The 139,323-nt window shown below is 43.8% G+C and overlaps 2 protein-coding genes across 2 annotated transcripts; one reads left to right on the plus strand and one right to left on the minus strand.

Moving 5' to 3' along the window:
- Positions 1 to 27,877: 27,877 nt before the first annotated feature.
- On the minus strand, positions 27,878 to 99,662 carry ASRGL1 (asparaginase and isoaspartyl peptidase 1). Its single transcript, XM_082249067.1, has 6 exons — positions 99,389 to 99,662; positions 94,256 to 94,398; positions 77,232 to 77,374; positions 73,517 to 73,635; positions 47,310 to 47,420; positions 27,878 to 28,189 (listed from the first exon to the last, which is right to left on the minus strand). The coding sequence occupies exons 1-6, from the start codon at positions 99,573 to 99,575 to the stop codon at positions 27,975 to 27,977; spliced, it is 918 nt and encodes a 305-aa protein (XP_082105193.1). The 5' UTR covers positions 99,576 to 99,662; the 3' UTR covers positions 27,878 to 27,974.
- Positions 99,663 to 118,299: 18,637 nt separating this feature from the next.
- On the plus strand, positions 118,300 to 120,074 carry LOC309550527 (E3 ubiquitin/ISG15 ligase TRIM25-like; the record flags this gene model as incomplete). The annotated part of the gene is made up of 1 exon (XM_082250886.1): positions 118,300 to 120,074. Exon 1 carries the CDS (start codon positions 118,383 to 118,385, stop codon positions 120,072 to 120,074), a length of 1,692 nt encoding a protein of 563 aa, XP_082107012.1. The 5' UTR covers positions 118,300 to 118,382.
- Positions 120,075 to 139,323: the final 19,249 nt, after the last annotated feature.

Consider the following 139,323-nt stretch of genomic DNA (forward strand, 5'->3'; position numbering starts at 1 on the left):
TGTTTTAAAGTCAATGCTTTTACAATAAAAATAACTGTGGTCCCCCACTGGGGCTTTCCGCTTCTACTCTTCTCCGTCTGCCCCCATGGCAAATCTTTTGCTGTGAACCACTTTCACATAAGGCCTTCCAGAGTCTTGAGGTGAACTAAACCCCTCACTCAGAAATAATTCTGTCAGGGACACCACACCATATAGCCAAAAAATATCTATATAGGCAGTCTCATAAGCTAAGGGAGTCCCTTTCAAGGGCACAAAATGTGCCATCCTAGACAAGTGGTCTATAACAGGAAAAAATAATAGTAAATCCTTCTGAAAGGGGTAACTCAACAATAAATGCAAATCATGTTCCAAATGTTTTCAAGGCACCAGGGGTGATTTCAACAGACTACAATTTCTGGCTTTATTTGGTTTATTTTTCTAAGCACAATAGGCTTGATTTACTAAAGGCAAAACTACTGTATACTTTGCAAGTGCAGTTGGTCAAGAGTTTAGTAAATGAGGTAAAGTTTCACTTTACAATGAATACTCAATCACATGAAAGGGAAAAAAAAAAAGAAAATTTTGCTTGCACATGATTGGATGATGGAAGTCAGCAGAATCCCCCCCTTATTTACTAAGCTCTAGAGCAAGTTCACTTGCAGGATGCAAGTGCATTTTTAAAAGTGCACAGTTTATAGTAGTTGTCTTTTAGTAAATCAACCCCAATGTACAATATTTAACATTACAGCATGCATTAAGTCTGGCTAACAAAAAGAACGGATCACCTAATCTGCTGTTCTTCGAATCCCAAAGTGGCTCCCCAAGGGATGATCATGATACATCTTAAAGTAGACCTATAGGCATTTTTTTTTTCATTTTGGATCGAGTAAGGGGAGCTTATAACACCTGTTTGATTTTTTTTTTTTTTTGCAGTCTGTGTCACATTGGGGAGATTTGCCTTTACTTTCTGTCCCATAGCTAAAACAGGAAGTTAGAGGAAATCCCTGCAAAGGGAATACCTTGGGAACCCCAATGTCTCCAGAACTAGTGTCCCCATTGGAAGAATTCCCCTCTATTACTTTTCTGGAGGCAACCTAAAATTTGGGATTTACTTTTTTATTTTCACTTTCAATGATTAAGGTAAACAGGACAAATAGAGATGGAGAATCTCCCTAATGGAGACACAGACAGCAACAAAAACCGCAAAATGTTCTAATCCCTCTCTACTCTGTCCAAAACTGAAAAAAAAAGTGTTACCTTTAGTTATGCTTTAAGGGCAATATGTTAAAAGAAATCCGAATCGGCAAAAGAATAGTGCCCATCTTGCCTCATGAGGCCTCAGAGGCTCTTTTTACCATTATGATAAATCATTTCTGAGCTGCTGGACCCTAATAAGAGTGACCCAATATATCCATTGTGTTAAATATCACGGAGGAATATTGATGGATTACCTTTCCAGCTTGATCAGCTGAAAGAGAATATACCTTTGTGACCCCCTACAACCAAGGGGTCCGATAGTTCCGGTAAGCAGCTAATCTTGCACTCACTGGGTGAAGGAGTGAAGGTGAAATTAATTTCTTCTATCAAGCCTCAGGATATTACCAGCTGTTTTTGAGATTGAGATATCTCTTGCTGATTTTTTTGCACCAGAGACTTTTATTAAGCCATATTTATGCACCTTTTGCACGTTTTCATCACCTTTTTTGGTTTTATATTGAACATTATTCAAGTTTATATTGGTTTGGTGTCAATCATATATTTAATTAGTGCACCTTTTTATTCATGTATGTGGTTTAGTTGAGCGCCATACCCCCCTCATAAAGGCAAAAGAATAGTGCCCATCTTGCCTCAGGAGCAACACAAAGTGGGCCCTCCATAAACCTCTGCTCTCTTGTTTTAGGGCTCTGCCTTGTATGGGGCCCGTGTGGATATCCGTGAGGAAACCTTTAGGAAAATCGGGTTGGGAAAGACCACCCTAGAGGGAGAAAAGAGAAGAAAGTAAAGGAAAGGAAACACAGCGAAAAGAAAAGAGCAGCAAAGATGGGGAATAGCAGAGAGAAGGAGAGTACTTCAGGGCTGTGAGAAACGGCACTTGGTGCCAACTATTCAGCAAGTCTCATACAACCTATACAGGATTATCTATACCATCTACAACTGTCCAGCCCAGGGGTCTCCCTCCAAATACAGAAGCCACTGGCTCTAGACCTTTTCAAAGAGTTGCACCTTATCATTGAGTATGGCTGAGAGGCGCTCATTGATCATTATCCAAGACAATTTTGCCTTTAGCAATTCGAAGGGTATAGCGGCAGACTTTCACAACCTTGCAATCACTATCCTGACCGCCATAAATATGAATCTAATCAGTAATTTGGCACCCTTCGGCGCGCACTCCACCACATCCCCCAACAACGCATATCTCGAGGACTTCTGTAAATTCAGGTTTTGCAGTTTTTAAGTTAAAATTTTTTGTGTTGGTAAAAATGAGGCCCCTTCCTATAGATAGCACCATTCTTTGAAAGCAGACATAAAGTGTTACTAAACCCTCATTTTTTTTTACATTAAAATAATAAATATGTTATACTTACCTACATACATATACCTATACATACTCTACCTCCAGGACATAGGACATAGGGTAAAGCTGGCTCAGAATGCTTTAGTATATGAACAGTTGTAAATAAAGCTTTAAGCTATTCAAAAGCAGATTGAGCCTCTTGGGTCCATACAAAAGTAATATGTGGTTTAGTTTGCTGGGTGATAGGTGAAATGATACCAGCAAAGTTTATATTTTACATCCTATAGAAGTTAGCAAACCTCACAAAATGCCGCACTGCCTTTCCTATCCACTGAGGCAGACCATTCCAATACTGTAGAAACTTTCTGGGGATCCACGGCAACTCCATTGGCTGAAATCAAAAGCAACAAAAACTGAATAATGTGACTTTCAAATTCACACTTTTCTGGTTTAACGTAAAGTTAATGCTTATAATTCCTATCCAACACTTTCTTTAACTGGACCCTACAATGCTCCAATAAAGTAAAGAAAATGAATGTCATCTAGGTAAATGTTGATGAAAAAAATCAAGCTAGTCTTGGAATATAGTGTATAATTCACAAAATGATGGAATGTGGCTGGGGCATTACAGAGGCAGAAAGGCATGACCAGATATACATAGTGTTCAAAGCGTGTCTGAAAAGCCACCTTCCATTTGTCATCTTCTCTAATTCTAACTAAATTGTATGCACTCCTAAAGTCAAGCTTGGAGAAGGGTTGTGCTTTTCATAATCTCTGGATGAGTTCAGGAATCAGGGGCAGAGAAAATCAATTTTTTATGATCATTTTATTAAAGTTTTGATACTCCACACAAGACTGTATGATCCTTTTTTTTCCAACAAAAAAAGATGCCAGCCCCCAACAGATTGAAAAGAGGTTTACTCAACCCTCAGTCTATGTTCTAATGAATATTTTTTTGTAAGGATTCCAGTTGTGGCTTAGGGGGGAGGATATATTCAGCCAAAAGGAATCTCCGTTCCCAGCAGCAGTTCTATCAGTCGATCATAAGTTTGATGAGGCGGAAGGGGGTCTGCATTTTTCTTGGTAAAAAGTCCAGGTAGTCCTGATAAACAACAGGAACCAGATTAGTTACTTCTGAATTTGAAAGAATACTAAGGAGAGGGATGGTCAAGATGGATGTAAATAGAAAAAAGTGTGTCTGGCAGTAGCTGGATGTGAAGGGGACTACCCCGTAGGACCAATCAATGCAACTATGATTGCAGGATCAGGTACAGTCTTTTTGGGTAACTGTAGGGAAAGTTGGAAGATGATATGAGCTTGGTTTGTCCCGGTGAGGTCCACCATATGAAACCAGTTAAGAAAAAAGTGTATATGGTTTTACTGGAGAAGGTTGTACGTTACAGTGCAATCGCCAGAGATGTTTTGTTGTGGATAGAGGTGTCCACCATAAAATGCCATGTAAATTTTTAGTGTAGCCACTTATAGCTGGTAAAGTACCAGATATAGTAGCAACAGGTGACGAGACTGGAATATCTAGTCTTGGCTGCATATGATGGTGGTGATTGGTTTTGTCTCTCTCCCATAACCCTTGATAAATTTGGCAAGCTAGATCAATCAAGTCTTCCAGTAAAGCAGACACACCCACTCTGGCTAGTTCATCCTTCAAGGGATTGGACAAGTCAAGGTAAAATTGATGGCGGAGCGCTGAGTTGTTCCACTTGGTATCAGCACTCCACAAATGAAAAATACATAGTCCTCTTCAGGTCTCTTGCTTTGCCACAATTTACTGAGCATTGCCTTGGCAATCACATGACATAGGGGGTCAACATATAACTGTGCCATTGCTGACAGAAAAGAGTCTGAGGTGACCGAGGTGGGATGACTTTGCTCAAGTTGATGATGGGCACCAGCCTTAGGTTCACCCTGAAGTAATGAAATGATGAACCCAACTCTTGTAGCTTCCAATAACAATGCTCAGAGTTGAAGCATAAAGTAAAGTTCTCAAGAGTTCTTAAATGCCTGGTATTTCCTGTGTTCTTGGGAGGCATCCATACTGTGGGTTGCAATGGAGAGATGGCTGTGGAGCGGCAGGTATCACTTCAATTGAGCTGGGGGATACAGCAGAAAAAGATGCCAGATCGGAAGAAAATTATATCCTTAGGTGCTGCAGTCATCTCTCAGTCTGACAAAAATCTTGAAGTCTTTCAACTGCTTAAAACAAAGTAGATATTGACTGGCAGAAGGTTTCCAGTCGAGAAGCCTTCCTTTCAGACTCTGTAATTTACTGATTGGTATGTCATGACTCCAGATAGTAAAAAAGGTGCAAAGGGACAAGAGGAACATGAGTGGCAGTAGATTTCGATCACAGAAACCCGTACTGGAGATATCAATCAAGACATTCTGGAAAAAGGCGAGGAGTCATCAGGAGAACCAGCAGAGGTTAAAGAGGATCCCTGATTCATCAGAGGGTTCGGGATTGCAAAATTTGCCAAACACACTACCAGATAGGTAGCAGGTCTTTAAAGTCCTTAAGGGGCCTTAAGGGGTTAACCTGTTAGGACCCCTTAACGGTATAATCTAGTTTTTTCAATGCTATTATTAGCATTTAGGCTTAAAATTGCAGTGCTCAGCAGACCTAAAAAACGACTTTTCATAAGATCAGTTTTTCCATAAACACTAATGAGTTTATCCACCCAAAAAGAGCATTTACTCGAAAAATACACATAACTGTGCCAGATATTAGAATGATGCTTCCAGGTCCAGGAAATGTGCATGCATAATGCGAACAATCATCTGGTTATTGTACAATGGAAACATAGGTAAACTGTAATTAATCTGATGGAAAATAAAACTTTTAAAGCTCTAAAAGAACATTTATTAGCTTCATTTACCAAAGAACTTTTTTTTATAAATTATTTCACAATTTTGCTACACAAACCAATGCTCAGCTTTAAATTGCTTGTTTTTTTAGAGCCTCTCTAATGCTAAGGAGTAGCCATCAGGTAACATCAATAGGTCTTGAAAAATGGATCCTGCGAGGTACTGAAGAAGTCGATTGTGGTAAATGTATGATGTAACGCGTATAGGAGGCGGAGATCTCCAGTCTAATGGGACTCGGCGGCCAGCTTCATTAATTAATAGATACATGATGAAAGCCCACACAGCTTCATGTCCCTTTTTTGTGAGTGGAAAATTGTTATTTCATTACAAACAAATAGATTTTATGCAGAGAGCACTAGATTTCTCCTTTTTCAAGTACTTATGAGCTTGGTGATAGTCATATGCGTGGAGACTAGCCCTGTATTGAAAGTGATTCAGGAGGAAATATTCTAGATATACGGTGGTGTGGCTCATTGTATCCCCTCAGGGGAACAGCTGATGAGACCTTGTGGTGAAACACGAGTCTAACCCTGAGATGAGAGGCTATCCATTTGTGGTGAAGGAAGCACAAGACCTTATATTTAATCAATCAAAAAAACTCCCTTTGGATGACTACGTTCTCAATGGTATAGTGGTAAGATGCCCTTTGTCAATCCTTATATGTAATGATTGTTTTGTATTAATTTACAGTTATGGCGATTTATATAAACAAAATAAATATGTAGGTGTGATAACAAATATCCCCTAAGGGCCCTTTCACACAGGCGATCCGATCAGATCCGCCTGTCAGTTTTTTAGGCGGATGTGATCGGATCCTCCATGCAGCTCTATGGGGCAGCGGGTGCCGCTGACACCCGCTGCCATCCGTATCCGATCCTGTCCGTGAAATCTGGACGGATGGAAACCCTATTTTTCCATCCGTTCAATGATCGCATCGGATCGGATGAGAGCGGACAGGCGGTCCGCTCTCATCCGATCCCCCATAGAGGGCAGCGGGGGCTGAGACACCTCCCTCTCCGCTCTGCAAGCGGAGACAGAGCTGTCATCCACCGGCTCAGGGGGGATCGCGGATCGATCCCCGCTGAGCAACACGGATCCGCCTACGGAGGCGGACCGTGTGAAAGAGGCCTAAGGAAGCCAAATTCTTTGGCGAAACATGTACTGATTATCACCCCATAAAACTGCTAACTACTGATCATGTTTGTCAGTATCCAAAATGAAAATGATTTGATCCAGTAATTTCAAATGTTTTTGTTTATATGTTTTCCCATTTTTTTGTGACGTATATATTTTTAATCAAATGGAATAAAATCTATGAATTTTAACAATTGTCTGTGAAACTTGGGTTAATAGCATCTTTAAAATCCCAGCTCCAAGTGTGAGCTTTTCTTCCTGTGTCCTGCCTTGATTTAGTTTCACATGAACTGTAAGTTACATTCAGATCTGTCCATTTTGGTGTGTTAACTTGCACTTTTTTGTGCAATAACATGTGGTGTGGTAAGGCAGCCCATTCAAATAAATGGTCTTCCAACACACCACAATGGACCAAAAATTGATCATGCGCTATTTTTTCTGACACGGTCCACCACAATGCATTACTTAGCATTGTGGTGCACTGCATTGCATGCATGTGTATAGAAGTGGGCTGCTATTTAAAATGAGTGGCACATGTAAAGTGCATTGGCTTAACATCCTAAACAGGGACTACCACTTTAATTTAGTTTAGCTGGGTGGTAGAAGCTGAATTTGTAGATTATTTCTTCACTTGGTCTTCCCCTAAGGTCAGTGGAGTTGTTGTTTCTCTCTGCTGCCAGCAGGTGTCACTGGTACCTTTAGCAATAGTATGAGATTCCACTGTAAGATTAAGGTATAAATATTTATGCTTCCTCCAGCCAACCAGCAAGAGGGTCCTTAACCACTGGTGCATGCTAGGGGAGGAATTTACATTTTTGAAACAGGCTTTGTGACTTCTCTCTTACTCCTGGCTGCTGCCTGAGGAGGAGCTGCTGGACTAATCTACCCAGTTATGCCCATAACTGGACATTAGGGGCCTAATGTTTTCTGGATCTTGAAGTAGTCCTGAAGGTGGTCTTGCCTGTTGATGGGGTGAGCTGTGCCAAGATTGAGACCCAGGAGGAGGACCTCCCTGAAGGAAGCCAGGATGAAGGCTAATTTTGTCGCAGGGGCCTAGTGACTCTCTTGGACAGATTATATGGAAGCCTAGGAAATTGTGCTGAGGGCACTGGAACGAGAACAGAGAGGGAAGTCGGTTGACCATCTTTGAAAGGTTGTAAACCTCAGAAAAAAAAATAAAAACCTGAAAGGCAAAGACATGAGCTAGTATCACATACTAGCTCATTATGAAATACTTACTTTAGAACGAAGCCCCCGCAGCGCCGCCCGCTCACCAGTGACACGGCCGACATGTTCAGCCGTCTTACTTACGGATTTCTCCTCTGGCCATCTGATTGGCCCGGAGCCGCGATGACGTCACTCCCACGCATGCTACACACTCGTTACTGCAGCATAAACAATGTGTTTCAGCTCCAAAAGTGTACTAAAGGCAAAGCTTTTTATTAGTTTTGCATAGAGAATCTAGATTTAAGCTGCAAAGGCAGCAGACAGGGGTGTTTACGTGCTAAGGACATGATGCTTTGCTTCGTGCCCACATAAAAAAATATCAATCCTGATGCATTTGGTGTGCAGTAGGCCTGCTGCACACAACCCATTCAAGTGAATATGGAAGTGCTGCAACCATATAGATACATACATAGTATCCTTACTCATTGACCAAAAAAAATCGTTAATGAACTAACATACACAGTTGCTCAGTTGCTAACAAGTCCTTTAATAAAAACAATGCCCAGAGATGTGCATACATGGTCAATCATGTTGTCCAGCGACGCAGATCCATGTCAGTCACCGCTGTTGACAGAAAAGAAAACCTGCTGACACACATCTGTTTCATTTGCTTCTCTCAATTATCCACTTCCTGTCCAGCCATAATACATAAACGGACAGACAGGAGCAGCGCCAATGTGGGTGGATGTACCCGTACAACCCCTCTGTATTTGCTGCATGTGGGAGTGCAGTGGGGCAATCTGGTCATTGTACAAAGCCACTGTGAGCTGCCCTGGTACCATGTTATCACTGTACCCAAGCAGCAATCACATGTAAAGTAGTAAACAATATATAATTTCCTGGCATCATTGTTTACTACTGTGTAATATCTGTAATTAGTCACAGGGCAAGTACCATGTGATAGCTGTGGCCATTCACAGCTATCACAGTATTTCTAAATGACTGTTGGAATGCAGCTGGAGAGAGTGAGAAATTATTGTTTTCACTGCCATCATGACTGTAAAAGCAATTCATTTAAAAAAAATGATCATCTGTCTCACCCCCCAGAGCAGTCCCCAGCAGTCCTACTGTGACTGCTAGAGACACAGTATGAAAAAAAATATGATGTGTTAGAAATATCTTATTGACAACAAAAAAAAAACACATTTTTATTTTTTTCCCCTGCATTTTCTAAAAACGTGTGGCAAAAAAATGACATTTTCAAAAGACTTACTATGCCTTTCAGAAAATACCATGGAGTGTTTGCTTTCCAAAATGGTGTTATTTTATGGGCATTTCCACTGTCCAGATGGCCCAGGGTCTCCACAAATATGATAGGTATTCAGGAAATTAGATGTGTAATTTATGTCCCTAGAACACCCAAAGGTGCTCCTTGGATTTTGGGCTGCTCTTTGCATTAAGGGTATGAAAAAGTCTTACACAGTCCTGGCATTTTAGGGCCTCAAGAAAAAAAATAGGCAGTCAATACTTTAGGACTGATCAATTTTCAAATACAGCTACCATACGTTCTATACTCTATAACTTTCAAACAGGTTAAATAATATACACTCATTTGGGTTTTTTTAACCAGAGAAATATGGCAGAATATATTTTGGCCTACATTTATGTAGAAAGAGTATTTATTTGTAAAATAACAGAAGCTAAGAAAAACATCTTTTTTGTTTTTTAAATGTTTGGTCTCATATGTTTGTTTATTTAGCAAAATAATACAAGGTTAAAAATGTAATTTGAGTACAGTGTTGCATAGCTTGTCATTCAAAGTATGACAGTGTTGGAAGTTGAAAAATGGCCCAGACCGGAAGGGGGTGAAAGGTGGTTAAGCAGTCTATTGTATTGTAAGCTATTGTAGTGTGCACTGAACCTGTTCTATTTTTGCAAAGCGCAGCATGTACGAATGCACTGTAATGCAATGCAATGTGTCGCACTGCAATGCACATTAGAAAATTACACAGAAGTAAAAACTAAAAGAAAAAACAGCAAGCGCTGTAAAAACATCACATTACAGGACCAATTCCCACTATACATGGGTTATGCACACACTGCATGCTATGTGGTGGGGACGATCCCTAGCCAGGAAAGGGCTACCTTTTTGCTAGTTTCAAACAGATTAGAGTGGCTCCTTTATTTGCATTTTTGTATTTGGTACAGACACACACAATAGAAGACTCAGCTGTCTTGTAAAGGTTATGTCTGGGCTTCTGGCGTGTTGCAGTACCTTTAGGTACATTTACACCAGATGCGGTGGGACTGACTTGGGCAGCTATTTCAGCAGTCCTACCACATGACAAGGCAAAATGCCTTGTCTAATGGTTCATACCACTGTGTTGTGGTGGTGTAAAAAAGTACTGCATACAGTATTTTTTTTCAGTGCAGTGCAAGGCATACCACTGCCTCGCATTGTGCAGCAGCCAACTAAAGGTTATGTATTGTCTCTGTGACATTTCTATAAAGTTTGTTTAAAAAAAAAGTGAACAGTATTATAAGTTAAGATTGGCGCCATCAGCAGTTGTAACAGAGCGGCTGGTGTGAACATAACCTCCAGAAGAAAAGGACTACCTCCAGCTTAGCCTGCTCCGTTTGTGCACTGCTATATTTGGCTCATAGCTGGGAACTCAGAAAATAAAGAGTTTGGGACAAATATATCACAGATGTCCTGACGTAACTTTTACATGTATGAGCAAATGTATGCAACAAAAACATTTGTATCTAAGGCTTGCCATATATTATACAGTTTTCTTTTAGATTTACCTAACCATATAATATGAGGTCAAACTTAAACACTTTCAATTTGTATGCAATCAGGCAGCCCCTTGCACTACATAGTTGAAGGTAAAGGCCCGTACACACGTACCGATTGTCGGCCGTAAATATTCAGCCAACGTCCGATCGGCCGATTGTCGGCTTGTTAGTATGAGGCTTCCGACAAACGACTGCGACTTTTCGGCCGAACAAAATCTGGTGTGCAGGCTATAAAATTTTTGTAGGCCAACAAAGAACGGCCGATTGTTCGTCAGTCAGTACAGATTTCGGCCGACAAAAAGCAGATGAGCAAGACTGGGCATGCTCAGAGAAGAAAAAACACACGGAAAGTTAACCATCACATGACATCACTTCTGCAGTCGGTTGTTGTTGGCCGACAAAATTTGTGTGCAGTCTTTAGCACTTTTCAACCTACACGACAGCACCGGACAAAAAATGGCCGATCGGTGCGTGTGTACGGGGCTTAAATCTAATGAAAATTGGATAAAAAAAAATTGTATAAATGTATGGCCAACCTTAGTCAGAGTAGTTGCACCAGTTTAGTGAGGGTTTTATTTCTGGCTAGTTTAAAGTATGCCTGGTTTCTTCTGTATTATTATTCATGGCCTGCCAAGCCCACTGCAATGGATCAAAAAACAAACATGACCTTCTACCAGAGGTGTGAAACTCAATTTAATCGCAGGCTGCTTCAGCAATATGATTGCCTTCAAAAAGAGCCAGTTTTATCTCTAAGACTAGATGTGCAGAGCATCCCCTACCCTTATACAAGATGTCAAGAGCCTCCTCACCATCAGAAGTTGAGTCCCCCACCCTCTCTTACATCACAGTGCACCACCCTTACCTTCTGCTGCTGCTGGGAAGAAGCTGGAGGCATTGCTGGAAAGCAGAAATGACAGGGTCTGGAGGAGGACTGGAACTCTCCTGCAGCTGCAGGAGAGGTGCGAGGGCCACATAAAAAGGCCTGGAGGGCCGGATTCGGCCCACATGCCTTGTGTTTGACACATGTGCTCTAAAGAAATGCAAGGCACCACAATGCACTTTATGTGCACTTTGCTACAATGCACAAGTGAGAATGGACCCAAAAAGTTTAGAGACTTCTATCTAAACAGAAAAGCACCAAAAAAAAAACATATGTGAATTAACCGTAAAAGTTTCAAAAATGTATATTTAAACAGAAAAGATCTAAACTATAAGAATACATCTTTTACAGATTCCTATAAATGTGATTACTATATGAAGAAAGGAAAACCATTAACATGAATTATTTCTATAATCTTTGTATATATCAGTATGGCTTCAGTTATTAGTGCTCAACACATGGTGCACAGAACTACTTTGTTCTCTGATCTTTGTATGTAATCAGTGTTTGTTCCTCTTTTTCAGTGCTGACTGGCTGACTGCATTATTCAGTGCACTGGTTTCATAAGTTGGAGCCAACAACTCCTTCAGTTAATACTTAATTAAATCAAAACACAAGATTAGCCAGCCATGACTGCTGTGCTTGGAGATTTGTGATTAACTGAATGAACTTTCAAAGGTCAACTCAATGTCAACACTGTGCTTTATTATAAAGTTACTCCATGACATTACCCAGTGGACTTGAAAAAATACAACTATTAATTAGGATGCACTAAAAATAAAACAAAATGGTCCCGTGCATTGTCATTTTTTAAGCACACATTGCACTTCTCTTTGTTAGAATATTTAGAACCATATGTATAATCAACTTGTCTTCATTTCACTGGTCTCATCTGAATAAACATTCAATGTTGAAGATTAACTAGGAAATAGTTTCCATTGGAGTGCATAGAATTACTAAGCAAAGTTATTACTTTAACAAGGTTTAATCATTAGAACACCATTTTATAGTGTTTAGTTCTTCACTTTTAAAAGATTTCTGTCAAGGATCCCCTCAATTCCTAAATAATCCTTACATAAATGAATAAATCCCTAAATAGCCCTTAAATTACAAACAATAATATATACACAGTTTTAAATGACTGCATTTGTTCCATTTAGTATAAATATCAGCAGGTCTAATATGCTGATTATCAACACAAATTAGTTAAGTATGAACAACTGTAGGAAGGTACGCAATGTCGCTCTACCAACCTACAGCCGTGGCCAAAAGCTTTGAGAATGACACAAATATTAATTTTCACAAAGTCTGCTGCTTTAGTGTTTTTAGATCTATTTGTCAGATGTTACTATGGTATACTGAAGTACAATTACAAGCATTCCATAAGTGTCAAAGGCTTTCATTGATAATTACATTAAGTTTATGCAATATTTGCAGTGTTGACACTTTTTCAATACCTCTGCAATTGGCTCTGGCATGCTGTCAATCAACTTCTGAGCCACATCCTGACTGATGGCAACCCATTCTTGCATAATCAAGGCTTGGAGTTTGTCAGAATTTGTGGGTTTTTTTGTTCACCCGCCTCCTGAGGATTGATCACAGGCTCTCAATGGGATTAAGGTCTGAAGAGATTCCTGGCCATGGACCCAAAATTTTGATGTTTTGTTCCCCAAGCCACTTAGTTATCACGTTTGCCTTATGGCTAGGTGCTCCATCATGCTGGAAAGCCATTGTTCCTCACCAAACTGTTCTTGGATGGTTTGGAGAAGTTGCTCTCGGAGGATGTGTTTGTACCATTATTTATTCATGGCTGTGTTCTAAGGCAATATTCTGAGTGAGCCAACTCCCTTGGCTGAGAAGCAACTCCACACAGGATGCTTTAGGCTCCATTCACACCTGGGCATTTTTGAATGTTTTTCAGCTCCAAAAACGCTCCAAAAAAAACGTTCCAAAACGCCCAACAAGTTAATCCCCATTCATTTAAATGGCCCCTGTTCACATCTGAGCGTTTTGCAAAATGCCTGTAGCTGAAAAAAGTACATGAGCTTCTTTTTGGGCTGATTACCAGCGTTTTTGATAGATGTCAATGCCTGCCTCCAAAAACACCTGAAAATCGCGGTAAAACCGCGGTAAAAAAACGCTGTAAAACGATACGCTCAAGTGTGAATGCAGCCTTACTGTTGGCATGACACAGAACTGATGGTAGTGCTCACCTTTTCTTCTCCGGACAAGGTTGTTCCTGATGCCCCAAACAATCAGAAAGGGGATTCATCAGAGAAAATGACTTTACCCCAGTCCTCAACAGTCCAATGCCTCTACCTTTTGCAGAATATCAGTCTGTCCCTGATGTTTTTCCTGAAGAGAAGTGGCTTCTTTGCTGCCCTTATTGACAGCAGGCCATCCTCCCAAAAGTCTTCTCCTCCCTGTCTGTGCAGATGCCCTCACAGCAAGCTCTGCACTGGTGGTGCCCCGATCCCGCAGCTGAATCAACTGTAGGAGACGGTTCTGGAGCTTGCTGGACTTTCTTGGGTACCCTAAGGCTCCATTCACACCTGGGCGTTTTTGAGTGTTTTTCAGCTCCAAAAACGCTAAAAAAAACGTTCCAAAACGCCCAACAAGTAAAACCCCATTCATTTAAATGGCCCCTGTTCACATCTGAGCGTTTTAATGCCTGAAGCAAAACGCTTGTAGCTGAAAAAAGTACATGAGCTTCTTTTTGGGCTGATTACCAGCGTTTTTGATAGATGTCAATGCCTGCCTCCAAAAACGCCTGAAAATCGCTGTAAAATTGCGGTAAAAAACTGCTGAAAAAAACGTGCGAAAACGCTACGCTCAAGTGTGAATGCAGCCTAAAGCCTTCTTCACGAATGCAGTGGAAATGTTTTTTATGGGGTTGTTAATCTTTATGGCAAGAGGAACTTTATATTTAATTGCAATCCATCTGATCACTTTTCATAATATTCTGGAGTATATGCAAATTGCATATATACATTAAAAATTAGGCAGCAGACTTCGTGAAAATTAATATTTGTGTCATTCTCAAAACTTTTGGCCACAGCTGTATTTTTGTTAATATAGTAAGTTTTTACAGACTGAATCATAGCCTAAAAGCTTAATCACAGCCTTAAAGCCTAATTGTAGCTTTCTTTTTTTAATTACTGTATTAAGTTAGGCTGTATAAAACGTAAATTATTTGTAGAGGGGGTGATCAGAACCGCTGCTATATCCATCAGTTCCACATGTTCACACTCAATTGGAGAACAGCAGTTGACTGTTCATGGGACCACTGGAGGAAAAACTGCCGCCCTTGCTCAGAAAGGTTAGGAAACTGCTAGAATACTAAAAGAAAAAAAACAAAGAAGTTAAAATACTTTACAATTTATGCAGCCTGACTTTATAAAACAATTACAAAAACAACTGCCGTAGGGCTTAGAAGAGAAGTACAGCCAAAGCTCGTTGGGCTGTATATCTACTCTGGCTCACAGGAGTGCAGTTGGTTTTGCCCCGTTTTCAACACACAGCGGGCTGAAGTGCACTGTCTGCTGACATCAGAGTCGGCTCAGGCTCCGGCAAGATGGCAACCATGGAGTCAGGATCTGCCCACATGCTTTGACCGGCACCCTGCTCAGCCTTTCAGCGAGCCGCTGGGAGCCTGAAGGGAGCTGTGAGAACCCAGCAATCTGTGGTGTTCGATCGCTCGGTTCTCAGTGTTCGAGCCGGCAGGGAACAGCATTGGTCTGACGCTGCGTCCACCTACTGTAAGTATGAATCTAAAAAGAAAATGTAAGTCCATAGTTCTCTTTTAAAGAGATTGCAAACGATTACCTTGTAAAATAGTTTATTCAGTTTAAAATAGAAATTAACATTTTTGTATAGATATTAAAAAAAACCCCCATTACAAATGCCTTTTTTGTCCTTTTAATAAGTGATCACATATCCTCTGTTCTCAGCTGCATAAGAGCTGGGGGGGGGCTTTGGCGGGGGGGAACAGCAATTTTTTTTAATAGGTTAAAAAGGTGACTAGCAGGTACACCAGGCGTTTTACATAAAAGAAGCAATATAAAGAGGATACTTTCTCATACGCAATATAAAGAGGATACTTTCTCATACAAGTACATGGTACAGCAGGCACATATCAGGAATATTAAATGTTGGGGTAACAAACGCTTTAAATTTACTAATGTATGCTTTATTTTCTTCATCTGCACACCCTTTCTATTTTCAGTCTGTAAAAACTTACCATAAAAACAAAAATAAGTCTATCTGATGCCAACACAATGCATTCAGGCAACAATCTGGTACGATCAGTTTTAAGGGAAATCCTGGTCTTCAAACCTAGCCATAAAACCTATTAGGGAGTGGAAAATAACTTGTCCTCATCATATAAGCTGTGCTTGGCATGAATATTATTCAGTTTGGGAAAAGCAGCCCATAGATTATACATTTTTTTTTTTTAAACTGACCCAATTCCCCCATCCACACATTCGAGCTGGATGGGGGAATCCTCACTGAGCCATTGTATTCTGACAACAGAGAGACCTGGCATCAGAATAAATTGATCAGCGCCGCAGCCTATATTCTGCAGCCCTGATCAAACAGGGAAAATCCAACAGGGTGGTTGTACAGAAGTCGATCAGTAGATTGTGCAATCTTCCTGCTCATACATTTGGCTGGTCCCTGCTGAATTGGGCGAATTTCGATACATGTATGGCCAGCTTAACATTTTAGCAGTATTTGCTCCATCTAATGGAAAACTGATTGCCAAGATTATCCTGCATGGTAGAAAATTTGTGCAAAAGGTGAAAAGAGCTGCGTTTCCCGACATCTTTATAGATGAAATCTGCACCACAGATGGTTAGTCTATGGAAAGGTTATAGATTATGTAAACATTTGACAGCAGTTTCATTACATGCAATCGACTGAAAGGCCTACATACACAAAGGTCATAAGAAAGTGACTGGCAAATGTTCCTAAAAAAGGATATTTTAAAAGTTAGCATGTTTAAACACTATACCGATCTGTTAACTTTTACTTTATCCTGTCAAAAGCTTTTTCTTATGAATTTCTGTTTTTTTTCTTCTGTCAGTTGTGCTACGTTATGTGTATAAAACCAACTATGTTTTTTCCGTGGTTTCTATAAAACTGAAAAAAATGGTAAGAAAAGGAGCTGGAAACGAGTACCAGGGCTTAGGCCCAGGCATTGACCGTGTAATTCCATGTGGTGTCCACGGCAATGACAACTTATAAATACAACCCTAAGTATTGTGCTTTGTAAAGGAGATGCAATGGTATGTTACATCATTTTGAACAATGTACTTTGCCTCTGGGCTCATATAAAATGCACTTGGGATTTGCTGGTCTTTTAATACTCCCTTTCAGACCATGCTGTCCTGCCTCTGTTCTTTAATGGAGAATGTTCAAAAGTATTACAAATTATACCATAAATAATAAACAGTAGCATATTTTCAAATACATCTACAAAACAATATAAAAAAAGACATAGTTGTATTAAACCAATCAAGAACAATATTTATCTTAAACATAGGAAAGCACAGATTAAGCAACAGATCATTTTTATTTTATTTAAGTGTTACTAAACCCACAATAGTATAATCAGTCTGTATATGCAGTAAAGCATGCTGGTTATACTCATTGTGGAACCCAAGGGGTTTAATCCTCTACATTGTGTATAAAGTCGGTTTGAAACGGTCTCTCTGATCATCCTCCTCTTTAATTGACTCCAATCCATCTTGTGATAGAACAGAGCATTAGGAGTCAGGCTGCACATGCACAGTTTGGTGTGTATTGCTTGAGAGTTTTTCGTTTTTCTTGGGAAAGTGCATGTGATCAGCACTGTCCAGACAGAGGATCAGGGGAGAGTGAAAACTCCTCTTACAAGCCTTACTAGGAACTGATACAAGTCACAAGGCTGCTATATACTGCTGATGAGAAAAGGTATTTCTCAGTTTATACTTGCTAAAATAATTGCATTTCCACTTTCTGTGGGAGACCAGCTATGAATGCAGGGTCCTGGGTTTAGTAACACTTTAACCACTTGCTGACTGCCCACCGTACATATACTGCGGCAGGGCAGGAGCTGATCGGCAGGTATGGCGGACTCCATGTCTGCTGGCATCCGCCTATACTTCGATACACAGGCAGTATGGCAGTCTGCCTATGTAAACAAGGCAGATTGCCATTCTGTCAGTACAGAAGGCATGGATCCTGTGTTCCTTTAAAGCAGGAACACCGATCCAAAATTAAATAAAAAAATAAATATATCCCATAGTTTGTAGATGCTATAACTTTTCCACAAACCAATCAATATACGCTTATTGGGACTTAATGCGGGATTTGTACAAAAATATGTAGCAGAATACATATTAGATTTTTTTTTACATTTTTTATTGGAAGCGATTGGATAGCAGAAAGTAAACAAATATTGTTTTGTTTTTGGTTTTGTTTTTTTTGAATTGTCGGTCTTTTTTTGTTTTTAACGCAAAAAATAAAAAAAAAAAAACTGCAAAAGGTGATCAAATACCACCAATAGAAAGCTCTATTTGTGGGGGGGGAAAATAGAATTTTTGTAAGAACTTACCATAAAATTATTTTCTCTGAGTCCTCTGACAGACGCAGCCACTTCATAGTTTCCTCACAAATGGGTAATGCGCCACCTACAGGAGTAGACTAGTCAGTGAAACTATTTAGAAAAACGTTTCACTAGACACACCCTTAGGGGCTGCCCCCTTAGACATTACCCCCAGATACATCCAGCTTACTAATCAGTTTCGTAGCAAGCAGTGAAGGAAAAAAAGACAACCAAACCCCATAGAGGGGCGGGGGCTGCGTCACAGGGACTCAGAGAAAATAATTGTATGGTAAGTTCTTACAAAAATTCTATTTTCTCTTACGTCCTCTGACAGATGCAGCCACTTCATAGTTTCCTCACAAATGGGATGTCCGAAAGCAGTGTAGGCATGAGGGGTGGGAAGAAACGCAACCACTAAACGGTAACGATCCAACGTTCCAACGAAAGGCCAGAAAAAAAAAGTAGCTAAAAGGGCAACAGAAGCTCAACCAACAGGAGCTAACCCCAAAATGAAAATTACTCCAGGAAGAGAAAAAAAACAGGTCTCTTCAGCAAACCGCAGCCTGCAAAACCTTGCGGCCAAAGGAAGCATCTGAGGATGCCAATAAATCAATCTTGTAGAATTTTGTAAAAGTATGTATCGACAACCAGGTTGCCGCCTTACACACCTGAGCCACAGAAGCCTGATGGCGAAAAGCCCAAGAGGCACTCATGGCTCTAGTAGAATGTGCCCTCACAGGGAGGAGGAACCTAACCCTTTTGTGAATAGGTCTGAACAATAGTCTGTCTGATCTACTTGGAAATGGTTGCAGCAGATGCAACCGAACCCCTACAAGTTATAGCAAAGAGATCCCCTAGGGGTGGGACTTTAAATGGCAAAGACCAGAGCTTGAGTAGATTTCTTCAAATTTTTATTCGTACAATGGATAATATGAATTACATTGTGAGAATGAAAGACAAGTGAAAATAACTGTATACATAGGTTACAAACAGCATAGGTTACGAGCCCCTACAAGGTCCCTCAGGAAGGACAAACAGGGAATCAAGCTCCTTAAAAGATTCCGTGGCCGACAGGTAAACCCTGACCGCCCGTCCAGAGTATGCAGAGGAAATTCCTTGGGATGCTTGGGCTTCGCACAAAGCGAAGACAACACAACATCTTCATTGAGGTAGAAAGCAGACACCACCTTAGGTGGAAAAGATTGATTGGGTCGCAGAACAACCTTATCCCTATGAACGACCAGATAAGGCAAATGGCAAGACAGCGCAGCCAACTCAGACATCCTGCGAGCAGAGGTGATAGCCACCAGAAAGGCAACCTTCTGGGACAACACAGGCAGAGAGACTTCTCTGATATTCTCAAAGGGAGGTCATTGCAAAGCAGCCAAAACCAAATTCAGATCCCACGGAGGCAAGGGGGATCTCCTTGGAGGAGCCAGATGATGCACCCCTTGAACAAAGGTGTGAATCAAGGAATTAGTCCTCAAGGGATGCTGGAAGTAAATGGCAAAGGCCGACACCTGACCCTTAAGCATGCCCAAAGCCAAACATTGTTCCACGCCTTTCTGCATGAAAGCTAAGACCCCCGGTGAAAAGGAACGAGGATGCAACCCTTGCGACTCACACCAGGCAACATACGCCTTCCAGGTACGATGATAAATCTTCCTGGAGGTAGCCTTTTGAGCCCTCAACAAGGTAGGAATCACGGCATCAGAGAGACCTCTATCTGCCAACACCTGGCTTTCAACAGCCATGCCGTTAAAGCCAGAGAATGTAAAGCAGGATGGAAGATCAGCCCTTGAGAAAGTAGATCTTCCCGCAGAGGCAGCCGCCAGGGAGGCTCGACGATCATCCTTACGAGGTCCGCGTACCAAGACCGGCGAGGCCAGTCTGGAGCCACCAGACTCACCTGCATCTGTTCCAATGCCAATCTGCGGAGGAACTTGGACAACAGTTGAATCGGAAGGAAGGCTTAAATCAGCCGATACTGGAGCCAAGGCACCACCAACGCGTCCCTGACGTCCGCCAGAGGATCTCTGGCCACGAACCTGTCCACATTTCTGTTGAGACGAAACGCAAACAGATCCAGGTCCAGTTCCTCCCACCGGGCACACAGGAGACGAAACACCTCCCGATGCAGGGACCATTCCCCCTGATCCAAGGACTGACGACTCTGATAGTCCACCTGCCAGTTCTCCACTTCAGGAATGTGAACAGCGGAGAGAGCTGGAACATGCGCCTCGGCCCAAGTCAGAATCTCGGCCACTTCCCTGGCTGCCCGGGCACTCCTGGTGCCCCCTTGGTGATTGATGTAAGCCACAGCCGTGGTATTGTCAGTTTAACCCAAACCGGGTGACCGTGCAACCGAGACGCCCAATGTAGCAGGCAGAGTTTAAATGTCCTGGAGCTCCAGGACATTTATCGGCAAGTAAGATTCCTCCCTTGACCACACACCTTGGGCACAAAGAGTGCAAAGAACTCCACCCCAGCCCATCAGGCTGGCATCCGTGATGATCACCGTCCACAACAGTGGCAGAAAGAATTTGCCCTGGCTCAGAGCGGGCGACAGCAGCCACCACGAAAGCTCCGAGCTCATGAGACAGTTCAAAACGAACCATGCTGTCCAAGGACTGAGGGTCCTTGTTCCATTTTGCAAAAATTTCCGCTTGCAGAGTCCTTGTGTGAAACTGGGCAAACGGCATTGCCTCGAAGGCTGACACCAACAACCCCAGGGACCGCATGCTGGTCCGCAGGGAGGAGAGATCACTGTCCCTGAGGACTCTGATCTCACCCTGCAAGTTCTGAAGTTTCTCCTCCGGGAGTCCAAGACCATGCCCAGATAATTCAGATGCACTGACGGGGTCAGTTCACGACTGCTGGACGTTGATGGTCCACCCGGGGTCCTGAAGCCTCTGAACCAGGATTGTCAGATCACCCGACAGAGTGGCACACGAGCTTGCCAGCAGCAGGAGATCGTCCAGATAACCAAGGATCGCAATCTCCTTCTGACAAAGCAGAGCCAGCACAGGGGCCAAAACTTTGGTGAAGACCCTGGGAGCCGAAGCTAGACCAAAGGGTAATTCCACAAATTGAAAATGTTCCTCTGCTACTGATAGGTAGATAGGGATGTGCAGGTACACATCCTTTAAATCGATGGAGGCATCGCCTTGATTTAAAGATGCCACCACCGACCTGACAGATTCCATCTGGAACTTCTGCACCCGTACAAAGTGGTTCAGATATTTGAGGTCCAGGATAGGATGCACTGTGCCCTCCTTCCTGGGTACCGTGAACAGGTTCGAGTAGAAGCCTCAAAACTGTCCCGCTGAGGAACCAGGACAATGACGCACTGTGCGAGAAGATCTTGCACAGCCCCCTTGAGATCCCTTAAACGATCCGGGGACAGACGGAGATTTGATGGAAAGAACCTGTCTGCTGGACGAGATCGAATCTCAATCTTGTACCCTGTACGAATCAGTTAGTGAACCCATTTGCCAATCAGAGACGTCCAGGGTTCCTGAAAGTAACGCAGATGTCCCCCCACCCCTGAACTGGGTGAGGGCATCCCTTAATGTGGAGGAAGACTTGGTCGCAGCACCGGACTGACCGGCCAAGGGCTTACCTGACCAAGCCTTCTCGTTTCCGCCGGAGGTCTTAAATAGTTGTCCTTTTTCCTGCGCATATAAAAGCCCCCAGTGAGCCTTAAAGGAGGGACCTTGCTTACCGCGGGCGCCTTGCCCTCTGCGGACTGGGGTAGAAGAGTACTCTTACCCCCTGTGAGACCCTTGATCATCTCATCCAAGGAGTCACCAAAAAGGCATTCCCCCAAAAAGGGGAGATCAAACACGGTCTTCTTAGAGGCTTGGTCCGCCGACCAGCTCTTCAGCCAGATCATGCGGCGAAAAGCAATCCCCATCGCTGACAATCCCGCGACCAGGGGAGCCTCATCCAGGGCCGCGTCACACAGATAAACCATGGCCTGCGCCATTTGGTCTGTGAGCTTGATGAGAGTCGGGGGAACCGACTCCACCAGCAGGTGGCTCTTAAGCACCTTAATCCATTCCGTGACCGTCTGAGAGACCAGCAAAGGAAGCGAACACAGGCTTGAGGAGCGAGCCCGCCACCAGGTGCTGGTGGCAGGAAAGAGATTCCAGGCGCCTGTCCACCGGGTCCTTAAACACCGGGGAGTCCTCCACGGGAACCACCGTGGATTTATTTAACCGGGACACAGTGTGGTCCACTTTAGGGGACACTATCCAACGAGTGGAAACGGCGTGTGCAAAAGGACAGCGACGCTGAAAACGCTTAGGCACTTGTGAAACTCCTCAGGGGAAGGGAAAACCTGACCCGACTTCAGGGCCTTGCGGGAGCCGAAGACAACCAACTTCCCTGATTGTGTGGGCTCATCATCCAAATGTAATGTTTCCCTCACTGAACAAATCAGTGTTTCCACAAGCGCGTGTTCTCGCACTGCAGCTGAGGAGGGCTCATCCTCGAGATCCCTCCAGGAGGGCGTTATCCGTGGCAACCAAATCAGATCCTGAATCAGAGGACTGAGAGGGCATCGGCCTGTTACTAGCAGTGACTTGGTTCATCACAAGATCCACCTCGGACGCTAAAGTTTTTAAGGGTCCAGATACATAATGTGAAAAAAATGAGTATATTGGCCCTTTAAATTGCGATCGCGGTCCACACTGCATTGCCGTGCTACAGCCGGAGTCTCCCTTTAATGCTACCAAGTATCCTGACAGGAGCAAGGTATGTCTGAGGAATGCCCCAAGGATTAAAAACCCCTTATTGTGCCAGCAAACCTAAGAAGCAGCCACTCTGCCTGCAGTTTTCAGCGTGAGTGAGGAGAGGAAGTGACGAAACAGTACTAGAGGCCGATGGCTACAACAAAATGGCACCCATTAGAAAGCATAGGAAACACTGGAAAAATGGCCACCGCCCATACACTGTGGTTGCCCACACTAAAAATGGTGCCCAAAACCAGCGCCAAGCCTCAGGAAAATGGCTGCTGCCCTCACAGCAAGTCAGCCTGATGCCCACAGCCAAAATGGCGGCCGAAAATGGCGCCAATCATACAGGGAACCCAGGAATGAGGCCCCTGCAGGGATCCACCTAAGGGGACCCCCCTCTGGACCCCCCCAGGCATCAGACGCAGCTAGAGGGCCCCCAGCGGGAGCGGGGAGGGCAAGACCGTCCGGATAGACCTGGGGGATCTTTGCAGAGACACACAGCCTGCTATCCCCAGGAGTGGGCTCCATCTTCCCCTCAGATGACTGTCACAGGGACACAGGGGACGCAGCATCATTCACCATCCCATGGACCGGGGGGGCTCCGCTCCGAAGCAGCTCGCCTCCCACCCTAAGTAGGGGTGTTGTCAGCCAAGACGGTACGCTGCACTCAGGGCATTCCAGGTTGATGCTTCCCAGCAATGCATCCGTTCGTAGGCTCATCCCCATCCGTCAGGGCACCATCGTGGCGAGGCCTGGGCGGACCACAACCTGTGCATGCTCGTAGGCCAGGCAGGGAGACCATATGGATCTATATTATCCAGTGCGAAACCTCAGCCCGGCTGTCGCTTGTAGTTTACCAGGAGGATCCCTCTGACAATAGCTAGTGATAGTGAGTAAGGAAAAACAGAAACATTTCTCAAAGAAAATGAAAAACTGAGACCGGAGTCCCAGCAGGGAAACCTAGGTCCACTCCTAACACTAGGCAGCAAGAAACTGATTAGAAAGCTGGATGTGTCTGCGGGTAATATCTAAGGGGACAGCCCCTAAGGGTGTGTCTAGTGAAAAGTTTTTCTAAATAGTTTCACTGCCTAGTCTACTGCTGTAGGTGGCGCATTACCCATTTGTGAGGAAACTATGAAGTGGCTGCGTCTGTCAGAGGACGTAAGAGTAAAAGGACACATTTTATTGGAATACAGTGTCGCATGACCACGCAATTGTCAGTTAAAGTAACGCAGTGCCCTATCACAAAAAATGGCCTGGTCATGAAGGGTGTTAAATCTTCCGGAGGTCAAGTGATTAATAAAATAATTATTAAATATATATTTGAAAAGTACATAAACATATTCACTTCCATAGTTTGAAATATTTTCCCAGTCACTTAATTTGTTATCGTATTAGTAAAAGCAAAACCTGGGGCCAATGTTTTAGTAACGGGGGGGGGGGGGGGGGTACAATGAGCTGAGTTTCTTATTTGTTTTAAATTATCAAAAAGCAAGATCCCCCTGAAATAACTCCTTTTTTTCTTTGTCCACTTGCAAATCTTTGTTTCTTCCTTCTTTTGCTTGTTTCAGCACCTCCTTGAATATTCTCCTTGATGGGAAATACAGTCCCCAAGAGATATAAACCATTATCTAGCGGCTTACCTATCCAAAAACTGGAACCAATTCTGGCTGGACTGACAGTTTAATAAACAATCACTTTAAAAAAAAAATATATGCTACATTTAAAATTGTACAAAGGATAAAGCAAACGTATATTTAAATTAGCATTTTTCTGCTGTATGTGCATTTCACTGCATGACCCTTTAAAGTTAACCCTGTACTTTCCCTATGCAGTGCAAATAAATAGACTAATTAAACTGTAGCCCTCCTCTGCTGCACATACTCCTCTTCCCTTGACTCCTCTGCCATTCCATTAGGTTACCACGTAGCAAAGAGGAACATCATGCATATGCATATAACTCGTTCTCATCTCTTCTGACTAAAACCTGTTTAGCTGTGGTCAGCATCAGGCCAGCACTTCAAAGTAAAAGTTTGAAGAAGGCATAATCCTTAAAGAGGTTGTAAAACAAAAAAAAATAAAACCTCTGTAGGACAAAGGCATAATGAGCTAGTATGCATCGCATACTAGCTCATTATGAAATACTTACCTTCAAACGAAGCCCCCGAAGTGCCACCCGCTCAGTAGAGACATGGCCAACATGTTCGGCTGTCCTGCTTCCTGGTTCGCTTTCTCCGGCCATCTGATTGGCATGCGCGCGGGAGCCGCCGTTCACGGCACAGGGCTCTGAAGGAATGGCACGGGTGGCCGTTACTTCTGAGCGCATTCGCCGATGACGTCATCATTGGCTGCATTAAAAGTAAATATCTCCCAAACGGTGCAAGTTTAGGAGATATTTACATTACCTATAGGTAAGCCTTATTATAGGCTTACCTATAGGTACAAGTTATAAGAGAGGGTTTACAACATCTTTAAGGCCGGGTTCGTGCCTGGGGTGCGGTGCTTATCTGCACACCGTTTCAGGTGCCAATCAGGTCCAAATTTTTGCCTGTATTCGCTCCTGAACCTGAGCTAAAGAAGCACAGGACCATTTTCCAGTGTGCTCCATGGCCGCCCCGGACCTGTGTAAACTGGCTTCATTGAGAGCCGGTTGCCTTCTCCTGTCATGCGAATTGGATGCGGGGAAATCCGCATCCAATTCGCATCAGTGTGAACCCAACCTCAAACAGGGATTATCACTATGAGAAGAGTTTATTAAAATATTGTCACAGTGCAAAGAAAAGGCAGTACACAGATCTTTAAACATTTTAATTTGTGATCATTCAAGTGCAGAGAGGTAGTATATTTGGTAACGTAACAGATTACATTTATTGCCACTTCATTATCTAGTGCAGTTTATGCTGGCTCTTTCTGTACACTTATAAACTCACACAGGAGAAAGAACTGGCTTCTAAATGCTGGACGGAAAGTAATGTGGAAGCACATAAACTAACGTGTAAATTTCTTACCTGTCCTAAGAAAATAGCAGCTGAAATCTGATCAGTGTGTGAATAAAAATTTGTTGACTCAATATTTGCAGAACATTGAAATCTGAGCATATTTATAAAAATAGGCATTTTCTCTAGATCTGTTTTCACATTTATCAAATCATATACAAGCCCAATTCCAATAAACTTGGGACGATGTGTAAAATCTACATGAAAACAGAATGCAATGATTTGCAAATCTCAAACCCGTATTTTATTCACAATAGAAGAAAAAAAAAAAAATAAAACATCAAATGCTTAAACTGAGGTAATGTACCATTTTAGGAAAAAAAGAAGGTACTTTTGAAATGGACACTGACAGGTCCCAGAAGACTGCATCCACCATTCACGATGGGTAACGCAGCTTGCACATCCTCAGTGGGCACCCGGCTGTGAAGCCGCAAGCTGTCACAGCTGGGTGCCCATAGTGAAGATGGCGGCGCCACCGAGGGAGGACAGGGGATGAAGATGGCTGGGGTGTGTGCACCACTGGACCGTGAGACAGATAAGTGGCTGTTTTTAAAAGTCAGCAGCTACACTTTTGAGGTGGCTGGAACTCGGCTTTAACCTATAAAATTTGCCCTTCATTTTTTTGGCTCAAAAAATTCACAACCGATTACTGATTTGAGCCATTAACTGGCCGAAAAATTAAAAAAAACTGTCCAAATGACTGAATTTTGGATGATTTCTTTTTATAGCGTATGGCCAGCATAACTCTGCCAGCCTTTTATTGCCCCAACTTTTTTTGAGACTTGTTGCTGACTTCAATTTCAAAATTACCATTACTATTTTTTCTTAAAATTGTACATTTTCTCAGTTTGAACATTTGATATGTTTTCTATTTTCTATTGTGAATAAAATACAGGTTTGTGAGATTTTCAAATCATTGCATTCTGTTTTCATGTAGAATTTACACAGCGTCCTGATGTTTTTGAATTAGGCTGTATGTCAAATAAATATACAGTATCTTACAAGAGTGAGTACACCCCTCACATTTTTGTAAATATTTTATTATATCTTTTCATGTGACAACACTGAAGAAATGACACTTTGCTACAATGTAAATTAGGGAGTGTACAGCTTGTACAACAGTGTAAATTTGCTGTCCCCTTAAAATAGCTCAACACACAGCCATTAATGTTTAAACTGCTGGCAACAAAAGTGAGTACACCCCTAAGTCAAAATGTCCAAATTGGGCCCAAAGTGTCAATATTTTGTGTGGCCACCCTTATTTTCCACACTGCCTTAACCCTCTTGGGCATGGAGTTCACCAGAGCTTTACAGGTTGCCACCGGAGTCCTCTTCCACTCCTCCATGACGACATCATGGAGCTGGTTGATGTTAGAGACCTTGCCTTCCTCCAACTTCCATTTGAGGATGCCCCACAGACCACAGGATATGGTTCCAGTAATCTATGTCCTTAGTCTGCTTGTCTTCAGCAAACTGTTTGACAGCCATGCAGACCAATTGATGCAGTGTGAGATGTATGGTCTTAGCACTGACAGACTGACCCCCCCAGCCCTTCAACCTCTGCAGCAATGCTTGCAGCACTCATACGTCTATTTTCCAAAGACAACCTCTGGATGATGCTGAGCACGTGCACTCAACTTCTTTGGTCGACCATGGCGAGGCCTGTTCCGAGTGGAACCTGTCCTGTTAAACCGCTGTATGGTCTTGGCCACCGTGCTGCAGCTCAGTTTTAGGGTCTTGGCAATCTTCTTAAAGCCTATGCCATCTTTATGTAGAGCAACTATTCTTTTTTTTTAAAATCCTCAGAGAGTTCTTTGCCATGAGGTGCCATGCTGAACTTCCAGTGACCATATGAGAGAGTGAGAGTGATAACACCAAATTTAACATACGTGCTCCCCATTCATACCTGAGACCTTGTAACACTAACATGTCACATGAGACCGGGGAGCAAAAATGGCTAATTGGGCCCAATTGGACATTATCAATTAGGGGTGTACTCAATTTTGTTGCCAGCGGTTTTAAAAATTAATGGCTGTGTGTGAGTTATTTTGAGGAGACAGCAAATTTACACTGTTATACAAGCTGTACACTCACTACTTTGTAGCAAAGTGTCATTTCTTCAGTGTTGTCACATGAAAAGATATAATAAAATATTTACAAAAATGTGAGGGGTGTACTCACTTTTGTGAGATACTGTATGTTTGCTATTGCAATGCCTCATACATACATACATACATTCATATATTATCTGTCACATTTTGAAATTACATTGGAATAATTTGCAATAAATGCATTTTTAAAGAGTTTCAGAAACAGGGATACTATTGATTTCTCCAGGATAAATACCACATTGTAGATTATCATCTATAACAGCAGCCCATGACATTTGGTTAGTAGAGAATTTTGCTGTCCATTCACCAGCACTGTTCACAACTATAACTCCACCAGTGCCATCTACTCGAGTTTTCATGTAATTCAGACCTGCATCTGAAGCCTCCTCCAAAGACATACCTGTAAAAAAAAAAAGATAAATTACAACCATTTTAATTGTTACCTTATATAGATATTTTTCATAATTTAAGTGTACATGGTACCATTGTTAATTTTATAGTCAACAAAATGTTTTTCTGTGTGTGTATGTGGCTGCTCTTTGTTCATTTACCAGGACTTGATCTGATAGTAAGGTTTTATGGCACGCTTCCTCCTAAAGTCATGTGGGCTCCATGCATGCACCCTGGCAGCCCCTTAAAGCGGTAGTATACCGCTTTTTTCCACTTTTAACTACAGGTAAGCCTATAATAACCGTGCCGGTTTAGGAGATATTTGCACTGCATGCAGCCGCTCACGCGAACGGCGCATGCGCTCTGAAGGTCCGGCGGACCTTCAGCTTTCCTTGCCGGGAGCTTGCCGGAAAATTACTCCCGTGCGCATGCGCGGGAGTGACGTCATCGCGGCTCAAGCCAATCACAGCGCCAGAGCCGCCAAACCCGGAAGAGACGCCAAGGGATCATGTCAGCTTCCACAGCGGTGTCCGGGGGTCCGTGTCGGGGCTTCATTCTAAGGTAAGTAATTCATAATGAATATAGTGAAAAAACTATCAGCGCAAGACTAAGTGAAATTCAAATGTGTATAAATGTGCTAGAATAAATCAATATATAAATCCGGCTGCATACACAAATTGTGTCCACACCTCACAACAAAAACATAAAAATCAAAAAACGTGCTGCGCCAGAAGTGCACAAAAATAATAAGTGATTAATGAATCAACAAGTGTTATCAACAAAATATAGTGTCCATCATATGTGCTCTGATGAAACATAAATGTTCATATAAAGTGCTCCAAAGTAATGATTAGTATATCCAGGTGATGACAGGACAGCCTCAATCCCTTTTGAATCAAGCAGGAACCACCAGTGTGTGAACTCCCTCCACCAGTAAGATTGGCCTCTCACCTTGATACCAGACCCAAACGGGCCAGCATGAGCATATCAGGGGATAAACAGACTATCACAGGTAACCTCTCCAGCCTTCACCTCCGGGGGTCGCCAGGACATAAAATAAAGATAAAGCAAAGATCTAGTGCTCTCTGAATGTAAATAATGAGCTTTTATTGAGCATAAAGGGGTGACTCACATTTGTTGGGCACTCAGCCGTGCCTGCTGTTATGGCATTCAGTGTTAGAGAGTGGCACCCGAGCGATCGGCGTCAGGCACGCAGGCTCCGCCTCCCTAGAGGGAGGGAGGCGGAGCCTGCGTGCCTGACGCCGATCGCTCGGGTGCCACTCTCTAACACTGAATGCCATAACAGCAGGCACGGCTGAGTGCCCAACAAATGTGAGTCACCCCTTTATGCTCAATAAAAGCTCATTATTTACATTCAGAGAGCACTAGATCTTTGCTTTATCTTTATTTTATGTCCTGGCGACCCCCGGAGGTGAAGGCTGGAGAGGTTACCTGTGATAGTCTGTTTATCCCCTGATATGCTCATGCTGGCCCGTTTGGGTCTGGTATCAAGGTGAGAGGCCAATCTTACTGGTGGAGGGAGTTCACACACTGGTGGTTCCTGCTTGATTCAAAAGGGATTGAGGCTGTCCTGTCATCACCTGGATATACTAATCATTACTTTGGAGCACTTTATATGAACATTTATGTTTCATCAGAGCACATATGATGGACACTATATTTTGTTGATAACACTTGTTGATTCATTAATCACTTATTATTTTTGTGCACTTCTGGCGCAGCACGTTTTTTGATTTTTAAGTAATTCATAATGAGCTAGTATGCGACGCATACTAGCTCATTATGCCTTTGTCTTGCAGGGTTTTTTTTTTTTTAGGTTTACAACCGCTTTAAAGTGCACCTGTGCCTTGCCCATGCAGGACAAAGTAATATGTACTGGTGACAGCTTCAGCTATTGGCCGCATTAACCCCAATTTTTTGCTGTCCCATTAGGTAGATTCACCACACACCATTTGTACTGATGACCAGTGTCGTGACAATAATGATATATATTAATAAACTGAAATCAATTCTGTATGGACTGGACACTTTAATAAACATTTACTTTGAAACAAATACAGTATACATTGCATATAAATATAATATACTGTATTTAGATGTATATATTTGACAACAAATCAACTGTTCGGAGCTGGGGTGATTATGTATCAATATGGATTGACAATCTATACTAAGTATTTATGATAATGTATCTTAACAAATGTGTATCCTATATACAGTATGAATAAAATTATATTTTTATATTCTCTTCTGTGTACACTTTATATGTAAAAAAGGTTGAACGTAAGCTGTCATGCTTTGTGCTAGTTACATAATTTACCTGCATACTTTAACTAGTTCAGTACGCATACCTGTATACCCCCTAATGGACCAATTTTGCACAATTTTTTAATATAAAAATGAAACATTTAAAAAGTAATAGTGAAAAAATTTAAATAGAGAAAAATAATAGTCAAGTTGCACATGGAGCCGGAAGATGGAAGCACACTGAACACGCTCTGTGCTGCCAGTTAGCTTGTCATCCGTTAAAACCACCCATCGCCTCATTTGCATCTTGCTGTACCTGGAGGCACTTGGATGCTTACAAGGATACTTGCTGCCTTCCTGTACAGTTCCAGAGTATAGTTCCACCAGTAAGAAAACATAACATGCACCAAACCAAATGCATTAAGGTTAAAAAAAAAAGCTTAGGCTTTAGCACCACTTTAACTTTTCAAGGCAATGACTTGCTGACTTGGCACCCTCTACTATTCAAAATCAGTGCTCTCAAATCCTACATTACTATCCTCAAGGATCACCAGGTCTGATACCAATGGGGATTCCCTTTCAACCTGCTCCTTACACTTAAAAAGGGACACTGCACTCTCTTTCTGATCGAGAGGAAGCAAAGAATCTATTTGTGTCCCTGGGCCTCATGAAAGCTGAGCAGAGCCAGGCTTCTTAAGGTAGTCGTGGCTCTCCCAGAGGATCTATAGTGGGCAACAGAACATCCACTAAGAGAACACTGGCTGGTCACATCAGCCTCAGCCAAAATCTCCATTACCCAATGATCAGGCCTATAGCCTGACCTAAGAATGCCGACACAGCAAACTTTTTTTATTTACTTTCAATCTCCTTGCAGGTTGTCTTAAATTCTTGAGCTGCGACCAACTCCCTCCATTGGATTACATGGTTTGGGGCCCATATTGACCATGTTCATTAAATTGCAATGGACTTTAAGATCAGCAAGGCTTTGGTAGGATTAGGTTTTCACTTTTGTATTGTGGGTATCTGTGGCTAATATTTAGCTGCCACTACCTGATTTGGGAATGTTCAGCACCATGATCCTGCCACCCCTCACTATACAGCTTAATTTCTATGATCTCACTCTGTTCTTTGAACTTTTCCTGCCCTGGTTAAAGTAGAAGTTCACTCAAAACCTAACTAGCTCTAAATCTACTAGCAGCCACATAATAAAAGGCATCTATCTAACCCTGTAAGAAATCGCTGTACATACCTTTTCTGAAGGCGATCCGGTCCGGTCTCCAGCGGTGGATGTTCTGTGCAGGAGAGAACCGACAATGGCTTCCATTGTCGGCTGCCTCTCCTGCACACGCCTACACACAGAAGCTGCCTCTGACAGCTCAGCGTGGGACTGGACCAGAGCGATCACTTCTTTACAGGGCTAGATAGATTTGTTTTAGAATGTGGCTGCAAGTACTGTAGGTTTAAAGTTAATTAGGTTTTGGATGCATTTCTACTTTAATGAATAGTATTATGAGTGAAGAAGTTACAACATTTCTGCTTCCAGAGTTGGTTGCCTTTTCGAACAAACCAATGTATTGTCCACCACTGTTTAGCCTTATTTTACTGTTAGCCTCTTGGATTAACACTATACATTGTCTGTAATTCTGGGATAAAAATTCACAGCATAGGTATTACAATTGCTCCCATTATTGTGGCCTATGATCAGGGCAATATTTTCTCTTTCAGGTTTCTATTCACACTGTAAAAATGTTTTCACTATGGTTTATTGTTTTAAGTTTTATAGCCTTGTGCACCCTCAGTGTGTATGACAATTTCCTGATATTTCAGGGTGATCTTGGGCTTGTTTGATTGCCAGTGGACATGCTCCCCATTGTACAATGACTTAGACACCGGTGCTGTGTATAGGAATGAATACAGTAAAGGCCCAATGGTGGTGGAGCTTTATCGTGGCTAAACGCCTGGGTGTTAGGCTCACTTTGGTGAAATGTCTGAGCTTTTACCATGTTCAAGTCTACACCACGTAACACATTGGTTGATATGATTGGTTGAATGCACAACGACTGGAGGTCCTAGATTGTCTCCTGGTAAATTACCTCTAGCTACTTTTATGGCTTATGGGGTTTACATCAATGCACCTCATGGCATGGTCCCCATCATAGTTTTATACTCTCTCCTAACAACGCTGGGACAAGAAAGTACTATTTCCCTTTACTACTGGAGGGTGAGTGTGGCTTGAGCCTGGCCCAACATTCAGAAACCTTAATTTGCCCTTGAATGAATCTTCTATAACCCACTTTTTTTTAGCAATTCCTTGACCCCCTCCACCTATCGATCCCTCAGTAGAGCACAGATAGGGCAGACAGTCTCAAATAACACAAGGGAAGGCTCCTTTATGATCACTCAGAATTTTCGGCTGGCAAATAGACTCCCTTTTTAGTGGCTGTACCTCACCCCCACTTTGTTTATTCACCTGGAGGTGTAAGGGAGCTTGGGTCTGTCCTGTGTCTTCATTTTCATACTTACCATTGCCTTGACTGAAACACATTAATTTTGATTCTTTTTAGCTATTCTCTATTACACTTTGTCTGGTTTTATTCTTGTACAGCAGATACTGTTGCTTACTGCTATGGTGACCACGTCTGGCCTTTTAGCATTTAGTACTCCAGTCCACCTTCATAGCCCCATCAGGTTATAATATCAAACTCTAAATTTGTTTTTCTCCTATCCCCTTTTATCTTTCACACTGCCCCCCCCCCCCCAAAAAAAGCTAAGGGTAGATGGGGAAGGAGGAGTTCTTTAGGACTGATTCAAGTTAACTAAGGGTAAATAAGTGGTTATTTAAGAAAGCTTTTTTTTAATGGTAGAGTTGCTAAAACTGATGTTATATGCAGATCAACGCTCACACATATAAGTGGCAGATCACTGTTCTTACATTTTTTTTTATGAATTACGTTTTTGAACCTGTTCAGAATTTCTGTTTTTGACAGCAACTACTATGTTACAGAGCAAGTCCTGTCTGGAATTTGCCAGCAAAAGCATACACATTGTGCACTTCCTTGACAGGGCATGCATCATATGATGTTAAAAATGTGTTTTATGAATAATCCTGGCTGAAGGTGGAAACAGACAGAATAAAAGAAGAGCACATGGTAATGCCCTTCAAGTAAAGATTAGGTGCACAAGGTGGACACAGAAGAATTAAATGGTAAGGAAGGAGTGTATTGTAATGTATCACTTTTAGTGTGGGGGTGGACATTTTTTTTTAGGCCATAGAAATAATAAACACAAAAAGTTATTAAAACATTTCTGCTTTATTTTACAGATCTATCAAACTCTGTTATAAACATAGGACATTTACCAGACAGAAGTGCAGATTCAAGATGCTTTTTTCAGGATAAAATGATTGCTTTGTCATCTAAGGATGTGACTAGATTTGCAGATACCCGATATTTTTAGATAAAAACATCAAGGTATCCATACACATGGGGTACATAGCATCTAGGCATGTACCAGTCAAATGTCAATGGTCATGCACTATGCAGTACATGCATAGCAGATGCCTTATCTCGGAAAAACAGCAAATAGTCATGAAATTCAAATTAGGTGATTAGCTTTTGATCAGTGTGATATGGAATGTCAGCAAAAGCCTTGGACACACTAGTAGTTTTGTTTTTGTTCAACCCAGTGGGCTGAACGAAAAAAATGCTCGGGAGGAGCTGCGGTACTAACTATCTGACGTTAGTACAGCAATCTCCTCTGCTGTTATGCTGTGTTCGGACTGGGGGATAGCCCCCTGCCAGAACTTTCCAGCCAGGGCTGAGAGCGCTGATCAGAAGACCTTTTTCGGTCATGCCCCTTTGACAAACATTCCAGTACACTTGGGCTGAATGTTGCCGGTTTCTACTGAACCGGCTGATGCCGCCCGACATTCGGCCAATGTGTACTAGGCTTAAAGCTGCAGAACACCCATCGATAATTGTGCTCAATCGTTCTATAACCAGGTAACATTATCTCATGTCTGTAGGTAGATGTATATAGGTAAAAAAAAAAAAAAAAATACCACGCTAGTGTAATTTATAATAAAATAAAATTTTAGGCAGCAACTATTTAGTTAGATATACAAAATACAAAAACTAGAAAAGATAAGCTGTGCTAAAATTGATAAGTGTCCATATAAATCAAATGCTCCATAAGTGAACATAGAAGCTATCCCCCATGTGATAAAGACCACTCTCCGTCACCGTAGAAAGACAAGATTATCACCACCACCACCAAAAGCTGAAATGGTATCTTACCAGCTCACATGACCCCACTGATGGAGGTAATACCCAGCCAGGGCCTTTAAAAAGGTCAGGGATCCTCTTATAATTCCACATGCGGATACATCGATAGCCCAGCAGTACCATTACAGTACAACCAAAAATATAAAAAAGGCTCCACATAGTGTGAAACGTTCAAACAATTTATCAAAAAGTAAAAAATGAGGTACGGATTAAAATCAAGCCGGCCAGCAATACAAACACCCGTCCTTTCGGGATTACACACGCAGTGACGTCAGCACATTGTTTACCCTATGCGTTTCGTCTTCCGGGGTATGAACGGCGTAGTGAGTCACCGGGATATATACCATTGAAACAAAACCAGGCTTTGATCTGAGTCTCGGCAGGCTAATAAAATTAAAAATTATATAATTCATCATTTCCAAATTTTTTTTTATAAAAATATTAAAAAATATGAAAAATTCTATCTTTTACAAGGATTCATAACATATCATCCCTCCCCCAAAGGCAGAACGAGACTCAAATCAGGGCTCACAGTAAACGAGTGTACATATCTCACAAGGCCAAGTACAAATGTCAACAAAAACTTATGAATTGTTCATAAACGCATTTACATCCATCCACGTCTACATTTAAACCATATGGAACATACGATTTGATCCTATATATCCAGGCCATTTCTAAATTAGAGATTTTCAAGAGCTACCCCTCCAGTGTGACCAGTATTTATCTTGCCCAAGAACAAAATATGCGTAAGATCCTTATTAGGCACAGCTGCGTAATGTTTTGATACCGAATGGTTATTAAAGCCTTTTCTAATATTGCTAATATGTTTATTTAACCTCACTTGTAAGGCTTTTCCCCAAAAGAGAGAAGCTTACGAGACGTGGGATTGACAAAATGATGTAACTGAAAAAAGTGGCTTGAGCCCAGGGAGCCATGCATCCATAGAAAATACTATCTGGGATAAGAGGACATTAGATGGGGGGGGGGGGGCATGGTGAAGATAGAGAGTAGTTCTTGTAAGTGGTTCACCAAACCTGCATAATAAACAACATAGGAACCAAACAAAAGTGTTTCAGAACCAGATCAGTATGAAGCGGTGGAGACCATACCAGGTAACAAGGGTGTACAGGATAAAGGGAACCATCTATTGGGCGCGTATTGGCTTGTCCTCGTTTTGGTGCAGCCACCGAACTCCCCACCGCCGAGCCCGGATGTGACGTCAGCTGCGGGGCGGGCGGTGAGTCTGTACAGGCCGGGGCTGCGGCGCGCTGTGATAGGTACAGTCTCCCCGGCCTGGATGTGACGTCAGCTGCCGAGAGAGGAAGCGGGCGGTGCGCCTGTACAGACGCACCGCCCGCATCCTCTCCCGGCAGCTGACGTCACATCCAGGCCGGGGAGACTGTACCTATCACAGCGCGCCGCAGCCCCGGCCTGTACAGACGCACCGCCCGCCCCGCAGCTGACGTCACATCCGGGCGCGGCGGTGGGGAGTTCGGCTGCAAGGGAGAAAAAAGTATTGTACCAAAAAACTCGAGTTTACAAAAAAAAAAAACGTTTCTAACTAAAAAATCGATAAATCGATTAAATCGATTTATCGCCCAGCCCTAGTTGAACTGAATATTTTGTAATAAATGGAAGAAAGGAAATATCCATGTTATCCATAATTTCTTTAGGTCTATCCTTTAATAATTCATTTCTATCAAGAGCTAACACCTAGTATTCTGAAGAGGTCCTAGGCCATATCCCTTGTCTTTAAATCTATTTGTCAAAACAACAGCCTGTTTGTTAAATTCCTCTACCTCTGTACAATTACATGCCAGACGCATGTATTGGCTTTTAGGAATCGATTTTAGCCAAGATTTGTGATGGCAACTTCCCCAAGGGATTTATGAATTTCAATCACAAGATTTAAAGAAAGTTGAAGTAACAAATTTATTATCTTTGACTGAAATCTTAAGATCCAAAAAAGCTAAATTCTTCTAAGCTAGCCTCATAATTAAATTGTATCCCCCTATTATTACTGTTCAAAAATTCCATAAAGATATGCAAATCTATACCGCTGCCACCCCATAGAAGGAGGACATTGTCAATAAACCTAGCCCATAAAACCACCTGCGGTCTTCTCTTGGCATAGATGACATCCTCCTGGCCATGAACAGATTCGCCAAACTAGGAGCATATTTAGCCCACATGGCTACTCCTCTATCCTGGTGGTAAAATTGATCCTTAAACCAAAAGTAATTATGTGTTGCAGCAAACTCCAATAAATCTATAGAAAAATCCAACTGTTTTCTAGGTAAACCTGAATCCCTCTCTAGATAGAGTTTTCCTGGTGCCAGGCTAGGATGATGTGAAATGATTGTGTACAATGAAGTAACATCAGCCATAATTAACCATAGGCCTTCTTTCGGTTTCGGACTAGAGAATAGGTTGATGACATGCCTAGTATCTTACGAAGGCATTCTCTGCACTAAGGGTTGAGGGTATTTGTCTATATATATGCCCACACAAGATGTAACAGAATCTATACCGCTGACTATGGGACGGCCAGGGGGGAATGTCTGGTTTTTATGAACTTTAGGCAGGTAATATATTATTGGGGTCCGAGGTGCACTGGGCAATGAAGTTTCTCTGTTTTGTTCAAGATGCCTTCTTTGAAGCCCTTGTTAACAATAGCTTCCAGTTCCCTTTTAGAATTCCTAATAGGATCTTCAGTCAAAAGGGTATATGTTTCACAATCTCCCCGGATCCGATGCATCTCTAATAAGTAGTCACTTCTATCAAGGACTACAGTCCCCCCTCTTATAAGCCGGACGAGTGACCATTTCCCTATTATTACAAAGGGAGTCCAGACCTATTTCAAGTTTTTTCTGCATTTTAACTTTCTTAACCCCGATATGGTAAAATCTCTTAAGACCACATCCCGAAATACTTTTAAAGACGTGGCTAATGTTTCTGGAGGATTAAACAAGGTAGCGTTCGAAAGAATAGAATATTGAAATTCGGAAGTAGCAACTCTATTTTCCTTGATGGGTTTAGAGATCAAATATCGTTTTATGTTACATTTGCACACATACTTATGTACATCCATATAAGTCTGAAATTTGCTCAGCCTCCTAGGAGGAGCAAACTTCAGACCTTTACCCAGAATGTTCTTTTCAGCATTGGTCAAAATGTTATTACTAAGATTATATATCCCTGCTCCACTTAAACTCTCTTTCTTTTTTGAATGGATCCTCCTACCCCCTAACCCTCCCCCCCCCCCTCTAGTCCCTGTCTTTGTTCTACAGGTCTCTTGATGCCCTGACTGGGTTTGGGAAAACCCTATATCTGATGTCTTTGATTGGGTCCATTTTACTGACCATCATCATTTCTATATTGAGTGTTAATACGCTCACTATTATATTGACAAATCTCTCCATAGCCATTTAATGTCCTACCATCCTGCCAATTTCCATTAGGTCTGTAATGACTAAATGAAACCTCCCTAAAACCATTATAGGTATTAAATTGACATCTCCCTCCATGGCAGTTTTGTGTCCCACCATCTTGCCAATTTTAAATTAGGCATATAGTAACTAGATGGAGCTTCCCTATCTTGCAACAGTAAAAATGTATTATGTGTACTTATATTATATTGATAGTTAGATCCATAATTAGTTCTACCCAGGCCCGCTGATAGGGGGGGACCACCAGTCCTCCTGTAGGGGGCCCGGGCACACAGGGGAGCCCCAACAGCACAGGGAATCGGTGTGGTCAGGCGGAGGGGCAATTAAGGAAGGAAGCCCTGTGTGGCTGTTGGCAGCAGCTGAAAGCCAGTTTCTCCCTCTCCTGCCAGCTTTCAGCTGCTGCGGGAAGAGACATAGACACAGGTCAACGTTCCTGTATTTGCTTCTCCAACACCAATCCCCCTCCCTGTTCTGCCTGCTTCTGATCCCCCCTTCCCTATGTGTCCCTCTGTCACTGTGCCACCAGCCCCCCCCCCCCCCCGCAGCGCTGCGGGCTTCGATTTAAAATGAGATAATTGTAAACATTTTTAAAAAAGATATATCATTTTATTTTTTTAAACATGTAAAAAACAATTAAAGGGGGCTAATTCACACAGGATCTCTGTTATGTTTGTGTCCACTAATTATGATTTTAGTGTATTTTTGGTGAAAATATTGTCTTGACATATTCAGGCCCCTGCTAGGTAGGCTGGCCTCAGGATTTCTAACAGCAGCCCTGGTTCTACCTTCATAATAGGATGTAGAGGGACGCCCTTGATCCACTCCATAAGACAAAAAATCATTTCCCTAGTTATCTCGATAAGGCCCATTATAAGAGAGTTACTCCATTGATTCTTATAAGGGGATTTAAAAGAGAATGAGGTCTACCTTTCCTCTGTGGTTTAGGCAAATTCCGTGGGTTTGGTGGGCTCCTCCCTGGAAACCGATATGAAACCCTCCTAATAAGGTGGGAACTGTCACCCTGGTTCGCATGACTTCTCAAAGACTCATTAAGCCCCTCCCTCTTGGGAGCCTGGCCCTGGGTGGCCGTATCCATCTCTAAACCTACATTATTTTGCTGTTCTAAAACCCAATTTCTTCTGCCACTCAAAAACTGTAGCTGTTTGAATATCTCCCATATCCCCATTATATTTTTTCTTTTTCTTGATTTTTTGTTCATTTTCTTTTTTCTCTAAAAACTTCTGTTAATGTTTGGATTTCTCTTTGTATTCCTCAGATTCTTTCAAAGGAATCAATTTCACTTTTATAGATCAAATTTCCTCATCAAGGCGAAAGAGTTTACCATTCTTCCTTTGAACCAAAAATTTTAAAAAGCTTACCCCCACTTCATTAAAGTATTTAAACCACTCTGCTAACTCAGATTCCCCCTTCTGAGGGCTAACTTCCCATCAAAGACTACGTGGAACCATTACATTTTTTATGTATGTCTCTAAGAAGGCAATATCCCATTGGGTAAACCTCTGCTACAGTGAGATTTTTAAGCCTTATAAATAAACCCCCCAAATCCCCTTCAAATGTTATTAGAAGTTTCAAATGCACCATCTGTATTCACCACTCTCGTGGCTCTATAATGAAAATACACATACTGAAAAACCACACTCAAAAGGAGAAATACAAGCAGCAGTAAATGTTATATCGGTGAAAAAACAAAAATGAAAAAGGAAAAAATACTGCGCTAGTGTAATTTATAATAAAGCAATTTAATAATCAGCAACTATTCAGTGAGATATACACAGTACAAAAACTAGAAAAGATATGTTGCGCTAAAATTGATAAGTGTCCATATAAATCAAATACTCGATAAGTGAAGATAGAAGCTGTCCCCCATGTGATAAAGACCACTCTCCGTCACTGTAGAAAGACAACATTATCACCACCACCACCAAAAGCTGAAATTGTCTACCAGCTCACATGACCCAACTGACAGAAGTCGGTAACACCTGTGGCTTAAAGGGTAACTTCCATTTTCATGGGGAAAAAAACTAGCAAATAAAGAAAAAAAAAATATAGCGTATACAATTGCGACACAAGTCATATTGTAATTAAATGTTATTAAAAATGACCTTTCCTTTTCAATCTGCAGCTGTTGTAATGTTCTGAAAATGCAATGCAATTTGGCTACCTGGAGCTGTTCTGTACACAGAATGTGTACTGACCCCACCCCAGAAACATAATTTCCTGCTTGTGTGATCGGCTCACCAATTTTCCCAGAACTCTGCCTAAGATGCAAGTCAGATTTCTGGCATCCCCTGCAACAAAAAAACGGAATTTTTGTAAAATCTTACCTGTAAAATTCCTTTCTCTGAGTCCTCCGACAGTCGCCGCCTCTTCATATTCGTCACATATGGGGTATTAGACTTTGCTCCGAAGGAGTAGCTAGGCAACAGAATATGTTAACATTAAAGCTTTTAACATATCCCACCCTCAAGGGGTGGTCCCCTCAGTCAATACCCTCCTACTTCCTGCAACCATATCTCAGTTTCAGTGGAATAGCAGTAGAGTATACAACCAAACCCCAAAAGAGGGGCGGGGGCGGCGACTGTCGGAGGACTCAGAGAAAGGAATTTTACAGGTAAGATTTTACAAAAATTCCGTTTTCTCTTACGTCCTCCGACAGTCGCCGCCTCTTCATATTCGTCACATATGGGGACGTCCCAAAGCAGTGCAAACATGAGGGGTGGGAAACGCATCCGCGCCGAAAGGCAACGCAGTCTCCGCATCAAAGAAAGGAACCTTACCAAAGGAAGGAAACCAGCTGGGCTACAGGAAAAACAAGTGCTCAACAGGAGCAACAACCCAGGAAAAGACAAATAACCAGGGGATAAAAAACTTATCCCAACAGCCAGAGGTCCCCAACAAGGGACCCTAGGGAATTGCCGCACTAAGAACCTTGCGGCCAAAGGAAGCATCCGCCGATGCCTGAACATCTACTTTGTAGAATTTTGTGAAAGTATGCACGGTCGACCAGGTCGCCGCCTTACACACCTGGGCTACAGAAGCCCCATGACGACAGGCCCAAGACGTACTCAAAGATCTAGTAGAGTGCGCCTTCACAGGCACAGGGGGAACCTTCCCCTGCAAAGCATAGGCCTGTTCAATGGTCTGCCTGATCCATTTGGCGATGGTAGAGGCCGACGCCGCCATGCCCTTCCGAGGACCCTCTGGAAGAACAAACAAGGAGTCCGTCTTTCGAAAAGACTCAGTCGATTTAAGGTAAACCCTTATCGCCCGAACAACATCCAAAGAATGCAATCTCACCTCCTTTGGATGTTTAGGCTTCGCGCACAGCGAAGGCAAGACAATATCCTCATTAAGATGGAATTCCGAAACTCGCTTCGGAAGAAAAGAAGGATTAGGTCGCAAGACCACCTTATCCAAATGAACAACCAGATACGGAGACTTGCAGGACAAAGCCGCCAGCTCCGACACTCTGCGAGCCGAAGTGATCGCAACCAAAAAGGCGACCTTTTTGGACAACATAGACAACGAGATCTCCCTGATCTGTTCAAAAGGAGCACGTTGTAACACAGATAGAACGAGATTCAAGTCCCAAGGGGGCAGAGGATCCCTCCTAGGAGGTACCAGATGCCGCACTCCCTGAACAAAAGTGCCAACCAAGGAGTTGGAAGCCACGGGACGTTGAAACAGAACGGCCAGCGCAGACACCTGACCCTTTATCGTAGCCAGCGCCAAACGCTGATCGACACCCGTTTGAAGGAAGGACAGCACTCGGGAAACCGAGTACGTGCGGGGTGAAAACCCCCTGGACTCACACCAGGCAAAATAGGCCTTCCAAGTACGGTAATAAACCTTCCCCAAGGAAGACTTCCTCGCGTTGATCAAGGTATGAACGACCTCTGGGGAGAGACCCTTCTCCTTCAGGACCTCGGTCTCAACAGCCAGGCCGTCAAAGCCAGCGACTGTAAAGCAGGATGGTATATCGGTCCTTGAGACAGGAGATCGTCTCGAAGAGGTAGACGCCACGGGGCGTCGATCGCCAGATTCACGAGGTCTGCGTACCAGGACCGGCGAGGCCAGTCCGGTGCCACAAGAATCACCGTGCTGCGTTCCGAGTGTAACCTGCGAAGGAACCTGGACAGCAACTGAATCGGTGGAAACGCGTACATCAGCCTGTACTGATGCCACGGGGCCACTAACGCGTCCGACGCGTCTGCCCGAGGGTCGCGCGTCCTTGCCACGAACCTTCTCACCTTGTTGTTGAGACGAGACACGAACAGGTCCACATCTGGAAGACCCCACTTCGCGCACAACATCTGGAAGACAGCCGGGTGGAGAGACCATTCCCCCTGATCCAGGGTCTGGCGACTCAGATAGTCCGCCTGCCAGTTCTCCACCCCCGGAATGTGAACCGCCGTTATCGCCGGGACATGAGTCTCGGCCCAAGACAGAATGTCGGCCACTTCTCGAGCCGCTCGGGCACTCCTGGTGCCCCCTTGGTGGTTGATGTAGGCCACCGCCGTGGCATTGTCCGTCTGCACCCGAACCGGGCAGCCCTGCAGCCGGTCCGTCCAGCGATGAAGACAGAGATTTATCGCACGCAATTCCAGAATGTTGATCGGAAGGGAGGACTCCCCCTCCGACCAAGTCCCCTGGGTGGACAGAACGCCCAGAACACCACCCCAGCCCGACAGGCTGGCATCCGTGGTGATTACCGTCCACGAGATAGGACGAAACGACTTGCCCCCGGACACCATCGGGGACTGGAGCCACCACAGAAGGTCTCTTCTGGTGCGATGACTCAACGAGATTTGAAGATCCAGAGATTGAGGTCGCCCGTCCCACATGGACAGGATCTCCGCTTGGAGACCCCGCGTGTGAAACTGGATGAAGGGAATCGCCTCGAAGGCCGAGACCATCAATCCCAGACATCTCATGCACGTCCGCAGAGACGAGTGCGGAACGTCCCTGAGGGACCTGACTTCCTCCTGAAGAGTTCTGAGTTTGTCTTCCGGCAGGAAGACCTTCGCCTGCACCGAGTCCAGAATCATTCCCAGGTAGGGAAGACGAACCGACGGACTCAGTGTCGACTTTGGAAAATTTATCGTCCAACCAAACTCCTGCAGAGTTTGCATCGTGACAGACAGGTCCTTCTCCAGACCCTGGCTGGTCGCAGACCGAACCAGAATGTCGTCCAGATACCCCAGGACAGAAATGCCCTGGGCCCTCAATAATGGCAGAACCGGTGCAAGCACCTTGGTGAAGACCCGCGGAGCCGAGGCGAGACCAAAAGGCAACGCCACGAACTGGTAGTGATCCTCCGCAATGGCAAATCGAAGGTACCTCCGGTGACCCTCGAAAATGGGGATGTGAAGATACGCATCCTTCAAATCGATGGAGGCCATGAATTCCCCCGGAACCAGGGCAGCCACCACCGACCGCAGGGATTCCATGCGGAACTTGGGAACCCGCACAGAGCGGTTCAGAGCCTTCAAGTCCAGAATTGGACGAACCTTGCCCTCCTTTCTGGGCACGGTGAACAGATTGGAATAAAACCCCCGAAATCTGTCCCGATGAGGCACCGGAACTACCACTCCCTGAGCCCTCAGGTCCCGCACCGCCAGGTGCAGGTCCCGTAAACGCTCTGGAGCCAGTTGAAGATTTGAGGGAAAAAATCTGCTCTCCGGCCGAGAGAGAAACTCGATCTTGTAACCAGATCGAACGATCTCCTGAACCCATCTGTCCCGCACGCGGGCCAACCAGGGCTGAAGAAAACTGAGCAAGCGTCCCCCCACCCCAAAACTGGGTGAGGGCGCCCCTTCAGGCCGCACTGTTATGGGCTGCGGATCCGGATTGACCGGACTTCTGTTTTCCAGAGCAGGGCTTCTTCTGAGAGCCTTGACCTTTGAACGGTTTGCCCTTGTAGTGCGACCGAAAGGCACGAAAGGACCCCTGAGGGGGCCGAAAATTAGCATGCTTCTTCCCAGAAGCCCCCTTAGCCACTGTCTAGATTCAGATGGAAGATCCCAACTGCAGAACAGAGTAATCACAGAGATGATTGTCACTGATAACCAGCCATTTAGAATGGTGTCTAACTCAGGATTTAAGCGGTTGATGTCCATGCTTGAGCCAAGCTACATACTGAAGAGTGAGATGTATTATCGAACCAAAAGGCTGGCAAAGTTACACCAAAAGGCAGTTGACAAGTAAAGGCTATGCTGCAACCAGAGAATGCTGGCAACTGACTCTCATTCACAACGGACTGCTGGTCACAAACAGAGTCTGAGTCACTACTCATTCTTACATGCCACTTCATTGACAGCGGATGGACAAAAAGGCAATTGGTGTTAAATACAAAAGTGATGCAAGGATCCCACACAGCTGAGTACAGTAGAGAAATGTTTCTAGGCATGCTTGAAGAATGGGGAATCAACAAAGACCGAGTGACGCTTGCGCAACTTAGAGACAGTGGAGCAAACATGCCTAAAGGAGTGAGGCCTGCTGATACGTCAGACCTCTGTGTCATCATTGCACACAACACCCTCCAACTTTCAAATGATGGTCTGTCAAGCCAAAGAGCTTTGATTTATATATGTTTTGAGAAGCATGAAGAGGTTTAAACATGTTGTGCTTGCAAGTCTTTTGAATCCTCGATGCAAGAACCATGCTTTCTCTTCTGATGATATATTGGCTAAGGCGAAACAATGGCTGACAGAAGATATGGGGGTGCAGGAGGTTCCTGCCGAAAAGAAAAGTCCAGAACACTACTTTTATGAAAAGCAGCATGCTGAAAAACAGACAAATGTCCAAAAATACGTCAACGAACAGAAGAGAATCTGCTTCATCTTCGTCAAATTGTTTGATCAGGACATTTTCTGTGTTTTATTGGGGCCTCATGCGGAGGATTCAATTTCTTCTGAATGTGCAACGATGAGCCGTGATGATGAACATCATCTCTATTTGAAAAAAGCCGTAATTGACAGAAGAAGTCATCCTCTTCAGTGGTGGAGAGAAAATGAGGCATGCTACAAAAGACACCTCTCTCTCTCTCTCCTCCTCTGTCCTCCACTCCTGAGCATGTTTACGAAGTTGCAGCATTGTTTGAACAAAACAGAAGACCTTTAACAGGTGACCATGGACATGCTGAAATGTTCTGCTTTCTGCATTATAATATCGTTCTACTTAACTGGGAGTATTGAAAAAAAGAGTAGTGTCCACCCCACTCCAATCCACTGTCTAGCTGTTGCCTACCTTTTTTTCTAGCAGTTTTGCACTGACTGCTGTAGTTGCAGTGAGTGCCCTACTGCAGAGGTAGTCCACTGACTCCAATCCAATCCACTGTCTAGCTGTTGCCTAGCTTTTTTTCTAGAAGTTTTGCACTGACTGCTGTAGTTGCAGTGAGTGCCCTACTGCAAAGCTAGTCCACTGACTCCAATCCAATCCACTGTCTAGCTGTTGCCTAGCTTTTTTTTTAGCAATTTTACACTGACTGCACTGCATTAGTTGCAGTCAGTGCCTTACTGCAGAGGGTAGTCCTCCACTGACTCCAGTCCACTCCACTGTGACATGTGTAGCTGTTGCCTAGCTTTTTTTTTAGCAGTTTTGCACTGACTGCACTGCATTAGTTGCAGTCAGTGCCTTACTGCAGAGGTAGTCCTCTTCCACGGACTTCAGTCCATCCAATCCACTGTTTATGTGTATTTTGTGTAGCTGTTGTTGTTGTTGCCTAGCTTTTTTCTAGCTGTTTTGCACTGACTGCACTGCAGTAACATATTGCAGTGTGTGAGTCTACTACTGCGGCACTTTTATCATAAAAGTGCTGCAGTAGTGGACTCACACACTGCAATATGTTACTGCAGTGCAGTCAGTTTTATGCATTAATGCACAATCAGGATGTGAACTGCAAAGCAAATGTCCCTGGAATTGAAGATTTCCTCTCAGTTTTTATGCAGTTAAGGTGTAAAGAACGAGCACTTAATGTTAAAAATGTTAATAAATAAAGATTAACATGTTTATTAAGAGATTTCTGTGTTTTTTTGGGTAACTTTCACATGTGTGAAAATATCGGCCAATATCAGCAGATACCGATATGCGAACGGCAAAATATCGCTATCGGCAACGAAAAAACTATATCGGTCGATCACTACTAAGTACCTGGTACAACCATAGATTATTGCAGTTTAGAGACTTGCTTCTAACTGTCAACCTACAACCATCTCACATACAGATAAATGTGTCATATAGTTATCTGTGAACTCTCATAAGTTAGCAATTTACATGTGGCATTGACTTTTATAGTTTGTCGAGAAAAGAGCAACCCAGGCAGAGGTAGACTGGGCAGCTGAGGATAGAGCCAAGATTACAACTATACAATTCAACTAATTTCATTTACCAACATATAGGTTATAATGTAACGTTCTACACTGTTAAATAACAAGAATATATTTGTTTATATAAAGTTTGTGAATAACTTTGTAATGCTTTGTATCAAAATCATAATTTTGATGTCATTTTAAATCTACAGTACCACTATTTATTTTTAAACTAAAAGTAGTCAAAAAAGAAAGAAAAAAGGTATGAATTTTTTTTTGTTTTCTACGTTTAATTGTCTAAGTATTGCAGGGAAAAATACATTTTTGCAAGACCATATCATCAAACGAAAGCCATGTTTGTTTAAAAAAAAAAAAACAATAATATACAGTAGGTATTACATTGTTACCTTAAGTAATGACAAATTATTTCTGAAAAAAACAGGTCCATAGTAGAACTGTAATTGCTTTGGTCCATAGGAGGAGATCAGATGTGGGAGGGGAAGTGGTTAAACACACAGCAGTATCTATTTTACTTTTATGAATCATTTTTTTCAAAAAGAGCAGAGTTTGATGAAGCGTAAACACTTTATGTTCCATTGTTCTGAGCTACTGTACACCACTTTTATTTGTACGTTTCTTCAACAGTTAAAAGTGTCTAACCTTGAGTAACCATGAATAGCAGCATAGTATATCCAAGCACTAGAATGGATGATATATTACTCTAAGAATGTAATTATAACAACTTCCCTTTTTCAAGAACACTATGGTTACAAACAAAAGTTTTACAAATGATTTACCTTGCTCCATATAATGCAGGATAAGTCTGGCTAGTGTTACTTTCATAATGCTTTCTCCATCTCCTGTAGTAGAGACTGCACCCACATTGTTATCTGCATAGCCCCCACTGCCTGAAAGAAACATACAGGACATCAAATATCAAATTGGGTATACAAATAAAATGAAATTATAAGAACATACGTATGTTTTAAGGATAATGAGGTTCTACCTCCAGTCCAAGCAAATCTCCCAATCACCCCCACAATCTTTGGTATTCTGATGTACCGAAATATGTTAACTACTTCTCGACCGTAGGATGTCTATGAACGTCCTTAGGTTGAAGTGGTTATACCGGGAGGATGCCTGCAGCTACATTCATCATCCCAGTATCTTTTTTCTCAGCCAATTTTTCCTCTTTTTTTTTTTTAAAGCCATCCTAGCGGCTGATTACCTGCTTGATTGCTTTTACAGGCAGGAGGAAGGGACATTCCCCTCTCCTGCCCTCTTTATGTGATTGGGGAGCTCAGCATACGATCCACCGGATTACCATAGAGCCGGCCGTGGACCAGATGGTCTCCAGCCAACTCTATGCTCCTGGGAGGCCGGAAGCTTATGTTATGACGTCACTTACGGTTTTGGCAGATGTAAACACTGACATTTTTTCTGGAAAGCAGAGATCAATGTTTTTTTTTTTTTTTTTTTAATCTCATGCTTTACAAGGTAGAGGAGAGATTTGGGGTCTTATAGACCCAAAATGTCTCCATAAAGAGGCCCTGTCATGCCTTTTTTCTATCACAAAGAATGTTTAAATTTCTTGTGATAGGAATAAAAATAAATATATTAAATAAAATAAATGAAATAAATTAAAAAAAAAAAGGGATTTTTGACTTACCGTAAAATCCATTTCTCTGATGTTCATTGATGGACACAGCTTCAGATCTTCATAACCATTGGGTTATACTGCCCCCTACAGTAATAAGACACTAGGCAGAAGAAACGTCTGGCTACGCCCATGGGAAGCCCCAGAAGGTATATTCCGTCTCTCTGCTATAGGCACTCAGTTTAGTTACAAGTAGTGTCAGAAGAATTACAACTCCACAGAGGGGTGGGTGCCATTCTCTTGTTCGTTCATTGACAGACACAGCTTAAGATCTTCATAACCGTTGGGACGTCCCAAGGCTAAACAGTAGCCAACCACGCAACAGGAGCTCCACGAAAACAACTGGAGCCCACCTGAAAAAACAATACACCCTCAAAGAGGATCAGGTCCTCTCAACAGCAGCCTGCAAAACAGCGGCCAAAAGAAGCATCCTCAGATGCCAACACATTCACTTTATAAAATTTTGTGAATGTGTGCACCGATGACAAAGTGGTCGCCTTGCAAACCTGTGTCACTGACACTTGATGACGGAAAGCCCAGGAGGCACTAAGAGCCTAAGTATAGTGCGCCTTAACAGGGAAAGGAGGAATCTGACTCTTGACGGAATAGGCCTGAATCCTTGTATGTCTGGTCCATCAGAAAATGATCGTAGAGGAAGCTAACACTTCACCAGGCCCATCCGTGAGCACAAAGGGAGAGTCTGACTTCCTGAAAGACCCCGTAGCTGCCAGGTACACCCTAATTGCCCAGACCACATCCAAGGCATGCAAGGCAATTTCCTTCGGATGTTTAGGCCTGGGACACAGGGAAGGCAACACAATGTCTTCATTCCAATGAAAATCAGAGACAACCTAACGGACAGGGGTGAAGAACCAACTTATCTCTGTGAATGCAAAGGTATGGCGAACGACAGGATAAAGCCACCAGTTCGGAAACCCTCTAGCAGAGGTAATAGCCACCATAAAAGCCACCTTCTGGGACAGCGTAAGCAGGGGAATCTCCCGAAGATTCTCAAAGGGAGGCTTCTGGAGGACCAAAAGCACCAAATTGAGGTCCCAAGGCAGCAACGGAGCCCGCACTGGAGGAACCAAGCGTCGGACACCCTGAAGAAAGGTATGCACCAGGGAATGTGTGGTCAACGGTCATTGGAAGAAGACGGCAAAAGCCGACACCTGGCCCTTAATGGCACTCAAGGCCAATTTCTGCTCAGCCCCCCGTTGAAGGAAGGTCAAGATCCGAGCGAGGATGAACCCCAAGAGACTCACACCACACTATGTATGTCTTTCATGTACGATGGTAGATCCTCCTAGAAGTAGATTTCCTAGTTTTTAACAGTGTAGGAATCACAGACTCAGATAATCCTCTATCCTTCAGCACCTGGCGTTCAACAGCCAAGCCATCAAAGCCAGCGACTGTAAAGCAACTTGGAAGATCGGTCTTTGGGACAGCAGCCCCTCCCTGAGAGGAAGCTTCCAAAGAAAGCTGGCGACCAGCCACACCAGATCGGCATACCAAGCCCGGTGAGGCCAGTCTGGAGCCACTAAGATGACCAGAATCTTTTCTGCCTCAATCCTGCGTAGAAGTCTTGGCACAAGCTTGGGAGGAGGGAAGGCATAAAAATCAAGACGATACTGACCCCACAGGACCACCACCGCGTCTGTGGCATCCGCCAGAGGATCCCTTGACCGAGCCACAAACCTTTGAACCTTTTTCTTGAGCAGAGATGGCAACAGATCCACCTCGGGCTGCCCCACTGGAGACATAACTGATGAAACCCCTTTGGATGAAGGGACCACTCCCCTTGGTTCAACTGGACACCCCTGAAGATGATCTGTCCAATGGTCCAGAAACAGTCTGATCGCTCTGGGTTCCAAGACATGGATCAGTAGTCTGGACTCCTCCAGCTTCCAGATCCACTGACCAGAATGCTTGATGAGGATGAATCCCAAGCCGGACAGGCTGGCATTCGTGGTGACCACTGTCCAATACATAGGGAGAGAGGATATGCCCAGCCGAAGCACCGGAGAACGAAGCCACCATATCAGGGACTCCTTCGTTTCCAGACTCAGCCGGATCGGATTGTCCGGAGACTGTGGAGTCCTGTCCCGTTTGGTCAGAATCTCCCTTTTTAGGGACCTCGTATGGAACTGTGCAAACAGAACCGCCTCGAAGGTAGACACCATCAGGTCCAGCACCCGCATGCAAGTCCGGAGGGATGACCATCTGTTGGACAGCAGGAGACAAATGGCAGCCTGCAATTTCTGGAGTTTTTCCAGAGGAAGGAGCACTCTGGGTATGGTCCGGCTCAGATAGTCCAGCTATGCGGATGGAACCAGGGCAGACTTCTGAAAATTCTGAATCCAGCGAACTCCTGCAGAGTTCGTATTGTGATCTCAAGGTTTTCTACCAGAGCAGAAAGAGATTCTGCTCGCAGGAGGAGATCGTCCAAATAGCTCAGTACCACGATTCCCCGTTGGCGTAACAAAGCTAGCACCGGGGCTAACACTTTTGTGAAGACCCGAGGACCAGAGGCGAGACCAAAGAGTAACCCCACAGACTGATAATGTTCCTCTCCCAAGGCAAAGCAGAGGAAGCATTGGTGACTGGCACATATTGGAATGTGAAGGTAAGCATCCTTGATGTCGATAGAGGCAAGGAAATCCCCCTGACGCAGGGAATCCACCACCATGCGAATGGACTCCATTCTGAACTTCTGCACCCATACATAGCAGTTCAACGCCTTGAGGTCCAAGATTGGACGCAGTTTGCCTTCCTTCCTGGGAACTGTAAACAGGTTTGAGTAAAAACCCTGAAAACGTTCCGAAGTCGGAATCGGGACAATCTCCCCTTTATGTAACAGGTCTTGTACAGCCCCAAACAGACCTTGTAAGCGATCCGGGGACAGGCGCAAGTTGGAAGGAAAGAACATTGCTGGGGGACAAGAGCGAAACTCCATTTTGTAGCCGAACCGAATGACTTTGTGGACCCACTTGTCCTGCAACAGGGAAGTCCATGGGTCCGGAAACCAGTGAAGACATTCCCCCACCCCCACTGCGGGTGAGGGCGCACCTTCATGCTGAAGGAGCCTTGGCCACGGGTCGGGAAAAGCCCCTGCTCTCAGCTTGCAAGACCAGGTTAGTTTGGATCCTCCACAGGAGGCCCTGAAAGGCTTAGAGCCCTTGTCAGTCGACCCTGAGAGACAAAAAAACTTATGTGCCAAAAAGGAAGGTCTACATCTACGACGAGGTTCCTTGCCCTTAGTAGCCTGTGGAAGAAAGGTACTCTTCCCCTTCTGTGAGACCTTTTATGATGTCATCCAGGGTAGCTCCAAACAGGCGATATCCTTGAAAGAGAAGATCAGTCAAGGCCTTTTTAGAAGTCCGGTCCGCAGACCAGCATTTGAGCCAAAAGACACGCCGAAGGACCACTGCCAAAACAAAAAGCCGAGCCACTAGGGGAGCCATATACAAAGAGGTATCACAGATAAACTGCAGCCCCTGGACAGGCCTGCCAGCTCAGCAAAGGAAGAGGGGAGCTGTTCTCCCTCCAGGTCACGGCATAAAAGCTTAGCCCATTATGTCTGAGTTTGCGACACCAGGGTCATGGTGAATACTGTATTTATATAGTGAATATAGTGAAGCGCTGCCTCTCAAAGGTGTGTGTGTATATTGACACAAAAAGGGAATTTATAGAAGTGACTGTATACTGTATATTAAAAACAAATACAGTATATAAAAATAAATTACCACATATAATAAAATAAGTGAAACAACAAACAAATTCAGTATGTGGAATGGGGAATCCGCATATCACAGTGCTTAAACCAGTCATAATGTGACCAACATATCAAAAAATGTGAATATCCAACAAAATAAAAGTGAAGAGCCCAAATTCAGCAGTGCAAAAAACAGTGTATGAAATAATGTGTATAATGTCCAATAAAAGTGTAGACACTCATACAAGCAGAACGCTCAAGATATTGCGGCTCATACAGAGCATTTATGTAAGTGTTTTTATGCCTTCTTAAATAAATTTTACCTACCCTACCCGCCAAGGATAAGCGGTCAAGCGATAGCGGCCACCTTTTTTTATTTTGTGATAGCGCGAGAGGTAACCTTTTTCCATGGTGAATACTGGCCTCAGTGCCGAACCAGCCAGAGTGTACATATTGCGGACCACAGCCTCAGTCTTCCTGTCAGCCGGTTCCTTAAAGGCCGGGACCATAATCATAGTTGCCTTGCTCAATCTGTAAACCGGAACAGTCCACTTCTTAAGAGACTCCTCAGGGAGTAACGCCTAGTAAAGCGCTTAGGGACCCCACAGGGACACTTTGGCCGTCCCCACTCTTAAGCGACAATTCTGACAAAATAGGTGGGGAAAGGAAACCCCTTTGCCGCTGTGAATGGCTTGTGTGTGCCAAAAGGGAACCTGTGCCTCCATTGCAGCTGCATCCTCCATCTTCAAAGTCTCACGCACAGATACAATCAGTGCTTCCACCAGCGCCTTTTCGTGCGCGGTTGCAGACTTGGACGAATCATCCTCACTATCAGAGGATTCTAGGCGCAAGGTTGCAGACCCAGTAGGGTGACCCACATCCCACAGACCGGTGAGGCAGGGCAAGGTGGGGGGGGGGGGTGCTTTTTGCTAGCCCGTCATCCGAAGACCACCTCCACCTGGCACACAAAGGACTCCAGGACTGCGGTCAGTGCATCAATAGATGGTTGGGACCCGGAGGGCCCCACAGCCTCAGAGAGGCGATCAGGTAGGGAGATGTGCTCCAAAGACTCCATGAGTCACCAGGGGGACACACCCCACAAAAAGTGTAACACACTGCAAGTGACAACCCCCACCCTGCTGGCAGCACCACCCGGTCGCCAGGCACAAGCACCAAGCGATCCTCAGCAGAGAGGGAGAGAACCTCATCAAAATCACCACCCAGCAGAACCAGGCACCTGCACTCCACGTGTGGCGATCAGGAAGTGAAGGAATACAGGAGTCAGCACCAGGGGATGAGGAGGGGCTCCCACCACCAAAGTCGCTGCCCACAGGGCTCCACTGTCATGGCCGCAGCCTTTTTCAAAGACAAACCACCGCAAAATTGCCACCGGACTACACAAACATGGCTGCCGTGTATAGATATACACAGGCCACAACAAAATGGCGGCACCACGAGGCTTACAGAGACCCTGGAGGGAACCCAGGTCTCAAGGACATACCAGACAGGACGGGCTCTGGCAGGAGCCCTCACCAGGTACAACCTCCCCTGCACATTCGATCGTCTGGTCGCCAGCGGGGCACCACCCCAGCCTCCATCACCAGCATAGCCCCCTGCCCCCACCCCAGGACGTGGACCAGACCCCTCAAACAGCCCCAACATATATGGAGGGGGAGGGGGGTAGGATGGAGGACAGATGACAAGGGGGGGTTGCCTGATGGGAAGGAAGGGAACCCGGGGGTCCGACCGTCCCAAGGAGAGGCCCACGACCACCCCAAAACCCTCCAAGGGAGAGGGGGGACAGATACTCACCATACCAGGAACCAGGTGGGCACCTCTCCAGACAGAACCCCTCTCCATCAAAATGGGGGGGGGGCTGTCGGCCAGGAGGAACACTGTAACTTGGGCCAAGACAGACCCAGTCGTATGCAACCTCAAGAGGCATTTAACTCGCAGGCCAGCCCCTGTCCAGTGGGGATATGTTGGCCGACCTAGCTCGGAGCTGAGGTCTGCGTGCAATCGCTGGCCAGATTTGGGTGACCACATGATCTAGATTATCCAGCACGTCGCCCAGTCCGGCAGTTGATTGTAGATCTCAAAAGCAAAAATTGCCAGGACCAAAGATCCCAGCGAGGAACTAGGTCCTTACTCCTGACTTGGGAGAAAAAAAAAAACTGAGTGCCTATAGCAGAGAGAGGTAGTATACCCCTGGGACTGCCCATGGGCATAGCCAGACTTTTTTTCTGCCTATTGTCCTAATCCTGTAGGGGGCAGTATAACCCAATGGTTATGAAGATTTAAAGCTGTGTCCGTCAATGTATGAAGATTTTTTTTTAAGTACTGTAGTTTGGTGCCTTTCCACGAGAGTGCGCAATTGTAAAGCATGACATGTTAGGTATCTATTTACTCAGCATAACATTGACTTTTTTGTGTTTTCCAAAAATTGGGTTATATATTGCATTTTATTGCATTAAAATTCATTAGAGTCTTTTTTTCCCCAAAAAATTGCATTTGAAAAATCACTGTGCAAATACTGTGAATAAGGTCCAAGCATATAGGGAATCTCTGAGTACGGTGTTTCATTATCCACAGAAAATTCTCAGAAGTGTTTGGCATTTTGTGAGAGTTAGTTCAGCAAATCCTAGGTTACAGGGACAATAATACATACTGTACATTCATAATAAATTCAATATGAAATATTCCTTAGAACTGTTCAATTCCTGTTTCACTTTCTCGCTACAGGTACTTGAGAGATCTTCTCATAGTTAGGCAGTGTATTTAGTGACATCTAGTGATCACTTTTGAAAATAAACCTCTACAGTCCAAGTGAAAGATGCTTTTTTTTTTAAAAAGTTTAGTTTTGTTTTAAGTAGAACTCTAGATAGAGCTTTTTATTATTAATAGGGTGGGGTAGAGGTAAATCCTCTCCAAATGGACACATTTATAAAGCTGTGAATTTGATATCCAACAAACGCTCACTGCAGATGAAACAATAATGTCATTTGAAATACATGCAACATGAAGATTCACCTGCAGTGATTTTTTTTGTCGAGTGTCATATTGACTGCTTTATAATTATACGTTACCTCCTCTATGGGGGAATCAGATGAGAACAAACCGCCTGTCCATTCTCATCTGATCTGAAAATAGGGTTTCCATCCTTCCGGATGGCACGGACAGGATCGGAATCGGATAGCAGCGGGTGTCAGCAGACATGTCTCCACTGACATCCGCTGCCCCATAGGGATACATGGAGGATCCGATCAGGTCCGCCTAAAAAAACTGACAGGCGGATCTGATCGGATCGCTCATGTGAAAGGACCCTTAAGGTAAAAACCTTCTGTGCTGCAGAATAATTCACTTCCCCCCCACTCCTTCCCCAGCCCCCCTCACGGGGCAGAATGATAACAGCAGGAGCCAATGGCTCCTGCTATTGTCAAACAAATTGATGGAGTGAGGGGCAAGGCCAAGCTGCACGAGTGCCCCCATAGCAAGCACTTTTCTATGGGGGCACCTGCTAAAGAGGAGTAGGCTGAAGCGCTTGCAGAGGATCCCAGAAAAAGAGGATCGGTGCTACTCTATGCAATACCATTGCACAGAACAGGTAAGTATAACATGTTTGTAAAGGTTCAGGAATTTTTTTAACAAACATGTCATACTTACCTGCTCTGTGCAATGGTTTTGAGGACAGCAGCCCCAATCCTCCTCTTCTCAGGTTCCCAGTCAGAGCTTCTGAACCTTCCTCCCTGGTAAATGCCCCCATAGCAAGCTGCTTGCTCTGGGAGCACTTGAGCATGTTTATTCTCATGCCGCCTGTGTGTGTCTATGAGAAAAACCACTTTAAGTGAATTATAAGATGTAATTTATAATTTTAAACTACTGAATTCTATGTGCATTATTATGCATGCATTTACATGCATCATGTGCCAACATGCTTAGATGAACTAATTTGGTCTTTAACCACTTCTGGACCAGAAGATTTTCCCCCTTAATGACCAGGCCATATTTTGCAATTCGGCACTGCGTTACTTTAACAGACAATTGCGCGGTCATGCGATGATGTACCCAAAAAAAATTGATGTCCTTTTTTTCACACAAATAAAGCTTTATTTTGGTGGTATTTGATTACCTGTGTGATTCTTATTTTTTGTGCTATAAACAAAAAAACAGACAATATTGAAAAAAATATATATTTTTCACTTTCTGCTATACAACATTCTCAAAAAAAAAAAAAAATGTAAAAATCAAAATTTTTTAACATTTTAGGCCAATTTGTTTTCTGCTACATATTTACAACAGCTGACCGTTCTTCTCTATCAGCAGGGAGCGATCACAGGTGTCAGATGGCAATCGGAGCCGCCTGCCCCATGCATCGGCTTCCCCACTGTCGAGTGGGAGCGTGCCCCCGGCGGCGCGTGCCCCCTAGCTGCAGGCACGCAATCGACGTAGGTCTATGTCGTTTTGCGCAGGGGGGCCACACTGCCGCAGTAAAAAGGCGGTGGGCAGTCAGGAAGGGGTTAAGGTAGGTTAAAGATGTTCTGAATCCTCCCCCAATCGATGGTATATACTTTAGAAGTGCATTACCTAAAGCATTTCTATGGTCTTAATGTAAAATCATATATTCATTTCCACATTGTATTTAAATAATTTATAGCCTTCTCCTATTAATCTGAACCAAGTTTTAAAACCAAACTTTGTGAAGATCCCCACACATTTACCTCCTTGAATTCTGTGACATGTAATCACTATGCCCTGTGATGTGAGTAGGCACACATTTCACAGATTCTGCCTTATAAACTACAGGGGTGCTAAGAGGAGTTTAACCACTTGCCTACAGTGCACTTTCCCCCCCTTCCTGCCAAGACCAATTTTCAGCTTTCAGCGCTCTCACATTTTGAATGACAATTTCTCAGTCATGCAACACTGTACCCATAAAAAATTTGTGTCCTTTTTTTCACACAAATAGAGCTTTCTTTTGATGATATTTAATCACTACTGGATTTTTTATTTTTTTGTGTTATAAATAAAAAAAAGACTGAAAATATTGTGAAAAAACACATTTTTCTCTGTTTCGGTCATACAATTTTGCAAATTAATAATTTTTCTTCACAAATTTTGGCCAAAATTTATACTGCTACTTATCTTTGGCAAAAATAACCCAAATAAGTGTATATTATTTGGTCTTTGTGAAAGTTATAGAGTCCACGAGTTATGGCGCTAATCATTGAAAATTGATCACACTTGATGTATTGAAGGCCTATCTCATTTCTTGAGACACTAAAAAGTCAGGAAAGTACAAATACCCCCCAAATGACCCCTTTTTGGAAAGTAGACATTCCAGGGTATTTAATAAGGGGCATGGTGAGTTTTTTGAAGTTGTAATTTTTTCCCACAATTCTTTGCAAAATGAAGATTTTTTTTTTTTTTCTTACAAATTGACGTATTAACAGGTTATTTCTCTCACACAGCATATGTATACTTGCAACTACACCCCAAAACACATTCTACTACTCCTCCTGAGTATGGCAATATCACATGTGTGAGACTTTTTTCACAGCCTGACCACATACAGAAGCCCAACATCCAAGTAGCACCGTCCGACATTCTAGGAGCATAAGTTACACATATAATTTCCTGACAACCTATCGCACTTTTGAAGGCCCTGGAGCACCAGGGCAATGGAGACCCCCATAAAATGACCCCATTTTGGAAAGCAAACACCCCAACGTATAATTTTTAAGGCATAATGAGTCTTTTGAATGTGTCATTTTTTTCCACAAGTTTTTGGAAACTGTGGAAAGAAAATGAAAATGCATTTTTTTTTTTATTTACACAAAGTTGTTCATTTATGAAATATTTCCAACATATAGCATGTACAGAGCAAAAATTGCACCCCAAAATACATTCTGCTACTCCTCCTGATTATGTCAATACCACATGTGTGAGACTTTTTCACAGCCTGGCCACATACAGAGGCCTAACATCCAAGTAGCACCGTCCGGCATTCTAGGAGCATAAATTACACATATTTCCTGACAACCTATCGCACTTTTGAAGGCCCTGGAGCACCAGGACAATGGAAACCCCCATAAAATGACCCAATTTTGGAAAGCAAACAGCCCAACGTATAATTTTTGAGGCATAATGAGTCTTTTGAATATGTGATTTTTTTTCCACAAGTTTTTGAAAAATGTGGAAAGAAAATGAAAACACATTTTTTTTTACACAAAGCTGTCCATTTATGCAATATTTCTGACACATAGCAAAAATTGCACCCCAAACTACATTCTGCTATTGCTCCTAAGTATGGCGATACCACATGTGTAACACTTTTACACAGCCTAGCCACATACAGAGGCCCAACATCCAAGTAGCACTTTACACAAAGTTGTCCATTTATCCACTTTAAGACTGGGCCTATTTTTGACACTTGGTGTTTACAAGCTAAAATCATTTTTTTTGCTAGAAAACTACTTAGAACCCCCAAACATTATATATATATATATATATATATATATATTTTTTTTTTTTTAGCAGAGACCCTAGAGAATAAAATGGAGATCGTTGCAAAATTTTTTATCACACCATATTTGCGCAGCAGTCTTCCAAATGCAATTTTTTTGAAAAAAATTCATTTTGTTTAATTAAAAAATAAGAAAACAGTTAATTTAGCCCAATTTTCCATAATGTAAAAGATAATGTTACGCTGAGTAATTAGATACCAACATGCCATGCTTCAAAATTGCGCACACTCACAGAATGGTGCCAAACGTTGGTACTTAAAAATCCCCATAGGCAACAATTTAAAAATTTCTACAGGTTACCAGCTTAGAGTTACAGAGGAGGTCTAGGGCTCAAATTATTGCACTCACTCTAGCGATCGCATCGATACCTCACATGTGTGGTTTGAACACCGTTTACATATGTGGGCGGGACTTGCGTATGCGTTCGCTTCAGCGCGCGAGCTAACGGGGACAGGGCGCTTTAATTTTTTATTTTTTTCCTATTTATTTTATTTATTAATTTTTTATTTTTACACAGTTTAAAAAAAAAATGTTTTGGATTATTTTTATTCCTATTACAAGGAATGTAAACATCCCTTGTAATAGAAATAGGCATGACAGGTCCTCTTTATTGTGAGATCTGGGGTCAAAAAGACCTCACAACTACACTAAAAAAAAAAACAAAAAAAAAAAAACGGCCCTTTAAACCGGTTGCTAGGCAACGACTTTCGACGTAGCTCCGGTGCCCTCACTCGACTTCCTGTCTCTGAGGATCCGGGACCGGATAGTTTTCCCCGCTGGCGGCGGGTCCGGTAAGCTGGGAAAACGTCTGGGACGTGGCGGGAGGGGGGGCACCTCTTCCCCTGCACCGTAAGGGTAATTCCGCAGCGAATCCGCCACTGGGACCACCCTTATCTGAAAGCCGACCGCCCGCCGTTTAAAAAAAGTACCGGGGTTATGGCAGCTATCTGCTGCCATAACCCCAGTATTTAGCTTTAAATGGCCGACATATATAGTCGTTAGGCGGTTGGTAAGTGGTTGCATGTACAGTGCCTTGCGAAGGTATTCGGCCCCCTTGAACTTTTCAAACTTTTGCCACATTTCAGGCTTCAAAGACAGATATAAAACTGTAATTTTTTGTGAAGAATCAACAAGTGGGACACAATCATGAAGTGGAAAGAAATTTATTGGATATTTCAAACTTTTTTAACAAATAAAAAACTGAAAAATTGGGCGTGCAAAATTATTCAGCCCCTTTACTTTCAGTGCAGCAAACTCTCTCCAGAAGTTCAGTGAGGATCTCTGAATGATCCAATGTTGACCTAAATGACTAATGATGATAAATAGAATCCACCTGTGTGTAATCAAGTCTCCGTATAAATGCACCTGCACTGTGCATAGTCTCAGAGGTCCGTTTAAAGCGCAGAGAGCATCATAAAGATCAAGGAACACACCAGGCAGGTCCGAGATACTGTTGTGGAGAAGTTTAAAGCCAGATTTGGATACAAAAAGATTTCCCAAGCTTTAAACAACCCAAGGAGCACTGTGCAAGCGATAATATTGAAATGGAAGGAGTATCAGACCACTGCAAATCTACGAAGACCTGGCCGTCCCTCTAAACTTTCAGCTCATACAAGGAGAAAACTGATCAGAGATGCAGCCAAGAGGCCCATGATCACTCTGGATGAACTGCAGAGATCTACAGCTGAGGTGGGAGACTCTGTCCATAGGACAACAATCAGTCGTATACTGCACAAATCTGGCCTTTATGGAAGAGTGGCAAGAAGAAAGCCATTTCTTAAAGATATCCATAAAAAGTGTTGTTTAAAGTTTGCCACAAGCCACCTGGGAGACACACCAAACATGTGGAAGAAGGTGCTCTGGTCAAATGAAACCAAAATCTAACTTTTTGGCAACAATGCAAAACGTTATGTTTGGCGTAAAAGCAACACAGCTCATCACCCTGAACACACCATCCCCACTGTCAAACATGGTGGTGGCAGCATCATGGTGTGGGCCTGCTTTTCTTCAGCAGGGACAGGGAAAATGGTTAAAATTGATGGAAAGATGGATGGAGCCAAATACAGGACCATTCTGGAAGAAAACCTGATGGAGTCTGCAAAAGACCTGAGACTGGGACGGTTATTTGTCTTCCAACAAGACAATGATCCAAAACATAAAGCAAAATCTACAATGGAAGGGTTCACAAATAAACATATCCAGGTGTTAGAATGGCCAAGTCAAAGTCCAGACCTGAATCCAATCGAGAATCTATGGAAAGAACTGAAAACTGCTGTTCACAAATGCAATCCATTCAACCTCACTTAGCTCGAGCTGTTTTGCAAGGAGGAATGGGCAAAAATTTCAGTCTCTCGATGTGCAAAACTGATAGAGACATACCACAAGCGACTTACAGCTATAATCGCAGCAAAAGGTGGCGCTACAAAGTATTAACTTAAGGGGGCTGAATAATTTTGCATGCCCAATTTTCAGTTTTTTATTTGTTAAAAAAGTTTGAAATATCCAATAAATTTTGTTCCACTTTATGATTGTGTGCCACTTGTTGTTGATTCTTCACAAAAAATTACAGTTTTATATCTTTATGTTTGAAGCCTGAAATGTGGCAAAAGGTCGAAAAGTTCAAGGGGGCCGAATACTTTCGCAAGGCACTGTATATAGCAAAAATTGCACCCCAAAATACATTCTATAAAAGAAAGTGTACAGGAATAGTCCGAGTCCATCTCTGATCCGCTAATATTAGCGATTTCAATATCCTGAATCGGATTCGAAATTGGATTCGGATACTGATGAGAGCTCCCCGGTGCTCTCAACAGTAATGGAGAGGACCTGAAGGGCCTCCTCGCTGCTGTACATCCTTTTTGACATGCTGGCTGTGATGGGCTGTGCGACGGGTGACGGTTGACTGCGGATGATCACTGATGGGTGGCAGGTGACTGATAGGTGGCAGGTGACGGTCACTGATGGGGTGACAGGTGACGATCACTGATGGGTTGACAGGTGACGATGATTGATGGGGTGACAGAGGATGATCACTGATGGGGACATAAGTGACGATGATTGATGGGGTGACAGATGACGATCACTGATCGGGTGACAAGTGACAATGATTTATGGGGTGACAAGTGACCATCACTGATGGGGTGACAAGTGACGATAATTGATGGGGTGACAGGTGACGGGCAATGGTCACCGATGGGTGACAGGTGACGGGCAATGGTGCACGGCAGTACTGATAGCAGTCTCTGGTGACCGGTGCACTTTAGGCTACGTTCACATGTGAGCTTAGCGATCGCGGGCAGAATCCCCCCGATTTTGCCCGCGATCCGGAAATCATTGCAAATCGCGGGATGCCTGTGCGTTGCTATTGCAAATCACGGGCAACGCACAGGCGTCCCGCGATTTGCAATGATTTACGGATCGCGTACAGAATCGCGGTGATTATGCCCGCGATCGCTATGCTCACATGTGAACGTAGCCTTATGGGTGGCAATTTCTGGGCACTGATGAGGGCAATTGGGGGGGGGTGAGGACTGTGTGGGGCCAGGTTCTTGTGCTTTTACATTGACAGGTATACAGAGCAGTAACTCACTGTTTCTGGCTCTGCTCTCCTCACACTGGAAACAGTGTGTGAGGGGAGAAGAGCTAGTAACAGTGAGTTACTGCTCTGTATTTACATTTTGTAAACGGCTGTGAATGGATTCACAGCCGATCACATAGTAAACAGTGACTGCCAGTGACTAGCTGTGTACCGACATGACCTCGAAGCGCGCTCCTGATCGCGCATGCACAGTCTTCTAATGGGCTTTACTATTGTGATCGGCTGAGTGATTAGATCACAGCCGATTACGTGGGAAACAGCCATGCCCATTGGCTGTTTCCCCCCTGCCGGTGACGCGCTGTGTCTCGGGGACACGCCGCCACCAAAAGTGCAGGGCGGCGCACCTGCCCTGCCTGAATGGGCCGACATCATATGACGTCGGCCCAGAGCAATGGCCGCACCGCTCCGCCGTCATTTGACGGTGGGCGGGCGGCAAGTGGTTAAGGAGGCGGAATCAGTACAGGAATCACTGCTGACAAACAGCAAGTTATCATGGGATACACAGTTCTTAGAAATGGAAAGTAAACAGCAGAAGAAAAGCTGGAAAGAATGCAGGAAATTCAGGAAGTTGTGGAACGAGATGGTCAGCAGACAGGGAGAACTCACAATATAAAAGGAGATTTTTCAAGAAAGATTATATTGGATTGTCAAATATACCAATACATATTACTGATGTTATAAAATGCAAGTGTATGCTGTGATCATAGATTTCCTTTAATGCTATACTGAACTAAGTCCTTATTTGTTTGAACATGTGAAGTTAAAAAAAAAAAAATGTAATAAACGTACCAGTTCTAAAAAAAAAAAAAAAAAAAACGAAACTATTCTAAATTCACCTGCAGTACATTAAGAAAAGTCAGTTCCAGTATGAACAAGTTTGTTCCTGTGCACTGCATGTTAATGTGTATGGAGCTCAATTGGTGTAAATGGGAGCCACGTGTATGAAATCACTGATGGATGTTCAACTTGGTTTCTTCAATGCTGAACAGCAGATAAAAAGAGCTTATGTACATGAACCCCTTTAAATCTGTGCTTCAGATTTGCCTAGATTTACTGCCAGAAATGCATGGAAGGTTCACATAATATATTTTATAAGAATGATGGTTGCAAAACTGTTAACTACATACAGTCAGGTCCACATATATTTGGACACAGGCACAATTTTCATACTTTTGGCTCTGTATGCCACCGGAATAAAAAGAATAATGAAACAATCCAAATTAATTTGAAGTGTAAATTTTTAGCTTTATTTCAAGGGGTTGAACATAAATATCAAGTACAAATTTTAGGCACTGCAACCATTTTTATACACATTCCCCCCCATTTTCAGGGGCTCGAATGTAATTGGACAAATGAATATAATCAAAAATAAAAATTGGATTTTTGTAAGAACTTACCGTAAAAACCCTTTTCTCTGAAATTCGACAGACACAGCTCTGCTTAATCATAGACTAAAGGGTTAGGCTTCCCCCACTAGGGATAGGCACTAGGTGGAAAAAGGCTTGTCCACGCTATAGGGGCTGTCCCAGCTGGCATAACTCCTCAGGCTCTGCTATACTCAAACAGTTGTGTTGCAAACTCAAAAGTAGAGGGGTGGGTGCTGCATTTGTCGAACTTCAAAGAAAAGGATTTTACAGCAGGTTCTTACAAAAATCCAGTTTTCTCTATTGTTCATCACCAGACGCAGCTCTGCTTAATCACTATAGGGATGTCCCAAAGCAGGAAGCACGAAAAACGTAATTTTTGTAAAATCTTACCTGTAAAATTCCTTTCTCTGAGTCCTCCGACAGTCGCCGCCTTGTTGGGTAATGACTTCCGCTCCGCAGGAGTAGCTAGGCATAAAGACTTAGTCAAAAGAACAAAGGCATTTGCATATACACACCCTTGGGGGCTGTCCCATCTGGTCAATACCCCCCTGCAGTGACCACTCCCAACTCAGTTTGGTAGCATAGCAGTAGGTAATAAGAACCCCAAAAGAGGGGCGGGGGCGGCGACTGTCGGAGGACTCAGAGAAAGGAATTTTACAGGTAAGATTTTACAAAAATTCAGGTTTTCTCTTACGTCCTCCGACAGTCGCTGCCTCCTCTAAGTCATCACTGTTGGGATGTCCCAAAGCAGTATAGACATGAGCGGTGGGAGACGCAACCGTAGAAAAGGAAATGCAGTACCCACATCAGAGAAAGGAACCTTACATGCACAGTAAGAGAACCTCTGGGCAACAGAAAAACAATGCTCAACAGGAGCAACAGCCCAGGAAAGCAAATACCAACAGCCAGGGACCCAGAAAACAAGGGTCCTTCATGGCACTGCCGCACTAAGAACCTTGCGGCCAAAGGAGGCATCAGCTGATGCCAGAACATCTACCTTGTATAATTTGGAAAAAGTGTGCACCGACGACCAAGTCGCAGCCTTGCACACCTGGGCCACCGAGGCCCGATGCCAATAGGCCCAGGACGCACTCACCGATCTGGTAGAGTGTGCCTTAACAGGGAAGGGTGGAACCCGTTCCTTCAAAGCATAAGCCTGTTCAATGGTCTGTCTGATCCATTTGGCAATAGTAGCTGCGGATGCAGCCATGCCCTTCCGAGGTCCCTCGGGAAGGACAAAGAGGGAATCAGTCTTCCGAAAAGATTCCGTAGACGACCGGTAAATCCTGATCGCCCTGACAACATCCAAGGAATGCAGAGCAACCTCCTTAGGATGCTTAGGCTTCGTACAAAGCGAAGGTAGGACAATGTCCTCATTAATGTGGAACTCAGAGACCACCTTAGGAAGAAAGGAGGGATGCGGACGCAAAACCACCTTATCCCGGTGAATCACCAAGTACGGAGAACGGCAAGATAACACTGCCAGTTCTGACACCCTGCGAGCCGAAGTGATCGCCACCAAAAGGCAACCTTCTTAGACAGCAGAGGCAACGATATTTCCCGAATGTTTTCAAAGGGAGCACGCTGTAACACGGACAGAACCAAGTTCAAGTCCCATGGAGGTAAAAGGCTCCTTCCTGGGAGGAGCCAAATGTCGCACACCTTGAATGAAGGTGCGAACCAGGGAATGAGACGCCACAGGGCGTTGGAAAAGAATAGCCAGTGCGGACACCTGGCCCTTGATCGTGGCCAGCGCCAGGCGCTGGTCCACACCAGACTGGAGGAAGGCCAACACTCTCGACACCGAGTACGAGCGAGGGGAGAACCCCCTGGACTCACACCAGGCGAAATAGGCCTTCCAGGTACGGTAATAGATTTTTCCAGAGGAGGTTTTTCTAGCCCTGACAAGGGTAGGAATGACCTCAGAGGAGAGACCCCTGTCCTTCAGGATCTGGGTCTCAACAGCCAGGCCGTTAAAGCCAGCGACTGTAAAGCAGGATGGAAGATCGGTCCCTGAGACAGGAGATCTTCCCGCAGAGGCAGACGCCACGGAGGCGCCACTGCCACGTGAACAACGTCGGCGTACCAGTCCGGAGCCACCAGAATCACCAGGTGCGGTTCCGAGACTAACATGCGGAGGAACCTGGATAGCAACTGAATCGGGGGAAAGGCATACATCAGAGGATACTGATGTCAAGGGGCTACCAACACATCCGAGGCGTCCGCCAGCGGATCGCGCGTTCTTGCTATGAACCTTTCCACCTTTCGATTTAGCCGGGATGCGAACAGATCCACGTCCGGGGATCCCCACCTCGCACACAGCATTTGGAAGACCTCCGGGTGTAGGGACCATTCCCCCTGGTCCAGGGTCTTGCGGCTCAGATAGTCGGCCTGCCAATTCTCCACACCTGGAATGTGAACTGCCGAGATCCCCGGGACATGAGTCTCGGCCCAAGACAGAATGTCGGTCACCTCCCGGGCCGCCCGAGCACTCCTGATGCCCCCTTGGTGGTTGATGTAAGCCACCACGGTAGCATTGTCCGTCTGTACCCGGACAGGACGGCCCCAAAGACGGTCCGACCACTAGAAGAGACAGAGTTTTATCGCTCGCAATTCCAGCACATTTATCGGGAGGGAGGACTCCTCCTCCGACCAAGTGCCCTGGGCAGACAGGTTGCCCAGGACTCCACCCCAGCCCAACAGGCTGGCATCCGTGGTAATCACTGTCCACACCACTGGACGGAAGGACTTGACTTCCGCCACCGACGGGGACTGGAGCCACCACAGAAGAGCCAATCTGGTCTGATGACTCAAGGAGACACACAGATCCAGGGACTGAGGCAGTCTGTGCCACCTGTCCAGGATCTCCGCTTGGAGAGCCCGCGTGTGAAACTGAGCAAAGGGTATCGCCTCGAAGGCCGAAACCATCAACCCCAGGCCCCGCATACAGGCCCTGAGTGACGAGGACAGGCTGTCCTTGAGGGACCTGATCTTGTCCCGCAAAGTCCGGAGTTTGTCCTCCGGCAAGAACACCTTTGCCTGAGCAGAGTCCAGAATCATTCCCAGATAGGGAAGACGAACCGATGGAGACAACGTCGATTTCTGAACGTTGATGGTCCATCAGAACTCCTGTAGCGTCTGCACCGTGGTGGACAGATCGCGCACTAGGTCCTGGCTGGCACGCGATCTCAGAAGTAGATCGTCCAGGTAACCCAAGACCGCAATGCCCTGAGCCCTCAGCAGGCCCAGAACCGGCGCCAACACTTTGGTAAAAACCCTTGGTGCCGAAGCGAGACCGAAAGGTAACGCCATAAACTGGTAGTGGTCCTCTGCGATAGCAAAACGAAGGTACCGATGATGACCCTCGAAAAAAATGGGGATGTGCAGGTACGCATCTTTCAGATCTATCAAGGCGAGGAATTCTCCTGGACTCAAGGAGGCCACCACCGAACGGAGAGACTCCATACGGAACTTCCGAACACGCACGAAGCGGTTCAGCGCTTTCAGGTCCAGAATAGGACGCACTTTGCCCTCCTTTCTGGGCACAGTGAACAGATTTGAATAAAACCCCCGAAACCTGTCCCGGTGAGGCACCGGGACAATCACCCCCTGAACGAGAAGGCCCTGCACCGCTAGATGCAGGTCCTGCAGACGCCCTGGAGGCAACTGAAGATTTGAGGGAAAGAATCTGTCCGCCGGCCTGGAAAGGAATTTGATCTTGTATCCCGATCAAACGATTTCCAGAGCCCACCTATCCGATATCCGGAGCAGCCAAGGTTGGAGGAAACCGTGCAAACGTCCCCCCACCCCTGAAATGGGTGAGTGCGCCCCTTCAGGCAGAGGCGGACTGACCCGCCGAGCCGGCATTGCCGGACTTCTGCTTACTCGCCCAGGGCTTCTTCTGACTGCCCTGGGCCTTGAATGGCTTGCCCTTGGATTGGTTCCGAAAGGCACGAAAGGCCCCCTGAGTGGATCTAGGCGCAGAACCCCACTTGCCTTGAAAGGACTTGTTCTTTGGGTTCTGGGGCAGCATGGTGCTCTTGCCCCCCGTGACGCCTTTTACCAGGGTATCCAACACCTCGCCAAAAAGGCGAGAGCCAGCATAGGGATAATCAGCAACTGTTTTCCGCGAGGACTGGTCAGCCAACCAGCTCTTCAGCCATATCAGTCGCTGGTTAAGTACCGAGACACTAGAGAGGCGTGCTACTAAAGGGGCCTCATTCAAGGCCGCATCACACAGATACATAATTCCCTGGTGGATTTGATCCATTTCCAGCCGGGCAGGCGGAACATCATCAGACACGAGGTTGCTCCTAAGCACCTTAGTCCAATCAGCCACCGCCTGAGCCACGAAAACGGGTCTGAGCAACGAGCCCACCACCGTATAGGAATGGCGGGCTAGAGACTCCAACCGTTGGTCCGCGGGATCCCGGAAAACCAGGGTATCCTCAGAAGGAACCAAGGTAGCCTTGTTTAACACGGCCACAGTGTGATCTACCTGTGGAGGCACACACCATCGTGATTCCGTAGCCGGTGCAAAAGGATAAAGCAATTTGAGCCGACTAGGCACCAGGAATGTACGTTTTAACGTGCGCCACATTTCATTAACAGTGTAATGAAACTCAGCGGGGCAGGGAAAAACCTGCGCCGACTTGCGGGTCCTGTGCGTCCCAAATGAGGACAACGCCCGGAGGACAGGGCTCATCCTCCAAATGTAGTGTTTCCTTAACAGAAACAATTAATTCATCCATGGTCGCCCGCTCTTCAGGCGACCCCGGGGAAGTGGTATCAACCCCTTCCACCTCTGCCTTCCCCTCAGACCCCAGCAGGTCCAAGGATGAGCGAGACCCTGAAAAGGGCACGCTCGCAGAAGCAGAAGCCATATCACCATCTGAATCAGAGGAGAGAGACAATCTGGGCCTCTTTTTAGCAGCACGTTCAGCCATCAGCATTTCCATGTTTGACACCAAGGTCGCCACTACAGCGGCCAAATCAGGTCTCAGAGGGGCCACAGGAAAACTGGGGACCCCCACCAGAGCTGGGGGGAATTTGCTGTCCTGAGAATCCATTGCTCAAGGTGACAAAAAATAACAGTGCAATAAAGTTAGTACTGTCCCTTTAAGAGCGCCGCGGAGTGCGCAGCCCACCGCTTCAGCTACAGTGACAAAGACCCCCAAACAGGAGAGAAAAAAAAAACTGAGCCAGAAATGACAATACAGAAAGATATTGAGAGCAATAACCTGCAGAGCCCCGCAGAGTGTTGCCACCGAGTGTCCTGCTTCAGAGGAAAAGGAAGTGCTGCTAGAGTAGGCTGAACTTATAGGCTGCATGACCCAGGGAAAATGGCTGCCCCATAGGATTGCATGGGAGGCTCCGCCAAAATGGCCGCCGGACATGCGGTCGGAACGATTGTTCGGCTACCGCAAAATGGCGGCGGATGGCGCCAAAAACAGCATGTAGATTGCCCATAGAGAAGCCAAACATGCCTGCCCATACCTAAAATGGCGGACCGCGTGGATTTACCCCGCTGCGGCCGCCACACACACAGTCTGCACCCCCAACAAGCACCGAAGTGACACAGGGAAGGGGACCCCCAAAAACATACAGCACCGCAGCGCATGCACAAGCGATCCCCGCAGGGACCGCATCAGGGAGTCACACAGGTACAGACATGGGGGACACACAGCAACACAGGACTGCCACCCCAGACAGAGGCCCCACACAGGAGTACTTACCTGTACCAGATGATGTGGGGTGCCTCTATGAACGGAAAACCGCTGTCCTCATAGGACAGGGAGTGCCGTTTGCCAGGAACATGACACTGCAGCATCGCAGATGTGTCCTGTGAGGTAGCCACCTCACGGCTGCATCCCTGCTGCGAACAGGGATGGGTCGTTCATAGTGCCAGGGCGAACCATAGCCGAACGCTCGATGGTGGGCTGGGGGTCCATCTGACCCTCTGCCCTGGGGAACCAGGGAGGTCAGTTCGAATCCCAGCACCGCATAATCCATTTTCACCCGAAGAATCGACTAAAACTAAAGCTGACAAAATAGACAGCTAGTAAAGTAAGAGAAAACTGACATTTTCAAATAAAAAAAGATTAGATAGGCTGAGACTGTAGCCCCAACACAGGGAAGCCTAACTACTCCTGACACTAGGCAGATTAAAACTGAGTTGGGAGTGGTCACTGCAGGGGGGTATTGACCAGATGGAACAGCCCCCATGGGTGTGTATATGCAAATGCCTTTGTTCTTTTGACTAAGTCTTTATGCCTAGCTACTCCTGCGGAGCGGAAGTCAATACCCAACAGTGATGACTTAGAGGAGGCGACAGTCGACATAAGAGAAAAGAGGTTTATGAGCAGTAAAGGAAGGCCCCCCACCTTGAGCGTGGTGCCTTGCCTTTAGAGGATTGGGGCAGATTAGTGCTCTTACCCCCCGTGATACCTTTGATCAACTCGTCCAGAGAGGCTCCAAATAGCTTCTCCCCCATAAAAGGGAGATCGGCAACAGCTTTTTTAGAAGCCTGGTCAGCCGACCAGCATTTCAGTCATATCAGGTGTCTAATAGCAACCCCACTGCTGACGTCCTGGCCACCAAGTCCAGGGACGTATCACACATGAACACCAGGGCCTGGACCAACTGGTCTAACAGTTCCAGAACCGCAGGGGGAAGCTGTGTCGTTTTCAAGTTACTCTTCAGCAATTTCACCCATTCAGTAGCAGTCTGTGCTATGAGAACGTTCACAAAGTTAGCTTTTAACATGTGACCCGTCACCACATGTACGTGGCGGGATAAGGATTCCACCCGTCTATCCACAGGATCCGAAAAGGTTGGCGACTCTTCCATCGGCACCAGTCGCTTTATTCAACCTGGCCACCAGGGAATCCACTTTCGGTGGTACAGTCCCCCTGGTATCCACTGCCTCCGCAAAGGGATAACAGTGTGCAAAATGCTTAGGCACCACCAGCATGTGCTTAATGCGTCGCCATTGTTCATCCACAATAGAATGAAACAAGTCAGGACAAGGGAATACTTTACCAGATTTGCAATATTTGCAGGAGCTAAAAGACACCTACCTACCTGACGCTGTGGGTTCATCAGCCATTTTATGAGTTCCCCGCACAGAAACGATCAAATGTTCCACCAAGGCGTGTTCTCGCGCAACAGCGGAGGACAGATCCTCTTCACCATCAGAATGTGAACACACTGACCCCTCAGGGTGGTCTGCATCGGCGGCAACCATATCGGTGTCAAAATCCGAAGATTCTGCAGATGGAGGGAAGGACAGGGAATGTTTGCGGCTAGCAGCACCAGAACAAACTGACTGCACTTTTGACACCTGGCTTTGCAGAAAAGCCGCAATCATTTCCAGGGGATCTGCAGGGGATATTTTATCCAGGGACTCCATTTGCAAACAAAAAAATGTTTTATTTTTGTGCACTGTTGCTTTAAGACCTATTATTACTGCGGACCCAAAAAACCTGAGCAATGTCTAAATATAGCAGAGCAGGAGAGGGATACCTACAAGGGACCCCCAGAAACTCTACCAGATAAAAATGTGCAGTCCTGGTCAGTGTCAAAACGAGAGTAACACAGAAGAAACAGGAAGAGGAAGCAACTCTGCCTCAAGCATAGAAAAAAAACATGCTGCATGCCAGTCTTGCCTCCAGACCACAAGAAAATAGATGCTATACATTCTCAATGGGGAATTTCAGAAAATGGCTGCCCCTACAAACTAATGGGAACACAGAGGTCATAAACCACAGCAAAATGGCAGCCCCCCATGCGTGCCATGCAGTCTCTGGTACCCCCCAAAAGGGGTCCCAGAACTAAAAGCAACCAAGGGTCCCCATTCAAGGACCCCCCCCCCCCACCTGGATGAGCCATCCCACGCAAATATGTGCCAAATCCAGCCGCATTATTACTGCCCCCCCCCCCCACGGTGAAATCCCATAAGGGGGGGAGCAAGGGGTACGCCAGTTAGGCTTCCGCGGTGCCAGGGAACCGAGGGAGCCCCTAAGGTCTGACCATTCCAGGGAGGGGCCCGTTCCTACCCCGCAACCTTCAGGGGTAGTGGGGAGACATGTTACTCACCATACCGCGGTACCAGGCGGGCGTCACTCCAAAACAGATCACCTCACACCCGGGATGGGAGTGCTGTTAGCCAAGGGGAGGCTGCGACTCAGGGCGTTCCAGGTCATCTGCTTCCCAGCGAGATGATCCACTTGCAGGCTCGTCCTTGGGAGACCTTAAGGATCTATATTATCCAATGCGAAAATCACAGCCGACTGTTGCTTGTAGTTTCTCTGGATCTTGGTCCTTAGGAACTAACTAGAAAAAAAAAAATCACAAACTTTCCCTGTTCCAGCAGGGAGCTAGGTCCTATCCCTGTCACTAGGCAGAACAAACTGTTTGAATATAGCAGAGCTTGAGGGGTTATGCCAGCTGGGAAGGCCCCTATAGGTGTGGACAAGCCTTTTTTCTGCCTAGTGCCTATCCCTAGTGGGAGGAGCAAAACCCTATAGTCTATCATTAATCAGAGCTCAATGATAGACTATAATGGAATTCTCATTTTTAATATTTTGTTGAGAATCCTTTACTGCCAAATGACAGCCTGATGTCTGGAATCCATGAACATTACCAAAGACTGTTTTTTTTTTATTCCTTTCTGATGCTTTGCCAGCTCTAACTTTCGCTGTCTTCAGTTTTTCTTTGTTTGTGGGTCTTTCTGCCTTTAATTTTGCCATCAGCAAGTGAAATGCATGCTCAATTGGGTTGAGATCAGGTGATTGACATTGGAGAATATTCCACTTTTCCTTCAAAAGCTCCTGGGTTGCTTTTTCAGTGTGATTTGGATCATTGTTCATGTGTACTGTGAAGCGCCATCCATTCAACTTTGCTGCATTTGGCTCAAACTGGGCTGACAGTATATCTCTAAACACTGCAGAATTCATCCGGCTGCTTCTGTCACATCATCAGTAAACACCAATGACCCAGTGGCACTGGAAGCCATGCATGCCCATGCCATCACACTGCCTCCACCGTGTTTTAAGGATGATGTTGTGTGCTTTGGATCATGAGCTGTTCCAAGCCTTCAACACACTTTTTTATTTCTGTCATTCTGGTACAGAATAATCTTAGTTTCATCCATCCAAAGAATGACTTCCAGAACTGGTCTGGCTTTTTTTTAATGTTGTTTTTTGCCAAAGTCTAATCTGGCTTTTCTATTCTTCTGGCTTATGAATGGTTTGCACCTTGTGGTGAACCCTCTGTATTTGCTCTCGTGAAGTCTTCTCTTGATTGTAGACTTTGACAATGATACGCCCACCTCCTGTAGAGTGTCATTCACTTGTCCGGATGTTGTGAATTGGTTTTTCTTTACGGTATAGAGGATCCTGTGATCATCCACCACTGCTGTCTTCTGTGGACAGGACACCCAGGCCATTGTATGTTGCTGAGTTCACCGGTGTTTTCTTCTTTCCTCAGAATGTACCAAACTGTTGATTTGGTCACTCCTAATGTTGCTGCTATCTCTCTGATGGATTTGTTTCATTTTTGAAGATCTACTTTTCACTTGCATTGACAGCTTCTTTGAACCCACAATGTAGGTTCCCAGAAATAGATTCCAAATGCAAATACCACACTTAGAATCAACTCCAGAACTTTTACCTGCTTAACTGATGAAGAAATAAGGAAGGAGTAGCACACACCTGGCCATGAAGCTTTTGATTCAATTGTCCAATTACTTTTGGTCCCTATAAAATGTGGGGGTGGCTATTCTTAAAAGCTGTAATTCCTAGACCCTTTCTCAGATTTGGATGTACATACCTTTAAATTAAACCTGAGAATATGCACTTTCAGCCCATATTCATTATTTAACTATAGCTTGAATATGTTTTGGTAAATACCTGAAAAAAACTTTGTGTCTGTATCCAAATATATATGGACTTTACTCAAAACAGCGAAACTGTAAAACAGTCATTGGAGCAATTAACAATGCTAAAAACATTTACCTTTGATTATACGATTTGGCATTGAATCGAATATATTGAAGGTAAAAGGCCAAATGTAATTACAGCTTTACTGCCTTTTACCAACTGTGTGGCAAATTCACGTTTAAGCCATGAGGTTTTCTCTCACCTATACATGGTGTATCTCCAACACGTCCAACCATTTTATTAGTAGTTCCACCAGTAGAGGTTGCACAAGCCACATTTCCTTGGCTGTCAACAGCCACAGCACCAACAGTTCCTGTACCTCTACAAAAATGAAGAAACAAATTCTCAGTGTAGTGCAGTAATCAGTAATTCAAATCCTACAAGACTAAACAACGTTTTCTTGCTTGCTAACTGTATACTGTGCACGAGTTAGACTCTGTCATTGTGCCTTAGGCTCACTGAACCCTCCTGTGTATTAAAATCAGTACCCACTGTGGAGAACAGCTGTCTGTACACTTTACACCTCTATATTCCGGCACTGATTTATTAACAGGAGTTGAGAATGTTCATACAAAAAAAAAAAAAAAAAAAAAGTTAAGATTCACATTATTTATCCAAACACAGGTAAAGCAGGTTCTTGTCGATTTTATCTGTCCAAAATTAGATAACTGAAGTGAATCTTCACTCTTTTTTGTGTGAACATTTTTAATTTCTTTAGTAAATAAGTCTCACTGGGGTTGATTCACTAAAACTGGAGAGTGCAAAATCTGGTGCACCTGTGCAAGGTAGCCAATCAGCTTCTAACTTCAGCTTGTTCAATTTAGCTTTGACAAAAAAAAAAAAAAATGGAAGCTAATTGGTTTTTATGCAGAGCTGCACCACAATTTGCACTCTCCCTCTTTTATAAATCAACCCAACTGTGTTTGGTAGTTTAGAAGCATTCATTCAGGTGAAAATAAAGTGTTTAAAGGGAAAATAAAGTCACACAGCTCCTTAGTTCTACCTGAATTTTGGGTTAGGATGTCCAGATTTGGTAGCGATTTGTGGCATTAGCCCGCAACCATATTTCATATTTTTTTTCAAAACCGTAAAATTTGCACTGACAAAGAAGTGAGTTTATGTCAAGCCATAAGGTAATTAAGAACCATGCACATCTAATTGCTAGTTGCAGTGACACCCTATAAAACAGTTTTTCTTCTGTACAATATTAACCCATTAACCCATACTGCACATAAAATGTCATTGCATTATACCTAGCATTTTATCAGATTCTATGTTCAGCAATACAGCAGCAGCACACCCAAAATTGTAATAAGTTGTAATACTGAAAGATCAGGAGGGTCTCAGAATAAATAATATTTTATTGTATACGAGAGGTCTCACTTATGGCAATGTATTTAGCTATTTCTGCCTGAAAACATTACTGTTGCTAGTCTTTAGTTTAGAGCTACTACAGAGAATGCTAAAAATGCTAGCAAGTTTGACAAACTATACTATGCTTTTGCTAAAATGTCATGACTAGCGACAGGGAATTAGCACCAGTTTTCAGATGCATAGAAGTGCTCTTAGCATTTGTACCTGCAAAATAACTCAAACTAGCAACACTACATTACATCCAAGCAAACTTTGTGTATGTATTTGTAAGAAATAAATTATATAATCTATGTGGTACAGTAATTCTATTAGCATTTTAAATGATAGACATTGCTTTCAAAGTTTTTTACATTCTTACGTAAAATTAATCAGTCGAAAAGGATCCTGGCAGGATAGGAAAAGGAAGCAGCTACTGCCAAATTGTTTTTGAAGCAACGTGCTTAATGAAAATTAGGTGATAAGACGATACAATCTGGCTTTTACTGTCAATTTCTTGTGTTCTAACAAAATGTAGATTGGGCATTATGGGCGTTACAAGCATATGGATGGGTGGTCTTCAATTGTTCTTAGGAAGTGTTCAGCAGCAATTTAAAGATCCACTCACTGATCCAAAAGCAGTTGGACATACACATGTACTATCACATTCTGCATGCCAGTCCAAAGCATGGCACCCTATCTCACTGAGAAAAAAAAAAATTCAAGAAAAAAGGGAAAAAAAGACTTTCAAGAGTCTTTGTCAGTCGTGGTGCCCATGGAGCTGGCCCACAGATTGCCATAGGTTGGATACAACTGGATATATAAAAAACGTACAAATGATCCATTATACTCACAAGGTGAAAATATTCACAGGCATAGAATACAGTCCACACTGGACGCAAGTATATAAATACATTTCATTATCTTTTTTTGCCCTTTTCTGTATTGATTTATTACTTATATTATTATTAATTGATTTTATACATTTTTAGTATAGGAGTTTGTCTGTGATTTAAGGGTTTGGGCCTTATGGGGGTCAATCCTGGACACGAACATGGAGTGCTATGCCTTTTTATTTTCCTTCTGCCTTTTGGAGGTTCTAATTGCCACTGTACATCTTTGGAATGTCTGTTGACTGGCTCCAATGGATTAGCTCATCATCCGGTAGTTAACTAGGAAGCATGTGGCAATTTAAATTTTTTCATTTTTCTACATTGTTTTTTTCTGCATTGTGTCATTTTTCATGCCAGAGTGCGTTTGTGTCATTGTTTGGAGTGTGCCTGGATGCCTTGTGTCTGGTTGGCGCTGTGTCTGTTATTGTTCGAGTCCATACAATGACAGAGGCTCTGTTGTATGAGCGTTTGGTGAGCCTCCTACTCCAGCAGACCTAAAAGCTGTTATTGACAGGTATGTATCCCATTAGTTCTGGCTTTCTGTTAGGTGTGTGCTCCGTTTGTTTTCACCGGCGGCCATTCAATTGGCATTGTGCGTCCTGGCGACTGACAGGGTGAGAACCATGAGCCTTTTGCAGATCTCCTTTATATTTTCCATATCTTTGAAAGTACTTAAAATGGAGCACCTGGCTCATGCAGTCCATTGACTTCTGATGGAGCATTGGTGTATAGCCACCTCAGTAAGTTTTCATTTTTTTATGTCTTATTTTTACATATTTCCAAAGACAAATAGTCATTATCATAATTATTATTATCATCATCATCATTTAAATTTCTTTTGCATATATATATATATATATATATATATATATATATATATATATATATATTACACACACCTTTTTTTTTAATGGTCCGGGATAAATCCCATGATTAGCTCCATCTTCCCTTTGTTTTTTATTTGGGGGTGAAGTTACACCTTTGTCCCCTCCCCCGTTTTTTGGATGCAGGTTAATAAAGGGTGTTCACTACTTGTATGTGTATATACAGTATATAAGTTGCAAAACATGAGTGTCGGCTAGCTCTGAGGAAGAGGACCTGTCCCTCGAAATGTGTCAGCTGTACCTACTTGACTGGCATGCATCGTGTGGATTGTATTCTATGCTTGTGAATATTTTTGTCTTGCGAGTGTAATGGATTATTTGTGCATTTTTCATGAAAACTTTTTGTGGTAAATTATGCACTAGGTTGGTGCACCTTTTAATTTTTCATTTTCAGCTTGGTGTTCCTGCAACCAAGAGGGCAGCAGACCCATTATGCATCCTTTGGTGATCACAGTTGTTTGCCTCAGGTGGTCCAATATGGTAGCTCATGGTGGAAATTGCCACCTATACTGGTCCCTTTGAAGATCAAGACCGCCAAGAGGAGTCCTTTATCTTAGCTCAGACTTGGCGCGATTTACAACTGAATATAAACTGTGTCTGTATGTGTGTGTGTATATATATATATATATATACACACACACACACACACACACACACACACACACACACAGTGAAAGCTGGAATTTGACTGGTTTCTATGGGCAATGCTTCAACTTTTTGTTTATAACAAAATTTCATGCAAAAATGAACTGGCTACAAAACAATATATTGAACCGGGCTTACAACTGACTTTGGAATTGAAGCAGTTTTCAGATTTTTCTTCCATCTTTCTCTTGAGCGTTCAGTGATGAGTTTTTCACCAGGAATTTCTGGGATGCCTTGTGACTTAGCAAACAGCGATGCCCCTTTACAAGTTAAAAGCACGTGATCAGTCTTTGAAAAGAGAGAGAGTGAGAAGAAATTAAAGGATAAGAAAAATAAAATAAAATAGACATGAACGGAAACGACTCTAATTAAAATACCCTGTCTAAATTTGTCAAAAGAGAATTTCTGCAATTTATTACCACAGATCACTGACAATAAACCAATATTATTTTTGTATTTTCTGTTAAATACAAACATACAAGGATACATTTAATTGAAGAAATGTGCATAAATATTTGGAGATGACATGTCTGCCTGCTAAAATCTACCTTCAACTAAATAGAGTTTGTGATCAGAGTTTTAAATAAAGTTTCAATTGCATTATTTGTGGCTGGAGGGTCCAAATGTCACTTTGAAAATTGACCACTAGATGTCACCATTTTTTGTATAATGCGGCACAAAGGTACTCTTAAGAGAAACTGCACACGTTTTCAATAGGTGAAAAGAATTAGCGTGCACTACAACAATGAATCAAAAGTAGCTTTAAAAAAGGGAGAAAATAACTTGTTAGATACTACTATAACATAGCTTGTGGAATTAATAAGCCAGAATATACTCAAACCGATTCAATAAAGGACTTTGTGGGGTTGATTTACTAAAACTCGAGAGTGCAAAATCTGGTGCAGCTGTGCATGGTTACCAATCCGCTTCTAACTTCAGCTTGTTCATTTAGGCCCCTTTCACACATACAGACCATTCATTTCATCAGTTCAGTCACCTCAAAATGGATCAAGTAGTCATCAGTTTTTCATCAGTGGTCATTAGTTTTTCATCCATTTTTCATTTTTTATATCAGTGGCCATCAGTTTTTCATCAGTTTTTTTTTTACATCCACTACCAATGCATAAACAGATGTGAAAAACTGACCATTTGTCCGTTTACATCCATTTTTCGTCAGATTCGTTTTTTAACCACTTCAGCCCCGGAAGATTTTACCCCCTTCCTGACCAGGGCCTATTTTGCGATTCGGCACTGCGTGACTTTAACGGACAATTGCGTGGTCGTGCGACGCTGTACCCAAACAAATTTGATGTCCTTTTTTTCCCACAAACAGAGCTTTCTTTTGGTGGTATTTGATCACCTGTGCGATTTTTTTATCATGCGCTAAACAAAAAAAGAGCGACAATTTTGCAATAACAATATTTTTTCACATTTTTTTTATATGAAATTCCCCCCAAAAAATGTAAAAATCAAAATTTTTTTAACATTTTAGGCCAATTTGTTTTCTGCTACATATGTTTGGTAAAAAAAAAAAAAAAAAAAAAAAAAAAAAAAAATCGCAAAAAGCGTATTTTGATTGGTTTGCGCAAAAGTTATTGCGTTTACTAACTAAGGGAAAGATTTTTGTCATTTTTATTGTTTTTTTTTTTTAACGAGTAATGGCGGCGATCTACGATTTTTTTTGCGGGACTGCAGCATTGCGGAGGACAGATCGGACCCTTGACTGACATTTTTGACACTTTTGGGGTTACCAGTGACATTACTACAGTAATCAGTGCTATACATATGCACTGTTACTGTAAAAATGAGCTTGGCAGGGAAGGGGTTAACTTTATTGGAGAGGGAGGGGTTAAGTGTGTCCCTAGGGGCATGATTCTTACTGTGATTGGATGTGGCTGTGTGTGTAACAGCACAGATCTACGGTCCTACATAGCAGGACCGTATGATCTGTGCTGTTACACAGGGGAGATTGACAGGCGGCTTTGTTTACATTAGCCGTCTGCCTTTCTCCCGGTGTAATCGACGATCGCGAGTGACCGGGGGACATCGGGTCCGTCGGTCACTCGCGGGGAGGGAGTGGGTCCGTGAGCGAGCCTGTGAGGCTCCCTAGAGCATCACAGACAAGCGACGTAGTACTACGTCACTTTGCCTGTGAGGGGCTGACCGCCGCAGTAAATAGTCATGCGGCGAATAGAAAAAAATTGAAAAAAATAGAGCTTTGATCAGTTTAAAAAAAACGGATGATGATGATGGATGCGGATGTAAACTAAAGCAAATGGATGATCATACATTTTCATCTGTTTTTTCATAGATGTCTGTTTTTCATCTGTCAACGGATGGATGAAAAACGGACAGCATGTGTAAAAACAAACTGACAGCATGCGTGAAAGGGGTCTTAGGCTTTGACAATAAAACCTAGAAACTGATTTATTTCTATGCACAGCTGCACCAGATTTTGCACTCTCCAGTTTTAGTAAATCAACCCCAAATATTTTCAGGTGCTAATGTTTAAATGCAGTACTCCACAATAACCATTCACTCTCTTGAAGGCAGACCAGTACTAAAAAAAATACAGATAGTTGAGTTACTGCACTTAGAAATTATGTCTTAAAAACAAGATCTCCTAAATAGATATCTGCACTTTAGTGTATGTAGTGTTGTCACATTGTACATTCCCTCTGTGGATTAGATGCCAACAGTAGTTTACCTAGACTTCTAAGAGATAGGTAGATTGTCAAAGGTCACAGAAGATACACTTTGACAACCATAAATATTCGAGCCTGAATAGGAAAGAGATCTTTCTGCATACAATTATTTCTTACATTCAACTCGCAGGCAGTTCACACTGCCATATGTAAATCGCTCAATACAAAGCTACTGACACCCCCAGATCAGTTCACAAATCGCAGTGCGAACTGCCAGTCTGGACATGAATCGGATCGCATAGATGTGAACACCCATGCAATCCGATTCTGGTGCAGACCCAAAAACGGGTCCTGGGCGAGTTGTGTCCGAATGCAATGTGAATTCAGCCATACAATCTGTATGGCTGAATTTGCATTGCACAGACATCACATGTGATTTGCAGAGCAGTGCGCTGCGAATAACATGCAATGTCTGTCATTGCATATATGTGAACTGGCTCTAAAGCTCTTAAAAGTATAACTAAGACTCCTTTCACACCTGTGCGACTTGTCCTGCGATTTGGGACTACAAAGTCGAATGACAAGTCATACTCCACAATTTCCAATGAGTACCTTTCATAGCTGTACGACTTCAAGTCGCAACGACTTCAAAGTAGTCCTTGCACTACTTTGGGCCGATTTTAATGTGTTTTGAGGTCCATAAACATAGTCGTTGCTTCAAGTCCAGCCAAAATAGTATAAAAAAAAAAATAAAAATTGCGCGACTTTTAGGTTGCATGAGTGTGAAAGGGGCCTAAAGGCAAAATATTGTTTTTAAGTTCTGGATAGAGTGGAGTGGGATTAGAACACCTTTTTGATTTTTATTGCTGTCTGAATCCCTGTTAGGGAGATGACCAGGCCGTTTTTGTTATCCGACACTGCGTTACTTTAACAGAAAATTGCGTGGCCGTGCGACGCTGTACTGAAATAAAACGTAGGTCCTTTTTTTCACACAAATAGAGCATTCTTTTGGTGGTATTTGATCACCTGTGCAATTTTTATTTTTTGTGCTATAAACAAGAAAGGAGCAACAATTCTGAAAAAAAAAAAATATATATATTTCTCACATTCTGCTATATAACATCCCCCCCCAAAAAAATGTAAACATCTAATCTTTTCATCCTTCTAGGCCAATTTGTATTCTGCTACATATTTTTGGTTAAAAAAAAAAAAAAAAAAAAATCGCAATAGAATTTTTGTAAGAACTTACCATAAAATTATTTTCTCTGAGTCCTCTGAGTTAGCCTTCACAAGTGGGTAATGCGCCTCTCTGCAGGAGCAGGCTAGGTAGTGAAAAGGTTAACAAACAAAAGCTTTTACACATAACACACCTCTAGGGGGCTGTTCCTCAGCCATTACCCATCAGCCTTTAGGTGCTGCTCTTCAGTTTCGTAGCAAGCAGTACAGGAAGACAATCAACCCCAAAAAATAGAGGGGCGAGGGCTGTGACTGTCAGAGGACTTAGAGAAAAGAATTTTGCGGTAAGTTCTTACAAAAATTCTATTTTCTCTTACGTCCTCTGACAGTCACAGCCCGTTCAGTTAGCCTTCACGAGTGGGATGTCCCAAAACAGTGAAGGTGTGAGGGGTGGGAAGACGTAACCAAAGAAAAGGCAACGTGACAACCAGGCCAGAGACTAAAAAAACTGAGCCAACAGGGCAGCAGAAGCTCAACGGGAGCCAACCCTGAACAAATACACCCCAAGAAGAGACAGAACAACACGTCTCTGCAAAACAACCGCCGCGCCGAAAAGAAAACCTCGCGCCCAAAAGGAAGCATCCTAGGATGCCAGTACAGCAAGTCAGTAGAAAATTTGTGAAAGTGCGCACAGGCAACCACGTGTAGCCACATGAATCCTGATGGCAGAAAGTCCAAGAGGCAATGACGGCTCTAGTAGAACGTTCCCTCACAGGAAATGGAGGCACCGGAGCCAATAGTGAATAGGCCTAAACCAAAGTCTGTCTGATCCAAACCGGAAGGGGCTGCAGCGGGCACAGGCGAACCCTCTCGAAGGCCCTTGGAAGGACAAACAGGGAATCAGACTTCCCAAAAGACTCCGTGGCAGACAGGCAAAAACCTGATCGCCCAGACCACATCCAAGGAACGCAGGACAAAGTCCTTGGGATGCTTGGGCCTCGCCCAAGGCGGAAGCAACGAAAGAACTACGATGAGGTGGAAAGCAGACACCACTGTAGGAAGACAAGACTGAGTGGGTCACAGGACCACTTTATCCCTATAAATAACCAGAAAAAGGGGACCAGCAAGAGCGAGCCGCCAATACCAACACTCTGCGAACAGAGGTGACAGCCACCAGAAAGGCAACTTTCTGGGACAACACAGGCAGAGCTTTTTCGCTGATGTTCTCAAAGGGAGGCAGTTATAAGAAATGGACAAAAAAACAAATTCAGTCCCCATGGAGGCAAAAGGAGCCTTCTGCGGGGGAGCCAGATGATGCACCCCCGGAGTAAAGGTGCAAATCAAGGAATTAGTCGCCAAGGGACACTGGAAGAAAACCGACAAAGGCCGACAACTGACCCTTGACCGTGCCCAGCTGCCTGCAGGAAGGCCAGAACTCTCGCTACCGAAAAGAAGCGTGGATGAAACCCTTGTGACTCACCCCAAGCAACATACGCCTTCCAGGTACGATGTTAAATCTTCCTGGAGGTAGTTTTCCGAGCCTGCAGTAAGGCAGAAATAACAGCATCCGAGAGACCCTTTCCTCTCAAAACTTGGCTTTTAAACAGCCATGCCGTCAAAGCCGGAGACTGTAAAGCAGGATGGAATATCGGCCCTGGATACAGTAGATCGTCTCACAGTGGAAGCCGTCAGGGCAGCTCGAAACCATCTGCACGAGGTCTTCGTTCCAAGACCGCCAAGGCCAGTCTAGGGCCACCAGAATTACCTGTAACCGTTCCGACGCCAACCGGCGGAGGAACCTGGATAGCAATGAGTCGGAGGGAAGACACAAAACAGCCTATACTGGTGCCAGGGCACCACCAACGCATCCGCCAGAGGATCGCGGGTTCTGGCCACGAACCTTCCCACCTTTTAGTTGAGATGGGACGCTAACAAAGCCACGAGACTCACCACCGGGCACACAGGACACGAAACACCCCCGGATGCAGGGACCATTCCCCCTGGTCCAAGGACTGGCGACGAAGGCAGTCCACCAGCCAGTGCTCCACTTCGGGAACGTGAACAGCCGAAATCCTTGGAACGAGCAACTCGGCCCAAGGCAGGATCTCGGCCACTGCCTTGGCCGCCCAGGAACTCTTGTTGCCCCCTATGGTGAATGACGTAAGCCACCGCCGTGGCGTTATCCAATTGAGCACGAACCGGGCGACCCTGAAGCCAAGTCGTCCAATGGAAGAAACAGAGCTTGATTGCTCGGAGCGCCAAGACGGTTATTGGCAAGGAGGATCCCTCCGCTGACCACATCCCCGGGGCACAAAGTGTGCCCAGAACTCCACCCCAGCCTGACAGGCTGGCAGCCATGGTAAGCACTGTCCACAGCATAGGCAGAAAAGATTTGCCTTGTGTCAGAGCGGGTGACAGGAGCCACCACGAAAAGTCCACCCTCGTGAGGTGGCTCAAAGATATCCTCTTGTCCAACGACTGAGGATTTTGTCCCACTCGGCAAGGACCTCTGCTTACAGAGATCTCATTGGGAACTGAGCTTCGAAAGCCGAAACCAACCGACCCAGGGACCGCATGCAGGCCCGTAGAGAGGAAAGATCGTTGTCCCTGAGGGACCTAATCTCGCCCTGCAGAGTTCCAAGTTTTTTCCCTGGGAGAAAAAAACCTTGTGTGAGCGGAGTCCAGGACCATCCCCAGGTAACCACGATGAACTGATGGGGTCCGTACAGACTCCTGAAAGTTGATGGTCCACCCGAGCTCCTGGAATGTCTGAACCGTGACTGTCAGATCGCTTGACAGAGTGGCACATGAGCTCGCCCTCAACAGGAGGTCATTCAGATAACCGAGGACCGCAATCCACTTCACACGCAGCAAAGCCAGCACCGGAGCCAAAACCTTGGTGAATACCCTGGGAGCCAAAGCGAGACCAAAGGGTAATGCCACAAATTGAAAACGCTCCTCTGCCACTGCAAAGCAGAGATACCGCTGAGGACCTTCGTAGATAGGGATGTGCAGATACGCATCCTTTAAGGCGATGGAGGCCAGAAGTCCCCTGGACTCAACGACGCCACCACCGACCGGATGGATTCCATCCGGAACTTCTGCACCCACACAAAGCAGAGCAGAGACTTGAGGTCCAGAATGGGATGCATTCTTCCCTCTTTGCTGGGAACCTTGAATAGGTTGAAATGGAACCTGTGAAACCTGTCCCGCTGAGGGACTGGCACAATGACTCCTTGGGCAAGAAGATCCTGCACTGCCCCCATGAGATCTTTTAATCGAACAAGAGTCAGATGAAGATTTGAACCTGTCTGCGAGGCGAGATCGAAACTCGATCCTGCACCCTGAATGAATCAGTTTGTGAACCCACCTGTCCTGAATTTGGGACAACCAGGGTTCCTGAAAAGTAATGCAGACGTCCCCCCACCCCTGAAACAGGTGAGGGAGTCCCTCAGGCGGAGGAGGACTGGGCTGCCGAACCGGCCTGACCGGTCTTGTGGCTTCCCGGACCATGGCTTCCTGTGACCACCTGAGGCCTTGAAGGATTTACCTTTTTTCCCGTGCCCCTGAGGCATGAAAGGACCCAAGATCAGCCTTGAAGGAAGGACCCCGCCTAGCGCGGGGTGATTTCACCTTTAGAGGTTTGGGGCAAAAGGGTACCCTTACCACCCGTAAGACCTTTGATCAACTCATCTAAGGTATCCCTAAATAGTCAAATACCCATATAAGGGACATCAGACACAGTCTTCTTGGAAGCGTGGTCAGCCGACCAACTTTCAGCCAAATAATGTGGCGGATTGCGACCCCAACCGCAGATCACGGTGCGACCAAAGGAGCCTCGTCCAAGGCCTCATCACATAGGTACATCACGGCCTGGGTCATTTAATCCACCAGGTCAATGGCAGTCGGAATGACCGACTCCACCACTAAGGCGCACCACTAAGGTGCACCTAAGCAGCTTGAGAAACCATCACCGAAGCGAACACAGGGAGCCCGTCACCAAATATACGTAGCGGTAAAGCGTCTCCACACCAGGGAGTCCTCCACGGGCAGCAATGTGGATTCATTCAACCTAGAAACAGTGTGGTCCACCTTTGGTGACACTGTCCAACGGTTGTCTACAGGATTCGCTAAGGGATAACGGCATTTAAACCGCTTAGGCACCGCCAGCATATGCTTGATGCAACGCCATTGGTCATTCACAGTTTTGTGAAACTCCTAGGGGGAAGGGAAAAAAATCTGACTCGACTTCTGGGCTATGCGGGACCCAAAGGAAACCCGCTTACCTGACTGGGTAGGCTCATCATCAATATTTAAAGTCTCCTTGGAGGAGGTAATAAGTGCATCCACTATAGTGCGTTCCTCCTCCACCTCCTCCCCATCTGAATGCGAGGACTGTCCTCCCCTTCAGGGGGGGGGGGGGGACGTTGTCCGTGGCAACCAAAACAGGCTCTGAGTCAGAAGACTGAGAGGGCATTGGCCGTTTTTGAGTAGTGTGTTCAGACATCAGCAGATCAACCTTGGACGCCAAGGTCACAAGTGCAGCAGATAAAGAGGCCATGGAAGAGGATTCAGGGGTTCCTGAAACACCAACCAGGTCTGCTGGGAATTTGCTATCTTGGGACTCCATTTTGCAATAAAAAAAATTTTTGGGACACTTTAATGGGCGGTTCCCGCGGTCCACACCGCAAATCTGCACCGCCGGTGGAGACCCCTTTAAAACAGCTATAGCCACAGAGAAAGTACATTTTTGCAGGAAAATGCCCAAAAAACAGCCAAAAAATCAGCCCCACAGTGTCACAGTGTACTTGCCCAGACCTCACACACGCTGCTGCAGTGAAAGGAGAAGTGAAAAGGACGTGAACTCATGCACTAGATGCCAATGTATGCCCTGAGCCACAGTATAATGGATGCTTAATAAAAACAAATGGGAGGAAGCACTCGCAAAATGGCCACCACCCTTACAAGGCGGCCACCTATAGTAAAGATGGCGCACAAACCGGCGCCAAAAGGACAGAAAAAAATGGCTGCTGCCCACACAAAGAAGCCCAAACAGCCTGCCATCACCCAAAATGGCGGCAGAGCGATCGGTGCCAAGTCAGTGCAAACCCAGGAGCCGGCCACCACGGGGACACCTCAGAAATACCCCCAGGAATGTACTAAGCCCCCACACCCCCCATCCAGGCAGTGTACACCGCAGTGCGCCCCCAGCGGGGGCAGGAAGGTAGGGGCCGCTCAAAACGGCCACAAAGGGGGACACTACAGAGACCGCCTTTTTCTGCCATCCCCTAGGAGTGGGCCCACATAACACCCCCACATACAACTGTCCCAGGGACACGGGGTAGCATCACTCACCATTCCACGGATCACGGGCTCCGCTCCGATAAGGAACACCTCCCACCCTGAGTGGGTGTGCCGTCAGCCAGGAAGGGATGCTAGCAACACACAGGCGTTCCTGAGTTGAGACATTCCAGCGAAGATGGGTTCTCCGCAGGCTCGTCCCCGTCCTCAGGGGCACGGTTGTGGCGAGGCCTGGGTGTACCAATGACCTGCGACGCTCGTTGGCAGGCTGGGACATCGTAAGGATCTATATTATCCAGTGCGAGGCCCAGCTCTGCTGTCGCTTGTAGTCCTCCAGGGATCCCCCTGACTAACTAGCGATAGTGACTGAGGAAAGAAATAGAAAGAAAAAACTTTTTTCAAAGAAAAAGACAAAAGAACTGAGACATAGGACCCAGCAGGTAAACCTAGGTCCTACTCCTACGCTAGGCAGCATGAAACTGAAGAGAGCAGCACTATTTTTTGGGGTTGCTTGTCTTCCTGTACTGCTTGCTACGAAACTGAAGAGCAGCACCTAAAGGCTGATGGGTAATGGCTGATGAACAGCCACCTAGAGGCATGTTTTGTGTAAAAGCTTTTGTTTGTTAACCTTTTCACTACCTAGCCTGCTCCTGCAGAGAGGCGCATTACCCACTCGTGAAGGCTAACTGAACGGGATGCGACTGTCAGAGGACGTAAGAGAAAATCATACTTTGATTGGTTTGCGCAAAAGTTATGTCTACAAACTAGGGGAAAGATTTATATGTCATTTTTATTTATTTCATTTTTTACTAGTAATGGCAGTGACCTGTGATTTTTAGCGGGACTGCGACATTGCGGCGGACAGATCGGACCCCTAACTGACCTTTTTGACACTTTTTGGGGGACCAGTGACATTACTACATCAGTGCAAAAAAAAAATGCACGGTTATTGTAATATTGACACTGGCAAGAAAGGGCTAGTGGGTGATCAAAGGGTTAAATGTAAGCCTAGGGGAGTCTTTACAAACTGTGGGGCTTTACTTTACGTGACGGGGCTTGTGAAATGACCATAGAGACCTGTGATCCTATATAGAAGGATCACAGGCACTCTGATCATTCCAGAGAGAAGAACGGTCGGCTGTGTTTACAACAGCTGACCGTTCTCTCTTAGCTGGGAGCGATCGCGGGTGGCTGGCGGCACATCGGCATCCCCGCTGCCTAGTGGGGGCCCCCCAGCACCACACGTGCGACCGACCTTGTATTACTATGTCGGTTCGCGCAGCCGAGCCAGCCTGCCGCAGTAAAGCTGCGGCGGGCGGTCGGCAAGCGGGTAATTTGCAGAGATTTTCTGTCACTTCCTCTTTAGCTATGGGACAGGAAGTGAAAGGAAATCTCCGCAATGGAGCATAGATAGTGAAATAAAAATCTTTACAGGGGTTATAACCCTCCTTTGCTCTATCAAAAATGAGATGTAAACACTGCTGTGTACACGGCTGGGGAGGCCGAGATCGTTTTTTTTTCTTTTTTCATCTTAGTCTATCCTGCCTAGAGGAGAGATGTGGTGTCTTATAGTCCCCCGCATCTCTCCATAAAGGGGACCTGTCATGCCCTTTTCTTTATACAAGGGATGTTTACATTCCTTGTAATAGGAATAAAAGTGATTATAAAAAAAAAAAATTATGAAGAGAAAGCGTAAAAAAAATAAATAAATACTGATTTAAAGTGCTCCGTCTCTACGTGCTCTCAAGCAGAAGCGAACGCATACGTACGCCGTGCCCACATATGTAAACGCCATTCAAACTACACGTCAGGTATCGCCGCAAACGTTAGAGCAAGAGCAACAATTCTAGCCCAAGACCTCCCCTGTAACTCTAAACTGGTAACCGATAAAAAATTGTAAAGCACCGCCTATGGAGATTTTTAAGTACTGAAGTTTGGCGCCACTCCACGAGTGAGCGCAATTTTAAAGCATGACATGTTAGGTATCTATTTACTCAGTGTAATATCTTTCACATTAAACAAAAAATTGGGCTAACTTCAGTGTTTTGTTTTTAATTCATGAAACATTTTATTGAAGAAAAAAAAAAAAATCGTTTGAAAAATTGCAGCACAAATACCGTGTGATAAAAAGTTACAATGACCGCCATTTTTTTCCCTAGGGTCTCTGCTAAAAAAAACATATATAATGTTTGGGGGTTCTGAGTATTTTACTAGCAAAACAATGATGATTTCTACATATAGGAGAGGAGTACCAGAATAGGCCCGGTATGGAAGTGGTTAAGATTAAATAGGGTTGAAAAAGATTTTGAAGACTATCTCCATCAATGCACACAGTTAGGCAGACAGTTTACAAATGATGTGCACAGGTCTGAAACCATTAAAACAAGATATCCCAAAAGTAGAAAAGAACTGAAAAAGTTTTGTAAAGAGGAATAAGTTAAAATATCGATTAACTGCTGCGTGGGTTCAGCTGATAAAACGTATTGCCAATAAAAGAGGTTGCGCAGAAAAAAAAATATATAGGTGCGGACATGTTCTTTCCATCAATCATAAAAAAAAAAGAGGGAAGGGCAATGCATCAGATTTGTTTCAATGCCCCCCTCTCATGCTGCACACACTCATGTTCCTTTGCTTTTGCAGGGAATGAGGAAAGAAAGCCCTGCGTAAGAATCTAGTTGCTCTAGTTGGAGCTTACACAGGGCTGAGAACTCTCTCCCTACTCCCATGTCACAGTGCTGGGCCAATCTCCAAGCACCCGAGATGTCAGCGGTTAGGAAGGAGACGGAGTCACATGCTTCATTATATCCAGAACTATTGTGTGTTTTCTTTTTCACCAGTTGGAGTGGCTGGGGAGCAAAGAAAAGGTGAGTACAGTATATGCTGTTAGGGAGGGATGCAATAAAGCAAAACTAGATCTTTATCTCAATGGGCACTGGAGATGTTTGATTCATTAAATCCTATGCACTCCGGTGATCAGATACCCTTGACATCATAACTGCTGAGAACCATAGGAAATATTTTCTTATATCTTTTCATGTGACAACACTGAAGAAATTAAAATGTAGTAGCTTTGTACAAGTAGTAAGTGTACAGTTTGTATAACAGTGTAAATTTGCTGTGCCCTCAAACTAACAACACACAGCTGTTAATGTCTCAACCGCTGGCAACAAAAGTGAGTAAACCACTAAGTTAAAACGTCCGAATTGGGACCAAAGCGTCAATATTTTGTGTGGCCACCATTATTTTTCAGCACTGCCTTAACCCTCTTGGGCATGGAGTTCACCAGAGCTTCACAGATTGACACTGGAGTCCTCTTCCACTCCTCCATGACAACATCACGGAGCTGGTGGATGTTAGAGACCTTGCGCTCCTCCACCTTCCATTTAAGGATGCCCCACAGATGCTCAATAGGGTTTAGGTCTGGACACATGCTTGGCCAGTCCATCACCTTTACCCTTAGCTTCTTTAGCAAGGCAGTGGTCGTCTTGGAGGTGTGTTTGGGGTCGTTATGTTGAAATGCTGCCCTGCGGCCCAGTCTCTGAAGGGAGGGGATGTCACAGTACATGTTGGCATTCATGGTTCCCTCAAACTGTAGCTCCCCAGTGCCGGCAGCACTCATGCAACCCCAGACTATGACACTCCCACCACCATGCTTGACTGTAGGCAAGACACACTTGTCTTTGTACTCCTCACCTGGTTGCCGCCACACACATCTGATACCATCTGAACCAAATAAGTTTATCTTGGTCTCATCAGACTACAGGACATGGTTCCAGTAATCCATATCCTTAGTCTGCTTGTCTTCAGCAAAACAGTTTGCGGGCTTTCTTGTGCATCATCTTTAGAAAAGAATTCCTTCTGGGATGACAGTTATGCAGACCAATTTGATGCAGTGAGCGGTGTATGGTGTGAGCACTCACAGGCTGCCCCTTTAACCTCTGCAGCAATGCTGGCAGCACTCCTACATCTTTTTCCCAACACAACCTCAGGATATGAAGCTGAGCACGTGCACTCAACTCCTTTGGTTGACCATGGCGAGGCCTGTTCTGAGTGGAACCTGTCCTGTTAAACCGCTGTATGGTCTTAGCCACCGTGCTGCAGCTCAGTTTCAGGGTCTTGGCAATCTTCTTATAGCCTTTGCCATCTTTATGTAGAGCAACGATTCTTTTTTTAGATCCTCAGAGTTCTTTGCCATGAGGTGCCATGTTGATCTTCCAGTGACCAGCATGAGAGAGTGGGAGTGATAACACCAACACACCTGCTCCCCATTCACACCCGAGACCTTGTAACACTAACAAGTCACATGACACGGGGGAGGAAAAATGACTAATTGGGCCCAATTTGGACATGTTCACTTAGGGGTGTACTCACTTTTGTTGCCAGTGGTTTAGACATTAATGGCTGTGTGTTGAATTATTTTGAGGGGGCATCAAATTTACACTGTTATACAAGCTGTACACTCACTACTTTACATTGTAGCAAAGTGTAATTTCTTCAGTGTTTTCACATGAAAAGATATAATAAAATATTTACAAAAATGTGAGGGGTGTACTCACTTTTGTGAGATACTGTAACTAGTTTTTTCCAAGCTATCAACTCAAGAGTAGTAGTACATATCCAGTTTATCGCTATTACTTGTCTGACATAAAAATATAGGAGCCTCAAGAAAAGTTTGGATGCCGTATCCATTGTTTCATCTTCCAGAACCCCTAAAAGACAAACCAAAGGAATGCATATATTTGGCAAATCAAAGGTATCAGAGAAAAATTCAGTAACTTTTGACCATAAGGGTCTAATTTTAGGACACTCCCATACCATGTGTACCCATACTCCCATAACCGTTTGACATTTATGACACCTATCTGTATCTCTTTTCCCCATAAAGAGGTGCTGCAGTGTATAGTATGTTGCCTGATGAGGATCATAGAATACGGGTAACAAGTACATTGGATGTAAATACTGCAGTTGTTATCAATTTGTCCCTGGAAGGAATAACCATGTTTACATTACTATCAAGGGCCTCAATCAATAATTCCTCCGTCAGATCGGGCACTATATTCAACCACTGTTCCTGTGCTTGCGGACATTGCCTATTTTCCACAAAAGCTAGTGTCGAACAGTAATTAGAAACCAGCTTGGTTTGCTCCGGCCGTAATAAAAGCGCTTCCAGTTTGGAGTTAACAAGGGACATGGTACCTGAACTGTATTGGGCCACTGCAGCATGTTAAAGCCACTGCCGCATGTTAAAGTTGCGCATATTGAAAGTGCCAGGAACTCGGTATACCCCATTCCGCCCGCAGTTGAGTGAAGGATTTAAGCTTGCCTGCCTCGAATAACTGATGAGCATATTTTACTCCATAATGTGCCCCCCGAGGCCCGTCAAGTATTTTATAGAATTCCCCTAAATTAGGATTAATCCAGAGTGGAGCATTTGGAGATAAGAGACATGGTAGTATCAGTCACCTGCTGCATAAATATCTTAAGAATCCTTTTGGAGACTGCCAATACTTTCATACCCCCTTCTAAAGGCACCGTTCCCCTATAACAGAAGTTCAACAATGCTTCATATGATGTGGCCACAGCTGCTTCAAAAGCCATGGCTGCATTATTCAGCTGAGAGAACATTCTCCAATGCACATACACCAACTGTGAAGCAAGGTAGTACACACGTAAATCTGGTAAAGCTAAACCGCCCCTACTCACCGGTAGTTGTAATATGTCAAGGGACACCCGGGGAAGTTTGGATCCCCAAAAAAAGGAGGTAAGCAATGAATGAATATATTGAGAAATATGGGAGCATTGGATAGAATATACAGAAACGTTGGCAAATAAATCATCTTGAACAAATTTATTCTCCCCAATAAAGTTAAAGGTAGATCTTTCCATTGTTGAACCTTGTCTTTAAATATACGTATAATAGACGACAAACTACTATTCCTATATGAATCTACCGGAATTTTAACAGTGACTCCAAGATATTTAAATTTATACAAAACCACTAAAGGACATCCACCAATGGGCCTTATACTCTGTTGGCCATCTAGCGGGGATAGTGTCGACTTGGTCCAGTTTATTCTAAACCCTGAGTAATCACCGAATTCCCAAATAAGTGAGAAGGCCATAGATATTGAGGACTGAAACTTTCATATACAATAGCAGATCATCTGCATAAAAGGATACAAATTCGTCCAGCTCCCCTTTACGGAGGCTTTGAACTCGGTCATCCTCTCTCAGCTTTGCAGCCAGCAGCTCGAAGGCCAGTGCAAATAGGAGAGGCTACAGAGGGCATCCCTACCTGGTCCCCCTATATATATCAAAAACATCAGCAGATAAGCCCATTAATTCAAATGCGAGCCCTAGGTTCACAATATAAAAGCTACACCCATGAAATAAATCAGGATCCAAAACCCAAGTGAGGGAAAGGTACAGAAAAATGACTGCAGCATTAAAGGTTCCAATGAGCACAGTGGCCTCCTTTATCAGTAAATGGAAGAAAATTGAAACCACTAGGACTTTTCCTAGAGCGGGCTGCCCAGCCAAACTGAGCGATCGGGGTAGAAGGGCCTTAGTCAAGGAGGTGACCAAGAACCCGTGCACCGACGCTCCTCATCCAACCCAATTGAGTTTGAAGGGTCCTGCAAGGAAGAATGGGATTAACTGCCCAAAAATAGGTGTACCAAGTCTGTAGCATCATACTCAAAAAGTCTTGAGGCTGTAATTGGTGCAAAAGGTGCTTCAAAAAAGTATTGAGCAAAGGCTGCGAATACTTATGTAAGTGATTTTTTTCATTTATTTTTAATAAATTTGCATTTCAAACAAACGTCTTTCTTGTTGTCATTATGGGGTATTGTTTGTAGAATTTTGAGGAAAATAATGAATTTAATCAATTTTGGAATAAGGCTGTAACCTAACAAAATGTGTAAAAAGTGAATACTTTCCGGAAGCGTTTTTTTGGGCAAGGCATGTCTTTTTGCTGATGGTCCAAAAGGTGTGATATTCCTGGAGGTATCTGTAACATGATTTGGCATTGCTGGAAGATGGGTTAAAGCAGTGGACACTGCGGTTGAATGTTTCTAATGGAAAATAATGCACCTAGGAAAAGGAATCTCCTGAGAGTTCAACATTGGGAATACTGTGTTAGCCAGCACTACAGAAGTAAAAGATAGGGGGGTACTTATTTCAGATGATTGCAAAATGAACAAATAGTGTGACCAGGCAATGGGAAAAGCGAATAGAATTCTAGGATGCATCACTAGAGGGATTACCAGCAGGAGGAAGAATGTTCTGCTTCCCGTATATAGATCTTTAGTGAGACCTCATTTAGAATACTGTGTTTAGTTCTGGAGACCTCACTTACAAAAAGAGATTGATAAGATAGTTCAGAGATAAGTAACAAAAATTGTGAAAGGTCTGGGGGGGTAAAACATATCAAGAGTGAATTCAGAAACTTAATATGTACAGTCTGGAGGAAAGAAGGGAAAAGGGAGACATGATTAAAAGCTTTAAATACATCAAGAGGGTGAATAAGGTTCAGGAGGGCAGGATTTTCAATTTGAAACTAAAATAAAGAACACGGGGACACAACCTCAAATTAACTAGGAGGAAAGTTAAAAAGGAATCTTAAAAAGTGTTATTTTACTGAAAGGGTAGTTGATGCTTGGGATAGACTTCCAGCGGGGTAGTGAGCCAGTCAACAGTAAATAGCTTCAAACATGCCTGGGACAAACATAGATCATAAAAATAAAACTTAAAATACAAAACACACACGCATACATATTTTTATATATATATATCTCATCATCATCATCACTATATAACAAACATGGTTTGAATCAATGGACTACTCAGCTTTTTTTCTGCCATCGCTTTTCTATGTTTTTTTAATAACATTAAGGCATTAAAAGGTGCCCACTTAAACTAGTCAAAGAGCTGTTTAATAATTTGACTATATTTTAATGATGCTATCCATGCCAGTGATTTGAGAAAGATAAGCACACAGCTTAGCCAGATATGCCATACAGCCATTACATTATTTTTGTTAAAATACCTTTTCCATTACAAGGCGGGCAAGTTTTATTGGGTTAGCAATACATCTGACCGCAGAGACAGCTCCCGAGGATAAATCCTTGCCATCCATGATAATAGCATCCATCTCAACTTCTCCCTCTTCATTCAAAACAGATCCATGGCCTAAGGAAACAATCACAAAGGTTAACAGACAAAAGACTGACTTTGGGATTATGCTCATCGAAGAGGAAATCATCACTGTTATCACTTATCTTAAAATCTAAAGCAAAGTATAAGCACTAGATGTGCAACTATTATTATGCTATAAGTTAACGCATGTCAGCTATTTTTTTATTAGCTTCTTTTCTGCTTTTTTATGTAATATTTATTTGAAGGAAAACTGTTTTCAAATAGCAGCGTGAAGACTTGACTAACCTCTGTGGTATTCTTCAATGGTAATGTTGCTGCAGTATGCCCACTGCCTGCATGCTTCAGTCCCTGCATTATTTGAACTAAGGTAGTCAGCTTTATAGGTGTCCATGGAGACCACTGCTTCATTTCAAACAATAAGGTCAAGATCAGAAGTGTGTGAGTAGCAGAAAAACAGTGCAGAAAGGAGAGATTTTGCAACAGTGTTGCCAGTGAAAGACATTGCAGAGGTAAGTAAACCTTACAGGTTGCACTTACCTCCCAAAACCTTCTGAGAACCTTTGGCTGCATTCAGATATTGCATAATGGGAACAACCATTGCAGATAGCAGTTTTTACAGCACGATTTACATGCATTTCAGTGTGTCACGTATAGGGCAGCCCATTCACTTCAATGAGCTGCTCTATGTGTAACTTATCACCCAAAAGAAGCTACTTTTCCTTTTTGGGCAACAAGCATTGTGTGATTTTTAAATGCGTGACTATTGTGGCAAAATTGCACCGCATTTGGGGTGCCATTAAGAATAATGGCCCCCAAACATGTGTTGCACGTTTTGCCGTGATTCCAAATCACCAAGTGTAAACAGGGCCTTGAACTTAGCGGATTCTTCCTAAAAAAAAAAAAAAAACTTCCAAGGTTTGCTGATGTTGCTACGCTGCCACTGATATCGGCAACTACCCACTGTCAAAACGACAGCTGGGAATTTCTTTGCATTGCATTGTCCAAATGAAGCCACTCCGATGCAAACTGACACTTGCAGATAAGTGACATAATGTATTATTACATCTTATTAACTATTTAATTCATGTACTATAGATCAAAGTTGTACATATTTACATTACATATGAAACCAGTTAAAGAAGCCTTACCAGCAAACAAAATGCCAATTCAATTTTTTTTTTCATTTGTTCTTTCCTATTTTTTTTCCAGCATCTTTTTCCACGTGCAATAGCTTTGCCATGCTTTGTACCAGGGACATCATTTTAGTGTCATTTTAAAATGGGACAAATTGCAGAATACATTGTAAACTTTTTCCAGTAAAGCTTTTTTATTTTAAAAACCAACAATGATTCACTATTTATTCCTGAGAAACCCCATAGCACAAAACACAAAACAGGACTTCCAAAACAGGTACATCTCCCTCACAATAAAGTGATTTTTTTTTTTCATTAAAAAGACAAACATGTCATACTTACCTGCTCTGTGCAGTGGTTTTGCACAGAGCAGCCCCAATCTTCATCTTCTGAAGTTTCCAGCTGGCGCCCCTGGCTTCTCCCTCCACCAAGTACCCCCATAGGAAGCACCTATCTATGAGGACACTCATGCGTGCTTGATCCTGAGACGGGCTGTTTGCATCTATTCAGACACACACCCTGGCTTGTCCCCCCCCTCTGTTTACAAGTTTTGACTGACAGCAGCATGAACCAATGGGTTCTGAAGTTCTCAGTCAAGCCTGTGAGACAGTGTAGAGGGGAGAAGAGCAGCTGCAGATGTGCACAGTGATGGATCATAATCAGGTAAGTATTTAGGGGGGTGGAGGGTAGCTACTATTAAAAGTTTTTTTCTTTAATTCAAAGAATGCCTTACGGTAAAACACCTTTTACGTCACTCAACTTTTTAAAGACATAGTCTACCTTTTAAAAAAAAAAAAAAAAAGTACATTAAAGCCTGCAGCATTGCAGACACAATCATTGGATCGTGGGTGCAATGCACAGGCTCCTGCAGACTGTTCTCTCAGGCCCCAGGTCCATATGGGAGGTATGGAGCTCCAGTTATGGGTTTGGAGGAAGTAATCAATGGACTACAAATGTGATGATATCATTGTGCTTCATTGAGGTCTATGTGTTCTCCTACCAAGGGAAGATGGGACTTCCAGTCCTGCATTCGCAGATTCCAGTGAATGGATGGGAATAGATAAAGTAGATATGTGGTTGAAACCATCCACAGCCACATTGAATTCAAAAGATAGCAGAATGCTGCAGGGAGAAAAAGCCTGCAATTCAGAAAAGTGGGGGGTGGACAGATTGAGCATGGGGGCTTGTGAATGGAGGGGAATGTAAACATGTTTTAGGCTATAACTAACTATTGGTACAAGTTTAAAACATAGGTATCATATAAAAGATTATGAAGGACTGCACTCTTGAGTAAGCGGCTTTGAGTTTAACAGGACAGGCTGGTTACAGATTTTCTGAAGGGGACAAATTTCACACCCTCATTATCATCAGTCAGGAAAACCATTTGTCAAAGCTGATTTCAAACATCCCCCCTACCCATCAATGATTCCTGTTAAAATTACATGTGTTTAAAAATAGCATGGAGTTAAAGTACAACTAAATGGGGAACTTTTTTTTTTTTTTTTTTTTTTAGACAGAGTGGAGAGGGATTGGCACAGGTGTACATTTTTTATTATTATTATTATTATTATTATTATTATTATTGTCCCCCTCTCTCTTTGTCCTGATTACCATTATCATTATATGTGAAAAGTAAAAGAAAATCCCAAATTTTGGGTTGTCCCCAGAAAAGTAATAGAGGGGGAAATCTTCCAATGGGGACACTAGTTCTGGTGACCTAGGGGATTCCCTTGCAGGGATCTCCTCTCACTTCCTGTTTTGGCTATGGGACAGGAAGTGAAGGAAATACGGGATATGCTTTGTTTACAACCAGTTAAAGTAATGACAAAGTTACTGTCAAATTACAGGTCCTTAGAGTGGAAAGAAACTTAAAGTGGTAGTAAACTTTTACCATGTGTACCTACAAGTAAGCCTATCATAAGGCTTACCTGTAGGTACTGTATATATCTCCTAAACTTGCACTGTTTAAGAGATATTCACACTGCATGCAGCTGGTGACGTCAACAGAGCATGCATACCGTGCCGGACCCTCAGAGCCTGTGCCATTAACTGCGGCTCCTGTGTGCATGCGCAGGAGTGACGTCACCGCACCCCTGTCCACTCATGTAGCTGGAGGCCGCTAACTCGGAAGAAAGATCTGGGGAAGATGGAAGCCCACCCTGTCACCTCTAAGTACTAAGCAAAGAGGGCCACTATGACAAACCCATTCCTCACAAGGTTAAACTTGTTACTTGAACTGCTGGGTCCTGTATAAGTTGTGGGGGGAGGAAGGTGGGGGAAGAGAATTTCCGATGGATAGCCGAAGCGATCCGCCTGGAAGTGGGCGCGGGTACCTATTAAAACCAGGTATCCTCTCTCTCCCCCCCCCCCCCCCCCAAAACAAAAAAGTAGAGGGCATAAATTGGAGCAATGTAAAAAGTGGCATACACAATGTGACACATTTTAGAACTACCTGAATTTGGTGCACAAGTTTGCGCAATACATTAACAAGAGGGAGTAATGCCAGGAAAGTGGCAGTAGCAGCTTTATTGAATTCCCCCAATAGTTTTAAAATAAAAACGGATTAAAACCTTCATATAAAATGATATGTTTCTAGTTAAGCAATCAAAAGACAACAGGCTCAAATCACTAAGCTAGAATGATCATTAATCACCATGGCCCCCTATTATCAGCAATGAGGGCCAATGAAAGCTGGAAATCACAGTCACATGGCTTAAATCATGTAATGGATAATAACACATGCATCAAAATCTTAGTGAATTGAGCTTACTGTTAAAAATCTTATTCCGCTTTATACATTATGGGATAGTAGACAGGATTTCTTATACTATAAATAATCTTATACTAAAAAATGATGACACCACACTCTTTAGTGCCGGTTCACATATGTGCGGTTTGCGAGATCACATGTAATTCGGAGCGCACTGCTCCTTCGTTACATGCAATCTCATGTGCGGATGCGAGTTCAGCCATACACTTTGTATGGCTGAATTCGCAGCGCATCCGCAGCAAACACGCACATGAGGCTTTTTTTGAGCCGCCTCAGAATCGGATCGCACAGTGGTTCACACTTGTGCGATCCGATTCTGTGCGAACTTGCAGATCGCACTGCAATATGCGATCGCAACTGGGGGTGTCGTTAACTTTTAATTGACACCCCCTGCGTATTGCATATGGCAGTGTGAACTGCCAGATGTGTGGATGCGATGCGGGAACACGCTGCATATTCGCAGCGTTCCCGCATCGCACAAGTGTGAACCGGCACTTAAGGTTGGAATTAAAAAAGGCCGCGGCCGTTTATTATTTGTTTTTTTAAAACACCATAACTTTAAAACATCAATGCAAAAGCAATAAAACAACCCGGCCACTACGACCCAGGTTGAAATAAATAAATAAGACTTTTAAAATAATTATCCATAGTCCACACTAAACCAGAGTGACAACATAAACTCTCATGTAGACATCGTCCCCCTTTGCAACATGCAAAGGTAACCCTACAAATAATATACTGGCCGCGACAAACTGGGGAGGTGGGGAGGGGAACAGCACGGCTTGAGCTTGATGAGGCCGTCTGAGGCTTCCAGTCAGAGAGAGCCCCCTTAAATAGTGCTGAGGGGGAGCTCTGGCTGAAGGCTAGAGGCAGGAAAAAACAGGTTAAAACAGGTAAGCTACCTAATCTACCCAGATACGGGGGGGGGGGGGAGCAGCTTAGAGCGGGAACAGGAGCCTATTGACCTCAAGAAAAAGGTCACAGACCTTTTTCCCCCAAGCAACAGCCTAGCCCTTCATCTTACCTACACTTTTAAAGCTGTACCTGTCACTATCCCATAAATAAAAGAGGTTAATTAAACCCCTTTTCTTTTTATTTTGCAAACTTTGATGAAGCTCACCTGCATTGTAATGTGGATTATCTTCCAGCACAACCACAGCTTCTTCCACTGCTGTTACTGCATCCCCACCTTGTCTCAATATATCGTAACCTCGGAGAGCTGCTCTCTTCACTCCAGAACGATACTCTTCTGCATACTCCTGTACAATTGTACCAGCCCCGCCATGAACAACAATAACAGGCTTCATTTTCACTGCAGAGATAGAACATAAAATGTGTTTCTTACTCGATGCATACACTGGGGTTTAGGTAACCATTAACCTCTGCAATTCTTCTTCAACCTTTGAATCCACACAAGATAATAGTTGTATAATATAATACAGACACCCATGTTATAAAATGACATTTAACCCAACCTACTCCTGCTGCCACACACAAAAATTCACGTTTCATGTTAAAAAAAAAAAAAAAAAGAAGGAGTACCTTTTACTGTACCAATATGGGCTCATGTAATCTGCAGCTTGTAAACTGCAGTATTTTAGGCGTTTGTTTTTTTTCTGAAAGCCCCTCAATGCTCCTCTAGATTATCATATGTGTTCATGCACACATAACGGTTTATAGGTTAATAAGTTTATAGCGTTTAGAGGCAGAAATCTGAAAGCACCAAAACTGCGTTCAGGAAAGGAACTTAAATAAAAACGTTGTCCCGCGTTATGGCACGTCTTTACAGTTTGAAGCTTTTTTTGTTTTTGTTTACATGATGATGACATCCAGGAAATCCTGTGTATACAGGAAGTTTCCTGTGGCCTTGATCCACCCACCCTGGTGTCTACATTAGTGTTCTACCAATATCAGTTTTTCGTTGCCGATACCTATATTTTAGCCAATGCATATTGATATCTGCCGATATTTTCATACATTTAAAAAAAAAAAAATTATTTTCTTGACAGGTACTCTTGTGGAAGGATCTGGGGGGCGCTGAGTACCCGGAAGTGATGTCATGACATCACTTCCGGGTTTTTGCATGGAGACCGGATCAGAGCCGAATGCGGCTTTGATCGGGTCTTCGGCGGCCGTGCAGGCTGGTGGGACAGGAGACCCGGCCGAGCCGCGGAAGGCGGCGTGAGGGGGGGGGGCGTCCCCTCCCGCTCCTTGTAATGACAGCTGAGTGGCTTCTCAGCCGCATCGGTTGTCATTACAAGACAGCCGACCCTCGGCTATGGAGGCCGGTGCCGGGGTGATGCCTCTAGCTGCAGGCATCACTCCGGTACAAGCACTTTCCCCAAATATTGGCAATATCGGTAACCTCCGGGGCCGATTTTGACATATTGGGGAAAGTGCACATCGGCCCTCGTTATCGCCCTTGCCGATAATCGGTCGATCCCTAGTCTACATGGCTGCAAAGAGAAACACACAATAGCTAGGGATGTGAGCCAGTCCTAGGCGATCGCAGCTGTCAAAATACATGTAAATTTGGGGAAAGTCCCATCCTAAATATGCGAACCACATATCAAAAAGGAACATATGGGCGGAAATTGGTCGGACAGCTATTGAAACTGTGGCGCAAACAAATGCTAATGCACCATCCCCATGAGTTAGCCTCTACCCCCCTAAATGAATGTGAAGAGATGCTTGTGTAGCATAGGTAGTTCATAAAATACCATCCTGTAATATTTATCCAGGTACCATTCAGGGTGTATGTATGTATGTATGCATGTATGTATGTACAGTATATATATAAAAACACACATACACATACATCCATATCCATTTTGGTTGGGATCCATCTCTGATCCTGTACCATATATCCTTTTTTATTAATTTATACTACTTCAGTATAAGCTGCTAGGTAGTCTTGCCCTTAGATAGAGATATACATCTCAATAGTGCACTTTTACAGGTTCATTTATGCAGTTTTTATATATGTATTTTTTTATACATGCTTTTTTTTTTTCATACATGCGTTTTTATATATGCATTTCTTTTATATGTGCACATTTTTCATTAATTCATACTACTTTTAGCTGCTAGGTAGTCTTGTCCACACATACATACCAATAAAGTATTCTTTTAGATTTATGCATGCAGTTTTTATACATGCATTTTCATGTATGAATTTCTTTTATATGTGCATTTTTTTATATATACACATGTGTATTCTATTTGTACTTGCTATATACAATATATTGTTGATATTAGTTTTGTTATAGCCTCCCCTTTTTTCTGTTACTCAGAAAATGGCGTTGGTCCGCTAGGGTCAGTAGTTCCACAGTAGCATTATATGCAGGAGATGTGGTTTTGTGTTTGTCTTTTCCTTTCCTCTCATTCCACCTTTGCACTGCCTCTTTATTGCTAAGTGTTTTGTTATTGCCTGAGCCTGGGATACCCACCCCTTGGTGGGTGGGATTTTCAATGGTTTAAGAAACGAGCCAATAGCATTTCCGAAACACGTTACCATAGCAACCAGCCCATCCCAGGTGTGATGTCACATCCTGCCTTGTGCCCCACAGTGGCTCTCCTCACTTCCTGGAAACATTGGACTTGGTTTCCTCACTGGCAACACGCTGTTTGCTGTCACAAGCAGCTCTTTTCTGGTGAACAGCTTTCATCCAATGTGGCATGGCTACAGATAAGCTCTTTGATTAGATTTTATATTTCTGTGAGTTTGCATTTGGCCTTTTAATCGTAATAAACCCATTGATGCTGCACTTATATGGCGCCCTCTTGTGTTCCTTTTCTGTAGTTGGTCAGAGCTGAGCATTGGAAGGCTCTTACATGCAGGTAGAAGGAGCAACATAAGCGCATATGTTTGTATGATTTTATGTTCATTTTTTGATGTATGTGTGCCCTTTGTGCTTTCAGTTGAAATCCTCCAGACACAGTGGAAGTCTCTGTGTGACTGTGGTCAATGTGAGAGGGGGCAAGAAATCAGCATACAAGCTAAGAAGAGAATACCTGAGCAAATTGAGAATATCAGGCAGGAGAGAAGACAGAATGATGTGTTTCTCGACCTGAATAATCCCCAAGTGTAATTTTTCAGAAGCTTGTATATTCCTCTTGAGGAGCTTGGTGTGGATCAGAAGAAAGCAGATTGGTGCATGTGTGCACCGGAGGAGCAGGACCTGTTTTAGAGTGGTGGTTGTACGCACTGGGAGGAGCAGTGCCTGTTGTAGGGCTGTGGCTGTGCACACTGGGAGGAGCAGTGCCTGTTGTAGGGCTGTGGCTGTGCACACTGGGAGGAGCAGTGCCTCTTGCAGAATGGTGCATGTGTGGACCAGGAGGAGCAGTGCCTAGAAAGCCTCCATCTGGAGCAACTGGAATGAATGGCGGTGGAAGACCAATCATTTGTGCTGCCCTGGAGGCCAATACAAAGGCATACAAGTTTAAAGTGTTTAGGTTTGACCTCATAATATGGTTTTGGTAAATCTAAAGGAACATTGTACAATAAAATTGTATAATGTATGGCTAGCCTAACAATTGGTCATTCATAGTTTTGTCTACACCCTACCTCTGCCTGTCCCAAGGCTCTGCCCACTCCTCTGCCTGTAAAAAGACACCATGGAGAACAGTTTATCAGTTCTTCCCAACAGCAAGCCAAATTCTACATAGAAGAATAGAGGCAGACTATGCAACAGATTTATTACATACTTAAAGATAAGAGTGGTTGTAAAGGCTAAAGTTTTTTTTTTTTTTTTTTAGCTTAATGCATTCTCAGCATTAAAGTACTGTATAACTAAAAGCAAAAAAGGCAAACCTTTTTTTTTTAAGTTTTGGATGGAGTGGTGAGGGATTAGAACCTCCATCAGGTTTTATTGTTGTCTGTGCCCCCATTAGTGAGATTTATCCTCTCTATTTGTCATCAAAAGTGAAAGTACAGAAAATCCCAAATTTTGGGTTGTCCCATAGAACAGTAATACATAGAAGGGAAATCTTCCAATGGGGACACTAGTTCTGTTTGTCCTGGTGACACCCTGGCATTTCTTCACTTTGGAGTAATTTCCTCTTACTTCCTGTTTTGGCTACAGAACAGAAACTGAAGGGAAATCTCCCCAATGGAACACAGATGTAAAAAAAAAAAAAAAAAAAACGGACATCTAAAATGGAAAAAAAAAAAGTTCTGCCCTTAGTTCTACTTTAAGGTAAAAAATATTTTCGGTGCAGCCCCGCCCTGCTCCCCTAAATACTCACCTGAGCTTTATCTTGGTCAGGGGCAGCTCTCCTTCTCCCTCCTAACTGGTCTTAGTGGGAGCAGCAGAAGCCATTGGCTCCTGCTACTGTCAATCAAAGTGACGGGGAAGTGACGTGAAGCACTCAATAGAGGCACACAGTGCAGCTTGGGAATGAGCCTGTGACGTCATGGACTCATGATGGGTTTGTGAGGTTACAAGTTGGCGGGGTCTGAGTTACATCATTGCATGGCCACGCCCCAATAGTTAACGTCTGTCAGACACGGGAGCTGCCAGAATGGCGGAAGCATTTGGCAGGGGGGGGGGTGTTTTTTTTGTTTTTCAATTGGGGTGGTGGCGGAGGAGGAAGACATCGTGATTGATGTTGGATCAACATTGGGGATATAAATTTTCAATAAAGGACTTGTCAAAAAACCATCTCATATTTTTATTACCCTAGACTGGTATTTTTTGGGTGAATGGGTACCCCATACTCATTCACATGAGGGAGGTGGGATCTGGGGGCCCTGGTATGGATTTGGGGGGGAACCCATGCCTTTATTTTATTTATTTTTTTATAAATTTGGCATGAGGTTTCATCTTTGCACGAAACAAAGGAATGGTTTTGATTGGTCAAAGGACAAGTTGCACTCATCTCAAAGTCAGATCAAAATCGGATCCTGTTCATTAAAAGTCACATGGAAGTCGGACCGAAGTTGAAGGGCAAAGTCAGATTGAAAGTCGCATCGGATTAATGTGAACATGGACTCAGTCTGTATTAAAACTACCTGTCCAGCCTTTAACAGAACGGCCTGTATGCCCCCATCTCAGTCTGTATCATGCTTCTGTCTGCATGGCCATGCCCTTACCTCATCCTGACACAAGACTTTTATTTTATGCTGCCTGTGCTCAGCCTGTTTTAATTTCTCCCAGGTATGCCCCTTGCCCCGATTCTGCTTGCTTTTGCTCTCACCATTTGCTTGAATTCTAGACTAGTTATAGCCTAGTAATTTGAAATTTAATTATGGGACACCTATCATCAACTGGTTGACACAGCTGGCTCGTTATAAATCTGTGATACTTGTGAACATCAACAGTTATGTTCAAGCATTGCATATATGCTGTATAGTTCCACAATCTTTTCTGACAAGTACTGGCACTGAATCCTGCTCAGCTACCACCTTTCTAAAGCATGTGTTAACACATCCAGTCACGTGAATAGGTAAGAACACCCTATGGAAATTGTTGACTTTTTCAACATATTTGAACAGACAATCATTAGACCTTGATCCAATAGTATCCACAGATAAGGTGATTAACTTAAACAAAAAGACACACAACTGACATGGTGTGTTCATTTTCTTGAACTATTCTAAATAACCAAAAATGCAGATTTGCAATATGGAAAAAGTAAATACACTCCTACATTTAGTTCCACTTTAAATCAGAATTAGGTGTCCCATATTCAATACAATTGATTAGAACCTCCGTTGAAATTATGCAGGTGGAACCACTTTTTTAAACCTCAGATATCTGGGTCTAGTGTTCTCTTTGCTTTGGACATGTGTGACATCATTAAGCCAAGATCAACAGAGCTCCCAGAGGTCCTCAGAAAGAATGTTGTGGATGGGTATGGGTCTGGCAAGGGATTTACAAAAGATCACCAAATGACTGGAAATCAAACACACCACTGTAAAGAAAATCATCGACAAATGGCGTAGATCTCAAATGACCAAGACTGGCTATCCCTGCAAATTGAGCCCAAGAGCTGCCTGTTAGCTGCTAAAAGTAGTCTCAAAGAACCCTAATTTCATTGTGGTAACGGCGTCCTGATTAGGTCATTGTGGCGAAACGCATTAGCGGGGCTTGCTGACGTCACTTCCATCCACTATCTTCCGATCTGTGGAACGCAGTTGGTTTACAAGAACACCAGAACCACTGCACTAATACACATACAATTTGGCTGGTGCAAGTGAGCAATTTTGTCAGGGCACCAATAGCAGGAGGGTTCTAGGACCCAGTATCCGTCAGAACAGGAGAAGGGCTCTAGGACCCAGCATCTCCGTCAGCCCTTCACCTGGGCCTTTATAAGGGAGCCAGCCCTTCTCTAGGTGCTGTTTGATCTTCAGCTTCTACCAATGTCCTGTGTTTTCTGTTTCCTGTAATTCCTGGTTACTGACTCGGCTTGTTACACCTCTGTCTCCGGCTTGCTTCCTGACTTTGACCTCGGCTTGTTTAATGGATCTCCTCTGCCTGCTACCTGTCCAGACCTTGGCTACCACTTGACCTTGTCTTCTCCGCTACCCACCTGGCACCGAACCTTGGCTTGAATCAAACACCCTCTGTCTCAGCGATTCTAAGTACCTGCTTCATCTCACAGATGCCACCTGCCTGTAGTAACCCCGCAGCACAACAGCGGTATCCCTGAACCCTTTCTGCAAGCAACTCTGCAGGCGACCTGTGCGAATTTGGGCCCAACTCCTCCTGTCTCATCTCCAGGGGAGTTTGGAACTTAGCTGCAAGGGAAGCCCTCTCTCCATTGGCCTCCAGCACTTGATATCTGATAAATTTTAATGCAAAAAGCATTATATGCTTTTTAATTACCTGTTAATAAACAGAATTATACTATGAGGTATTTTGCCTGGTTTAGGTCGCCCTAACATGCACGGACCACAATATTGCCTGGAGGGGCACAGAGTGAAAACGATTGGTGAAGACCATGAGCATATGGAAAAGGGAGCATATAAGCTCAGTGGAGATTACAAGGGGATAAACGAATGTGGATACATGATAAGTGAGCATAAAATCTTGAGTCTGGTGAGTGTGTTTGGCATAAAGAAGGGAGCACAGAAAGGTGACCTGCACACAGAGTAATTTCTTTAAAGTTTACAGCACAGAGCACTTTTTGAAGCACCACGAAATCAGGTCATATGTCTGGAGTAATTTGAATGGACACTATAATTGCACCTATAATATATGAATCAATTGTGAAAAAATCTGACTTAATTTCTTCAGTTTCCAAAACACCATGACACAAAATTACAACCTTAAAAAATTCACCATGCATCTATAAATACTCTGGACTTTCTACTTTCCAAGAAGGGTAATTTGGGAGGGATTTGTACCGTCCTGGCATTTTAGGACCTGAAGAAATAAGATAGGCTTAGATCAAAATCTAACAGGCATTTGACACTTGTAAGAGAGTGGGATGCATAGCTCTGCTGGCCACCCTCTGCCACATCATCTGCCATCCCAGTTGGAATGTTGGCTAGCTCTGAGAATGGCTCCCTGCGTGATTTGATGTCACAGCACTCAGACACCATCAGAATTGGAACCAAGTTAGCAAGTTATCCCTAGGCACCTACTATGACTTATGGAGGCAGAACTGACATACTAATAGTGTCACATACCTGACTGGAGGCTGAGGGGACGAGGCCGAGGCTCAAACACAGGAATTCAGTCAGGAGCAGAGGCGTGGTTGAGATCAAGTTGGGATCAAACACAGGATGTCAATCAGGAACAAGACAGAAGCAGGTCTGTGGAGCAAGCCGGTTTCAGAGCCAGGAGAGAAGCCAGGGCAGGTCAGGAAGCTGGGTTGGTAATGTATAATCAAGCAGAAGCACAAGGCACAGTAACACAGGACACAAGGCGGACGATAATCCTGTAATTTGCGAGAGGAGCTTTCATCCTTATATAGACCAGTGGACGCAGGCAATTAGCGCACGCAGATTCACCATTGCAAGCCGTTCGCTAATGTGCATGCACAAATTAGCATGGCCATATTGGATATTGGCATATTTGCCAGGTCTTCTCTGAATTCTTCCCTGACAGATATGTGAAAGACAAGATGGATTTTATAAGAGCTTGGCAGGTTCAGTTTAAATGCTACAGGGTTAATTTCCTTCTTGATTTTGAAAGGTCCAATAAACCTTGAGCCCAATTTCTGAGAGGGACAAGTGAGTCTGAGGTTTGCTGTGGAAAGCCAAATATTGTCCCAAACCTTCAGCACAGGATTACCTCTTCTCCGTTTGTAAAAATGTATTTTGTAATCCTCCTAAGCCTTCTTCATAGCTTCCTGGAGTGCCTGATAGTTGGTTTGGATAAAGGTCAGCCTATCCTGGACTGCAGGTACTGAAGCTTCTGGGATAACGTCTGGTAAAAAGAAGGGGTGAAAACCGTACTTTGCCCAGAATGGCGATTGCTTAGTAGATACATGAACTGAACTGTTATAAGCAAATATGGCACATGGGAGAAGGGATGCCCAGTTGTCTTGGGTGAACGAAAAGAAACATCTCAGATATTGCTCCAAAGTCTGATTAGTTCTGTCTTTCCATTACTTTGTGGATAGTATGCAGAGGAAAGACAAACTTCAATTTTCTGGACTGTGCACAGAGATTTCCAGAATCTAGAAGTAAAAATTGCACCCCTCTGTTGGTGACAATGCTACTAGGCAATACATGCAACTGCACAATTTCCTTGATGAATAGATGTGCCGTGTCTGTGGCTGAAGGAGTGCTTGTTATGGGCAGAAAGTGGGCTATTTCAGACAACCTATCAACTACCACCAGGATGGTGTTGAATCCATCTCAGGGGGGTAAGTCCACTATGAATTCCATTGATAGCATATTCCAGGGTAGCTCTGGAACCGGGAGTTTTAGCAAACCCCAGGCCTTGGTATTACGGCCTTTGCTGCCGAGAAAATTGACACAGGAATTTACATATCTTTACAATCTTGTCTTAGGTTGGGCCACCAGAATGACCTTTAAATGCGTTCACATGTCTTTAGAACTACAAAGTGACCTGCAAGTAGATGATCATGACATACTTTAAGAACTTGGGGTCTCACTTCTTGGGGGACAAAGATCTTGTCATCATGCTATAGGAGTCCCTCGTATCCCCTCAACACGAGGGTTTCAGATTCAGGACGCAGAGCAAAGGCTTGCTTGATTGATCAGGTTGTATTAATAAAAAGTTATGTGGAGACAGAATAGTACTGGGAGCAGCCATTTCAGGAGTTTCTGGGAACATGTGAGAAAGGGCGTCAGCTTTCCCGTTCTTGGACCCTGGGCGATAAGTAAGATGGAAATTGAATCTTGAAAAGAATAAAGGCCCATCGGGCTTGTCATGATCTTAATGGTTTGGCAGTTCGAAGATATTCTAAGTTCTTATGATCCGTAAATATTATGATGGGATGAGCAGCATCCTCCAACAGTTATCGCCACTCTTCCAGTATTAAAGTATCAAATTAAAGATTTGGTCACCTGCACCACGCAGGGCATCGTTTACATTCCTGAGTATGAGTGTGGGCATCAATATATTGGAAGGACTTCTAGGGCTCTGCAGATAGGGGAACATTTAAACAATTTTAGGAAGGGTCTCAAAACTCACAGCATGTCAAGACATTTCAGGGTTTGCCATCATAGAAACCCCAGAGGCTTTAAGATTTGGGGAATAGAGAAGGTCTCTAGACCAGTGGTTCTTAACCTGGGTTCGATCGAAACCCAGGGGTTCGGTGAGTCAGTCTCGCGGGTTCGGCGGAGGTCAAGATAAAAAAAAATATTACTGATTGTGAGACCGAGCGCACCCCAGGAAATGAGAGCTGCGTTTGGGACAACTCACAGCCATTACACATAGACACTTGCCGCTCTGCCCCCTGTACCTCCCCCAGCAGGTTTCCAGCCCATCTCCTGCAGGCTGCTTGAGTGGGTGGGATGGGGATGTACCTGACCACGGAGATCGCGCCCGCCTGGAAGAGGGAAGTGTGAGCAGCTGAGCAGAGGGAGCCGAGTGAATGTTCCTGGAGGTAGGCTCAGCTAGCTGTACATGGTGGATTCGTTTACAAGCACCTCTATGCTAAGTCTGCTGAGTTACTGCAGCTTAGCATAGAGGTGCTGTTAGCTGACAAATGGAAATGCATGTCATTTTCATTTAGCTCAATAAAGCATTGTGAATGCCCCCTGGTGTGTGCCCTCCTGATACCATGGTATGCCCTCCCAACACCTCCCCCCCAGTGTGTGCCCTCCTGACACCCCATGGTATGCCTTCCCAACCCCCCCAGTTCGTGCCCTCCTGACACCTCATGGTATGCCCTCCCAACACCTACCCCCCAGTGTGTGCCCTCCTGACACCCCATGGTATGCCCTCCCAACCCCCCCCCCCAGTGTGTGCCCTCCTGACACCCCATGGTATGCCCCCCCAAGTGTGTGCCCCCCTGACACCCCATGGTATGCCCTCCCAACCCCACCCCAGTGTGTGCCCTCCTGACACCCCATGGTATGCCCCCCCCAAGTGTGTGCCCTCCTGACACCCCATGGTATGCCCTCCCACCCCCAGTCACACTGATTTGCAGTAAATATTCATTATTATGTTTTTGTGTGCAAATCATGTTTTAATGGTTTTGTTCTTAATGGTTTTGTTATTTAATGGTTTTGTTCATTTTGTGCATCTATGTATAAATATACACCTATGTTTTGAATTTGAAAAAATCATATTTTATTTTTCCAATTAAGAAGGGTTCGGTGAATGCGCATATGAAGCTGGTGGGGTTCAGTACCTCCAACATGGTCTAGAGACTGGAAAGGCAGAACTCAGGTTCTGACCCCTGCAGGCTTAAATGTCAACTTTGGTCTTAACTGTTTTATTTCAGATAGATAGATGTATTTTACTTTTTGTAATTTATTTGTGGTATAATTTTTTTTTTTTTTTTGTGAAAGGATGACCACGGTGTGACTTATTAGCTTAATTTACTAATTTTATGTTTTCTAATGTTTTTTGCATAATTGCTCTGCTGAGGATATCAGTACATTGGAGGGTAGAGTGCCTCTTTAAACTACATTGAGTCTTGCTATATCCATGTAGTAACGGAACTCGTATGTGACTGATCAAACTGCCATTTGCATAACTTGGCAATGTTATTGTGCCTATGTAAATATGGGAGGTTTTTATAGCACCTTATTTTTAAATATTTTGTAGATTCATTGCTCCCAGTATGGGGTAGAACGTTCCCTTTAGTGTGGTCTGCGACTGCGCCGCCCATGCCGGGAGACAAATCATTTTGCGTCTGGTTTCTATGGTGCATGTTTTTTAGGAGCGGGTTGACTGCGTGGCTCAGATTCTACTGACGAAGTCCCACCTACAGACGGAATGCATACGGGGCAAGCTACATATGTATACAGAAATGCCTTTAAATTTGTGTTTATACGGAGAGCACTAGATTGTTCTTTTCTTACTTACATACGCATGTCCTGTGGAGCAATTAACATCTCCATCGTAGGCTGATCGTTGGAGGATTTACCCCTTTAGTCTGAGAAAGTACATGATGACCGTTCTGGTTGAATTAAGGAGGTGATAGGCTGCTGCTGTCTATGGTCGACGAGCTGGACTCACTCTTAACACTTGCGTGTCTCTAATATTACACCTACTCCCACAGTGGTCGACATCCAGAAATCCTCACGATTTATTCTCACTATGGACTTATTTAATTGTTTTTTAGAGATTGGCTCTTTTGATTTATGTTATTTATATATATATGATTTATGTTATATAGTTGATCGAGGGGTTAAGTACTGTCCTTGTAGTGTTCAGCTGGCAATCATATTATATATGTTACATTGTTTGTAGAATCTGACAAGCTGTACACTCACTACTTTACTTTGTAGCAAAGTGTCATTTCTTCAGTGTTGTCACATGAAAAGATTTAATAAAATATTTACACCCACTTACACACACACACACACACAAACACATCCCACATCTCCTCTGTTCCTGAAGCTTTTTGAGATACACTATATTGTCAAAAGTCCAAATCATTTGGTGAAGGGGGATTATGGTGCAAAGTTGTTTTTCATGGGTTGGGCTTGGCCCCTTAGTTCCAGTGAAGGGAACTCTTAAGGCATCAGCATACCAAGACATTTTGGACAATTTCATGCTCTCAACTTTGAGGAAACAGTTTAGGGATGACACCTTCTTGTTCCAACATGCCTGTGCACCAGCGCACAAAGCAAGGTCCATAAAGACATGGATGAGTCCTGACCTCAACTCAATAGAACACCTTTGGGATGAATTAGAGCAGAGACTGAGCCAGGCCTTCTCTCCAATAGTGCCAGACCTTGCAATTGTGCTTTGGGAAGAATGGCCAAACATTCCCATAGACACACTCCTAAACCTTGTGGACAGTCTTCCCAGAAGAATTGAAGTTGTAGCTGCAAAGGGTGGGCCAACACCATATTAAACCCTATGGACTAAGACTGGGATGCCATTAAAGTTCATGTGTGTGTAAAGGCAGGCATCCCAATACTTTTTGTTATATATATATATATATATATTTTTTTTTTTTCTTTTGGGATATAGAACCATACATATTAATTATGTGTAATAGCATGTATCCCATTACGTGCAGGTATCTGCTTTTGCTACAAATCTTACCTTTCCGTGTCCCCCCTTCAAATCCTCTGGACTGGGCGGCTGTCCTCCAGCGCTGAGAATTAGCAGCTGCTGTTGCTATTCTGAGAAGTTGGGCTGCTCACCTTCCCCCTTCAGTCCTCTCTACTGTTGACAGAATTTGTTATATAGTTACATAGTTAAGGCCCATACACACTATAAGAAAATCAGAAGTAAAATTTAGTCCAACGAATGATCTGCTGATTTTCAGATCCTTAGTATAGTGCTTTCGACAGCGGATTATGAATTTTTGGTACGACTAAAACTAAATGTGCAGTCTATCAAATTTTTATCATACGTGAACACAACATCCGATTTTTGTTTAATTAATAGAGTTTTCGTCTGTTAAAAAACGTAGGAGCAGGACTAGGCATGCTCAGAAACAAAAGAATGCATAGAAAACAATTCAACACATTACATTGCTTCTGAAGTTGAATTCTGTTATACGAGAATTTTTGTATGAAAGAAATCTCTTCCCTTTCGATGAGACCAGCATGCAATAAAAATTTGTCCGATAATCTGATTGTGTATACAAGGCTTTAGTCTGGTTAAAAAAAAGACACAAGTCCATCTGGTTCAACCAATAGAAGAGAAAAAAAAAACCCATACAATCCCATATACACAATCCTCTACCCACAGTTGATCCAGAGGAAGGTGAAAAAACCCCAGCAAAGAATGATCCAATTTGCTAGAGCAGGGGAAAAAAATTCTTCCTGATGATCCCTCGAGAGGCAATCAGATATTCCCTGGATCAACTTTACCTATAAATAACTTGTATTATGACACTTTCACAGTACATCATGTTCTGCAGATCCTGCTCCTCCTCCATTCACAAAGCATGGTGGATTATGGGAGTGTAGTAATACGAGTTCTGTGAATGGAGGAGAGGTCAGAAGGAGGTGTGTGTGCAGCCCAACCTTTCAGAATAGCCAGAAGACAGATGCTTTGGTGGCTGTGAAAGAGACATTGCAGGGAAGATTTTAAAAATTCATACTTTATGAAAACTAAAAATCTCCCCCTGCAGTGGAGCTACACTCGCACTGCAAGAGTTAACTACTCCTTTATGTCTAGGGGGACCAGGTAAAGCAGTTTTAGTTACCTAAACCCCTGCTACTGCAGGGACCTCCACACTGCTAGAGTGGTCCTTGCAGCTTCTTCTCCCCCATGCTTCAGAGGTCAGATGTCCTTTAATGTCATCAAGACTGATGCAGGGACCAGATTTCTGCACTGGGACTATTCCAAAGAATAGTCCACTACCAGAGTGCTGTCTGCTTAGGGAGTGGAAGATTGGTTAAGTAATACTGAATTCCCGGTCCCCTACAGCTAAATGAGGAATTAAAGTGTCACTTAAACCCACATCATTAAAAACTATCAATAAATAGTTGATTACATGCTGTTCATATTCACTCAGTCACTATGAGATTCATTTTCTGTATTCTGCAAAAACCTAGCTGATTCTGCTGCTCTCCATCTCCACTTTTTGTTCATAGCCTCATTTCAGATAGGGATTTTGCAGAGCAGTGTTGGCAGCTCTGCACATGCTCAGTTTTCAGTGAGTTTCTATGCTAAGCATTTCCTCCCTATCACATGTGAGCAGCTCATGTGACTATGGAGTCACATATGTAGACGTATACACAGTGGTAAATGACAGCCCACTCCGTCCTTCCTCCTCCATGCCCAATAACCAGATAAACATAATGAGGGTGGCATACTACATGTAGATTTATAGAGGCTTCACCTCCCTGTTAATCTAAGACACAGGCTGGAGGGGCTTGACACAGTTAATGACTGGCAGAAATCCACCCACACCATGTTACTGCCAAAAAAGTATAACGATTTGATTTCAAATTTATAATTATAGGTTGATTCAAAACAGTTTATTGATAGAAATTATATATTTTTACTCTGTATTCCAAAGGCTGTTTTTTTTTTTTTTCATTTTGAACATGTGACCAGCAGCAAAGCACTAGAAGCTCCTCCTGCCACTGTTTCCCTGCAGACAGACTGAGAATGAGCTGGGTCATGTGAGAGCTGTATATCAATTAGGAAAAAGTTTTTTTTTTTTTTTTTTTAATAAAATAATTACAATGCCATCATCCACATACAGAAATAGAAGGGACAATGTAAATAAAACAGTGTGTGTTTAGTATCACTGTAAGGGCTCATTTACACTTGCTTCGAAACATAGCTTCGGACATGCTTTTTAACCTCTTATGGAGCGCCCCACACAGATATACTGCAGGGCGTCCCTCCTGAACGAAATCACATACCTCTATGTAATTTTATGCACAGGGTCTGTCATACACACACCACCGGCGACCTGCTCTCGCTGTGATTGGACACAGCGAGAGCCAATCAGTGAGTCTGGCGGACACGATGTCTGCCGGGACCTGCCAATTGTTCACAGAAGAGGCAGACTGATCTCTGTCTTCCCCTAGTTAAGCCACCCCCTGCAAAGTTAATAAGCACTCCCTAGGAGCACACTTAACCCCTTCCCTGCCACTGACATTAGTACAGTGACAGTGCAATTTTTTAGCACTGATCACTGTAGTAGTGTCTCTGGTCACCAAAATAAGTGTCAAAAGGGTCAGTTAGGTATCCAATTTGTCTGCCGCAATCACGCTAAAAATCGCTGATCGCCACCATTACTAGAAAAAAACAAATTGAAAAATATAAAAATTCAATAAAGCTATCCTATAGTTTGCAGACGCTATAAATTTTGCACAAACCAATCAATATACACTTATTGGGATTTTTTACCACAAATATGTAGCAGAATACATGTTGGCCTAAACTAATTGAGAGATTCGATTTTTTTTATTTTTTTTTTTTATTGGATGCGTTTTATAGCAGACAGTAAAAAACATTATTTTTTTTTTAATTGTCGCTCTTTTTTTGTTTATAGCGTAAAAAATAAAAACCGCAGAGGTGACTAAATACCACCAAAAGAAAGCTCTATTTGTGGGGGAAAAAAATACATACATTTTATTTGGATATAACATTGCAAGTCCACACAATTGTCAGTTAAAATAATGCAGTGCCATATCACAAAAAAATGGCCTGGTCATTAAGGGAGTAAAACCTTCCGGGGCTGAAGTGCTTAAAATTCTCTGAACGCCAGTCAAAACCCCTGTCACCAAGTAAAATGGTTAGCTTACAGTCCTATTAACACCTTGTGTTTGTTTTGCTTCAAAAATTATACCCCATGTCGCTTAAGGCTCGATTCACACTGGTACGACTTATCAGGCGACTTAATCAGCCTGACAAGTCGTGCACCGTCGCTCCCACTGTGTAGTACAGGACCCGTTCTAATAGGAGCGACACAAGTCGCTCCGACTTAGAAAAAGGGTCCTGTACTACTTCGGGGCGACCTGGAGGTCGACTTGCACTGACTTCCATTATGTGAAGTCCGTGCAAGTCGCGCTGCACGCGACTTCACAGGTCGCCCCCTAAGTCGGAGCGACCTAATGTGAACGGGGTCTTAGTGGTGCTTCAAAGCGTCTTCAAAGTCTCCATAGAAGTCTATGACAAAGCTCGCTTGAAGCACCTGAAGCTTTTGATAGGCTTTTATTCAGCTTCGCTTTGTTTTGGAAAAAGGTATGCGATATCAGCGCACACACACACACACAGGGCATCTGCCAAGCTTTAAAAAAGCACCATTGAAGCATCACAGAAGCATCAAAAAAACATATAAAAACACATGTTGTAGTGGTAGTGTAAGTGTAAATGATTCCTAAGCCCGCAAGTTCAGCTGAACTCGCACGATTTCAAATCCGCATTTCAGTGCGAGTTCAGGGGCGATTTGAAAGACATCTATGCGGGTTCATGCACAGATGTCTTTTGAGATCGCCCCTGAAGTCGCTAAAAGTAGTGCAGAAAGTACTTTTGGAAATCGGTGCTGCGCCACAAAGTCAGCATTGCACCGACTGAGAAAGTGCTGTTGCCGTCAATGGGGTGCGATTTGGCATGTCAAATCGCGCCCATGTGAACGGGGGCTTAGACTTGACATGATGGCACAGCCTTCTTGCAACGGAGGATTTATACTTTTCCCGTGTTGGGCTTGAAAGTTACATAGTTAGTCAGGTTGAAAAAAGACACAAGTCCATCTGGCTCAACCAATAAAAAAACAAAAAACAGTAAAGTAAACCCAACCATACAATCCCACATACACAATCCTATACCTGCAGTTGATCCAGAGGAAGGCGAAAAAAACCCCAGCAAAGTGTGATCCAATTTGCTACAGCAGGAGAAAAAAATTCCTTCCGGATCCCTTGAGAGGCATTCAGATATTCCCTGGATCAACTTTACCTATAAATATTAGTACCCATTTATATTATGTACACCTAGGAAAGAATTCAGGCCTTTTTTAACAGCAATCTAGTGAGCTGGCCAGAACCACCTCTGGAGGGAGTCTATTCCACATTTTCACAGCTCTTACAGTGAAGAAACCTTTCCTTATTGAGAAATCTGTTTTCCTCTAGACGTAAGGAGTCCCCTTGTCCTCTGTGAACAGCTCAACACCAAGTTCACTATATGGTCCCCGTATATATTTATACATGTTGATCATATCCCCCCTTAATCTCCTCTTCTCAAGAGAAAATAAATTCAGTTCATCTAATCTTTTCTCATAGCTGAGCTCCTCCATGCCTCTTATCAGTTTGGTTGCCCTTCTCTGCACTTTCTCCAGTTCCCCAATGTCCTTTTTAAGAACTGGTGCCCAAAACTGAACTGCATATTCCAGATGAGGTCTTACTAATGATCTGTACAGGGACAAAATGATATCTCTCTCTCTGGACTCCATGCCCCTGGTAATACAAGAAAGGACTTTGCTTGCTTTGGAAACCGCAGCTTAGCATTGCATGCTATTATTAAAGCGGAGTTCCAGCCATTCACTCACCTGTCCAACGGTCCAGCGATGCGGCCGCCCGAAGCCTCGATCCTCTCCCTCGGCGCCGGCATCACTGCTGTGGGCACCGGGCCGTGACAGTTTGCGGCTTCACAGCCGGGTACCCACTGCGCATGCGCGAGTTGCGCTGCGCGCCGTGATTGGCCGGCAATCTTCTGGGACCTTTGACATGTCCCAGAAGATTGCAGGGAGGGAGGGGGAGAGGAGAACTTCCGCTCAGGGCGCCGCGGCGCTCCGAGCGGAAGTGGGAGCGGGTACCTGTCAAAACTAGGTACCCGCTTCCCCCCCAAAAAAAATGACATGCCAAATGTGGCATGTCAGGGGGTCAGGACTCCCTAAAGCGGAAGTTCCACTTTTGGGTGGAACTCCGCTTTAAGCTTGTGATCTACCAGAACACCCAGATCCTTCTCCGCTATGGATTCCCCCAGTTCTACTCCACCTAGTATGTATGCTGCATGCATATTCTTAGCCCCCAAGTGCATAACTTTACATTTATCAACATTAAACCACATTTGCCACATAGTTGTCGAATGAAAAAGTGCATTGAGGTCGGCTTGTAAGTTGGAGACATCCTATAAAGTGAAAGGAAAGCCCAACCCTAACTATTCCTAAAGACATCCCTCCCCCACCCTGTGTAGTTACTGTTTTTTTTTTATCCACTCTGGTCATGTGATCCAGCAGCTTGGGCTCCCTTGTCAATGAGACGCAGGAAAGGAGGGAAGAGCTGACAATAGCTGGACCATATGGGTGACATCATGGCTATTGTGGAGTGTTCCTGTACACAGGGGAGCTGTGAGCCATATGTACTGTACTGGAAACCCATACAAGTATCAAACTGGTGGCCCTCCAGCTGTTGCGGAACTACATGTCCCATGAGGTATTGCAAGAGTGACATTTACAAGCATGACTCAACACATGCAGAGGCATGATGGGACTTGTAGTTCCACAACAGCTGGGGGGAGGGGGGCACCAGTTTGACACCCTGGTAAGGCTATAGAATAATAAAGGAGAATGTAGGGATTTTACATCTCTAGACCCATAACACTGGCTGTATGGGCACTGACAGCACATCACCCAAGGAGGTAAGTACAGCAGGGGGTGTACTGTGTTGGTTCACCTTTTAATTTTTACCTAAAAGGTGAGCTAACACTCTAATGCTCAGCATTCCCACCAAAACGAAATGTAACAATAGAAGAAGCAATGCTAATAATCCAACAAAGGGTCTGAGAGCAGCATAAACAGGTACACACTTACCTGTCATACACGGCTCCCCCTTCTCCCCAGCACTGCAATCTCAGCTCTGCTCTCTATAACCACGCCTACGTTTCTAAGAACGAACTACAGAGGCAGAAACCACCCGGTGCCCTTGTCCCCAGCCGTGGTCTATTCAGTTCAATGCGGCGGCCATGACTGTGGAGACCAAATCTCTATGTATGTCTGCGGAGACCAGTGCTTGGAGCAATCAGACATCATCGCTTCCTGCTGCACTCACTCATTGGCCTCTCTTGGTTTCGCTTTTTACTTCCTCAATTCGTGCTGCGGTTATGGCGGGTGTTCGTGCGGAAGGGAGTATGCTGGAGGCTGAGTTATCCTGCCCCGTGTGTCTGTCCACCTACCAGGATCCGGTGTCGCTGGGCTGCGGTCACTGTTTCTGCAAGGCATGTATCAATAAGACTTTGCGCCATCAGAAGGACCAGGGCAGACCATACACGTGTCCCATGTGCCAGGAGCACTATCAGGACTTCCCCACCCTGAAGAAGAACCTGCAGCTGTCTAGTATTGTAGAAAGCTTCGTGTCCATGCAGAAGAACACCGAGCATGGTCAGATCCCATGTGGGGATTGCCTGGATCAGCCTAGTCCAGCAGTGAAGACCTGTGTCAGCTGTGAGGTGTCCCTGTGTCACAAGCACCTAGAGAGACATGCCAAGAAGGGCCACTTCCTGCTGGAGCCCACCGCCTCTGTCCAGGACAGGAAGTGTGCTGAGCATGACAAGCTCCTGGAGTACTACTGTGAGCGGGACACCCAATGTATCTGTGTCACCTGCTACATCGCTGGCGCCCACAAGGGCCACAACATCATGACATTGAAGGAAGCTCACGAAAAGCAGCTGGCCACGTTATCATCAACCATGTCCGCCTTGTCAAGCAGCGTGTCTGCGTTCTGCAAGGACATCGAAGATCTCCACGCCAGTCTGGCAAAGATTACGGAGAATACGGTTAAACTTTCCAAGCCTCTTGAAGACCTCTGTGAGAAGATTGTACTGCAAGTTAGGGACCAATTTAAAGAGATCACACAGGCCATTCTCCTTAATCAAGCACAGGCCACATCAAAAATTACTGCCACAGTAAAGCAGATTGAGGATGCAAAAGCCACCACGGAAAAGGCATTAAAGGAGCTGAACACCTTAAGCAAGCAGCCCGATGATCTGCTAATTGTGAAGGATTTTAATAGGTCACAAGCTCTGATCAAACAGCAAAGTCCCCAGATTAACACAATGCAGGTTGTTGGCGTGGAAGCTGATAAAATAATGATTGAAAATATTAACAAGGAAACCACTGACTACATAGCCAGCATTGGCCGACAGTTATCATACACGCATGATATTCTGTCCCAGCAAATCGAACAGCTTGTGTGGTCTGGGAGTCAACGGAAAAAAGTGAAGAATCAAAAGAAGACTCTGCAAGCGAAATCTGAGAAAATGGACCTAAGCTTTAGCGGAATCAACTGTACACACTGCTCCTATACTGGTAGTGTTTCAAATCATTCTAAAACATTAACAACTAAAAAAACCAGTAAACAAGTCCTCAACTATTATGGAGCAAGATTTGAGTTGGATCCATATGGGTTTTCCAGTACACCATTATGTAACTGTAAACTTCCTATAGTCATCCCCGACTGCATTGCTAGAGACATGTCAAGTAAATTCCATTGCCTAGTGGACATCAGTATGTCTAATGACTGGTGTGTGGGTGTGACTAATTCTAAATCAGAAAGAAGATATCTACAGTGGAAGGGAAATTGTCTTTCATATGAATCGGACACAAGCCTTTCACTTGGAAGTGGCAAGATCAGCAGACTGAAAATGCAGCTGGATTTTAATAGCAACTTATTAGGCTTCTATGATGCAGGCCATGAAACAGAAATACCTATATTAATATGTAAATGTGATGCTGTACTTAGCAAGCCTTTAAATGTTGGATTTAATATTTTAGATGGGTCATTAACCCTGATCTAATAGTAAAGTGGTAACAATGGGATCCATTTACCTGTGCATGCTCCCTAGGCCATCTCCCAGCTGGCTACTAGAGATTGCGCATCCTCTGATCTCACCTCTATCTGAAAAAAAGGGCAGGATGCTGGTGATGTCTGTACCCTCATATGGAAACATGCCCAAATTTGGCCAATGCCATTGCGTTAATATGTACATAGTTTTAATGTTTGCATAGAGATTACTTTGTAGGATGCCCAAGCTCATCTATACTGGTTAGTAAAAATCAGAAAATTTCCATGTATCCGAATTCCTTCTTCCATAGTACAGGAAAACTCCACAGGTTCAGTCTGTAATGGAACTTCACTAATTCCAAGTGCACTAAAGCAGTTATGATTGTATGGTTGCTAATAGTGATGGCACTAAATCAACATGTGCACGCACCATAACTTTTTTCAGCTATATTTCTAAATGTGGAATTAGATTGTATTCATGATGTTATTTTCTTGTTTAAGCAGTATTAAACCCAAAAGCAAACATTTATTATATTGCAGTTTACCAATTCTTAGATATGATGGCAGCATTAGTATTCTTTTTTTAGACTTGCCTGTTGATCCAACCAGTAAGTGTTGTTTTGCAAAAGAACAAGCTCTCTTGTAAATGTAAGGCTCCATGTACACGGGACGCTGGAAATGGCCGTTTAGGAGCAGTTGGGCGTTTTTTTCAGAAGCCAGTGAACCCATCTACATTTTATCTTATCTGTCCATGTACACCAGGTCATTTACAGTCATTTGCAGGCAGTTGCGTTCAGGGACTGTTTTTAGAACGCAATTATTTGCGTTCGAACGTGTGTTTCCCGGCGTTTCAAGCGCGTCTGAACGCGATGACCCACGTTTATCGTTCGCGTTTTTCCATTTTAAAGGGAAATCATTTTTTGGACCTCTAGGAACGCTTCTAAACGCAAACGCCGCTAAACGCGGGTACAAACACGACCGAACGGACGTTTCAAACGTCCTAAAAATTCCAGCATTCAAAGGGACTTTTAACAACGTCCCGTGTACATGGAGCCTAACAGTTAGAGACAAAAGATTTACCAAAGACAGGGGTGCTTACAACGATCAGCTTTTATTTATTTGTGTAAAACCTTTTACCCCAAAAGAAAAAAAAATATGTTTTCTGTAATTGTTTATAAAGTGTGAGGTGGAATTTGGCCTCAATTTGTTGGTAAATTTAAAAATGCTAGTACATCGATCACCCCCCCCCCCCCCCCGACTGACAAAGCTGCTGTCCAAAGGTGCTCCTTCATCCAGAGTGGAGGCTCTCTACAGGAGGTGAGTTACTGGCCGGATCATCAGGTGAAAACAGAGGAGAAAATGACTAAAAACTAATACAGCCACCGTATCTAATGATTGGTAAGCTGCAATATATTACATTTTTGGTTTTGGGTTTAATAACACTTTATCAATGATGATAATGTTTGTATGTTTATTGGAACATTTCTTGGAATATTATTTGTACCATATGTTATTTTAAGATTATCAAAATAATTACATCCTTAATCCATATTCTGTAAATTGCCTATATAGCATGTGTTCTTTCTATGAATAGTTATAACTGATATATAAAAATGTAAGAGTACATTTTTTACTGCCATATCCTTTTTGATCAACATTTTCAGTTGCCTTATATTTGATAATTAATAAATCTTCCTTATTGATAAAACCTCTTACCCTTTCTGTTTGTGGTCATCCTTGCACAGTGTTGGAAGGTATTTGGCCAATTCTAATGTTTTATGAGTATATAAAGCATATATTTATACAAAAAAAATAATGTGCTAATTTAGTAGGGGTGCACATCTTCACTAGTCTCACAATTTGATTATTATTATTCTGTCAACGATTTGATTCGATTCCACGATGCATCACAATTAATGCCCATGGTTTTTATCCAAAAATTCAAGCAGTCAGAAGAACTCAATTTTTTTATTTTCATTTGCTCTTCGCGCAATGTCCTATTTGGTGAGGGTCATTTTCATAACCATCCCAAAAGAGGGCTACAAGTTATTCACTTTCAGTTCATTACAGAAAACAAAGGGGCATACTTTACATCTAGAGGAAAAACAGAAAGGCTTCCTTGCCATAAGAGCTGTGAAAATTTGAAATAGACTGACTCTCACTACTTCTGGGCTGCTCAGTATATTGTTTTAACAAAGACCTGAAACGCGTTCCTTACCTTAATGCACAAAATGTAAGTGACAGAGGGATGGTGGTTTGGGGGACGGGATTAGGCAAAGGGATAGTGGTGGGAGGAACAGAATCTGGCAGAGGGATAGTGGTGGAGGGATGGGATCAGGCCGAGGGATGGGATCAGGCAGAGGGATGGTGGAGGAATGGGATGAGGCAGAAGGATAGTGGTTGAGGAATGGGATCAGGCAGAGGAATGGTGGTGGGAGGTATGGGATCAGGCAGAGGGATGGTCGGGGAGGTATGGGATAATGCAGAGAGATGGTGGTGAGAGGAGTGGGACGAGGCAGAGGGATGGTGGTGTAGGAATTGGGTCAGGCAGAGGGATGGTGGTGGAGGAATTGGGTCAGGCAGAGGGATGGTGGTGGAGGAATGGGATCAGGCCGAGTGATTGTTGTGGAGGAATGGGATCATGCAGAGGGATGGTGGTGAGAGGAATGGGACCAGGCAGAGGGATGGTGGTGAGAGGAATGGGACCAGGCAGAGGGATGGTGGTGGAGGAATGGGATCAGGCTGAGGGATTGTTGTGGAGGAATGGGATCATGCAGAGGGATGGAATCAGGCCAAGGGATTGTGGTGAAGGAAAGGGGTCAGGCAGAGGGATGGTAGGGGGAGGAATGGGTTCAGGCAGAGGGATGGTGGTGGGGGGATTGGATCAGGCAGAGTGATGGTTGTAGAGGAATGGGATGGTGGTGGGTGGGGATGGGATCAGGCAAAGGGATGGTGGGGGGGGGAGGAATGGGATCAGGCAGAGGAATGGTGGTAGAGAAATGGGATCAGGCAGAGGGTTGGTGGTGGGAAGAGGATGGGATCAGGCAGAGGGATTGTTGAGGGAGGGCTGGTGGTAGAGGAATAGGATCAGGCAGAGGGTTGGGGGATGGGATCAGGCAGAGGAATGGTGATGAAAGAATGATATCAGGGACATCGGCAGTCACTTGCTTTCAGTGTCAGTCGATTCCTCCTCCATGTTCAGTGTTCCTATGCCCCTCTTCTCCCTTCTGGTGCCTCCAGTGATGCCTCTCCTGATGTGGGGTCTCCCCAAGCTCTACTGGCTGTCAGCTCATCAGCTGACTTTCTGCTCCAGTGTCCAACTGGAAGGGGAGGGGGCTTTGTTTTCCAGGCAGGCTCAGCCTCTGTGTTTTTCCAGGGAAAGGCAGACCACTACGCGGAGCACCGGAGGACGTCATCGGCGTTTGACTCGGCCGACTCTCAGCATCGGTGCAAAATCGTGAATGTCTGAATCGCGATACATTGATGCAGCGATTACATTAAACACCATTATAATGTAGGCATATTTGTATGCCAAAACTCACATATGTTTAAAATGGTTACTCATTACCAAGTTTAGGAAGTGAATGTTAGTGTATGTATATAAATAACATAGTGGGATCAAGTGCATTAGGCCTCTACAGAGATCAATAACTGATCATTCATAAAATCAATGATTACCACTTAAAAATGTCAAATATAACATTGGCAGTATCCTAAATCTTTACTGGATTTTCCACTGAAGAATAGGAAATCCAGATGTTGGGTAAATGGCAACAAATGTACCTAGATCAGGTGAAAGCAGGGGGAATACTGAAGAAATGCAGTGAATATATTTGACAGCAGAAAAGTAACAATAAAAACAGCAGTCACTTTAAATTTTGTCTGTGGCCAAGTAATGGACATAGCAATTCAAATTTTACTGACCTCTGTAGCTGTGGGGACTGTGGAGTAATTCATTAATAAAATTTACAGCTGAAACACTAAATTCCTTTTTAGCAGATCAGTTTACCCTGTTCCCTACTCACAGTGGTGAATTGGTAGTCTTCTAATCTCTAATGTATACATAGAGTGGGCTGTGAACATTGAGGACCAAGTGCTCCACAGTGCTTGCTGATACAAAGGTCATTGGGGGCTTGTTTTGCTTAAAGCGGTAGCAAACCACACCTTTAAAAAAACAAAAAAAAACAGCAGAACAATGGCATAATGTGCTAGTATCAATCTAGCACATTATGAAACACTTACCTTAGAATGAAGCCCTCCATCGGTGCGCTGTCACCACTAACAGGTCTTCCGGCGTCACCCAGTCTTCCTTTTGGGTTCAAGTGCTCCGGCTGTCTGATTGGACGAGCCATGATAATGTCGCTCCTACGCATGTGTGTAAGAGTCACGGCCGAGGGACAGAGCTCTGAAGGGACGGCATACCGCCTGCATGCAGTGTGAATATCTCCTAAACAGGGCAGGTTAAAAGAGACACTTTCTCAGAACTTCATTACTAGAACACAATAGGTGGCGATGGAAGTGTTGAAATAAAAGACCGGTAATGCTGGCAGAATGCATCCTAAGAAAAGAGCATGGTCTCTCCAAAATCAGTCAGTGACCGCAGCAGCCAACAAGCAACATCTGAGTGATCAGATCTGCAGCAATTAGCTGGCCACAAGCAAGTGGCATCCTTGCAGCCTGCCACTAAGGATTAAAGTGATTGTAAAGTTTAAAAAAAAAAAAAAAAACATGTTATTGTTACCACCTCTGTGCAGTTGGTTTTACACAGGGCAGCCTGGATCCTCCTCTTCTCGGGTCCCTCGTTGTAGCTCATGGCCCCATCCCTCCTGTTGATTGGCCCCACAGCAAGCAGCTTGCTATGGGGGCACCTGAGCCGGGCTGAAGTTCCATGTGTCCATTCAGACACAGGGCTGCCGTTCGGCCCCGCCTCTCTCTCTCCTGAGATGGACCTCAGGTAAGTATTAGGGGGTGCTGGGGAGGCTGCTACACCCACAAGTTTTTTTGTCTTAATGCAAAGAATGCGTTAAGATAAAAAAACTTCTGAATTTATAACTCCTTTAAGGCTTTGCAGTATATCTGAATTGCTGGACATATTCCAGACCCAAAAGGCTTATATGCCTTTGCCATCCCTAAGAATGATTACCATTGCACTGATCTTCATTCGCTCAGTTTCCCTACTACAGTGATTGCTTCTGGCTCCTGGGTTCCATGCCAACAGGTCCGCTGCTGCTTATTGAACACTGGAGGTTGCTCGCTCAGCTGGGGCATTGTTCAGAAAATATTTAGCATTTTTTCAATGATAGAAGCATTGATTGGACAAGGTAGAGGGGGGTGGGGGGGCTGTGGCATCACATTCTCCACCTTGTCCAGTCAGTGAAGCTTTGCCTTCACTGAGACAATGCATTTCTCTATTCTCTGAAGGGCGCCCATGCCAAGCGAGTGACCCTTCTGTGTTCAATAAGCAGCAGGGCAGCTGCTTGGCTCAGGATCCAGCAACCATTGGTGATCAATGTAGAAGCAATGCTTTCTACAGTGATTTCTAGCTTCCACTGCGATCTTCAAGGTTTGGCACATGCATGCTTACATTGGTCCATGCTGAAAAAAATTTGCATACCTACATTTCAGTTTTAGGCCTCATGCACACAGGGTGTTTTTGCAGCTGCTTCTGGCATTTTATGTATTTTTCCTGCCTCTAAACTCCCCTGCACGTTAGCCTATGAAGTTGATTTACTAAAGGCAAAAATGCTGTACACTGCAAGTGCAGTTGCTCTAGATTTGAGGGGAAGCTCTGAAATGATGGCAAGCTCTGCTGATTTCTATCATCCAATCATGTGTTTTTTTTATTTTCCTTGCATGTTATGGAGGATTCTTTGCAAAGCAAAGCTTCACCTCATTTACTAATCTCTGGAGCAAGTGCACATCACTTTTTAGTTTACAGTAATGGGCCTCTTTCACACGGGCGCTCCGTTTTTGTCGTCCGTTCAGTCACTTTTTCTTTTTTTACAGACACGGATGACACCTGTATCATCCGGTCCGTATGTCCACATATCATCCCATCTGTTTGCGGATGATATACAGACATAATGTATGTCTATGGGGATTGCGGATGTCAGCGGATTACACCGCTGACATCCGATTTTGCGTACTTTCCGTTTTTTAAACGGAAGATAAATAGGGTTCTGTTCCGTTCCAAAAAACGGAACAGAACTGAAAAGAAGCAAATTGGATGTCAGCGGAAGGTACGCAGTCTCCTAGTTGGTTTACCTATATAGACAGGATTGGTTGCATTGGATTACTTTTTTCGCCCATTTATGCATATGCATAGCATGACACTGTAGATTGAGTTCCCCCGATCTCTGGTTCCGGTGTCCTGAGGCTGTGTAATTATGCAGGGCGGATCATACGAGCCATATCCAATCGGAATGAACCCTTACAAGGGGAGGCACCTTTATAATGAAGGGCAGGTCAAGCAGTCTCCACCCCTACTGAAGAAGTCGAAGGCTATTGGTTAGCTCTGACATAACGCATATAGGGGGCGGAGCCTGCGTACCTGACGTTGTACTTTCCCTTTGTCCCAGCTGCATGTGTATCTGTCTGCATTGCGTGCACCGCTGAGTGCCGCTAAATGTGAGTACCTTTTACTATATCTAATAAAGACATTGGTATTCAGACGGAGAGCACTATATATGTCCCCTTTGTTTTATATATACACCAATTTCTGAGTTTGATTGGAGTTCATCCATCCCCACCTGAGTGATCTATGTTGGGCTGTCTGAGAGCTAGGTGAGGATAATCCCCAGACTGCTACAGCTGATATATGCGATCTTTGACCCTTTATGGGTCTGTGGCTGAGGTGAGAGACCAATCTAGCCGGTGGTGGGATATATGCACAGCGGTGTTTGTGAAGAAATTTTTATGATTTTCTTACCACCTTTGTTTTTTTACTACCTTGTTGGAAGTTTCTTCTTTTCACTTTTATTTGGACACTTATGGACTTTATTTTAGACTCTTTTGATATTTATTACACCATCAATATCACCTGTTTATATATTGATTAAGTATTTCTGGCGCAGCACTTTTATAGGTATTTGCCTATTATTTGTGAGGTGTTACACAATTTGTGTTTGCAGCCGGATTATTGCACTGATATTTGTATACTTATTTGCACCAGTATTCATTTGCTGATTCAATTGTTTATACCATCTTTGGTTTTTTCAGTAGTTGGTTGCGCTGATAATTTATTGATTATTATGTCCGTATATCACCCGCAAACGGATGGGGTGATATACGGACATACGGAACGCCCGTGTGAAAGAGGCCATGGGTTGATTTACTAAAGGCAAAGAGACTTTGCTAAGTGCAGTTGCACTCTGCAAGTGCAACTGCTCCAGAGCTTAGTAAATGAGCAGAATCTCTGCTGAGTTCCATCATTCAATCATGTGTAAACAAAAATGTTGCTTTTTTTAATTTTCCTTGCATGTGATTGGGTATACTTTGCAAAGAGAACCTTTACCTCATTTACTAAGCTCTGGAGCAATTGCACAGAGAGCAATTGCACTTTGCAGGCTATTTGTCTTTAGTAAATCAACCCCTATATTTGCCTTTAGTAAATCAATCCCAAACTTTTAGCAATATTTAGTAGCAGGAGAGTTTAGAAGCAGGAAAGAAAACCACTGCCAATGCGTGCAGGAGCAGCAGGGTTTGGGCAGAAAAAATGCTTGACGCCTGTAAACGCGACTAAGCGCACCCAAATGCATTGTAACGCTAGGCGTGTTTAGCGCTTGAACGGTAAAAAATTTCAATGGCCAATGAAATTAACGCCCAAACGTTTGACACCTGAAAACGCACCTAAACGCTTGTAAAAACGTTAGACACTTTTACAAGTGTCAAGTGTTTTTTCTGAAAAAATGCTGCTGACTTCTAGGAGAGTTAAAAGAAAAAAACATTCTGTGTGCATGAGGCCCTAAAGCCTAGTACACACAGGCCGAATCTCTGGAGGCCCGTGTGTACTGCAGCCGGTTTTTTGATGGGGCATGACCGAAAAAGGTCTGCCGATTGGCTCCCGATCAGGGCTTGTAGCCAATGGCTCAGAGCGCTGACCAGAGTGCTCTGGCAGGGGGCCATCCCCCTGTTAGAACACAGCAGGGAAAATCTCTGTACTAACATCGCATGGTTAGTACAGCAGCTCCTCTGCAGCTGCTGTACTAACATCAGTCCTTTTTTTCTTCAGCCCTACTGGGTTTGAAAGAAACAAAAACTTATAGAGTGGACCAGGCTTTTGTGTATATTCAGTGTAACATTCACCTTGTCTGCACTGGATACTACCGTAGATACTATTTTATTACTTCATGTGGATATTTGTGCAGTTTTTACTTTGTATCCAGTTTCTTTGCAACAATTTATTTCTCATCGCTCTTTACCATTATCATTATATGCTGGAAAATCACATTTTCTAATACTATTAACTGAATTCTGTTTGAACCACAGGACTTCTGGGAGTGCCATGTTTTCCTCAGCATACTGCAGCTGCTAAAATACCATTTATTCAAGTGGGTTTTTTTTCTGAACACACAATTTTAATATTATTTTCTTTTTAAATTTGCATTATGTAGACTTTTCCAAGTTGTATTTTTATATGAGCCATGTACAAGTCTTTATTTTACGAAATAATATGGGGGTGTAATTCCTTCTTACAAAATCTGTGCAAATTTAAAAAAAGCATATCACTCCCTAATTTATGATATAATGTGTGACTCATCTGGTAGCTGGTGATGAGACTGGTAAAAGACAGTGAAAAAGACATTACAAAATGACAGTGATGAGCAATGAGAGACAGTAAGGAAGGAGGACTAATTGCAGAAGAAATATATAAATACCACTGCCAAGAAGGGTAAAAGACAGTGTCAGGAAATTCCTGTGAGACGTTTGGTGCATAGATATGTGCATGCACATGGTATCTCCCAAAGAACAGCTAACAGGCACACGCATGTGTGTGGGAATTCACGAACGCACATGCACACAGGCACAATCTCTGTTGGCGCCAGGCGAGCTTTTTAAAGGGATCTCATTCGCAAATCCTTTGCTGACTGATCTTCAGCTGTGCCCTGTGTCCTGATTGATCTTGCATGTTCTCCCTGTTACTGACCTGGTGGGTTCTTGACGTGATACTCTTTTGCTTCTGTCTTGTCATTTACCCTTGACCTGGCTCTGTTCCCGACTTTGGCTCAGCTTATGACTTGGTACCTCACTGCCCGCCTGTTGACGACCCTGGCTATTCCTGAGACCCTGCTTCTGAACCATCCTCTTACCATCAGCGTAAGCGGAGTGCCCCTTTAGTCTGGACAAGTCCTCGGAACACTACTGCTGTTCCTGCTCCTCTGGTTCCACAGCCTTCTTGGAGTTGCATTCCCTGCTGCAGGTTCTGCAATCAACACCCAGTGGGGCCATGGCAGGAGATATAAGAGAGGCCGACCTCCTCAATTCAGTCTCCTATCAAGTACGTGACAGACAGTGATTCATTTTTGTTTACCTTCACTAGTGTGTAAATGTAGTATAAAGTGATCAAACTTATGGTGATCACAATGCAACAAGAAAAGTTGAATCGCCTTTTCTATAGATTTACGTTAGAACATCCATGTATAAATTTCAACTTACTACAATGTACATACTAAGTCTGCATGCTCTGCAATGAACAGAACTGAATTTTAATTAATGTTACTAAACCCAGGACCCTGCATTCACTATATCTGGTCTCCTACAGTACGCAAAACATGGAAATGCTATTATTTTAGTAAATATAAACTGCTAAATACCTTTTCTCATCAGCAGTATGTAACAGTCTTGTGACTTCTATCAGTGTCTGGTTAAAGCCTGTAGGAGGAGTTTTCATTCTACTCCGACTGTCCTATGAGGCTGCAGGGCCCCTGACCCTTTGTCTGGATAGTGCTGATTGGCCCTGTGCTGATCACATGCACCCTCCCAAGAACAAAAAAAAAACTCACTAGCAATACACACCAAACTGAGCATGTTGCACCTTGCTCCCAAGGCTCTGTTCTATCAGGAGATGGTTTGGGGACTGTGGAAGGAGGGGAGGATCAGATATATATAGACTAAATCTTTGTATGGGTAGTAACATTTCAAGCTGTAGAGCAGGCATGTCCAACCTGCGGCCCGGAACCCCAGGCAATGCGGCCCACTGCCCCCTGACAGTTTTTTTTTTTTTGCTGGGGAGGAAGGAAGTTGGGTCGGGGGCATGGCCACAGTGGCTTCTAATTAACGGTAGGCAGAAACTGCCTCGGAGGGGAGGGGGGGGGGGGTTGCGAGCATGTGCAGTGTTTCTGAAGCGGTCATGGTGGTTAGAGTGTTCCTTTAATATCTCTCAGAAGAAGTAAACCTCTGTATACTGATTCCATTTCATTTGATCATCCTCTAGTTGTGTTAAATTATTGGGTGGTGTGCGGTGGCGCAAGAAGGGCGCGGCAGCATTTTATTACTTATAAACCTTAACTATATTATATATTTTATATGCGGCCCGAGAAAATTTCTCTACACTCAATGTGGCCCAGAGAAGCCAAAAGGTTGGACACCCATGCTGTAGAGGGTTTTTTCTTCATTGTTTATCATTTCTCTTTGCATGTAGCCCTTTAGGAACAAAATTCTAATTGAATCATAATATAATATACACTTGAATAGTGGACTCTAGGGTTCATTCTCACAGGCAAGAGCCCTTGCTGCCCCTATGAAAAGAAACATGCAGTAGATCACTTTTCATAGGGTGTTTGACAGGCAGTGAGGAGGTAATATATTGCCTTGTCACAGCCTGTTTTAACCCTAAAAAGATTGAAAAAGTGGAACTTTAGGCTTAAAATAAAAAAGGGGCGAACTGGCAGTAATTTTAATGCAGAAGTTTTGTCTCTTCACCTACCTGCATGTCTGCCTTTTTACAGTGAGCCATGCAAGAGCAGCTCACTGTACAAATTCTGCAATGCCGTATTTGACAGAACGCTCCGCGCATGAGCGGGAGTGATGTCATCCCCACCTGGTCAATGAAAGCAGGAGGAGATCGAGACCCAGAAGCCCACCACTCAAACATGCCAGGCAGGGACGCCACATTGCAGAGGTGAGGGTCAATCCACTTTAATCATTACGTTGCAACCGCATGCATTGCACACAGCACTTTAGTTTTTGCTTTCGCTGTAAACAAAGTGCACTGAGCAATTTCATGTACTTCTTTAGGTGGGCGGTTGGCTACCAATGTGAACAAATCCTAAAGAGATCTAGTTAAGTACACATCTGCTAAAGAGCGTGTCTGCTTACATGTGTCTGTTGCTTGGTAGAAACAATACTTTTCAGTACAGGGTTTATCTTTTAATGGTTTATTGGTTATTTACTTAATAGAAAATGTTTTCCTCTTCTGCTCTGCTCCTGCCACGTGAAATCAAAACTGGGACCCAAATGCCACTAATGCAGACTATGGGGTTAATTTACTTAAGGAGTAGAGCATGTTTACTTTACAAAGTGAATTTTTAGTTAGCTTAGTGAATAAGGTAAAACTGTATTAACTTTGAATATCCAGTTATGTGCAAGGATAATTTAAATGAATCCAAATGTTTTGCTTGCAAATACATGGATGATTGAATTCAGCATTGCTTTCCCTAATTTACTATGCTAAGATAAAATTCACTTAGCTTAGTGAATGAGGTAAAGCTACAGTATGCTGAATTCAATCATTCAATTTTGTGTGAGCAAGCATCATTTTTTTTTTTGTACATGGGTTTCTTTGCAAAATGAATATTCAGTTAGCTTCACCTCATTCAATTTACTGAGCTAGATGCAAATTTGTGAATACGATATGGTTTTGCTTGCAGAATGTTAGAAAGACCTCAATTACCTACCTAATGATATAGCAAAAGTCAGCCTTCATTCAAATAAACCCTTTAAAAGGCAAAAAGCATAACCAACAAAGTGTAAAAAAGAAGTAAAACAAATGCTTGTAAATGAAATAATAAAGAAACTAACCAGTTTCCAATACCTTGGAATATGGATCAGTGAAATCCCGAAGAATGATGTAGATCAGGGGTCTCCTAACTTTCTAAACAAGGGGCCAGTTTACTGGCCTTCAGACTTCAGGGGTTAGACTGTGTCCAACAGAAGTAGAAAATGCCACATCTTTAGTGGGAGGAATAACGCTCCAACATTGGTGTCAGTGGAAGGATTAGTGCCCCATTATTGGTGTCAGTGGGTGGAAGGGTGCCCATCATTGGTATCAGTGGGAGGAAAAGTGCTGTAGACTGTGCTGTAGACTAAGGAACTTGAATTACAAAGACCATATAAACATTCTATAGACCCAAAGAGCTCATCAGGAAAAATCTCCCTCTATGCTCAATGAAAATTCTGCTACAAACCCAACTATTGTCCATTCTCATGTATGGTGTACAAATGTTTTCCCTCACAATGTCTCCGAAAAAGAATATCACAAGGTTTGAACAGTGGCGCTACAGAAGGATCTTAAAATCAGCTTAGCAGACATGGTCATGAATTAAGAGCTGCTGTAAAGAGTAAATGAAGCAAAACCATGTCTGTTGGAAGACATATTGAAGAGAAAATGCCAATTTGTCTACCATTTTGGAAGAAACTCCCTGTTCTAACACTAACCAATCTAGCCCTGCAAAGAAGAAATCAGTACACTTACCTTTTCTGAAGCTGATCCGGACCGGTCTCCAGTGATGGAAGCTCTGTAGAGGACACGGCCAACAATGGCTGTGAAATGAATGGGAAGTGATGTCACCCATAGAGTTACTATGGGGCTTCCGTTGTCAGCTGTGTCCTCTGCACCTGCCTCCACAGCGAAGCTGCGGCCGACAGCTCAGCGTGGGATCGGGTCGGATCGGCTTCAGAAAAGGTAAGTATACTGATTTCTTCTTTAGAGGGCTAGATAGATTCATATTAGAACGTGGAGATCTAAAGATGCAGGGATTTTAGTTTTAGGGTGGACTTATCCTTTAAGGACTAGAGCCCTTAGAGACTAAGATGGCAAACATCTGATAATAGTATGCTTTCTTGCAAGCATACGTACATTCAACACGTGATCATTCTGAATGGCACCCTAGCGCAATTTACTAACTGAAGAGGAAGAGTGAGCCACCTCTTATTTAGTTATAAATATTTAGTTATAAATAAAATATATTTTTAATATATTGTGTATATAAGTGCACTGAAGTGCACTTGGAAGTGCAATCATGTAGATCTGATGGGAAGATCTGAAATGAGGGGAAGCTCCGCTGATTTCTATCATGCAATCATGTGCAATCAAAAATGCTGTTTTTTATTTTCCTTGCATGTCCACCCTCAGATCTAAAGCGACTGCACTTCCAAGTGTAAATGGGGAACAGGTGTGTTAGATTTGGTGTTATCACTCTCACTCTTTCATACTGGTCACTGGAAGTTCAACATGGCTCCTCATGGCAAAGGACTCTCTGGGGATCTGAAAAAAGAATTGTTCCTCTACATAAAGATGGCCTAGGCTATAAGAAGATTCCCAAGACCTTGAAACTGAGCTGCAGCATGGTGGCCAAAACCATACAGTGGTTTAACAGGACAGGTTCCTCTCAGAACCTCTTATAAATCTACAAGAGTTAGGACTGCAGGTAATACAGGGTGCCGTGGAGTGGCCCTGCAGCTTACACATGCTTTTGCAAATGTGTGCTAACTAAACCCCTGTTTTGACACAAACTGTTAGACAGGTTAATTTGGTTGGTGAGCAAACTGGTTAACAAATTGAACTGGGAATTTTTATCTTTTTTTATCTCATGTGCGTTGCCCTTCCATGTGTTCTTTGCTATGAAGGCCAGTTATAGGTGGGGGCAGAGGCCATTTTCTTTGTTGTTAATTTATACTGGTGAGTGGACATACTGGATGCCTTTGCTGTTGTACCATTGGGTGGGCATCCATTATGCCTCCAAGTACCTCTAGGAGGGTTGGGCCACCTCCAGGCTCACCTGCCCCCTATCTATCCATTAGCTTGCATGTGCTTCCACTGTGAAGACTCTCATAAATCTACAAGAGTTAGGACTGCAGGTAATACAGCGTGCCGTGGAGTGGCCCTGCAGCTTACACATGCGTTTGCAAATGTGTGCTAACTAAACCCCTGTTTTGACGCAAACTGTTAGACAGGTTAATTTGGTTGGTAAGCAAACTGGTTAGCAAATTGAACTGGGAATTTTTATCTTCGTTTGTCTCATGTGGGTTGCCATTCCATGTGCTCTTTGCTATGAAGCCCAGTTATAGGTGGGGGCAGAGACCATTTTATTTGTCCACTCAAAACAGGCCTCACCATGGTTGACCAAAGAAGTTGAGTGCACGTGCTCAGTATCATATTCAGAGGTTGTCTTTAGGAAATAGACGTATGAGTGCTGCCAGCATTGCTGCAGAGGTTGAAGGGGTGGGGGGGGTCAGTCTGTCAGTGCTCAGACCATACACCGCACACTGCACCAATTTGGTCTGCATGGCTGTCGTCCTAGAAAGAAGCCTCTTCTAAAGCTGATGCACAAGAAAGCCCGTAAACAGTTTGCTGAGGATAAGTAGACTAAGGACATAGATTACTGGAACCATGTCCTGTGGTCTGATGAGACCAAGATAAATGTATTTAGTTCAGATAGTGTCAAGCGTGTGTGGCAGCAACCAGGTGAGGAGTACAAAGACAAGTGTGTCTTGCCTACAGTCAAGCATGGTGGTGGGAGTGTCATGGTCTGGGGCTACATGAGTGCTGTTGGCATTAGGGAGCTATTGAGGGAACCATAAATGCCAACATGTACTGTGACATACTGAAGCAGAGCATGATCCCCTCCCTTTGGAGACTGGGCCACAGGGCACTATTTCAACATGATAAGGATACCAAACACACCTCCAAGACAACCAATGCCTTCTTAAAGAAGCTAAGGGTAAAGGTGATGGACTGGCCAAGCATGTCTCCAGACCTAAACCCTATTGCGCATCTGTGGGGCATCCTCAAACGGGAGGTGAAGGAGCGCAAGGTCTCTAACATCCACCAGCTCTGTGATGTCATCATGGAGGAGTGGAAGAGGATGCCAGTGGTAACCTGTGAAGCTCTGGTGAACTCCATGCCTAAGACGGTTAAGGCAGTGCTGGAAAATAATGATGGCCACACAAAATATTGACACTTTGGGCCCGATTTGGACATTTTCACTTAGGCTGTACTCACTTTTGTTGCCAACGGTTTAGACATTAATGGCTGTGTGTTGAGTTATTTTAAGGGGACAGCAAATTTACACTGTTATACAAGCTGTGCACTTACTACTTTACATTGTAGCAAAGTGTCATTTCTTCAGTGTTGTCACATGAAAAGGTATAATAAATGATTTACAAAAATGTGGGGGATGTACTCACTTTTGTGAAATACTGTGTATATATATATATATATATATATATATATATATATATATATATATATATATATATATATATATATAATGACGAGACAAGCATTTAATATATGCCAATGAAGATAGAAGAAAAGGGATGTTGCTGTCTTGGTAGGGAGGGATGCAGTCATGTGCCCCTCCCCCACAACACAGTGATAACAGCTTCTGCTCATTTCCCCACACCCCCCTCCTCCACTCCCACATCAGCCTCTGTGTCAGCTGCAGCACTGGGACAGCTACAGGATGCTGGATACATTGAGCACAGCCAGGGACAGGTGACGGCCATCTCCTAGTAGTATTAAGCACCTAGGTCATTAGTATACAACAAGCATCCCTCAGACTGTATAAAACTTGCGACAAGAGTCAGCCTTTCCAACCCATGTATTGACTGCTCTAGGGATGTGCAGTGATTCCGGTAGACTATGAGCAAGCATACCATGTCTCCCTTTAGATGGGCATGCTCTTCGCTCATCCCTGCCCTTTGGGCTGGTGCAGGCTCCCCTGTGCACCCTCATCCTCCCTTATAATTGATTTTGCAGTTATTATGTAATATCAGCATTATCAGTTCATCTCTGCAGTCCCCTTACACAATAAAAATGACATATGCAGGTATGGTGCATCGTTTTAGTAACATTACCACAGCAGTCCCCTCTGCAACATAGTTTTATTACCTGTTGATCTGTCTGTTATTTTTTCTTCTTCCTTTAACAGACTGAGATGTGCAGCTAAAGTATCAGATAATGGGTAAGATTTGTGATGAGCATGGGTTAGGGTTAGGGTTCAGTCCCAACCAAAGGCCCTACAAACCTAAAGTTAGCTGTCATTGCTGGGCCAATGAGCTGCAGGCAGTGCCAGGACAAGATCATTCAGCGCCCAGGGCAAAGATACAAAGCTGTGCCTCACCCTTCACTTAGGGTTACGGTGCCCCCATCCCTGCAATAAACCATTGCGCCCAGGGCAGGTGCTCCTCTTTCCCATCCCTTTTCCCGGCCCTGGCTGCAGGCCCAGTATTGGCTTACTAACCACTTGCTGACTGCCAAATGTATATATACTGCAGGGTGGCGGCTCCTACAGGCAAAATCACATACAGGTAAGTCATCACCACTTTGGGGTTTTCTAGCGACCAGCTCCCGCGGTTATTGGACACAGCAGGAGCCAATCAGCCGGTCCCGCCGGAGGCAGAATGGCGGTCTGCCTATGTAAACAAGGCAGATCACAGTTCTGTGACAAGGGAAGACAGAGATCCTGTGTTTCTGCTAAGCATGAACACGGATCTCTGTCTTCCCACAGTACAAGCACCTCCCCCATACAGTTACAAAGCACTCCCTAGGGACACATTAAACCCTTTAATCGCCCCTGATATTAACCCCTTCCCTGCCAGTGTCATTAGAGCAGTGACAGTGCATATTTTTTAGCACTGATCACTGTATTAGTGTCACTGGTCCCCAAAAAGTCTCACAGAGTGGGGTTGATTTACTAAAACAGGAGAGTATAAAATCTGGTGCAGCTGTGCATGGTAGCCAATCAGCTTCTAATTTCAGTTTGTACAATATAACTTTGACAAAAAAACCTGTCTATGCAGAGCTGCACCAGATTTTGCAAGCTCTAGTTTTACTAAATCTACCCCTTAGTGTCCAATTTGTTTGCCACAATGTCGCAGTCCCGCTATAAGTCGCTGATCACCGCCATTACTAGTAAAAAAAGTAAATAAATAAAAATTCCATAAAAATATCCCATAGTTTGTAGACGTTATAACTTTTGCGCAAAAACATGTAGCAGAATACATATTGGCCTAAATTGATAAAGATTTTTTTTTTTTATATTTTTTTAATGGGTGTGTTTTACAGCTGAAAGTAAAAAATATTGTTTTTATTTTTTTCAAAATTGTCATTCTTTTTTTTTGTTTATAGCGCAAAAATAAAAACCGCAGAGGTGATCAAACACCACCAAAAAAAAAAAAAAAATAGAAATCTCTACTTGTGGGAAAAAAGGACATCAATTTTATTTGGGTACAGTGTTGGGTACAGTGTTGCACGACTGCACAATTGCCAGTGGACCACTTCAGCGCCGGAAGGTTTTACCCCCTTAATGACCAGGCTATTTTTTGTGATACGGCACTGCGTTGCTTTAACTAACAATTGCGCGGTCGTACGACGCCGAACCGAAATAAAATCTATGTCTTTTTTTTCCCACAAATATAGCTTTCTTTTGGTGGTATTTGATCATCTCTGCCGTTTTTATTTTTTTTTTTGCGCTGTAAGCATAAAAAGACACAATTTTGAAAAAAAAAAAAAAATATATTTTTTACTTTCTGCTATAAAACATACCCAATAAAAACATTTTAAAAATCGAATTTCTTCATCAATTTAGGTCAATATGTATTCTGCTACATATTTTTGGTAAAAAAAAAAACCCTAATAAGTGTATATTGATTGGTTTGTGCAAAAGTTATCCCGTCTACAAACTATGGTATAAATTTATTGACATTTTTTTTATAGTTTTTACTAGTAATGGCGTTGATCAGCAATTTTTAGCGGGACTGCGACATTGTGGCGGACAAATCTCACACTAAGTGACACTTTTTGGGGACAAGTGACACCAATACAGTGATCAGTGCTAAAGAAATACACCGTCACAGTATAAATTACATTGGCAGGGAAGAGGTTAACACTAGGGGCCATCAAGGGGTTAGGTGTGCTGCTAGGGAGTGCTTGCTAATTGTGGGGGTAATGGATGCACTAAAGGAAAAGAGAGATCTGTGTTTCTAGCTGAAACACAAGATCTCTCTTGAGTCCCTGACAGAACAGTGGTCTGCCTTGTTTACCGCTGTTCTGCCTTTTCTCCAAACGATCGATGGGTTCCGGCGGCCGCCAGACCCGCTGATTGGCTCCAGCTGTGTCCAATCAATGATAGTGGCGCTGCGGCAGCGGGCACGCCCCCTAGATCGTGTGCACAAATTCACGTACATGTACGTCATTTTGCGCAGCCGTGGCGGCCTGCCACAGTATATACGCCGTGTGCGGTCCGAAACCGGTTAAAGGAACGCAATGTCATATTGCAAAAAAAGGCCTGGTTATAAAGGGGGGTAAACTTTCCAGAGCTGAAGTGGTTAATAACAGCTAACTTCCGGGTTCAGGCCAAACCCAGGCTCATCTCTGAGATAAAACATTTAACACTGACAGGGGTGCTTACAATGATCAGCTTTTATTCACCTATACATAAAGCCCAGCTCTGGTCAAAACACGAACCTCTTCCCACTCCCCTCGAAACTATCCTGAATGTATATTTTTATCCTTACCTTTTGAAGCAAGCTATACTCACCTAAGTCTGCCATTCAGGTCCCTCACCAGTACCGTTTCCAGGTGTGGGGACCACGCTGTCTAGTCCCTGGCAGTTCTCTCTTGAAGAAGTTACTTTTCTGGATCTTGAGAGAAACTCACTGCTGGACAGCCAATAGGAAGTGTCCATGTCATGATGGCAATGATATGGACAGGTGAAAAACCCTGACTGTAAACATAAAAGGAAGAATCGGGCTGGAGTTTCATATCACCATTGCATTTTACGTAGGTAAAAAAAGACATTTAGAGTTTCCTCTTCCCATTTCAGTAATCAGAGCGGTGGGTGGGGGGTTCTTTTTTTTGCCCGAGATTGTCCTTTATGAGAGTGGATGGATGGCGCTGGATACCTGGGGATTTTCTTAAATTCATATTAAAGTCTAACTATAGTAAAAACTACTTTTATTAAGGGAGGGTTATAACCCTTTTAGATTTTTTTTCGCCATCTGTGTCTCATTGCTTAGATTTCCCTTCACTTCCTGTCCTG

Source organism: Pelophylax lessonae, assembly GCF_965119305.1.
Source record: "Pelophylax lessonae genome assembly, chromosome: 3".
Classification (NCBI taxonomy): Eukaryota; Metazoa; Chordata; class Amphibia; order Anura; family Ranidae; genus Pelophylax; species Pelophylax lessonae.

Excerpts from the sequence above, each read along its gene's own strand:
- ASRGL1 (XM_082249067.1), bottom strand. The coding sequence starts at position 99,575 with ATGAAGCCTGTTATTGTTGTTCATGGCGGGGCTGGTACAATTGTACAG. Across the intron at positions 77,375-94,255 it reads CCCGCCTTGTAATGGAAAAG|ACTGATCACGTGCTTTTAAC; the intron begins GTATTTTAACAA and ends CTCTTTTCAAAG. Across the intron at positions 47,421-73,516 it reads TGGAGATACACCATGTATAG|GCAGTGGGGGCTATGCAGAT; the intron begins GTGAGAGAAAAC and ends TGTTTCTTTCAG.